A 144,179-nucleotide genomic window follows, 5' to 3' on the forward strand; every position below is an offset into this window, starting at 1 on the left:
GGACATGTCCCAAAGAATTTAACAGGAGGTACTGTAAATGCAGTGACTGTTTTGTGGGCGAATGAGGCAGCCAGTTTTATTTTCCTTGTGTTCTATCACTTTTCTGCCTCCCTTTGTCTCTCTCTGGGATTTCCAGGGCTGTTGTTGACTGGAAGGTTTGCGTCGCAAGGCCGGTTCATGATGTAAATTTCCATCCCATCGCCGCTCCTTCCCCACAAAAGAAGACCCACCCCTCATTTGCTCTCAGTATCTGCTGCTCTTCCCCCCCCCACCCTTCTCTCTCTCTCACACCACATCCCCCTCCCTTCTTGGAGAAGAATTTTTTCTCTCTAAAGTAACATTTGGCAGAGGTAACAGGAATCAGCCTGGCACCTTCCTCCAGCCTGCCAAGAAGTGAAGGATAAAATGAATTCGACCTTTGTAGCTCTCTACTTCAGATATCAAAGGCAAAGAAAACATAGGGCCAAGGTGTGTCGACAAGTACAAAGGTGACTGTGAGCATTAATGAAAGTACCGTGCGCAGAATGAGACCAACACAGGACATATTTGAGTCGATGAATAATAAACACAATAATCCTTGCATTTGCGTAGTGTCTTATCCCATTGTCAAGATTTCTCGAAGTGCTTGACAGGACATAATGTCAAGTGCCGTGACTTTATTTCTCAGCAAACGAGGCAGACAATTTTCACACAGCAATGTTCCACATACAGACAGTCGTGAAGTGAGTGAAGGAGGTAATAAGTAACCTCGAACACAGTGTCCCAACCAACAGAACAGACCAGTAGAAGGAATTGTGTTGGTATTTCTTGGATGAACATTTGAGAGGTGTGATGTGATAACTATCCAGGCATTGCAAATCGTATTTTATGCCAGGCTCCAATTATTGACTTATCAACCCCCCGGCTCCCACCCCAAAAATTTTTAAGAGTTGGCCTTTCAGTGTCAACCTAACTCAACAAAATGTAAGTTAAACTCTGTTATCATACAAATTGGGTCTGGGGGGGGAACATGCACCCACAGAACATTTGGTGATTATAGACTAGACACAATTGCAATTTTCGGCAATGTGATGCTTATCACAGCTTGCAATTTTCACAGATTTGTGTCTTTCACACTAAACCAGAGCTTTGGAAATCAGAGGGATTCTGTTGCATGAGTTTTCCTGAACCAAGCTTTGAAGTCCAGCAAAGATCAGCAGAGATGACGAGTAAGATATCCCTGCTTATTCTAAAAGCATTGTATTTGCCCCCCATCCCTCAATTAAACCCTATTTTCACGTTACATCTCTTTCCTTGGTACCGTTCCAAATAACCGGGGCGCTATTGGGAACTTGTATTAAAGGACAGAAAGAGGGAAGGAGGGACAGAGGAAAGAAAGGAACGAGAGAGAGAGAGAGAGAGAGGAAAGGAAGGAAGGAAGGAAGGGTGACATTTTATGGCATTTTATACGTCAAAACATCTCAGAGTAATTACAGAAATTGTTGTGAAGTGTAGTGACTGTTATTTTCTGAGTTGGAAATAATCACAGTAAGCTCCCACAAGTAGCCATATGGTGAATGACCAACTCATCTGGCATATTGTTGCTCAGGACATTGGGAGAAATCCCTTCTCCTTTTCAATCGTATCATGGGATCTTTAACACCTGCCCACCCAAGGTCAGGCGGAAAGTCTTATTAATTCTACTGGTGTCATTTCCAATTAAGGCTCGGAGCGATCGAAGGGGTTGCCGCTGTATTCTGAGTTCTATGATCGCCTGGACTATCAGCACTTTCCTTTCTTCATAGATGCTGCCTGACCTGCTGAGTTTTACCAGCTCTCTCTGTTTTGGTATCAGCAGGTGAGTTCACTCCCTAAAAACTGCTAACATTGCAAACTGTACTTCAAAAAACAGTGTGAGCTTTAAAATGGATGTATTTTTTGCTTTGTACTTCTAGTGCATCAGCCAGGCTTGGTTGGTAGACCTCTCGTCTCTTAGTCACAATATTATGGCTTCAAGCCCCACCATATAGTCTAAGCTGACACTCCAATGCAACAAAAACAGCAAGATTACATTTGTATATATTATTTGTGTCTTTCACATCGGGAGGACGTCCCAAGGCGCTGGACAGTGTACAGCATTTCAATGCAGTGCCGGGGATGTGTGGCGTTGTTGGAGGTGCCGTCTTTTGGATGGACGTTAAACCGAGGTCCTCCTCTCCGCCTGTTCAGATGGCTGTTAAAGATCCCATGGCAGCTGACTGCTGTAAAGTGTAGTGACTGTGTTTTCGGTAGGTGAACATAGTTGCCAATTTGTCCATACGCAGTGAACCCACAAAACAGCAATGAAGTGAGTGATTTTAGTGGATATTGGTTGATTTATCTGGGGGATTGTCGTTCAGGGAAAAGTGAATTTCGATCGGAGGTAAAGCAGCCCTTGGAACTCAAGTCATGACCCCAGTTCCTGCCTCAACTCTGTCCCACTGCATGGTCGACATCTGACTGAAATGGTTACTCGAGGCCATGCCTCACAAACAAACAAACTGTGGGTGCTGGCCAACGTTTCGAGGTTACATTAATTGATCGCAGAGTACATTAGCAAATTATTAAGTTTATTTACCTGCCAGGGGAAGGAAGCATCGCTGGAGTAAACAGAGCACACAGAGTTCTCCCTCTTCCTCCCACCCCCCCCCCCCCGTCCTCCCGCTCCCAAAGAAAACCTCAAGGTGAACTATTAAAAGCATTAGCTGAAACTCGGGCTCTCTGGCACACGCATTCTTTGTGTCTTGTTACTGTAGATTGGTCAGATATCAGCACCTTCCTAGGAATTTTCAAGTCGGAGCTGCGAGGAAAGATGTACCCCAGCCTCGCAGTTAGGTGTCTGGCATTCATCTCTGCTCTTTCCCCGACTGCCAAGGGTTTCAGTCAGACTGAGAGTCAGCGGTTCAGCTGCAGGGTGGCTCGCTCTCCCTCCCTTTTCTCTCTGAAAACAGGCTAAGCAGCTCGGGGCCAGATGGTTCCTGTCTGCTAGTTTCTTAAATGCACTTCCTCCCACAGACAAGAGCCAACCCCCCCTCCCCCGGGTTCTCTTTGGTCCTCGGCTGGAAATAATCTTTTATTGCCCAGTTGTTCGGAAGTGCCCTTGATTAGATACCACTAGGCCCTATCAGGGATTGCTCTTGTGCTAGCAGCTAGTTTTTTTCCACTTGGTAATCTAGCGAATGTTAAAGATCCTATGACACTGTTCGAAAAGAGAAGGGAGTTTCTCCCAGTTTCTCCTTGCCAGCAATCTCCTAATTTCCCTGTACGCAAATTGGCTGCCACCTTTGCCTACAAATACCCGATCACTCCACTTTATAGCGTATGCTGTGATGCTCTTTGAGATGCCCTCCTTATGTGAAAAACGCTATGCCAAATATAATAATTATTTATTATTACTAGAGAAGGGAATCTCTCTTGGTGTGCTGGCCAACGATCCTCCAGCTAATTGGTCATTCACCTGCCTTTAGCAGAATATGTGTGCAAATTGTCTGCCACGGTTACCTACAAATCTACAGTCACAACTAACAGTAACTACTGTGAAGCACTTTAAGATGTTTTGACTTGATAAGTCGCTCCATCCAATGCCAGGTTTATTATTCTAGTTTCCTTACTTTCCCTCTCTAATCTTTTTCACACCCCTTTGTTCGCCATTCTATATTCCTCAACCAGCAAAAGACGATGGAACAGAGATGGTGATATTGCACATGTTCCTTTGTTATAGCACACGAAGGTGTTATGAAACTCTGCAAACTTTACCCCAGTGTACCTCGCCTTGACCTACGACTACAGGAGATTTCTTGCTACAGCGATTTCCGGGCTTGTTTCTCTCCCACAGATATCGGGGTGGCAAAACTCACCCTGTAAGGCTTCTTTGTGTGCAGATGAGCGCTATGCAAATGCATAAATATAAATGCAAGATGAGGCCAGAATACTGCAACTACAGGAACGCACTTGATAATTGGTTCAAGTAATGTGTAGGGTTGAGGTGGATTCTATAATAAGAAGAATAAGAATTCTTACATTTAGTATTGTACCTTTCACGTTGGGAGGGCTTCCCAAAGCGCTTCACAGGATATCCTGAAAAGTGCAGTGACTTTGTTTGGGGGGTGAAAGTGGCGCCAATTCTGCATACAGGAATGTTCCAAACATTTATGAAGTGAATGAACAATTTTTAAAATGTAATATTAATGATAAAAATAAGACGTTTATAAGATAAAAATTAAAAATAATTTTTTGTTTTGAAGGGATTATTACCCCCACAAAAGCAATCTGGCAATCGACTAACAACCAGATTCCTACTTACTGCTAGGTAAACAGAGGTGTGTGGGGGAAGGAAACTTGCCCAACCTTTTAGCCTGCCCTGGAAGATTCTTGGTCAGGACACTGGGAGAAACTTCCTTCTCTTTTTCGATTGTGCTGCAGAATCTTTAACATCCACCTGAACGATCAGACCAGGCCTCAGTTTAACATCTCAACTGAAAGACGGCATCTCCAACAACACAGTTGAATCCCAGCATTGCATTGGAGTGTCAGCTTAGACTATATGAGTTCCAAGTCCCGAGGTAGGGATTTGAACCCACAATCTTACGACCCAGAGGAGGGAATGCTACCAACTAAGCCAGGCTGACGCACATTCTGGTACCTTATCAAAGACGCTTGCTAGGTTCTTTCTTGCCTTCCTTAAGCAGACACTTTTCTTTCTCTAGCACTTCGGTTTTCATCTGCCATCACGCACAGCACTCTTTAGAGCAACAAATACACCCTGGAGCAAGACGTTGTCTCCCTATTGTGTTTGGCAGCCTTTTTTTGTAGGACGGGATTTGGCCCTTCGCAGACCTGTCAGTAAATAAGGTTACAGTTTTATCAAACAGCCTTTGGGTTGGAAGGATACAATATGGTTTTATGCTCTGTTAAAAGAATGCCCCCCATGTAGGGGTGGGAGTGGGGTGGGGAGTGGTGAAGGGGGGGTGGGGGGGGGGGGTGGTGGGGGGATGAGAAGAGAATGTTTTGGTGCAGGAGCGTTCATTAAACAAATTTGGAAATGGCTGTTAACACGAGTTGAAAAGTTTAGAACACTGTAGGTGCTGTTGTGTACATTTTCTCATTTGCATCTGAATGAAAGCTGTTAGTTGACTTGGTGCCCGGTGCTGCTATGGCTGGATCAGAATACGCCTTTGTTGGTTTTAGCTTTGGTCGATTCCACTATTTTCAGCGGGGAGAGGGGGTGGGGAAGGTGAATTTAGTTTGTCTAGTCAGGCAGAACACTCAACAGGAAGGAAGGAATAAGTGGCTCTCTTTAGTGCCATTGTCTGGTAACACAGTTTAAGCAGTCAAATAACCGTTCAGTCTATAGGGTATGTTCCCAGAACGTGAAGAGGGATAGAGAGAGGGAATGAAGGTGGAGTCAGACTCCACACTGAGCCTTCCATGAAAAAAGGCAAATTCCACTCTTTCTTTACTTTCGGTACTTAACCCTTTCAATCCTCTTTTGATTTACAGGTCAGGTTTTGTTGGTCAGCCACTCAGTGATTTTTGGCTCAGAAAATAACCACCAGAACCAAGAAGGTTAAGAGGTTGTCTGTGTCCTCAGGAATTCCTGGCTTGCAAGCATGAGGTCCTCTTGCATCCAAATGCTGACACAACCCCGAGACCACCAGCCAGCAGCCAATTTGGGCAACTTGGAAAAATAATACGATGACTCAATCTACGGGACTTTGTGGGACGTCGCCGTGCGCAATTGGCTGCCGCGTTTCACCCACAAGAAACACAGTCATTCCACTTTACAATATATTCTGTGAAGCGCTTTGAGATGTCTCAACAACGTGATGAGGCGCTGTAACAAATGCCAGGATTATTATTTTTCTAACTTAAAAGTGGCAACATAAGGAAGCCTGCCACTGTTTTTACAGCAGGGAGTTAGCATAGTCAAGCCTGGAAGTGGTCAGTTTACATGCAGCCAAAGAGGTGAAAGAGACAGTCCTTGCTTTTTCCCTTCCCCCCCCCTCCTGTCAAGGTGGAGCACAGATACCATGAGCTAGCTCCAGTTACACCTCCCTTGCCAACCTGCGCCTAATACTTTCCGGAATTAGGTGAAGCAGCATGCGTCCCCCCAGGGAGAGAGAGAGAGAGTGCGCATACCATTGCAACAATCTACCTCTGGGATTTCCACGTGTAGTTGGGTTGCGTGGAAATCTCAGCTTGGTTTGAATATTCTTAAGCAACGGCGATGGGTTTACGCATGTGTCAGATCCCCGGCTGATCATCCCCAAAGATTACACTTCCCTGCAGTAATGTTGTGGTTGGGGGTGCCTTGTTACTCAGACCTGCGACCTTCTGACTGACTGTGAGATGAATATTGTAACTCGGCTAATAGTCCATCAGTCATCACTGAGTGTGCTGGAAATACAGGAAGCAGGCAATCTGCTGCAAGGAACCCATTTCAGAGTACGTCCCGACCACATAGCCAGCCAGCGATGAGGCTACAGGTGAGTCACGAGAGGACAGTCACAATTTGAGCATTTTTGGCATTGAGTGGCTCAGCATAATGGGAACTGTTGGGGTCTGATGATAGCATTTCTTGTTAGACCAGGGAACTGGATTGGATGACTGTAGGCTCAAGCCTGACACAGACCTGATCTCATTCTGATATCATGCGTGAGTAGGAGCTTAAGAAACGTACTGGTGAAAAAGTCTTGCTCCTTATGCCAAAGATATGTAATTATTTACAGTGGGGAACACAATCAAAAGCATGTGCTGTGCAGACTTACAATAAAAAGGGAATAACTTGCATTTTTATAGCATTTTATCACACCAAAACATCTCAAAGCACTTCACAGGAATTTGCTGTCAAGTGTGCTGACTGTGTATTTGTAGGCGAATGACATCTTGTACACAGTCAGTAAGTCTCACTTATACAGTCATGAGGTGAATGACCTGGAGGATGACTTACAGGGACAGCAATCGATGGACTTTTCACGATGTTTGAAGTTTTGCATTTTGTTGAATCTCACTTTTATTTTTACATAATAATAATAATAATCTTTGCCTTCCCTCCCCTCACCCTGACTATTTCCCCTCCTCCTCGCTCCCTCCCTTCCCTCCCCTCATCCTGACCATTTCCCCCTGCTCGGGTCCTGACCCAACTGTGCAGCGCCTTGGGACGTCCTCCTGACGTGAAAGGCGCTTTATAAATGGAATCTTGTTGTTGTTGTTGTTGTTTGACATAGGCCATCACATAAGTTGAACGTCTCAAAGTGCTTCACAGGATTTACTATGAAGTGGTTTGACTGTGAATTTTGTGGGCGCATTGGCAGCCAATTTGTGCATAGAAATGTCCCACAAGCAGCGATGGAGTGAGTGACCAATTATATTTGGAGGATTGTTGAACAGAATAATAACAATAATAATAATCCTTGCGTTTGATATAGCGCTTTTCACGTCTTCTCGAAGTCTCAAAGCGCTTCACAGAATATACTGTAAAGTGAATTGACTGTATATTTGTGGGCGAACGCGGCAGCCAATTGCGCAGAGCAGCGTCCCCACAAAAACTCGTAGATTGAAAATGACCAATTTATTATTGTTTTGTTTTGTTGGAGGGATTATTATTAGGCTCTGTGTGGAGTAAGGAAACCTGCCCAAAGTTTCGTCCGGCCTGGAATTGAACTCACGTCTCTCATTTGCAAAGCGAGTGCTCTAACCGCTGAGGTGCGGGACTCCACAATACCATAGAATACCAGGAGAAACTCGCTTCTCTTTTCAAATAGTACCATGGGATCTTTAACGTCCACCTGAACAGGCAGACGGGACCTCGGATGAACATCTCATCTGAAGAACGGCACCTCTGACTTCATATTGTAGCCTGAGATCCTAGTTTAACGTCTCTCCTGAAGGATGACGTAAATCTTAACCAATGCAGCACTCGCCTGGAATTACACTGGAGTCTGAATTTAGATTGTGAGCTGTAAGCTGCAAAGGGTGTATTGTTTCGATGAACCTGAACTCGGAACCCAGTAATTTGGATCCATGGTGGTGGTGATCTCTATGCATGACAGCAAACAAATGGAAATTTATCAGCGCACATTCATATCCTAATACCATCATGTATGTACACCTTGAAGTTGCCAGGGTGTCCCTTCACTCAGAAGGGGTAATGTTACTGAACTCTAGCCAAAAACTGATTACTGAAGAAGCCCATATTCTCTTGTTCTCCTCATATCACAAAGTCTAAAAATAATAATAATAATAATGATCCTTGCATTTGATATACAGCCTTATCACGTCTTCGAGACGTCTCAAAGAGCTTCACAGAATATATTGTGAAGTGAATTGACTGTATATTTTTTGTGGGAGAAACGTGGCAGCCAATTGCGCTCAGCAGTGTCCCACAAACAGTCGTGGTTTGAAGCGACTCATTTTATTTAAGCAATTATTACCGCTGGAAAAGCGATCCGCCAATTGACTAACAACCGGGTTCCTACTTACTGCTGGGTAAACAGAAGCGTGTGGAGTAAGGAAACTTGCCCAACATTTTGCCCCGCCAGGAAACGAACCCAGGTCTCTCGCTTGCAAGGCGAGTGCTCTAACCACTGAGTTCCAGGTCTCCACATCGATAGACAGGCTGGTGACCTGCCCAAGAGGCTTCTGCCAATGCTGTAACCAGTCACCAGGAGGCACACATAACCATTTTCTCTTTCTCTTTGACAGGGAGTCTTTGGACTATTATACCCTCGGAAGTGGGGGTGGGGGGTGTGTGTCTTCAAATGGTGCTGGCTACCTAAAAGTGGCACAGTCTATAGTGGGAACTGGGCGCAGCAGTGATTGTCAGTTCACAACCCAATTCCATCATCTCAACACCCTCTATCATAGCTAGGGTCATGTTTACAAGCAGTAGAGGTGCTTGCAGCGAAAGTTCAGAGAGTGTCTACATTGCACAGACGTCGTGGAAATTCTTTAGTGAGCCCAACAGAGATCTCAAGGGACCAAAGAAAAGACTTGAGTGTAAAATCATCCAAACAGCACGCACAGCAACATGGGTTCGTTTACGTGACTCTGGTCACAATACGTGAGGTCAGTGAGGATTGTGGTGAGTTTACTGGCCAACTTTCAAATTTGAGGAGAGTTGTCATAGGAACATAAGAGTTTACAAGGTGAAAGAAGCCCTAGGTCCATCTAGTTCGCCTTCCACCAGCCTGGCAGTCGCTTGACATGTCGGGTCCTAAACTATATACTGTATCCTGAGATATTATTTTCTAGCAGAAATCTATCTAATTTGTTTCTGAAACAAATCACATTTTCTGTTTCCCTCATCTCCCAAGGGAGCCTGCTCCATAAGGTTACTACTCATTGAAGTAGTGTTTCTGCAGATTTGTTCTGAATTTACCCCTTTCAATCACAGGCCGTGCCCTCTGGTTCTATTGTTCAGTACAAGATACAACAGCTTATCATGGTCTACATTATCTATTCCCTTCAGAATCTTAAAGGCTCTCCTTGATCATCTGATGAGAGCTATTTGTCTATGGTTGTCTCATGCTATCATGGGTAAATTTCATTCACGCATTGTCTGCATAACTGTGGCATCATCTGGTGAGACAGATGATGTGAAAACCCAAGAACAATTTTCTATAGTCAGTAAAATAAATGTAGATGCAGGAGGTTGAATGTGCAGTATAGCCATCCAGGTGAATAAGGGACTTGCCAGTTAACGTATGTTAAATTTTGCTGGGCCGAGTGGGTAATGGCAGATTTAGATCCCAGTGTGTGATGAATCTCCTCGTGGACTATAAATGGCTTGAACTCTCCCTCCCTCTCCCCCTCTCCCCCAGTAGGACAGGCAAAATCAGCCAGGATTCCTGCTCTTGATCCACAAGAAGTTGTATTTATTTATATAGCGCCCTTCACCTCCGATAGCATCTCAGCGTTCCTTACAAAGGCAAGATTGGACACTGAGCAATTGGGGCGAGCAGATGGGAAGTAAGTGGGAGGTGATCATAGACACAGTCAAATAAGTAGGTTTTAGGGCAAGATTTAAAGACCGATATAGAGGAGGTGAGACGGAGAGGCACAGAGAGGGAGTGGCAGAGGTTAGGATGGGGCTTGGTAGTGATGTCCCACAGTCGAATAGTCTCAGATACACACCTCCAAAGGGTCAGGAATGAATTATGCCCATTCGGAGGATGTCGAGTGCCTGTGAAAATGCGCGTTCTCCAGTTCATGGAGAAAAAGGAGAGCAGACAGTGAGGAAATGAACAGAGTCAAACACAAAACTCAAAGGCTGCTGTTACGTCACAGATTTCTCTTGAGACAGGGACTCCATCTGCCGACGGCTGATCTTGAGTAGGCATTCTGTGTACTTTAAGGCTTACACAGTGCCACGCGTGGATTTTCTGGTGTTTAGAATGCTCCTTGTTTGCCGCACGCTCTTCTCGAGCTGCTTGGCCACACTGCTGGGTGGAAGCCTTTCAAGTAATGCTGCCAGTCCTTTCTCTGGTGGGGGGGTGGGGGAGCGGTGAGCAGCAAAACGTGGACGTTAAAAGTGGTAGTTTTCTCCACTTCTTCTCCATAAACAATGTGGTCTGTAGGAAACGTTACTGATTGGAACTTGCCTCCTGGCTCCAGCCCTCATTCCGACCTGCTGCAGTTATAGCACAGGATCCTGCAGGGATACAGCTCCACACACACATACACACACACACACACACAAGGCCCCAGAGAGAGAAAGTGCCTCTAGGATTCTGTTTTAATGGGATTCTTGCCAGTGGGTAAGTTCAAAGTGCAGTTTCCAGTAATTTGCTGTAACTACTTGGTGCGTTTGATAGGTCGGGACAGGAGCATGGAACCTGAAGTAATATTTCCTGATTTCTATCATTGGTGAGACTGACGGAGGGTCACAGGAGGACGGAGTGAATCGGAAAACGCTCTTGGCTGTCACTTTTCTTTGTTCCCTTTCTTCTCCTTCATCAGATCGTATCGCGTTTTAACATTGACCCTGAACTTGGACAATATTTGTACTGATTGTTTCCTAGTACAAAACTCTACATGTGCCTCTTCCAGGAAATGGCTTGGGCTCCCCCCTCCCTCCCTCCCGCCACCCCCTCCCACTTTCAACCCTACCCTCCCCTGTTTCCTTCCAGTTTATTTTGTGGTGTACTCGCCGCACATTAAAGCAATGGACATCTTTGAAACCCATGTCACAGGTCATACAAGTGTATTATTAGCTAATGTAAAAATGTCCCTCTTTTTTATATTACCACTCACGCACACGCTGCTCACTCAAAATCACAATATTGTACTCAAGATTCTTAAGAGTCGCGGTGCGATCTATATGAACGCTTCGCAATGAAGGTATAAAAAATACACAAGCAAAGATTGCAAAGATTGCAATGACTGTACAGCAGGGAAACAAGCTGCTCGGCCCACCAGTCCGTGCCCGTGTTTATACTCCGCACGAGTCTGGAGTGGTGAGCGGTAAGTCTCAGCTGAGCCAGCAGTTGGGGTGGTATAAATTGGCTTCAGCAGCCCACTGGGAAAGGGATAGAGAAATCAGTCACGGGGGACTTTTTAACTATTGATCGCTGTACATAGACTCTCCCTCCCCCTCCACCCCCCATCCTGCCATACACAGATTCTCTCCCCACCCTCTCCCGCTCCACCCCAGCTCCACACCCACAGCCTCACTGGAAGAAGTGTGTTTGTGGACTTGTTGGGTGAGGACAACGAAAATTGCAAATCCATCCATTTCCTTTGATCCGCCAACAACCCATCACCGTGTTAAATAATAATAATAACAATCCTTGCATTTGATATAGCGCTTTTCATGTCTTCTCGACGTCCCAAAGCGCTTCACAGAACACACTGTAAATGAATTGACTGTATATTTGTGGGCGAACGCGGCAGCCAATTGCGCACAGCAATGTCCCACAAACAGTCGTAGATTGCAAATGACCAATTTATTATTGATTTTGGTTTTGGAGGGAATATTATTAGGCTCTGTGCGGAGTAAGGAAACTTGCCCAAGGTTTCGCCCTCTGCCTGGAATTGAACTCAGGTCTCTCACTTGCAAAGCGAGTGCTCTAACCACTGAGCTACAGGACTCCACAAGAGTATCAACAACAAGGACATCCTCAGACGTTCTGATATAATGGATTCAAACCAGACTGAGAGCTCCACATATGCAGACCATATGCACATGACCATTTCCCAGTGTCTGGAATGGAATGCGCACTCTCCCTGGAAAGACACATCCTCTTACCTAATCCTCTTACCTATGAGAACCAGAGCTGGAGATCTCAAGTTGTGCAATGACATACTGTTGCAGCTTAAACAGCTATAACCTGCGTAGCTTCCCATTGAGACCATTGTCAAAATGTGTCCCTTGGTGGCACTTTCAGTCATCTTCCCTGGTCCCATCCCACCCTCAGCTGCGATACCCATCCAGCACTGTGAAGGCACATTGGGACAACCTCCTGACGTGAAAGGCGCTTTATTTAACTCGATGAGTCAAATGGCCTTCGTCTGTGCTATAGATAGCTATGTAAATGTAAATTGTCTTGTCTTGTCTGGTAAGATTATTTCTGCTTGTCTAGGTACACCCTACCTGTTAGAGCTTTGACTCGCAGGCTTAACAGAAACCAAGGAAAAGGACCCACTAAGAAATACTAACTTATGGTTATAATTACAATATGGACGTAATATCGAACTAAGTTCATGTATTTATACGTGCACCACAGAAATTGACTAAAAGTAATGAGTGGAGGCCAAACCACGTCGATAGATTAGCTGTGTTTAAATGAACAAAGTGGAAAAATTCGAATATATTAGAGAAGCGTGGGGCAACCTTTTGGCTGCTGAGGGCTGGATGCCCCATTTGAGAAGTGTCGGTGGGCCGTATGAGCGATATTTTTGTGTTTTGCTTCCAGAAATATAACATAATATTTATGGAGGGAGCAGGTGAGCCGGAAGAAATGGAGGGAGGAAGTGGGGGATGAAATCGGCCGAGTTGGGCCACTATGAGTCTAAGAAAGGGACATTGACTTTTTCAGTGGGGGGTCGGAGATTAGGGTTCCTAGAACCTTTTTCTTCGATATGCAAAGCTGTTCAATAACTAATCCTTTAATATGAGTTGAGGTTAAAGGCAGGTTTAACAAGACATCATAATGGTTCATTAGTTTCATAATAAGCAGGGATGGAGTTGGATCTGCTAAGACATGCATTCAAGAGCATCACCTGTATGGTATTTTTGTACTAAAGCTCCAAGAATCTGAACAGATTACCTGACCAGAAAGACATTACAGGTTTTGAAATGTTACAAATGTCTCATGCAGTTCAATTATCCGGGATAATAGATCCCTTTAAATCCCTCAGTGTTTTTTTTCCCCCTGTTACATCCTGTCTTAGCCTGGAGGTAGGAGTGTAATAAGAATGTCGGATGATAGCAGTCTGCACTCTGGAACAGTTTACTAGGAGGAAGTCCGCAATTACATATTTCTGGGCAAACATTAACTGAGAGTCAAGCAGACTTCAGCACAAGTTTGAGAGCTGGCTGGGACTGGAAGTCTTGGCCGACTGGCTGGAAGCAAGAAACAGCGGTAATTTATGAGGCTGCATGTAGTTGGAGAGACTCAGTGCAAGCAACGCATTTGAAAGTTTCCAGCTTTCTCAACATGAAATCATTCCCTCTAAAAACACACTCAGAGAGAAAAAATTCTGATTCATCCAGGCAATTGCACATTTGTTTTATCTCCATTTGCTACAATGGTGGGAAAACTGATTGTGGGGTTGTCTGATCTTAATGATGCTTTCTTATCAGATTTCACTTGTATATTTGGTTGTTTGATCTCATACACTTGTCTTTGGGAAAAAGTGAAAAGGTGTAGGTGGAAAATAAATGGTTCATCTCTTGTTCTTCTTGATCGGGAACTGACTCGGACAGAGAGTATAAAACAGGAAGCAGATGTGACAAGTGAATAGCATGATAATCCTTGCATATGATTATAGCACCCTATCATGTCATTGAAAACTCTCAAAACACTTCACAGGATTTACTGTGAAGTACAGTGACTGTGAATTTGTAGGCAAACAAAATAGCCCAATGGCCTCCCATGTACTGAACTTGTGAATAAATTGGAAGCGAATCTGAAGCATATCAGGGCCTCTCTCATGTAAGATTCAATCTGCACAGTCTCATGGGGGCAGAAGGTCTTAAGGTGGGAGTTAAAGATAAATAAAGGGGAACCAGTGAGGCAGAGGCATTGAGGCAGGGAATCTATTATGTGGAGATTGGGAGTAAAAATGCGTTATGTGCTAATTATCACAAGGACAGAAAATAAGGTCATTTTGCATTGTTAACAACCTACCATTAAGATCAGGTTTGGGACTCATTCTACCCCCATGTGTGATTTACAGGGAATGGATTCTGCCTCCAGCCCTTGTTGAGCTGATTTGCTGCCATCATAGATATAAGTATGGAGGACGGAATCTTTTATTTGATTCCTAATCACTCCGACCACATTTTAACTTAAAAAAAATCTGTTTGAAAAATTACTTTTAGGTCACATCTGGTGAGGAAGTGTAAAATCTGTATTCTCCATGGCCCGATGAAGGATTTTCCCCAGCCCCATGTGCTGATAATTATCACATCACATATCGCATTCCCTACGCAGTATTTATTTATTAGCTGAAGGTCCGTCAGATTGCCTCTCTCTCCTCTGCTGTGTTCTTGGCTGGTCCAAAGGAAGGGGATACAATCTTAAATTTTGTGCTGTACCTGTGAGACGTGAATTCAGAAGACGGGATGAAAATGTTGGCATTTTATATTGCGTTCCTTGTGATATGTTATGAAATGCCGCAAACTTCAACCCAACATTTCTTCAAATGAAGCATTGTAAGAACATGCAATTCAACTGTCTAAAAGGCAGAATCAAGAGGCCTACCCTGACCCGGCTCCACTGGCTCCCCATCCCCCTGAGGATAGAGTTCAAAATCCCCATCCTCGCCTTCAAAGCCCTCCACCACCTTACTCCTTCCTACTGCTGTGACTCCGGCCTTCTCTATGTTCCCCGCCCGGCCCGCCCCACCTCATCAGCAGTCGGGCCTTCAGCCTCTTTGCCCCTACCCTTTGGAACTCCATCCCACAGTCCCTTCGCCTCACTCCCTCCCTTGCCTCCATCAAGGCATGTCTCAAAATCCTCCTCTTTGACCGCACCTTCGGTCACCCTCCTATTCATATCCTCCTTGCCCTCCACCCCTCCTATACCAACCCCCGCGACAACCAGGATCGTAGAAGGCGAACTAGATGGATCTTGGTCTTCTTTCGTCTAGCATTTCCTATGATCCTATGATGTGCAAAATAGAGATAGATGGATACTTGAGAAGTGATGCTGTTAAGAGGTATGGAGAAAAGGCAGGGAAATGGGATTACAATATACAGTATATCCTGTGAAGTGCTTTGAGATGTCTCGAGGACATGATAAGGCGTTATATTACATGCAAAGATTATTATTGTTATTAAAAGATCTGCCACAATCTCATAAGCTGGTAGAACAGGCTTGATAGGCTGAATGGCTTCCACCTGTTTCTATTGAGAAAAAGGAGTGGCAAAAAGTCACTCCTGCAGGGAACTGGGTTTCTGGATCTTGTGTCCTGCCAACCTGTGGGAATTGTGTTCTGTTGCTGAGATATTTCCAGGGGTGCGTTGGGGGATAATTCCCTTAGGTCGTTGTAACACACATGTGGCTACCTTTATCAGGACTCCCTGTTAATACTGCATTTTCAGCCTCTTTGCGCCATTCACAATGGTACAGACCTTCAGCAGAGCTGGAACAGAATACTCTTACACGATCACCATTAAGTGCACTTTAGCTACACTGAATCCAGCGTCCGTGGTTTGGCAGCACAGTGTTTTGGTAATTTGCCACACAATATGTGGGTCTGGCTTCTACACCATTGAGGTAGGCGATGGACATAGACTCTTGTGCAACTTAAACCTGACACATAGCCGGGTGCCTGACACACTCGGAAACCTATCACCAGGCTGAAGGTTCTCCGAACCAAACTAAGCGTTGGAAAATACGGCTTCTGTTTGTCTGATATGGTGTGGTATGGAGTGCGCTCTCACTTAGTGGAGGGATTCGCTCTGCTTGCCTGATTCTGGAGAGTTTAGGTCCAGGATAGCTTGGGGAATCCCAGAGTGTGCATTATAGAAAAAGTGGCGGTGAGCTACAGGAATTATCAGATTAAGTTAAATCTTGTAGGACTTGGAATAAATCTTGAATAATACTACTGACTGCAATGTGAGACCTTAGGATGTGTAACATTGTTTGAGTGGGTGTATAGTATTCTATTAAGTTATTATATAAAGAGGTAAGGTATACTTCCAACTTATAATTACTAACACATTAGTATAGCAGTTTTTTTTAAAAAAAACTTGCTTATCACAATTTTTTCATTGTAAACGCCGATTGAACATGTTCCTTGCAACACCATTGTGATATCCTCTAAGAAAGCAAGGGGAAGGAACAGGTCTGTATAGGCACTCCCTGGTTCCCAAAGGGAATCAAGAATATTCCTGAACATTCATCCAGATCCCTGTATCTCTGCTATTGAACTCTGATCTGCTTCCACAAACAGCCCCCTCCCCGCACAAGCCACTCTGTCCTTTGGAATATTTGTTTACAAGTCAGCAACTCATCCCGACATCCTCCAATACTGCTTTCAAGCAGATTCTTATCCGGTTGATTTTTGAAAGGTTTGATCAATTTCACAACGGCTATTATTGACAGTCCGTTATACAAATCCGCACTCTGTAACAATACTAGGAGCAGAGGAAAACAGGAAAGGAAGGAGGCTGTTCAACCCATTGAACCTGTTTCTCCAGTTTATTAGATCTTGGCAGATTTTTAATCTTAATCCCTACCATTTTACCATACTCCTTAATACCTCTACTACTCAATTATATGTGTGTCAGCCTGGCACAGTGGTAGCACTCTCGCCTCTGAGTCAGAACAACAACAACAAAATGACCTGTATAGAGCGCCTTTCTCGTTGGGAGGACGTCCCAAAGCGCTGAACAGTCAGGTATCGGGCCCTGAGCGCAGGGGAGGGGTGGGGTAGGGGTGAGGGAAGGCAAAAAGGTTGAAGTCCAAGTCAGGACTTGGAATCACATAGTCTAAGCTGACATTCCAATGCAGTGTTGGTGGGGGGGTTGGTGTGGTGTTGTATTGTCAGAGGTGTCATCCTTTGATCTTTGGTCTTATCTACCTGTTCTGGTGGATGTTACAGATCCCTTGGTACTATTCGAAAAGAGAAGCGAGTTTCTCACAGCAAACATTCCCCCAAATAAAATTGGTTCACTCCCTCATGGCTGTTTGAGGGAGATTGCTGTGCGCAATTGGCTGCCATGTTTCACCCACAAAATACACAGCTAATCCACTTTATAGTATATCCGTGAAGCATTTTGAGATGTCTCAACAACGTGATAGGGCACTATATCACATGCAAGGATTATTATTATTATTATATATCCATCTCTCTTTTAAACATCCCTCTTGTTTCCTTCTCTACAACTTTCGGGACAGAGTATTGCACATCTTCACAACTTTCTGTGCGAAGAAAAGATTCATATCCTCAGTTCTGAATGAGTTGGTTATAGTCTCCAGTAGCTTTTGAGGCTTGTTGATTTTGAGCTTAATTCTCTCTAGTTTTCAGTTCATGGCCTGTGAGAAACCTACTCATATCAAAATCAAATGCAAGGATAATCTATGCTACTCACCATTAATGCCTTTGATCATGACCCCATCAGTATTCCTTTCCAGGTGAATGTAAGTTCCTTTCTGAAAATCTCTCCTCATAGGGTAGTATCTAGAAAATTGGTGGAAAACTTGCCAGTGTTCACAATGACAAGCTGCATTATATTAGTTGGTTAAACTCTCACAGAACCCCTATACCCTGGAGTTCCCAAGCCTTGGCTCTTGACAACATATACTCTCCAGCATTAGCTAAGTGTTCCATGCCAGACAAATGGAACATTCCACACATATAAGGAACTCTCCGTAGTTAGGGCTGAGATACTTTTAACCATGCAATAGGTTTCTGTCTGTCTGTATCAAATACATGGCTGACTAAAAAAAATACAAAGGAGGTCTTTAGCCAGCTGTCTCTTCAAACACGGTGCCCTGTTGGCAAGATAAAAATATCCCCAAATAAACACAAAAAAGGAAAAAAAAGACATGCTGAAGTGCACGCGATGAGTGACTGTCCTTGGTTACATTTCAAAGCCCCTATGATTGCAATTTACATTTTTGCTGTAGGAAGAATTTGGATTGTTTGCTTAAAATCCTTCGCAATTTTTTAAAAAAAAGTTTATTTTGACAGGATCTTAGTGTCAGGACTGAAGAGGGTAAAGAAGAGAATGAAGGTTTGTTCAACGCTGATCTAATCAGGCTCGGGAAACCTTGCAATTTGCACTAGTGGGAGGGTCGGGTTTCACGTTGGGAGGACATCCCAAGGCACTGAAAAGTTAGGGATTAGGACCCGAGCAGGGGTAGGGAGGGGTTGGGATCAGGGAGGATGGAAGGTAGAGAGGGTTAGAGGTGGCCAAAGGCACGGTCGAAGAAGAGGGTCTTGAGACATGCCTTGAAGGAGGCAAGGGAGGGAATGAGGCGTAGGGAATGTGGGGTGGAGTTCCAGAGGGTGGGGTTACAGAGGCTGAAGGTCCAACTGCCAATGGGCCAGGCAGGGGACATGCAGCAGGCTGGAGCCTGCTGAGCGGAGGGAGCGGACAGATTGATAAGGGTTTAATAATGTGTGGTAACTGTGCATTTTGTAGGCAAATACAGAAGCCAATTTGCACACAGCAATGTCCCATAAACAGCCATGAAGTAGATGACTACATTTTTTATCTGGGGATTGTTGGCCAGGACACCAGGAGAAATTCCCTTTGTTTTGTTTCGAAAAGTGCCATAGGATCTTTAACGTCCGGCTGAAGAGGCAGAGAGGAACTCGGTTTAACATCTCACACTCCCAGGACAACCCCAGCACTGCAATGGAGAGTCAGTTCTGTCATGGGGCCAAAGAATAGGTTTTCAGAAGAGAATTGAAGATGGTGAGAGAGGAGGGTACAATTTGCAGGGATTTGGGGGACGGAGTTTAATGGAGGGAAGGTACAGTGGCCGAAAAATACAGCAATTGGAGGAATGGCAGGGGTGAAGGACCCACAGCAGGCCTAAGAGGCAGGCTGAATAGTTGGAGAGCATCCAGGATTAATTTCGTGGGGAAATATTTGGGTGAGTGAAATAGGTGTTGCAATGGAAATTTCCAGATGGACAGTAAATGCTTTAACCATTACAAAAGCGCAATAGATCTGAAACCTTTAAAGTAGTGCAGCCAGTTTCTGCCTTTGTGCCTCTTGACCATGCATGAAAGTATGTGTTCACAGTACATGATCACTGGGTTTTTGAAACTTGCTGGTTTCTGTGGTATAAAGGCTGGGGTTAGAAGCTCAAATTCCACCTGGGTCAAGATATTCTTTATTAAAACGTAGCGTTTCAGAGCGCGCAGAATTTGTCAAACACATAAATTCAGTCTTTAATTTTCAAGGCAATTTTTGCAAGTTTGTTCAAGAACTACAGAGAATGGGCTTCACAGTCAAAACTGAATGTAACAATTTGCCAAATTCCTCACGCTCTGAAACGCTATGCTAATAGAGTAAATCTAGACCGAGGTGGAATCTCTACCCACATGTTGGTTAATTCTGCAGAATAGTGACATTACTGCCCATGGACATTAAGCGTCGACGAATTAACCTTGTTTTCCACTTACAAAATAAAGTATAATTTAGCATTTTCATGTAGCTGCCCTGGTGGTAAGTTAAACCATGTGCTGGAATGTTACATGGACTCATCAAATTAAACAGTTCAACCACTACAAATGAAGCACTTGACCTCTGTTAATGGCCCTGACTTACATTGGGCTGGTGATGACTGAAGGGAAATCCTTAACACCACAAATGTGCAAGGTATATTCCAGAGACCTGGAGCTTTGTCTTGAAGGAAAAGAGATCATTTTAAACAATTTGCGAGCTTCCAAGGGCTGTGCTACGTGAAGCAAGTGGACACTGAAATATCTGGACTAAAACTGCCCATAGTTGAAACCTAAATATACAATAATCCTCGCATTTTTCTGTACACTTTATCACGTCATTAAGATATCTTGAAGCACTTCACAGGATATACTGTGAGCTGATGTGACTATTTGTATTTTGGTGGACGGATGTGCCAATTTGTGCACAGCAATGTCTCACAAACAGCCATGGAATGAATGAACAATTTTATTGGGGGGAAATTGTTCACCAGAATCGATTTCCTTTTCTTTTTGAATAGTGCCATGAATTAATGCCCACCTGAACGGGCAGATAGGACCTTGGTTTAATGTTTCATCTGACGGATGGCACCTCTTACCCATCCCTAGCACTGCGTTGAAGTGTTAGCTAACACTGAATGACTTCCAAGCCCTGACTTAGGGCTTTAATCCACAACCTACTGACTCAGAAACGAGAGAACTACCAACTGAGCCAGCGTGACACAGTTCAAACTATTTTAAGAGAGATGCACTGGTCTGCAGAGAGCAACTTTAAAGAGGCGTGTGTTGAGACTGAAGGTAGACACTCCAAACAGAATGAGAGATAGTGTTAGTTTCCACCTCACAAGCAATGAAAATCTGATGAATTTGGAATGTTTTGTTTTACATTCCACATTATATCATGTTATTCACTGTAAAGCTATACCAAGTGTATAATGTCAGTTAATATTTTTTTTGGTTAAGGCGGGTGTCTGACTCGTGTAAACCCATCACTATGCTTAAGAGTGTCCAAACCAAACTACTAAAACCGCAGAACTTGCCAATACAAAAACTGTCTGGCAATCTTTCACCCACTTGTTGAGCTAGGACCTTCCTACCCATTACCCATTACCCAATTTTTGGTTTGGAGGGTGGAGAAGAGTTAAGTGGAAAGAATCGCTGCCCCCAGTGACTGATATACCTAGCAATAATCCTTGAACTTGATATGCATTTTATTTGGGGAATTTGATGGCCAGGACAGAGCAGACACTCCCATCGCTTTCCAAACAGCTCGATGGTCAGCTTCAGACCTGACTTGGGCAACTATCGCTTTGGTCGAACCTTTGCTTATTGCTAGTCCTCTGATCTAATCCAAGCAGCAGTAAACAGGAACACAGTTGCTATGGAATCCAGCATCCTAAACAACAAGATTTTATCAGGGACCTCTTAAGTACAGTACTCAGATCTGCTTTTCAGCATAGTTTAGCTGTTAACTCATTGCTATCTCCATAGTCTTAAAGAGTGAATAAGGTCCAGTGAGTTCTAGTCATCACAGTACCCTGTCTAAGTAGATTTAGGTGGGAAAAGTATATTTGCCTTTATTATTAGGAACATTTTTATTTGTTTTCGAAATCATGATTTTTATATACAGTAAATGGAGAAGGACTATTTAAATTGATCAACAAATCATTAACAAAAATTAATATATTGAAGTTTAGCTCGAGAAGAAAAAGAACTAATTTGAGAATGCCTTACTGCATATGTTTGTTGAAGTTGAGTCCATAACTGTGTCTAAAAGGGCATTAGATTAATAAAATACATTTTTAATAATAATCCTTACATCAGGAGGACAACTCAGAGTGCTTGTGCTTCACGGTATTTGTAGTGTATTGATTGTGTATTTAATAGGCAGCCAATTTTGCACACAGCAATGACCCAAAACAGTGTGGAAGTGAATGATCAATTCTATCTGGGGATTGTTGGCCAGGACACTGGGGAAATCTCCCTTCTCATTGTGAATAGTGCCAATGGATCTTTAACATCCACCTCAACCAACAGGAGGTGGTTATAAATCAATGTCTCACCTGAAGGATGGCACCTCCAACAATATAGTCCTTCCTCAAGACATGGGGCTTGAATCCACAGCCTCAGAAGTTCGAGTGCTACTAACTGAGTCAGGCGGAGACCCAAGAAAACATAATAAAGGGTCCGGGGAAAGAACAAGGGAATAGGATTAAAATAGCCCCACAGGGAGAGCCAGCACCAACACAGACTTAGACCAAAATAGTCCCTTTCTGAGCAGTAAATACTCTATGATTCCTTGTATAATAATAATAATAATAATAAAAATTCTTGCATTTGATATAGCGCTTTTCACGTCTTCTGGATGTCTCAAAGCGCTTCACAGAATATACTGTAAAGTGAATTGACTGTATATTTGTGGGCGAACGCGGCAGCCAATTGCACACAGCAGTGTCCCCACAAACAGTCATGGATTTAAAATGTCCAATTTATTATTGTTTCTTGTTTTGGAGGGATTATTATTAGGCTCTGTGTGGAATATAAGGTCTAAAATGCAAGGTTTCTATCAGGATTCTTTAATGAGGTGTCCGAGCTGCACAGGTGTAGTTCCCAACACCAATTCCAGAAATTCCCAGGGATGGCAAGGATTTCTAATATGATTCTGCATTAAGGAAAGCCATAAGAAATCCTGCATTTTAGCCCATGGAAGCTAACACACACAACATGGATTACACAAATTCGCAAACCATGTTTTTCGTCATATTGTTTTAGATCAATGCTCTGAGCAACAATCTAGTTTAAGGTCCAGAAGAAGCAGCTGATGAAATATTCTCAGATACTGTAAAGTCTTAAGTTTTACATTTATAAATCAGTTTTTTGTGTCTGTTCAGGTGACTGATCGGCGTTCAAACCCAGGCCATGCTTCTTCTGAAGATATTGCCGTTGTTGTGTCCGAGGAAGAGAGGAAGTGGCAACAGCAGAGGAAGAGGTGGGGGAAGGCACCACTGATGTGAAATACCTTCCATTACTGAAGGAGCACAGACAGCCACAACCGGCAAAACGGAAAGCGTGGAAGGTCCACGACCCATCAATTGGACAACCAGCATGAGGAATTAGTTGCACTCAAAAGCATAATGACACAGATCTGTCACAACAGTCAGGAGTTGTTCTCTAGGTGTCCACTTGGTTCAATAGGTAGCACTCTGAGGTATGCTGGGGGTTATCCAGCTAAACCAGAGTGGGGTTCTTGGGGGGAATCTAGCAGCTGGCTATACTTTCGGTTACCGGAAGGAGTCACCCTTTTGTAATTCAATCATTATTAAAGAATTTTTTTGCTAAAAGGTCCCGTTTTAAACCCCCAATACGATTTCGGCATCAACGTTTGCAGATGTGAAAGCAATTTGAGGTCTCTTAATTCTGTTCAATTTGCTGCAAACCTGCTCTCTCAGTGCTATACTTCAGCGGGCTGGAGCAGGCCTTGGCACATGTCTGGTCTCCACACTGCCCATCTGAGTGTAATTTGAACAGAAGGAAACACTGATTGATTACCTCTTTCCGCTTTAATCACCCGAAGACCGATTGACTGTGCGGCACATTCTTTAATCAGCCGGCAATTTATGCTCTTGGTATTTTAGAAATGTCAGCTACTTCAAAGCCCATTTGTTGTGCTGCTTCATACAACAGTTGCTGAATGGAGATCATTGGGATTTTCATGGCTTTAGGAAAGATTACCTTCCGTATATTTCAGACGGTGCAAGACACTGAGGGGATGTTTGTTCTCTATGCGGTTTGCCTTGGTTTTGATTTGGTTTCAGCTCCATTACGGACATTCACACCGACCTCATCCTTGCTTCCGAACGGGTCATATCTGCCATTTCTGGTGCTGTGTCCTTAGTTGACTTGTCAACATGCTTGGTGAGGCCTTGTGAGGCACAGCCTCTGCAGTAAAACCATTAAAAGCATGGATGGTGCTTTGTTTGAGCAGAATTACCATGCTTGGATGAAGAACCCTGTGGTACCCATTTTGGCAGATGAAAATGTTTACCACATAATGGTCACAAAATAGCCCGAGGAACGTCAGCCAGCACTTATAGTACACTGAAACATAGGAACAGTTTTGGAAAGAATCAGATGCGGTGTAACGGTTTGAAGAACACCACTGCAATTCTTTAACTCTTAAGTTCAATAATTACATCTTCACCAAAAAATCTAACCAGCTGCCTTTTGAACTTGCCATTATTTATTACAATTATTATGACTGCTTATCATCGATGTGATAAAGCGTGACATCAAAAGCAAGGAATATTATTATTATTGTTATGATAAGTAGTAAAATGGTCAAAAACTACTCAGTTTCCCTCTCCTGAGCCTTGTTCCCCCTGTTACAGAGTTACGGTTATGTCAAACCTCTTATTATTTGAGTTTGGCTTATTTCTACCCTTCAGAATCCTGAAACTTCAACAAGATCCAACAATAGCTCTGCCCTCGCTCTGGTTATCTGTTGACAGTCGACCAAATTGTAAAATTCCTAGAAGTTTTGACTCCGGCACCACAGAAATGGAGGCATTGAAATGCTGCAGATTCCAGTGACATAGCGATGAGTTGGCGGGCGCCATCAAACCAGACTCCTCATTGCTGAAGTGGTGGAAGGCATGCGGAGCAAGATAAAGATACTTTCTTTCTTCTCTTGTAAGTCAAGTGCAGTCACCCAACGTGACTTACCTTTGCAGCACGACACACTTCTTCTAATATGCTCCATCACATCACACCTCTCCTGAGTTCGAATCCACTCCATTATATTTTAACTATATATACAGAGGAGTCCTGCAGCTTAGCGGTTAGCGTAACTGCCTCGCAATCAAGCGGACCTGGGTTCGATTCCTGGGAACGTTGAGCAAGTTTTGTTGCTCCACACCACGCCTGTGTTTACCTAGCAGCAAGTAGGAACCCGGTGGTTAGTCGATTGGCGGATCGCTTTTCCGGGAAAAATAGTCCCTGAATAAAATAATAATGATAATTTGATCACTCAATCCATGACTGTTTGGGACATGAATGTGCACAATTGGCTGCCGCGTTTCGCGCACAAAATATCCTGTCAATTCACTTTGCAGTGAATCCTGTGAGGAGCTTTGAGATGTCTCGAAGATGTGATAAGGCGTTATATTTGCGTTATATTTTCTGGCCTCAAATAAAAAATAGCCGGGCACTATAATGGGACGATGCAAAGTAGGAAAAGACCAAATGTGTCTTTCTCATCCAAACCACACTTGGGATTCAAACTCTGCAGCACGGTGCAGCTATTTTTTATGATGGTTTCACCTGCACAAAACATTACGATACAAATTTACACCCATATATAGCACCTTTCACATCAGGAGGACGTCCCAAGGTGCTGGACAGTCCAGGGTTTGGACCCGAGCTGGGGTGAGGGCCGAGGGGGTGAGGGAGGGATAGATGTTTGAAAGCCCGGTCAAAGAGGAAGGTCTTGAGGCGGACCTTGAAGGAGGCGAGGGAAGCGGCGAGTGAAAGAGAGCATAGGATCCACAAGTCAGTGGAGGATGTTCATTAACTCAACGCCGCATTTCCATATTCATGGATGCAATCCATGCAATCGTCACTTGATCATCTTGAGATCAGATACAGAGGAGCCACGTGCAAGGCTTTTCCGAAACCGAATGTAAATTCCACGTCCAGCATATTTCCGCACGAGCATATCTCAGTCACAGAGTAACTAGGGAGAAGTGTGCAGCCTGCATTACCTGCTCACATAAAAAGGATGGAGGTTGCATGCACAGGCAAGATTGCTGACACTGTTCTGCCAATAACGGGTTGACGTTTTTGAATGAAGAATTTTAATGTGATTTGTAACAGGCTGCGAAATTTCCGTAGTTTATTGTGAAATATAGAAATTGTACACAGATCCGATTGTTTAGTGCTGGGAGAAGCAGGATCATTCACCAAAGTTGTGCAGCTCAGGATTTTGGCATCGGTCGAAGAAAATAAAACCGATGAAGTATTGCAGTGTATGGGTGTCACGTAAGGAGGGCAATTGAGACTTCAGGCATTTACTGCACCATAAAATAGGTTCACTTAAAGGGCCACTGCATCCACAAAAACAATCTAGTAAACCTGGCAAAGAGCACAAGCAAAAAAAGTATACCTCAGTGATTTAAGCTACTTACATACAGATCGCTTAGCATCGCAAAATAGGCCACATCATGTTGTTTGTTTGTATAAACGCACATTTAATGGAGTAATGAACTAAATATAGGGTTAATTGATTGGGGAGGGGAGACCCGAATGAGACACAACAAAAATAATTTCTGGTGATCTGTTAGTTTAACTACACAAAAATGCACAGACACTCCATTTTACAGCAAAGCCTCTAAAGCTCTTTGACACATCCTCTCGATGTGAAAGGCGCTATATCAAATGCAAGTATAAATATTATTATAGTCTGAATCTCCAATGTTTGGGGATTTTAATGGGTCTTGCCTCTTCATGTTCTCTTTGGCTCATTGATGCTGTAAGGATTCTCTGCATTCCTGATTTCCTCAAGAAACACTCCACTTACACTCAACTGTGGCTCCAAATGTGGCTTGAAATCCAGTTCTGAAAGTGCAGTACAGTCACAAGACTAACTCATAAACTCTCTGAAGCCTCAACAATTTGTCCAGCCCGTCTCTGGTTTCATGAGGACTCAGCTGCAGTTCAGCTCAGTCTCCCGTATCTTGTGATTGTTGTGATGCTGCACAGTGCCATCTGAGGCAACACGTGCAATTGTACTTTATAACAATTGTACTTCAACACAATCAGCATATCACGCTGCAACTTCTCAAATTCACATGTGTTCGATCCGACTGGGTCAGAACGGGTATTACCTGGGAATCAAACAGACCAAAGGCCCCAAATTCCACCCAGCCTTATTCTGGAAGACCATTTTAAGATTTGGGATGATGCAATATGGCTGACACCCTATTGCAGGGCTGGGGGTTGCTCTGCATTGCCAGAGGTGCCGTCCTTCGCATGAGATGTTAAGCCAAGATCCCGTCTGCATGTGCGGGTGGATGTTAAAGAGGCCGCAACACTATTTGGAAAGAGTAGGGCATTTCTCCCGGTGTCCTGGCTAACAATGCCCCCAAATACACAACAACAACAACAGCAAATTACATTCGTATAGTGTCTTTCATGTCAGGAGGACGTCGCAAGGCACCGAATAAATAAACCAAAACAAAATTGCTCATTCATTTCATGGCTCTCTGTGGGACATTCCTTTGCGGAAATGAGCTGCCAAAGTCACTCCATTTCCTAGTAAATTCTGTAAAGCGTTTTGAGACGTCCTCCCGACTCGATCAAATGAAGGGATTATTTATTATAACTCAGTCAGGTGGCTCAGTTGCCTGAGCGCTGGAGCATGGGACCATTCAACCCTTCGCACTTCACACTATTGACAACAATAAAATCAGTACCATGACTACAATATACGCTCGTGAGGAGGGCGGAAGGTAAGAGGGCTCAGAGGAATCACGGCTGGCAAATATTAAAACTGAGAACACAGTGTTTGCAATGTAAAGTGGTGCCGGTGGTGGCGAGCTTGATTCTTCACTGCTGGCAGAGAGCCAACACCAGCCACCCACACTGAAAACTCCAGCCCGGCGCATCGCTGCTTATTCAGAGAATAGCACTCGAGCAGGAAAGCGTTCGGAACTTTCCAAAATATTTACTTAAGAGTGTAATATTCCATCTCGGGAAAAACCTGGCCGGCTAGCTCGTGCCTCGCATGAGAGGAAACACGTTCGGGGCTGAAAGTTGCAAAGCTGTTTCAGCCAGGGACGGGTTAAAATCCTCAATGAATCAGGCTTTGATACCGCAGCAGCGCTCTCTGTATGCAACATGGTCTAAGCCGTGAGCCAGAATTTGCCTGAAAAAAAAAAGCTGGTCCATTGTTGCTTGTTTCTCAGTGTCATCTCTCAGGGTTACCATGGTAAGTTCTGTGTATCCTTTCAGGCTGTGTTATTGGACCTCCGGAAGGAAGTGGCCTATTGCGGGCAGCTATTTTTGTGGAATCTTACATAACACGATCTGTACAAACTTCCTCTTGCTCCGTTTATCACACAAAGGGGAAATTGAGTTTAATGACTTCTTAGATCTTTGATTGAGGGGCGTCAGGTGACTTCCAGTTCGGGGTTTTTTTTTCCCTGCGCTGGCAACGCAACGACAATATTCCGATCTCGGATTCAAGCAGCTGTTCCCTGGCTGCTTGAATGAGAATTCAATGCCATGGTAATATTTATCAGTCTGCAAAGGACAATTGGTGCAATCCTAAATGCTGCTGGTGCAGTAAAAGCATTTGAATGGGATCGTATACACTGATTCAGAAACGCTGCACAGAATATCAGGCAATAAAGTGCTAGGGTTGGGGCGGGGTGGGTAGGGGGGGGAATGAATTGGTGCCATTTACTTCTTTCTTTTGAAAGGCAGGCGGGAAAGAACGATGTTAAAAAGGAAACAAAAGTTTTAAAGCTGCTTCAAGCTGGACATGCTGTCTATTCTAAGACCACATTCTACCGCAACAATGCTGAGTGCAATATGTTAGGTGAGTAGGTCTGCGATTTAAATGGTAATTATAGTTATCTCTGCACTGTATAAACAATAAATAGTCCTTGCATTCTATACTGCAACTTTCATGTCAGCAGACAGTCTTGAGGTACTTAACAGGATTTTACTGTGAAGTGTAGTGACTGTTTGTTTTGTAGGAGAGGTAGCCAATTTGCCCACTGCAATGTCCCACAGTCACAAAGTGAATAACCAATCTTGTTTGGGGGTCTGTTGGCTGGGAGCCTGGGAGAAACACAGCTCATGTTTTGAATAGTGCCACAGGATCTTTAACGTCCACCTGAACAGGCATAGTTGGGACCTCAGTTTAATGTCTCATCTCAAGGACGGCAACCCTGACAAAACAACACCCCCCAGCACTGCTTTGGAATGTCAGAGTAGAGTTCCAAATCCTGATCTGGGGCTTGATTCCACAACCGTCTAACTCAGAGGAAAGAGTGCTACCAACGGAGCCAGGCTGACACATGTAAATGAAGGGACTGTCCCTCTGGCTGAGATCAGCTGGCAGCATAAAACAGTGATAGAGCCGCTGTGTGTGGTTGTATATTGGCCTTGTTTTTTCCTGCAGTCTCTGGCACCACAATAAACACATGGTCATTCCACATGTGTGAGCCTGGACAGGAGTGACAGAAGTATTCATCTGTGAAGGGCATAACAGCCAAGCTCCATTTTTTATTCATTATCATCACATACGTACACGCACACACTTGCCAGCAAGCGGAAAGGAGGGGAGGAGGGTAAAGGCTTGGTAACTGCATGACGATTACTGTGGGAAACTTGGCAATTGTTCCTCTTCACGATCCTAGAATGCTGAGTTTAGGTCAATTATAGCTGATCAGATAAGATTGGGACTTAAACTTTCAACCTTCTGGTCTGTAAAGCCTAATGTTACACTTTCCTTCCCCTATAGACCGTTGGAGGAGCTGAAAGCCAATTTCCCCACCGTACTTGCCAAGTGGTTAACTCCATGCTAAAATCTGTTACCCACCATGCTACAGAAATACTGTAAGACTTTTATATATAACAGCATTTATATAGCGCCTCTCATGCGAGGCAGAAATCTCGGAGCGCTTAACAGTGGCGGAGCCTGATGTCGCAGCCATGGGGAGGGAGGAGGTGACCGTAAGTATGGTTGAAGAGGAAGGTCTTCAGTTGCAATCTAGAAGAGGGGACGGAAGGGCCGGAGGGTTTGGGGAGAGAGCTCCGAAGCTTCGGAGCGAAGTGGCTGAAAGCATGGCCGCCGATGGTGGGAGCTGAGGGGACGAGGGAGGGACAAGCAGGAAGCCAGAGTCAACCGAGCGGAGGCAGCGGGTAGTGGGGTAGTGTGCGGGCAACTGATCCTTCTATTTGATATAGCGCCCTTACCACATCATCGAGATGTCTCACCGTAAAGTGGTGTGACTGCGTGTGTTTCGCCCACAAATATACAGTCAATTCACGTTACAGCATATTCTGTGAAGCGCTTTGAGACGTCAAGAAGACCTGAAAAGCGCTATATCAAACGCAAGGATTATTATTATTATTATTTGTGGGCGAATATCCCGCTGTTTGCGTGTAGTGGTATCAACGCTCAAACGGTGGCCATTACCTCCTTTGCTGTTCGATGACACAATTCAGCATTAAGCTGAAAATAAAATACTACATTGCCTGGAAAGCTAGCGGATTCCCCCCTCCCCCCCCCCACCCACGCCCTCAAAAAACACAATAAAGACTAAATTCCCTGCAGGACTCCAGGAAAAGGGAATGGAAGCGCAAAGCTGAATGTTGAAACTGTGGGCGACTGTGGTTCCTGTTAGATGTTAAGCCGGGCAGGAAGCTCTCGGCTAATTTCAAATGAAAAAAAAAACTTCCTGGCTCCCTCTGGATAGGCAGAAGCAATAAATAGCAGGGTATCTAGTGGAACTGTTCCAGCAACCGGTTATTGTTAGGAAGTGACTCACTGATTTCACATAACAGGATTTGTTGTTTTGTTATCATCAATCAAGCGGATCATGCTGGCAGGAGCGTGAGGAACAGGCTTTGCCACGCAATCACTCCGAAGGCAGACTCAGTCTGGTGATCACTTTCAAAATACAACTTGTGCTTTCGGTGCCTCACTTTGTATTCCCTTCTCCAAATACCCCTCCCACTGGGCAACCTGCCGCACTCCTTGCACCCATGCCCCCCGCCCACCACCACCACCCCCCACCCAGGCGGGCAGTCACCTCTCTCCACATCTTCTTGTTGTGGCTATTTCTTTTTATCACAAGAGGTTGGTAATCAAGCAGGACATCACATTGGATGGCAAATCACATTCCAAACCTTCCAGGGGCTGGCCCCGCTCTACCTCTGCGACCTCCTTCAACCGCACTGACCTGGCTGCTCCCTTCGCTCAGCAGGCAACGGCCTGTGTCATGTCCGTTTACGCTGTTTAAGTGTAAATTGTATAGCACCGAATATTGTAATAGTTAATTTTTCTTGTTCCCCGGACAGTCTAAACCTCGCTTTTTACAATGGAGCCCACAAATGACCAATGACCGGATGAAATAACTGAGTGGGAGTGATGAAGGATACTCTGGGACTTGACACAGTGACCTTCTTGGGAGTCAAGCTCTCAACCACTTGAGCTCATCAGTGTCCCTGAGGAGCATGTAACATTTTCCAGCAACAAACTATATATTAGTTAAATCCCTCTTAAAGCCATCCTCCTTAAAAAAACAACACTGGTGATCGTGCCCCAGTAGTTGAGTGATAAACTTCCACTCAGACCCTCAACTCTCAGTTGAACCCACCACTGGTACCTTACCTGAGGGCTTGTTATTTACATGGCATATTTGACATGAGTGCATGCAGACCACAAGGAGGTGAAGCCGTGCTTCATCCTGTCTTCACCTGATGTCCACGTGGTTGCACATCTAATGTTGGGCTAGCAATAAAGAGAGGGAACTCTCGATGACCTTCCCTATTCATCACCCAGGGAAGCCGAGACCAATTATAGCTCCTCTCATATCACCCCAACTGAAATCAGCTAACAGACACCAGACTTGGGATACAGCATAGAGTCTTCCTGGTCTGTTTGGCTCAGTTACTTACTGGAAGGCTTAATGAACCAATTGAAGAACCTGTTGGGCAAGTGCTACGTAGTTGTTGGCGGCTCTCTGGAGGAACCAGTCTACAGTAACAAATGATTCTCCCCTCTTCCTCTCTGTTTTCTCAAATTGAGACAATGATGTGTGGTATAATTGACCACACTGTGGGCACATGCCTCAAAGTGGATGGATGTTTTCTAACTGGTCTGACCAATGCAGCACTCGTTCACATGCCTCGTTGTATGTGTGTGTGTCTGTGTGTGCTCGCTGCATGCGGTGGGGGTGGGGGAAGGATGTTCTGCAGCTTTCCACTTGCACTGCCCTCTGGAGGCATAATCCCAGATATGAAAGAAAGTATGAAAGTACAGAAAAGGAAGCAGAAAAGAAAGATCAAACCAGATCGAAGAAAACGTTACCCAAATCAGGATGAGAGTGAGGATGCCTCTGAAGAGATGTCCTGCGCCAATTAACCTTGGCTTTGAAATAGTGGCATTGTCCATTATTTGCAGTGTCTCTTGCCGTTCTTTTCACATGCGTTGTCTTTTGGTGAGTGCTAAGGCTGTCAGCGTCGCATGGATGATCTGCAGGTGGCGGCTGTTTAATGATGAGCAATTCTTGGTAAGCAGGAAGTCTAAAAATACCTGGAGCTAAGAGGAAGCACGGTTAACAAATGATGCGCAAGTTGACGACAAGGAAGGAAACATATTTCTGTGGATACCATATATCTATTACATTCAAGTTATTATACCAAGCAGAGCCTTAAAAGTATAGCGAAACCTAATTGTAATACAATCTGTTGTTTTTTGCACCTTCTGTTGTAATTGGATTTCCCCCCGGTTCATAGTGAGCCTCCGTTAAGGGTTTTGCTGTCGCACTGGGGAATTTCAGGTAACCCAAGTTCCCGGAAAAGGCAGGAATAATCTACTACAAAGACTCTGTGCTGGGAGACTTGCCACATTGGCTGCCACAGTCCAATAGTACTCCAACATACGCTGTACCCCATGAACTGCAAATTTCCAACCGCACGTTTAATGGTCTCGAATCAACATCTACAGGTTTGGCTGTGAAGTACATAGTGCCACGGCTCCAGTCACAAGCCGCTAGTCACAACCCTGGGAAGACGAATAGAGAGATTTTCAATTCAAGAAGGGAGCTCAAAGCTCGATGAGCTCAAACCCTGATAAGAACATGAATCGCCCACAAATATACAGTCAATTCACTTTACAGTCTAATCTGTGAAGCGCTTTGAGACGTCGAGAAGACGTGAAAAGCGCTATATCAAATGCAAGGATTATTATTATTATTATCGGTATTTCTGGGGTTTGACTATAGTAGGAAATACATTGAACAATTCAGTATAGATGATTGGTGCACATATTGATTTCTGTTATACCCAATTGATTATCCTATTTTGTCACAGCGACAGAGTCACACAATAGCTACTTTGTGCTCCCCAACAGACAGCGATATACAGTTTTCTTTTTACACGGCTTTCAAAACTGCTGCACAAACTCGATGGGAGTTTTTAATTCTAGTTTTGAAAAGATTAATAAAGCCTTTAGGGTTATGCAGAAGCAACCGGGTAATCAATAGACAGGCTCACGAGATGGCAGAGACAAACACAATAAAACATTACAGTGTTTTGCAATGTTTGACTGCACATTTGAACCTTGGTATCAAGCCCACACTGGTTACAGCCAGCCTCCTAATACCTTCCCAGACATGTCACACGCATTACGATTCAGTAAAGTGCTAAGTGTGGAACGTATAATCCCTCAAAGCTGAATTAGCAGAGATCATTTCCTCCACCCTGAGCATTTATCAATTATAAATAAACAATCCCTGCGTTCGATAGTGTCTTTCACTTTGCGAGGATGTCTCAAAGCGCTTCACGGGATATACCGCTTATTTAGTAAGCGAACATTGCAGCCAATTAGCATACAGCAAAGTCTCACAAACAGCCTTGAGGTGTACCACCAATTTTATCCAGGACACTGAGAGAAACTCCCTTCTCTTTTCAAATAATTTCAATGGATCGTTAACGTCCACCTGAACAGGCAGATGGAATTTTGGTTAAACATCTCATCCTGAGGGTCGACACTTCCAATAATGTAGCACAGCTCTGTATTTGAGCGTCAGCCTAGAACTGTGAGCTCAAAGTCCCTATGTGGGGCTTAAACCCACAACTTAGCCAGGCTCATACACACATTTAAGATATAAATGTGTATGTGAGCTTGATGTACGATTTGATTGTGAAGGACATTTGATGATGGCATAATTCAGTGTTTAAAATAAAAATACATTTGTTTAAAGAAATGTCCTGCCAGAATATGAATTTGTGTACATTTTATGAATGAATTGCTTCGTAAAATGTAGATTAATGGATGCCACATTTATGCAAATAACACTATATACTGTATTGACAAAGAAGGGGTTAGCCTACAAAACACACAGTCACTCCAATTTACGGAATATCCTGTGAAGCGCTTTGAGACGTCCCCCCGACGTGAAAGGAAATTTTCAAAGGTAAGGATTATTATTAATAATAATTTGGTTTGCTTCAAGGTTACTTGGTGACTTGTAGTGATTCAGTGTCAGGTTCGTTACGAAACCAAATAGTCCTCAGTGCAGCTGAGTCTTTTTGTACAACAACAACTTGCATTTACATAGCGCCCTTCATGCAGGGAAGCATCCCAGAGTGCTCGATAGTGGTGGAGTCTGACACCGAGCCAGGAGAAGAGGGAGGGGGAGCTGACCGTGAGCACCATCAAAAAGGAAGGTCTTTGGAGTTTTAGTTCAGTTGATTCAAAATTCACTCAACTATTTCCACCAGAATATTGAAATCATGGGGGAAATGAAACAACCAATTTCTCGGATGCAGGCTGGAATGAAAGAATCCAGAAATATCCGAATAGATCGGAACGTTTGCATATATTCTTTTGGGTTGAGCTCAGATTTGGATTCGCGTTGAACGCTCCATTTCGCTTGACGATCAGATTCCCCAACGTGACTTTTATCACCCTTCCCCTGTTTCCAGCCCCCGCTGTATCTCTTGTCCTACATCTGCAGATCTGTCAGCGACACTGCCTCCGTTGAGCTTTCAATGAACAGGAGAAGAAAACTTCTCTCCCTCTCCACCCCCCACCCAGTCTCTGCTGCTCCCCTGAAATAAGAGCACTGGAACATGGGTTTCACAGACTAAACAGTAAAGTGAACTGACTGTATATTTTGCGGGCGAAACTAAGCTACCTTGTTCTCACAGCAAAGGGGCCCTCTGCGTACACGCAATGTCTTTTTCCTCCGGTCACACTTTCCTGCTCTCACCCAGCCCCACTCGCTCACAGGTTTCACCATTCCCAGGCCAGGTCTTGTTCTCTCACCGGGCCCACTTTCCCACACTCTCGGTAGGTCTCGCAATGCTTGCTGCGAGGCCTAGGGAAGCCAGAGCCTCACTTGCCTCACCCGACACTGGCGCATACTTAAAGGAAAGTGTTGAACGTTAGAAAAATATAGGTATACCTTTCATGAGCTCACAGTTTAGATTGATACACTACCGGGAAAGCCCTACATTGTCAGAGGTGCCGTCCTTTGGATAAGATGTTAATCCGAGGTCCCGTCTGCCTATTCAGGTGAACATTATCTCAAGAGCCTCCTCTTCGACCGTGTTTTCGATCTCCCTGCTTCACCACCCTGCCCTCCACCCTCCCCGGCCCCAACCCCCAGCTTGGGTCCGAAACTCTGACTGTCCAGCGCCTTGGGACGTCCTCCCGACGTGACAGGCGCTATATACAAATGTAATTTTGTTATTGTTGTTGTTGTTATTACAGATCCCACGGCACTATTTGAAAAAGAGAAGGTTTCCTGGTCAACAATCCCCCAGATAAGGTTGGTCATTCAGTTTATGGCTGGTTTGTGGGACATTACTGTGCGTGAATTGGCTGCTGCGTTCGCCTACAAAATACGCACTCTCTCTCTCGCTACACCCTACAGTAACGGCTGTGTAGCTCTTTTAAGGCATTTTGACATGTTAAGACACTACGTCAAATAGAAAGATTATTATTGTTATTATTATTATACACCGCCAGTCACTGGATTATGTGCCATAAACAATAGTTTGCCCTGGGGTAAACTGCCAACAGCAAGCATTTGTGGCCGAACCTCGCACCCAGTCACACAAAAAAATTGCGAGAACCAGCAGCAGCCGGTTGCTGAAACGTGTTACTTTTCCTGGTCACTAACAGGGAAGGAATGAATAGCAGGATTAGAGGGTGTAAAGAGAGAGAGAGGGAGGGGTGGGGGGAGAGAGAGAGAGAGAGAGAGAGAGGGAGGGAGGGACGCAGACGAGATGGAGAAACCGGGCGCCACTCATGCGGTGAAGCCAATTTTGACAGGCCTCCCTTCTCTTCCAGTCCTGGCTAATATTAAAGCCAATTCGGATGTGGTAATTATTTGCTTTCCTTTCTGATATTGACAGTGTGTGATTTTCCACAGGCTGAACAAAGGTCTCTGCCACTGTATGCCTACCTTCCCAGCATACCACAGCCTTCAACCCAGCAGAGCTGTGAGCCGTACAAGGGACTCATTTGATCCCATTTTCTAGTTTCGTGCAGCAGATAAGTGTTAATGTTGATTTAACTGACTTACACTGGCTGAATCCCTGGTTTTATTTTTGCACATTAAGCCGTACTCCTAACGCAGTACAGAGGTGTTATAAAGCACTCTCACAGCTAAGAAGCAGTTTGTTTTAATTTTGCTTTTTTTTTTGAAAAAATAACTTACCAATTCAATTTGAGAGCTCAACAACCAACAGGGTATATTCCCACTAAACATTACACTAAACTATGTCTCCTACTTGGGGAGGACAAGTTTGCAGGGCTATGGGGAGAGCGCGGGGGGAATGGGGTTGATCAGGGCTATGGGGAGAGAGTGGGGGTTGATCAGGGCTATGGGGAGAGCGCGGGGGAGTGGGGTTGATCAGGGCTATGGGGAGAGAGTGGGGGTTGATCAGGGCTATGGGGAGAGAGCAAGGGAGTGGGGTTGATCAGGGCTATGGGGAGAGCGCAGGGGGAGTGGGGTTGATCAGGGCTATGGGGAGAACACGGGGGAGTGGTGTTGATCAGGCTATGGGGAGAGAGCGGGGAGTGGGGTTGACTTGGAAGCTCTTTTCAAAGAGCAGCACACACACGATGGGCCGAATGGCCTCCTTCTGTGCTGTACAATTCTATGATTCTATGAGTGATGAGGCCTAATGTTTAGATATTTACAAATATTTAGACAATCCTCTTGGGGAAACATTTTTCTTAACCAATCTTTCGCTCTTAAGGCTAACGGTATCGTGCAGCAGAACGCCATTCTCTCACTCGGGTTGAAATAAATACGTAGTTTGGAGCGAGGTTAGAAAATAAGAACTTCACAGCACGGGTCAGCAATTGCAAGCTCTCTCTTATTCGCTGTTGCCATTGGGATGTCACTTGGCACAGCTGTAATAATGGTCCCTGCTCCCTGAGGGGGGAAAACACGAGAGCCCTTTACAAAGGCGGTTTTCATTAGCTAATCAGTCAATACCATAAAATCCATTATCACTTTGTAATCCTGTACTGTACTGAGCACAGAGTTTCCTGCTCCTAAGCCCCGGGAATCACCCTGCCGGCACCGTTATCCTTGTGTGAACGTTATCCTGTATCAAAGAGATGAAGCATCATAACACTGGCAGCACGTACATTGGGTGACAGCAGGTACACTCTCATATATACCTCTGCCACGTGCAATTGTCAGCATACAACTGTTGGATATCCTCAACATGTACACGGTTGGCAAATACAAGCGGAGCATGTACACCAGTAGGATATACCATATGCACTGGTAGTACATCCTGCTAACAGCACAAACCCACAATTCAAACAGAATAAACCAGTTCCCATTGAAACACCAAATGGTGTAAATAATAACAGACACAGTTGGCATCTAATTGGCAAGTTTCTTACTGTGTCCTTAGGTCACCTGAACTTTGCACGCGCTATGTGTGTGTGATACTATCAAAATGCATCAATCACAGAGCAGCCTTACAGACACTCTCAGGGCTCTGTTCCCATCACTATTGATCCCTTCACACCCTAGTGCCCCCTTATCTCTGTGAGGTTCTCCTAGCTCGCTCTGCTGCTAACTCAGACCTGCTGCACCCCCTCTGTGCCACCATCAGTGGTCGAGGGTCGAGCCTTCACTGACTACATCCCTAACCGCTGTAATTCCACAGTGTGGGTTGGGGTACTGCTGGAATCTAACCAGCAAAAAAAACATATAGCTTGCCCTTAAAGCAAGTCTGGCAAGCTTTCCTGCTGCTTGTCATAAGGGTCTTGGCTTGCAAGGGTAACAGAAGCTGAGAGTCCCAGCCTCCAGCGACTGATCTGCCCTTCCAATTCCAACCAATGTGCCAGCCTAACTGGGTTGGAGTAATGCCCTGGATTACTGTGGACCCGCCTGGCTCAGGAACTGGATTCCCAAGACTACTACAGAGGACTGGCTCGATTCCGACATTCCATTGCCAAGAATTTCACCTTAGACCAGCTGGAAGGAGACCCCGCTTACCAAATACCCAGGAGCATAGTCACTAATTGGCTATTTAATATCCGACAAGTGCAGGTTTGTGCCCTCACTAGGTGGATGGCAGGTACCAGGCATATTTCCTGGTGAGCCATGCAGCTCAGCCTGAAATGTATGAGAGCATTGCCACCATCTTCCTGCCCAGAGTTTGGACACATGTCCCCTATCCCCCCCCCGCAAAAATATTTGGTCACTCAATCCATGACTGTTTGTGGGGACGCTGCTGTGCATGATTGGCTGCCGTGTTTCTCCGACAAAATGCACAATCTTCACTTTACAATGTGAAGCGCCTTGAGACGTGTCAACGTCAGGATCAGGCGCTATAACAAATGCAAGGATTATTATGATTATCGTTATTGTTGCTCACTGTGTGACGGTTCTACCAATTGACAGTGCGGAGCTTGAGAGCAGCTGCCTATCTCTCTGCAAACCAATCAAGGTGAAATTCAAGCCCTGGGTATCTGAACATATGTTACACAAACTTGGACTGCAGGTAAAGTCTCCCAGCAGCTGTTGTCCCAATCCTCGGAATTTGTTCCCATGGCTAGTCACCTACCACCTCCTTCTCCTCCCTCCTTCCCCCCCACATCTCGCTTAGTGTCCCTAACCCAGCTTTTTGAAGTGCTCTGAGATATTACCCCACGAGAAGGGCGCTATTTAAATGCAAATTGCTATTATTACCCCCTCATGTGTATTACACCCCTGGTTTAAGTTTCCCGAGGACTGTGAGCTGCCGCCCACATCTGAAAAGAGTCAAAAATGTTGAAATGGGTTTTTAGTGCTGCTGCAAAATTGGATAATCTAACATACATATTGTACTGTGTATTGCGTATTTATTTGAATGAAAACTGGATTTCAGTTAAAAAAATAAATTGAAACCAGAGCTGTTCCAGTCAGACCCCGAGCCACAGTCTCACTGCATCATCAGTGGTGAGGAAGTGTTGACTCACAGCCAATCATCAGCTTCCTCTGCCACAGTCACTTGCCCAGCTCCAGCTCAAAGTCAACCCAATCATTTTAAGCAGAGGATATCTGAGCAATGGCAGGAGCAGACCCACATAACTCACACATACCACAAACCAAAGTCAGGTCTGACAGTGCCTGCGTGAGTAAAACCCCCAAGTTGAACTCACTGCCTCCAGTGAGATCTTTCTGTTTATTCTAAGGGAGGGAACAATCCTTTGAATCTTAGTGTTGCTCTTAAACTGCCGTCCAGCAGTGTCCTGCGATTTGCGGGTGTTAACTTATCCAATGATTTTTTCCCCCAAATAAAATTCACTCCATAAATTAAAACAGCCATGAAGTCACTCACTTCAGTAACTACACTTTACAATATATCCTGTGAAGCGCTTTGTGACATCTCAATGACATTACAAGTCAATATGTCAAATGCAAAGAGTATTATTATTACATCATATAACTTGTGTATGTCAATTTGTGGTAATCGCAAGGGTTGGTATAGTATTAGGAATATTTGTTTGCCCTCTCAGCCTATGTTTGTGAGAGGAAAAAGATATTGCCAGGAATTTTCGAATAAAATCAACAAAAACTATAAAATGTCAAAACTTTCTGCAAGTCATGTTACCAGGATAGCAAACATGAATATTGCAATAACATCTTCCCATTGCTCAGACCATATTTGTACATACTTACATGTACACTTAAATATTATTTACATGTATACTTACAGTACAGTGTAGACATAAGGGGAGCTAATTTACATTAACCTGACCCCTGCACAACACTGACTAGGATTGAAAGTCGCTCTTGATAAAGTGCGGACACAGACGATATCAACAGCATTTATATACAGTAGTTTCCTTCATGCAGGGTGATGTCTTGGAGCGCTTTACAGGTTTGTTGCCTTAGTATTTGGATGTAAAATGGTGGTACGATGGGTCAGTACATGGTTCTCTGGAGGCTGGCCTTAAATCTAGCCCAAATTAGCATCTTTAAAGTCTTCTCTGTCGACAGTGAAAGTATTTTAGGATTTATTTTAGTATTTAGTATTTTAAACTGTTGTGCGCAATTGGCTGCCACGTTTCGCCCACAAAATGTTCAATCAATTCACTTTACAGTTTATTCTGCAAAGCGCTTTGAGACGTCTCGTCCTGATTGGCTCGCGCCAGCGCCTCCGCACCTCAGGCGCTGGCAGCATCAGCCTCCACGGCTGCACACTCAACCTCACTAAGCCAGTCAGGAACCTGGGGGTCTTGGTTGACCCTGAACTGTCCTTTCTCCCCACCATCCGCACCATGACCAGCACTGCCTACCACCAACTCCGCAACATTGCCAGACTCCGCCACTGCCTCACCCCTCAGGCCCCCAAACCCTCACTCACGCATTCATCACCTCAAGGCTCGATTACAGGAACTCCCTCCTCATCGGCCTTCCCAACTCTTCCCTTCACAAGCTGCAGATCATCCAAAACTCTGCAGCTCGTGTACTCTCACGCATCAATCTCCGTGACCCCATCACTCCCACCCTCGCCCGACTCCACTGGCTCCCCATCCCCCAGAGGATCGAGTTCAAGATCCTCATAATCACCTTTAAGACCATCCATGGCCTTACCCCCTCCTACCTCTCTGACCTGCTGACCCCCTACCAACCTGCCCGCTCCCTCCGCTCATCAGGCTCCAGCCTACTCCATGTCTCCCGCCTGACCCGCCCTACCATCGGTGGCCGGGCTTTCAGCCTCTCTACCCCCACACTCTGGAACTCCATCCCACGGTCCCTGTTGGCAATCCCACAGTTCAGACCACGTTCTAGTTCTAATCTGTGCTTGACCTAAAATGGATTCTGAGACTGAGGGCAAAAAAATATATAACATTTTCTATTTCCCAGCACCAACATCCCTCGCCTCATTGCAATCAAAACATGTGTTGAGAAGAAAGTAAGGCTGGCGCATGATGTATAAACTGGACTGGTAGGAAAACCTGTTAAACAAGGAATTTGCTTTTTTGAACCCTTATCACAAAGTCATCTAACCAAAGATATCCGCACACTCAGCAGGAATGCAATTATTTATTTTAAAAAAAAACTTTCAAAAGAAAGTGTAATACAGTCATTAACCTGATCATGATCAGATTGATTAATATCACAAATCACTTTCAAATGTACACACTGTGAGATGTGGATTTGGATGAAAAAAAGTCTGCTTTTAACCCATTCCCCTTCGACCATTGGTGCGAAAGGGAGCAGCGAAAACAACTGCTGCAATTCAAAAAGGGTTCTCAGCTCTTGAAGAATTAAGGAGTTAAGGAGCCAAGGAGCAGTGTTGACCATAGGACAAAAGGTAAAAAGTTAGGGGGAAGTTTTTGGGCGCAGCGTCTTGTCTCGCTGTGAGTTCATCCCTGTGAATTTCGCGCTTTCAGCCACTATGCCCCAAAGCTTTGGAACTCTCTCCCCCCCAATCCCTCACCTTGTCCCCTCCTTCCCCTCTTTTGGATCATGCCTGAAGACCTTCCTCTTCAAACGTGCTTACGGTCACTTCCTTCATCCCCACCAGGTCAGGGTTAGGCTCCAGCATTCTTAAGCGCTCTGAGGCACTGCCCTGCCTGAAGGTGCTGCATACATGCAAGTTGTTGTTGTTGAATCCACTCTAGTTGAGGTCTTGATGCTAGATATTAGTGCCTCGGGGGAGGTACCATGAGAAAACCTGGCTCTGCCCCACAGAAAGGGAGGGGAACAGGTTCACACATTGCTCTGGGTCTCTCTTTACCCACTTCCTAATATCTGTTCCAAAAGCAGCATTTTCAAGGGCTGAGGTGAAGTGGAGTCAAGACATGATAATTAAAGCAGCAGAAACTAACTAACTAACTAACTAACTAACTAACTAACTAACTAACTAACTAACTAACTAACTAACTAACTAACTAACTAACTAACTAACTAACTAACTAACTAACCAAATACTTAAATTTATTTTATTTAAAAAAAATAGGCTCAATTTAATTTCAATAAGTAATCGCAAGATTGGTTTGGAGAAAGAAGGCCTTTCATGCAGGGTCATGTCATCCCCCGCAGCCCGGCCAGCTTACCATCTTCCCAACACGGCATCACGCTGCTTTGTAAATGAATCCAATATCTTGGTCTCTGCCATCCTTTCTGGTAACCTATTCTAGTCGTTAATTGCTCGCTGGGTAAACAAAGACTCCCTGGTATCTGTCCTGAACAACTCTAGACCTATGTCCTCTTTTTCTACTGTCTTGGGGAATCCTGAAATATTGTTTGTGGTTTACTTTTTCCGTCCCATTTCAAATGTTATACACGTCTATAAGGTCCCATCAGAGCTGTTTTCTCTAAATACAGAAGAGTGCTCCTTTGCCTAATCGTTGCTCTAACACTGCTCATCCTCCTTGTTCTCTCCTGTCCTGTCACTAGGCTCTGGACAGTCCCCCTTGAGTTGCAATGACCAGAACTGTAAATGCTAAAGGCAGAACATTTGCAGGCTAAGTTAATTTGCCTAGCAAAACACTTAGATAAACAAACAGATATACGTAATGGAAATTACAGGGAACTATTTCACATAACGAAATGCAAATCTTACTCTGATGGTTTGATGCAAATTTGTGTTTTAAATATGAAATTTGTGGGGAAACAAGAGCCAGGAGGGTTGGTGAGATCTGAACCTTTTTGTTTCTGGGCCCAACTCTTCCCTCCACAAGCTGCAGACCATTCATATCTCTGCATCTTGTTTCCTCTCCCGCACTAAGCTGCGTGAACCTACTCTTGCCCGGCTCCACTGGCTACTCATTCGTCAAAGGATGGAGTTTAAAATCCTCGCCCTCACTTTTAAAGCCCTCCCACGGCCTTGCTCCTCCCTATCTCTGTGACCTATTAACACCACATCAACCTGTCCGCTCCCTCCGCTCAGTGTCCCCCGTACTACCTGCCAGACCATTGGCAGTCGGACCTTCAGCTTTTCTGCCCCCACCCTCTGGAACCCCATGCCAGAGCCCCTCCGCCTTGCCCCCTCCCTTGCCTCCTTCAAAGCCTATCTCAGACTTTCCTCTTTTGGCCACTCTCCCAACCCTCCAACCCATTTGATTCCAACTCCCAGCTCGAGTGCAAACCCTTAAGCGCCTTGGGACATCCTTCCAAAGTGAAAGGCGATAGATAAGTGGAACATTGTTGTTGTTGTTGATACTATCTCTGAGCCACGCAATTAACACTGCATAGTGTCATTCTAATTAACACTGGCAGAAGTTAAGGACAACAACAACAGCAACAACAAATTACATTTGCATAACGCTCATTGCAAACTTTACCTGATTGTACTTCATCAGCACTTTTAAAAATAATAATCCTTGGCTTTGATACACCTTATCACAGCAGCGTTTCGCCCACAAATATACGGTCAATTCACTTTACAGTCTATTCCGTGAAGCGCTTTGAGACGTCGAGAAGACGTGAAAAGCGCTATATCAAATGCAAGGATTATTATTATTATTATTAATATTATTATTATTATTATTATTATTATTATTGCCAGGCTCTTGAAAAGACATCTCAAAGCGCTTCACAGGATACACTGTGAAGTGGTGTGACTGTGTATATTTTGTGTGGGCGAAATAAATAAATAAATAAATAAATAAATAAATAAATGTGCTACTTTCAAGAATGAATTTACATTTTTGCCAGTTTCTAACTTCGCTTCCTGGTGTCGGTTTTAAAGGTGAAGGATCAGTTTGAACAATAAGCAAGGGAGAGCGAGCGAGTGAGAGAGAGAGAGAGAGAGAGATTATCTTTCTGAATGGTAGTGTTAACTGATTAAAGCTCCCTTCCCTCCCCTCCCCTCCCCTCCCTCCTGCACAGCACCCTGTGTTCCAGCGAAGGTCTCCACTAAGGCTGTGGTATTGTGTTTGAAGTTTTAAATAGTTCAGAAAAACGCATTATTGGTCTGCACCTGGTTGGTGTGTGGTTCAGTGTAACTGGCAGCTGGCTGATTCCTGGAGCTTACAATAAATTGCAAATGTTGCACAAACCTAAACATGCTGAGACCATTCGGAACTATATTTAGCTTCATCGCTCGGTAGGAATGAAAAAGCCAGTCTCACTTTGGATCTGGGGATGAGTTTGACCTAAGATAACCTCCCAGCATCAGCATATCCCTTCCAAACAGGGTTCAACGTTCAAGAATAACAACTTGCATTTATATAGTGTCCCCTCACACAGGGCAGCGTCCCAGAGGGCTTGACAGGTGCCAGGGGGAACGACTCCGAGCTGGGGGGAGAGGGGAAGGTGACCAAAGCGACGGACAAATAGGAAGGTCTTCAGGCGTGACCTGAAGATGGGGAAGAAAGGGGCGAGGCGGAGGGATAGAGGAAGAGTGTTCCAAAGGTTCGGGGTGTAGCGGCTGAAACCGCGGCCAGCAATGGTGGAACGGAGGGCGCGAGGGACATGCAGGAGGCCGGAGCCAGTCGAGCAGAGGCAGCGGGTTGTGGGTTGGGGGTAAGCAGGTCGGAGAGGGAGGGAGGGAGGGAGGTGCCAGGGCATCAGAGGAATTGAAAACGAAAACGTTCAGAAATCCAATGCAGATGGACAGAGGAAACAATGACTTTTGAATAACGGAGCCACTTCTTGGAGAGGATTACAGAAATCCGGCTTCCAAAGTAAGACTAAATTTAGGAATTTTCCACAAAAATGGTCTCCCAGGCTTAAATTAGGCTGAATTTTAGGCCGTAGCTGGTATGAACACTGCTCAGTAAGCACTGACCCTCACTTGGCAGTCTGCTTACCTGTGTTGAGTTAGCTGATCTCAGCTTGGGTCTACAGTTGCCCTCAGTGCCTCTGATTGAAGTAGCGAGAAAGGGAAATACAACCAATGCCTCCACTCCCCAAGGCACAGTTAAGCTGAGATAAACGCATCGCCTTTAGCACTGTCAGCCACTAGTGGGGTTTCCCATTATGGTCACATCATGGCCAAAGGTGTTATAAGTAACACTGAGCATAATTCTTACCCCAGTGATCTCTGTTGAAAAGTATATGTGTCTGTCTCAGATCGAACTTCGTTCTGTTTACTCCTCATAAACCAGAGACTTATGCTAAAACTACTCAGGCAAAACTGCTGTATTCCCAAATACACATTCTTGGATTAAAACTCCACTTAGATCTACGTTTAGTCTATTTATGTAGAATCCAGATTTTGGTAAACTGTTGAATGTTGAACCTTAAAAGAAATTTACCGAAAACGGGTTTCCAAATGAAGGAAGTCCTTCATTTGTCAAACTCTGGACGCTCTGAAATGCTACATTAATAGAGTAAATATAGATCCACATAGAATTTTACCCCTTCCGGTCCCTAACTGTCCCCAGTGATAAATAAGGAACTAACGCATTTAGCAATACCGCAGTTTAAAGCTTAAGTGTGTGGATTGAGCTGGACTGTGGTTTTGCCTCATGGTCACTTAACTCGCTGAAACAGTACTCACGCACTGTTACAAACCCACAGGGATGAATGCCCAATTGAGCTAAGTACCAGGGGGCTGACTATAATCCATCATAAGTCATCTTTCACCAGGAAAGAAGGAATAAAAAGGGGGAAAAAATGCCGGATAAACTAATCACAGGAACAACATTTTAATGACTGTGGCAATTTCCTGGCGTGCGCCGAGGGCTGTTTCTCTGCAGGAAATCCTGTCATGTGAACTCAGAAGCATTGATTTTCATTTCCAGTGCAGTATTTCTCAGCTTTCAGTGATTTATAAAAATTCTTACAGCAGTTGCTGGATGCAGACTGCGATCTGCCTTGTAGGATTGTCCTGACTCATAAACTTGCTTAGCTGATGTCCATCCCACTGCTCCCTCTGCTCTGTAACCAGGTGCGATAATGCCCAGTCAGTATTATACTGCGCGAGGACAAGCAGAAGGAAAATGTAGACATTTTTAGTAAATTTTCAGCCACATAGACAAATACGGACACTCACTCCTGGATTGAGAACCTGCCATTCAGCCTTCTGAGTGAAGAGGACCTGCTGTGGCTGCTGAAAAAAAATTACCCGACAAAATTGTACTGCATTACTGTTGCTTCCCTTTAACCCTATAATTGCCATTACATTCAGTACAGTAAACTGAACATACATCCAGCCTGAATAAAGTCGGGTAATACTACCTGTCCAACAATTGTTTGGTCGACAAGTTACACGTTTAGACAATGTGATCAAGAACACAAGCGTTGATAAAGAGCCCGAGAGGAGATTGTTTAAAGGGCAATATCTTACTAAAACGTTTTGGCAAGCAATTGTTTCGGTTTGGTTTCTGTCTCTCCACAAGCTGGACAGCTCATGAAGAGACAGAATATAAGAGGTTATTGTACAACACCATACAGCCTATACGGGTGTAAATTGTTCAGTTTGGTAGTTTGCTGATGTAATGTCAGGTCACAGAGGGAGATTAGGAGCGCGGTCACCAGTAGCTTTGCAACAAAACTATTCAACAAAGCAAAAGGGTGTATGTTTCTGTAAGCAGAGGATTTCAGAGGCAGATACACACATTCTGCGGTAAGCAATAAAATATCAGCGACAAACATTGTAAGATAAGGAGAATCAAGGTCAAGAGGTCAGAGATCACAGGTTCAATGCCGAAAAGGGTCATTTTAGGATGGAAGCATTTCCATCCACATAAGCTAATGAATAGCTGGAATGAGTTACCAGGAGGGCGGCTGAGTCCAGGATATCAACTCGTCTAAGAAATAGCATATAACGAGTAGAGTGGATATTCGAAAAGAATCAAATTGGATGGGATGAAGGCCTTTCTTCATCTGAAATTTGTTGTGCTCTTCCAACAGAAACTCCACACCCAATCCTGTTTATGTAGGGCTGCTCCCTCCTTTGCTGCTCTACCTCCCACCTTCTCTTGCTGGACCTTTTACCTAAGGAGCTGGGTGTTAGGCTGGTTCATTTGGTAGCACTGAGACGAAAGTGGGTTCAACCCTCCCGTTGGGACTTTGAACTCACAGAGTAGGCATTTGATATAGTGCTGGGGTGTGCTACAGTGTTGGACAGGCCTAGGTGGCAACCGAAGGTCATGATGACCAGAAATATTTTGCCCATAAAATATATATACAGTCAATTCACTTTACAGTATATTCTGTGAAGCCCTTTGAGAAGTCTCGAAGACGTGATAAAGCACTATATCAAGTGCAAGGATTATTAAATGTGAAGGCCAAAGGCAGAATATTTGTAGGCTAAGTTCATTTGCTTAACAAAATACTTCAACAAACAGATATTCGTAATGGGAATTACAAGGAACTATTTCATACAGTGAAATGTAAATCTTACTCTGGCGGTTTGATGCAAATTTGTGTTTTAAATATGGGATTTGTGTAAAACAAGAGCCAGGAGGGTTGGTGAGATCTGAACATTTCAAACAATCTTTCAGTGCCTAATTTAAAATTGAATTTGGAAAAATAAACTGAAATTGCCCGTTGTGACTCTAAACCTACGTCGTCTTGTTCCACTGTCGTGGGGCATCTTGAAACATTGTTCCTGGCTTACTTTTTCAATCCCATTTAAAATGTTATACACCTCTATATGGTCCCATCTGAGTTGGCTTCTCTCAAGACTGAAGAGCTCTCGCTTGCCTAATCGTTGCTGACAGGTCATTTTTCTAAGCTCTGGACGGTCGACAACAACGAAAACAACAACAACAGCAACTTGCATTTATATCGGGCGCTTCATGCGGGGTAGTGTCTCGGAGTGCTTGACAGTCCCCCTTAAGTTGCAATGACCAGAACTGTTAAATGCTAAAGGCAGAACATTTGCAGGCTAAGCTAATTTGCCTAGCAAAACACTTAGATAAACAAACAGATATACGTAATGGGAATTACAGAGAACTATTTCACATAACGAAATGCAAATCTTACTCTGATGGTTTGATGCAAATTTGTGTTTTAAATATGAAATTTGTGGGAAGGCAAGAGCCAGGAGGGTTGGTGAGAACCCAACATTTTAAACAATCTTTCAGTGCATCCCAAATCTCTGATGCCTCCTCCTGAAGGAGTCACACAAATCACGAGTTGTTTCATGACTACTGAGCTATAGCAAAATAAGCCTGTCTCAGGTGATAGCCTGGCTCAGTGGGTAGCATTCTCACCTCAGGGTCAAATGTTTGTGGTTTCAAGCCCCACTTTGGGACTTGGAGCTCTTAGTCTGTGAGTTTCCAGTGCCGATGTGGGGATGTGCTATATTATTGGGGATGTCGTCCATAGGACAATGTTTGCCTATTAAGTTTAGACAGTAAAGATCCCAAGGCAGCATAAAAAAGAAAGGACTTTCTCCTGGTGTCTTAGCTAACAATCTTCCAGATAAAATGAGACATTCACTTCATGGTTGTTTGTGGGACATTTCTGAGCGCTATTTGGTTTCTGAGTTTGTCAACAAATCCACAGTCACTACACTTTACGGCCACCAATTAAAATATCTAGACCATAAGAAATATATAATAAAGTTTTAATATTGCTATGGTTTTATTTAAACGCTTATGAATATAATTGTGACATTTGCAACACGGGAGACATTATTTTTGAAGACTGTATTCTGTCATTTACATTCCTGGCTCCTCATCACCTGTCTCTCCACAACGGTCAGAAGCAGCGACCCAGGCTGAATTTCTGCTAACTAACCCATGGGGACTGAGGTCAATTGTTGCACCCCAACCTGCACTCCGGTTAGAGTAGGATTTGATCCAGAAACTCCCCGGGTTATAAAACACAGAGTCTTCAGCCACTAGACCATCAAGGGAGCTTGTCGGTTTTAATATAATAACAGCTAAAGCGTGTGGGCTAATATGTTATTCATGCTCATTACATCAACCTGGATTAATATCTGTGAACCGCACTATTGTGGACAAGTACCAGCCTGTCATCGTGTAGCTAAGTGAGGCGCAGTCATTATAGCACAGGTACAAAGGCAACCGAACAGCCGAAGAGTTAATGAAACGAGATTTTCACGGAGAGAAGGACCCGATTTGCCAATCACGCTCTTGAGAGGTGATGGCTCCACATCTTGTGCCTCAGCACTTACACTAACCAGCCATGTCATGCACACTCATTAATAACTTATCCGCTTCCATTTTCCCCTGGGCTTGTTTTCAACATTCCTGTGCTCAGCCTGGCAAAGCACAAGTGATGTTTACACCTGTTGCAGCTCATGCAGCCAGAGGACTGGAACACATCAGAGACGGCGGAGGAGGAGAGGAGGAGGCAGAGGGAGGGGGGGGGGCTGAGAATGGGTGGGGGAGGAGAGGGGGGAGGGGGAGGGCGAGGAGGGTTGCGGGGGGAGGAGTGGGGGCAGTGGGGGGGTGGAGGAGCACTGGTGCAAAGGTCGAAGACTTTGTTCTGCAGATTTATTCAGCACAGTTGCTTCCTGTGCTTACACCTAATTGGGCCATTTGTGAAGTCGCACAATCCTGAATGCACTTCCCACTGATTTTAAAGGCGAGCCATTTGTTAGCAGGTTAAGGCGGATGAAAAGCCCAGAGGATTAGTGTACACGGCTAAATTATGAGTCTGTGGCACATCACGTCAATGTGAGAATCAGATTGTGGGACAACAGATACACAGGACCGGGGCATTCCCCTTTATCCGGTTACTAACTGGGTTGTGACAAATTGATTCAGGTCGAGTCACCGTGTTTTTCAGCCCAGCCCCCGCTTGCTGGAAACACTGAGGTGAAAAGTGTGACGTGCGATTGGTTAATTGTTAGTGCCGTTGATTTGTGTCGCACAACAATAAAATAATAAGAATCATTGCGTATCATGCAGCAGCACAGAGGTCATCAAAACGTCTCAAAGCGCTCCGTGGGGTCTACTGTAAAGAGTTGTGACTGAGTACTCGCAGCGCATGTAAATAATCCTTGCATCCATGCATCACAATAACAATAATCACCTTGCATATTTTGATATAGCACCTTATCACGTCTTCAAGACGTTTCAAAGGGTAAAATACATGCTTATTATATGCAGTGGTGGCAAAATCTAAAGCCTGCTCTATGAGTGTGATCCCCCTACAACCCCCGCATCCCCCAACCCTGTGACAACGGCTGGAGGTCAGGCCTCTTGTGGTGCCCACTGCACTTTTAGCTCATGGCGAGTTGGAATTTAGTTTGAGTTTAAGACCCCAGATAAACATTCTCAGGCTGCGCAGTGGTCTGGTCAGACCACACCTTAGAATACTGCATATCATTCTGATCAGCACGCCATCAGGGAGCTCACAGGAGGAGATCACCGAGGATGATCCCCGGTGTTGGAGAAATGAGCTGTAAGCCACGATGAGACTTTGCCGGGGCTCTTAAGTCTGGAGAGAAGACAGAGAAGGCCTCGTGGAGGTGTACAAAATGCTTAAACGGCATTGAAAAAGTAAATCCAGATCATTGCTTAAAGATGTATCACGACAGAAGAACAAGAGGGCATAGATTTAGAGTTGCAAAGGGCGATTTCAGGACAGACACCGGGAAGTTTTTCTATATGCAGAGGCTAATCAATGGTAGGAACAGGTTGTCAGGAAAGGTGGTAGAGGTCAGGGCTCTTGAACAATTTAAAAAGCAGCTTGGTAAAGTGATGGGGAAATGGTAAGGGATGAGATCAATTGGGTCAAAGGGCCTTCTTCACCCAGACTAATCTTGTGATCGTGCGAAGCGAAGTGCTGGTTTGCAGATTATCAATTTAACCCGACAAAATTCAATCAGGGTTAATTCAGGATCCTGCCAACTTTGATCAAGAGCAATGCAATACGATTGCAGGAGGTGACAGGATTTACATGGAAATGGGATTAAGGGCAATGCTTTTCAATACTTAAAAACTTGCCAAAAAATCAGAATGAAATTGCAGTCGTACTTCTCTACTCTCTGAAGGGCACTTACATTTGAAAATCAGAAGGTCCACTTGGTCTAAGTCGCTGCCAAACCAAAACCCTTTTCGGGAATATTTCTATGGCAGGTGGCTCATATTTCTACTGGGTGAATCTGTAACTAACTTAAATGTTTTCTGTCGGGTACTTATCCAGAGGTCTGCAGCCCATGTCCTCTCTTGCACGAGGCTGTGAGAGTCCAGCACCCCTACCCTCGCTCAACTCCACTGGCTCCTCAATGCTCGAATTCAAGATCCTCGTCCTCACTTTCAAATCATTCCACGACCTTGTCCTGTCCAACCTCTGCGACCTCCTGCAGCCCTATCATCTCAGCCCGATTCTTCTGCTGAGCAAACACTAGACTGCTTCATGTCACCTGTCTGACAATCGGAGGGCGAGCTTTCAGCCATTCTATCGCCGATTTCAGGAACTCTATCCTCGGGATGTTAACGTTTCAGGTCGATGACCTGACAAAATGTTATCGACCTGAAACGTTAACTCACTTTCCTCTCTCCATAGATGCTGCCTGACCTGACCTGCTGAGTGTTCCCAGCGACTTCTGTTTTTACCATAGAAATATAATATTGTCATCCAATCCAGATTTAACATACCTTGGTGCAGAATGCAAATGAATTTTAAATGAAACCTGTTGCAATGCTCCCATGATTAACCGTGTCATTCAATGTTTCTGTGTGGCTCACCTCTACTCTCTTGCCTCTGGGTCACAGGTTACGGGTTCAAACGTATTGGGGACTTTAAGCTCCAGGACTTAGCTGATACTCCACCTTGTGTTGAGGACTGCTGCGTTATCGGAAGTGAATTTGCATCATTCAAAAGAGGCATAAACTGACATGCCATCTGCCTGTTCAGAAAGACATCAAAGTACCCATACACTATACGAAAAGAGAAAGGAGTTTCTCCCGGTATCCTGGCCAACAACCCGTTGGAGAGATCGATCGGTCACTTCAGGGTGGTTTGTGGGATATTGCTGTGCACAAATTGGCTGCTACATTCACCCACAAAATACACAGCCACTATATTTAACTCTACTGACTCTGACGTGCTTCATTTTGAAATTATGGACGATATGTCAAATGCAAGGATTGTTATTAGAATCATCTTATTCCCCTTATAGAGTATTTCAATTACCATCTGTCTTGCCCTCAGTGGCGCTGTTGTAAAATCTCAGCCTTTGCTATTGAGGGGGCTGCCTTCAAATCAATGGATTCTGGCTGATCTCAAAGCAACAACAACTTGCACTTAATATAGCGCCTTTCACGTGGGTCAGCGAGCCCAACTCCGAGCCGGGAGGGAGGGAGGAGGTGACAGTAAGCACCTGATGATAACAAGGAAAGCGTTCCCAATCAAATTCTTGTCTTAAACTATGTTGCCTCTGTACTAAAAAAAATAATAATTTGGTCACTAAATCCACAACTGCTTGTGGGACGCTGCTGCGTTTTGCCCACAAAATATACCGTCAATTCACTTTACAGTATATTCTGTGCAGCGCTTTGAGACGTCTTGAAGACGTGATAAGGCGCTGTATCAAATGCAGGGATTATTATTATTATTATTATTACTATCTCCACGCACGGTGGCCTTACAGCTCTGGTGAATGTGGACTATTCTCAAAGGTTGCATTTTGAAATCCACAATGTGCAATGTGCTGATCAAGGAGGAGGAATGCAAGAAAAAGGGCATAAATTCCTGTTTACAACTCCTGCGATCCCACACACTACGCCATTTGGCTTGTGGTAGAACGCTCTTCCTTGGAGAGGCAGCAAGTATTCTTATTTTTTTAATTCACTGGAACTATCTGGTGTTGGGCCATGAAAATAAAATGAAAACAATGTTTTCCCCATTACTGGCTATTTGTAGAAATATTCTATGATGCATTGACAAGCTCCACCACAGCACCACAACACTGCAATACAAAGTTTGTACAGCCACAATAAAAATAAGAAATAATAACAATTCTCGCATTTGACGTAGTGCCTGATCACGTCGTCAAAATGTTGTCAAAATGTCTCACAGGATTTACTGTACAGTGGAATGAATGAATGTGTAAGTTGTAAGCAAACGTGGCAGCCAATGTACGTACAGCAATGTCCCAGAAACTTGATCAACCTCCCTGATGACCATGTCAATAAAACCAGCGCCCGATATGCATCTGAGCCGTATAGATCTTGGCGTCATCCCATTCTATGTTGTTTGCTGATTTTAAAGAGAACTTAGACCACTTGTTGCACTCTCGTTGCCTCATTTTTAAGCAGTGCCCAGTTCAGTGTCACCAGGAAGGCGTTAATGGCGGAGGAGGCATTCCATGTGAGAAGGGCTTATGTGGGAAAACAAATACGTCGTCAGATTTTTGAACTCTCCCTGAAGAATCAGTGGCAGCTGTTAATTTCTGAATCCGACAATGTTTCTGTGAGATTAAAGGCAGGTTGTGGTGGTCATGGCAAATGTACCGTGAAATGTAGATGGAGTAGGGCTGGAGCTACAGGCGGCCTTGGCAAAAGGATATTAATCTCAGGGTAGGTACATGTTACAACAGTCAATATATAGCAATGTCACAACAGTCGAACTATAGGGAGCAACAACAGTTAATCTACAGGAACGTACGACAATCAATCTATAGTAATGTTACAACAGTCAATCTATGATAATAATAATAATGATCCTTGCATTTGATGTAGCGCTTTTCACGTCTTCGCGACGTCTCAAAGCGCTTCACAGAATAGTCTGTAAAGTGAATTGACTGTATATTTGTGGGCGAAACGCGGCAGCCAATTGCGCACAGCAATGTCCCACAAACAGTCGTGGATTGAAAATGACCAATTTATTATTGTTTTGTTTTTTGGAGGGATTATTATTAGGCGTGTAATCTATAGGAAGATTACAACAGTCTGACTGAGTTACTACCCTTGTTTTACTACCAGGTGTGACTGAGTTATGTTATAATCCTTGTTATTCTGCCGTGTACTGCGTGACAGAAGGTGAGGATTACGGCTTTCCGCTTCATTTTAAAAGTTTTTTCACCATTCAACATGGCAGGGCATTTCGACATCACGACAGATTGGATTCGATAATTATCACATTGACTCTGTTCTGGAATGTTTCAGATTTCACCGCATAAAAGCACACGGCCACAGGACCGGGAGCTAGAGGAAGGCTGCGGTAGGAAGCATTATCTCTAGACATTGGGTTTCACTCATTCTTTGCTGTCGAGGTCTTGCCTGTTTTCTTTGTGTTTGTTTTCTGACAGCATAATGACAGCTCATTGGCGCCAGTTTCCTTCAAATGCAGCTTCACTCAGCTCAAGAGTTCTGTGACTCTTGCCAGAGGACATCAATCATGCAGACAGAGCAAACACCACTGAAAAGAGGAGAAAATTGGAGGCAGTGCGGACATAGAACTGTCCCTGCCAGCTCTTGTTTTGGGTGACCTCTTTGAGTAACTGGATATTTAAACGTGGAGATAACAGTGTCCACTGATAGAGGTGGAACAGGTAATATTATTGATAACGTCATGGGCAAAGTGCAGTAAAACAGGGCTGAGATGCAATAGATCTGATGCTTGACCATTGTTATAACCTAACCTTGTCAAGCAAGATATCCTCCCCTTGTTTAAACCGCAGCGGCACATTTTGCGTTTGTTGTAAATCTGCAGCTGGAGGATTTACCACAACAAAACAAATTCCAGTATAACCAGTGAATTGCCTGTTTGTGGGACATCGCTGATTCCAAATTGGTTGCCGCGCCAGCCCGCTGAAACACACAGTCGCATTACTGTACAGCATATCCTGCGAAACACTTTGAGATGTCTTGACGGTTGTGATAAGCTGCTATATCAAATGCAATGAAGTGTTATTTCACTGTAGGCCTGTTCACCCAGCCGTATGAACTGAAAGTGATTCCACAACTGCAAATTCCCTCTTCCCGCGTTGGGAGTTTCCTTGTGTCACCATAGGTCGCAGTTGGCCAGTTCTTGGACTAATAAAGTTGCTTGCATGGACTGAATATATAAGACTTGGAGAAGTTACCTTTTCACAGAAGGCAAGCACGTCCTGGGATATCTTTCTGACGCGGAGGACGCTATACAGGTGTAAATTGTTGTTTCGGCAGTTGAAGGAAGCCACAAACCATAAACCAGCCATGGTCAGCACCGGTGTCGGGGAGGGGAGTTTGCCTCTGGCAAGTTCGGGTATTTCATTTTGATACTTTTAGGAATTCCTAAATTTAAACTGCAAGTTAGACCCCAAACATAATGACGGTAATAAATAATAAAAATAATCCTTGCGTTTGATATGGCACCTAATCACGTCGTTGATCACATCTCAAAGCGCTTCACAGAATATACTGTAAAGTGGAGCGACTGTGTATTTTGTGGAAGAAACACGGCAGCCAACTGTGCACAGCAGCGTCCCGCAAACAGTGATAAGTGAATTTTTTGGGGGTGGCGAGGGATTGTTACCCCCAGAATGCAATCCTCCAATCGACTAACAACTGGGTTCCTACTTGCTGCCTCGGTAAACAGAGGTGTGTGGAGTAAGGAAACTTGCCAAAGGTTTCGGCGTCCTGGGGAATTGAAACTGCGTCCTCTTGTTTGCGAGGGGAGCGCTCGCAATACGCCAAGGGACTTCACGGTGAACACAATAAAATGAACATAAATACACCACCATGTTAGCGTTGTCTGCTAGGATAGGAAATCAGGCATTAGGTTGGAGTGCCATTTGCACTACAAAGTTTTTCCAACTGAGCTAAAGCCCAGGAGAAAGCAATCACTTTCTGCAGCATCAAGAAGCCAGCATATCAGTGCCATCGTTACCTTGCTTCTATTCCTGTCTTCACGGGGCTTTGAGATTGAAGTTAAGAATCTCACCTGTAAATACTCCATGGAAATCTCCTTCTGCAGCAAAGATGAAATCTGCATCTCGTATCCAACTGAAAATTTACAAAAGCAGCACCTGTACATTACCCAAACTCAGGTACAGCCGAGTGCAAATCCTACAGATACCTGTAACCTGTAACATGTAACTTTAGTATTACTCCTGTCCACTAAGGATACTCCACAGCAGTGTGGGATACAAGACAGGGGCAGGAAACGCATATACCAGGGAAAGGAATAGCTTCCTTATTCCCTATCCATGTCAGTGGCACTTAAGGCATGAATCAAGTCGGTGGGTACGGCTTTTAACTTTACTCCTTGTTGGGCGGCTCTAGCTCTGGCCATAGCTTTTCCGTTTCTTTTCCTCAAAGGGCTCAGAAAAATACTCAGGGCTCAGTTAATGGCAGCACCAACCAGGGTGACATTGAAGCCTACAGACCAGGAAGATCCTAGTGGCCTGTGGGGAGGTTGCAGCTGATCCAGTGTTCCCAGAGTAGGTGCTACAGTTTTTACACTTCTTTGCCTATCTTCAGATCGCACTCGATGACTTTCCTCTTCGACGGTGGCCTATGGCCATCTCCCCTTTCTCCCCGGCTCGGTGTCGAACGCCTCCATTGTTCAGCATTTCATGGCGCTATCCCGCATGAAGGTCGTTACATAAACGCAAGGTGATGTGTTGTAACAATTGGCTCCAGGGCGAGGGAGATATCGCTTCAACTCAATCTACTCGCGTGGAATCATAAACTCGCAACTCCAAGTGAGATCAGCTACTGATCACGGCCAGCATTGAACCCGAGACCTTCCTAGGTCTACATGGTTTAGTTTCAAACTGGTCTATCGGGGAAGCTCAGGATATCTTGTGAATTCAAACTGGATGAATGCTTAAATCTGCATTCTTCAGTCTTCCATTAAAAACCTGTGGGCACGACTAAAAGTGTTGGCCCAGTCCACACATCAGGTACAATGCCCACATTGCAGAATGTGAGTGTTATTCTGCAAGACAAACCAATGTAGAATTAAAGAATTTTACGGCTATTGTGGTTTTGGCAAAAGACAATAACAGCGAACCAAACAGGCTATTTGAGTTCAACCTGCCTTAATGCTTAGCAGATGCTGCTACGTGAATTGTGATCCACAGAGCATCAATAGAAGTGGTATCATATGGACTTGTTCCACATCAAGAGGAGGCTTTCAGCACTTTTTATCCACTGCACACTACCAACATACTGCCAATACGGCAGACAAAGACCCTCATGTCCTTGGGCAGGAGTTTCAAATGGGTTGAACAGAAACGGTCGACAGCTTTCTCCTGTTCTTGCCCTTTCCCTTCCCATTGTGCTCTTTTACTGCATTTTGGAAACCCTTCATCTCGTAAAGTTTGCTTTACGCGAAGACACAAAGAAGACAGTCAATAAATGTTTGTCCACCCTGAATGCATCATATTCAATATTGGATTTGAATGATTCCCTCAGATTGAACCCAGTTAAGTTCCCAGAAAATAAACAGCCCCGAAACAGAGCTTGTTTTTTTTAAAAAAAAGAGAGTTAAGACTACAATAATCTCATTTTCTCAGGCTGCGGCATTTAAAGTGAACAAAGGGTGATCCACTGGCTGTTCCTTTACACTGCTGCTGTCTCCGGTCTCAACAAAATATATATACATACACACGTTGCGTCTAACCACATCAAATAGAGATGTGCACAGGAGGGCTTTCTGTTTGTTGTTTCGATTTGGGGCAAAAGAAATGATCAGCGACGGTTGGGCTTCTATTTCAGAGCAGTGTGACTCCTCCGCAAGTTGCAGCCAAAACTCTCTGAGTCACCGCAGTGTGCCTTGGCAAGAGTACAGCACTGATAAATAGTAACATCCTCTTGATCATCCAAAGAAAAACAGACCATTCTGCTGGCCTGGCTACCCCTTCAAGCCATTTTGAATGCGGCTCTATATAGAGAGATTGTGAATGGGGAGGAATTGATTCACGAACAGTGAGGTCTTTTTCTTCAAGGGGATTGCAGCTGTGCAGATGGCTGGTCTGCATAATCCATCCTGTTTGTGTCCCTTCGCCTCTTCACACTAGTTTTATTTGTTCCCCGTGAACCCTAGAGATCATGACAGTTGCGGAGCAACATGTGCCCCACTGGGCATATCCGAGGGCACAGGGACAGCATGTTAATGAGAGAGGCTTGCCTATCTGCCAGCTTACAGCCGGAGAATGCACGAAGCAAGTCTCTCTACCTACTTAACATGAGAGGCAGGCCCACTCTTCCCTCACATTGTCAGGCAGTCAAGTTAAACCATTGTCATCTGCCATGTAAGAAAATTACAGGAGCATTTTAAACTCCAGTAAGAGATATATATTTTAAAAGCTAAGCCACATTCGAGAGTGTCGTCAGAATGGCATTTATCCAGACTTCCAGCTCCACACAGCCTTATTAAAATCTGCGTCAGTAGAATGACTCAATTGTCCTGTTCTTATGCCGCTTGCTGGCTTCCAACCCAGATAGCTCTGGGTACAATCCTCTGATCTGCCTGACACGTTTGGGATTCAGTAGCTGCCCTCAGCCCGAGTCATAAGAATAAGATCTCACGAAAGGAAAACGTTCTGCTGTGTAAAGGGGGTCAGACAACCAACACCTTTGCCTCACTAGAAGAGTGCCATCTGTCAAATGACCTGAGATCCCTGAAATATTGTTCTCCCTTTCCTCAAGACACTGACACTTGGAGCTCTTCAGCAAAGCAATAGGAAAATTGGCAGTAAACAAGCAATAGCCGTGCTTATCTTTCCATATACCCCAGGGAGTCAAAGAGAGCGAGACAGAAGCTTGCAAGACTGGGTGCAAAGGCTTTCCTGGGGCTTGAAGCACTACCCAACTCAAAACTATTTTCACTTTTATTGATCAAAGTAAAACACTGCAGAATCACTGATGTGTATGTTTGAACCAGCAATGTTTGCCATTGACTTTGCCTGCTACTGACATGTTCGGGTTTCAGCAAACATCAGATTCTGCTTTTAAAAGACAAAACGAAGACTTTAATAATCCTTGGATTTGATAGAGCACCTTATCGTGTTGTTGAACATTTCAAAGTGCTTCACAGGGTTTACTGTAGAGTGTAGTGACTGTATTTTCTAGGTCAATGCGACAGCCAATTTGCAGACCATGATGTCCGGGAAACAAGCAGTTTTTTTGATCTGAGTGATTGTTACGCGGGAAACACCTTTTTCTTGTTGAATAGTGCGATGGGATCTTTATCGTCCACCTGGACAGGCAGACGGGACCTCGGTTTAACGTCTCATCCGAAAGATGTTCAATCCAATAATGTAACGCTTCCCCATCACTGCACTATTTTTCTCTGTTGAAACAGCTAACACCTACTATCGAAATCAGCTTGGTATCACAATATCATTATTACCTTATTACAGAAATGGTTCTTCACTTCATAGCTGTTTGTGGGACTTTGCTGAGTTTGCCGAGAGTATACAATCACTGCACTTTACGCTTAAATCCTGTGAAGCATTTTGAGACATCTCAATAGCGTGATATATCAAATCAAGGATTACCATTTATTATTATTATTATTATTTTGATTATTATTATTATCATCTTATTAACACTCCCTCTCCCAGTCCAAATAGGGAATACCTTCGACGAAAATAAGAAGTTATCTATCTTTGTTTCTGAGCCCATCTCCCCGCCAGCAGCAAGGCACGAGGACAATTTGTGATGCTCCTATTTTATCTTGTCTCTCTACATAAACCTTTCCTCTTGGCAGTATCTGACTCCTCCCTTTGAACAGTCCAGTTCCCCAAACACCTTTCATCCCTAGTATCTCACCCAGCGGCCATTATTCATGAAACGTGACAGTGAGTGTCGGGAAGCTATTTGTCCTTAAGGGGCATTAAAACAGAGTCCAATCCTGCCTCCCTCTGAATCCACACACGTACACACACACACGCATGCACCTTCCAGGAGTTGTCTTTAGAGATAAATCAAGAGAGGAACTCTGGCTGCTTTCCCCCTCCCAAGCCTAAGGGGACTGAGGCCAATTGTAGTGCCTCAAATGCTTCTCCAGCTGAGATCCGCTAATGCAGCACAGACCTTGAACCTTCCTTTCTGCGTGCCTTAGTGCTCTGCCTGTACTCACTGGGCCAGTGGAGGAACCGCGCGACCATTTTTTTTCTTTAAAGGGACAGGCCTCCCTACACCTCAAACGACAGGAACGGGGTAAAATAACAAGAAGTGGGTAAGGTGACAAGGGCAAACAGGCAATCAAGCCCCATGTCAGGTGTTTGAGCTCACAGTCTAGGCTGGCCCTCCAATGCAACTCTGAGCGAGCACATTGTTGAAGGTGCCTTCCTTCGCATCAAATGGTAAAACTGAGGTCCCATTTGTCTGTTCATGTGGACATTAAAGATGCCATGGTGCTAGTCAAAATGAGGATGGTGTTTCTCCCAGTGTCGTGGCCAACAATCTCCAGACTAAAGTGTTCACTCACTTCATGGCTGTTTGTAGGACACAGCTGTGTGCAAGTCGGCTGCCGCTTTCGCCTCTAAAATATATAGTCGCTAACTTTATGGTAGATCCTGTGTAGCATTTTCAGACATTTTGTTGACGTGATAAGGTGTGGCATTAAATGCATGGATTATTATTTTAATATTCTTTGGTCAGGAATAGGTCACTTCAGATCACTATAGATTTTTATTTAAAAATTGCCTTCAGCTCTCAATCCCTGGATGGACACAGTGTGTAATTATTGACTAGCAATTGTAATTAAGGGTGCTGTGCCTACGTGTCTACACGTATGCTGGAGATATATCTGAGCCCAGCCTTTCTTAACTTGTTGAACTTTAGAATGATGATAAGGTTGAATATACAAAAGGCTTTGAAATCTTTATGAAGCTTATGGGATTTTGGGGGATAGACCTATTTCTTCAGCGCTTGGACTCTGACATCGTGCTGTTTTCCATTGTAGGCCTGGGTTTGTTTGGAGATAGAATCTGTTTGCATTGTTGATTTTTGTGCAATTGGGAAAGGTAAGAAATACCATAAGAAAGTGTAAGCAAACATACCATTCCGTGCATGCAACTCCCTGCAGGATCGGTTTTGCAGGGCATTTTCATCTAACACCTTGAATGGGTTGCCCCTCTGCTCTCACGTTCAATCTAAGGTCATATGAGCAGTTCGTGAGGGTCTGAGGGCACGTGCAGATAAATTGACGGTGTATCTTACTTCGCTTTCCTGGATTAGTTCTTAAAAACAAAGGGATTGGATTTTCCTGAACTGTTGTCCAGATGGGATAAGCAATTCAAGGGGAAAATATAAAAACGGTAGTGGGAAAGAACAGGGAAATGAGATCAAAACAGTTAGATCCTGTACCTAGCAGAGGTAGTGTAGTTAGTGGAGTCCTGTAGCTCAGTGGTTAGAGCACTCGCCTCGCAAGCGAGAGAGCTGGGCGAAACATTGGGCAAGTTTCCTTGCTCCACATGCCCAGCAGTAAATAGGAACCCGGATGTTATTTGATTTGATTGGCGGATTGCTTTTCTGGGGGTAATAATTCCTTCAAAAAAATAATAATAAGAAGAATTTGGACACTTAATCCACGACTGTTTGTGGGACGCTGCTGTACCCAATTGGCTGCTGAGTTTCGCCCACAAAATATACAGTCAATTCATTTTACAGTATATCCTGTGAAGCGCTTTGACATGTCTCACAGACATGATAAGGCGCTATATCAAATGCAAGGATTATTATTATTATTAACATTAGCTTCAATGGATGAGCCAGCAGCTATTTAGGGATTGATGGGTTAAATAGTCTCCTCCTAGGGCTTAGTTTTTTTTGGCTCTAGGGAGGTAAAGATTCAACAATGGAGATGGAAAAATATTCTGATTGTTGTTACTTCTTTTCCTTCCCGAGGAGATAGAGTGGATGAAGTGTAGCGCACAATAGGATAGGTTTACGTGGACGGTTGAACACACTGGGCTTTTCTCATTTCATATCTTCTATATTTCTAATAAAGATGCTAAGGCATAAATCTAACAGTTCTGTCTATGTTATTTAATTCTGAATGGTTGTATTCCATTCCCAACATGGCTATTTATGTTAATAAGGCTAAATTGGTGGATGGCAAGTTTCATTTGAGACTAATAAGTACAAGAATTGTGAATGTTCTAATACAATGCATCCTAACATAAGACTGGAGGTAAGTTAAGACATCTAATGAAATGCTTGTTGAATTTATTTGATTATGTAGGGTCAACAAGCAGGAGCTGTGTACTTGACCAATATGAATGACATGATGTCAATAGCAGCAAAGGGTAAGAAATGGCGAGTATTGAGTTGTTTTGCATTTAGTGTCAAGCGCTTAAAGATAATTTTGCTATGGGTTTGCCTAGGGTTAAGAAATATTTATTTTACTCAATATTATTATTATTATTATTCTCAACTCCAACAAATAAACCATTCCATTTGTCCAATTCTAATTTTTAGAGTTGAAGGAAAGACTTTACCTTATTTTCTTACCCAGTCCATCAGACTATTCTTTGCAAAACACAGTAAAATTATCTTGATTTGTTTGTCTATTAATTTAACCGGTCCTCATACGATGCAAAGTTTCTGTCAAAAAATTATCTCCGAAAGCCTGTCGTCCATTTGTGAGACTGTGTAGAATGATATTATTGAGCAAATTGAGCACTTTTAGTGTTTAAAATTAGCAGCAGTAAGTTTTTACTTTCACCAACCAACTGAAATGGCAATACTGTACTATATGTCTACATACTTAACGGTGCGCAGTATAGACTGAAACTCAAATTACACCACAGGGATAGTACTTCACACGACATGACTGACTGGGCTATGAGAACATAGACTGCCTGACAGAACCACAATACCAGTGTTTGACTGCCAACACACGGAAAGAGAGAACAAAGCCGTTATGACTGATAGATGTACCCAGACAATCAGGAACAAGCATATGGGCCAAGCAGAATACATGCTGCTGATGTGACGTATGTATGATATGTGACAATAAAAGGACACTAAAACAAGTACAGAAAACATATGTACCAGATCACACAAAGCAAGTGTTTCGCTGTCTATATTCTAAACTGTAGTGACTGTGTAGACGAACATGCCACGTTTAAAGATAACTTAAGAATGTATGCCAACACCTTCCAAAGCGTAACAAGCGTGGCTGTGCTCGTGGTTCCCATATTACTGAAGAAAAAATATTTTGATATTTATGTTAATGAAATGTCTCAGAGTTCTTCACATGTTTTACTGTGAAATCGTACTGACTCTGTGTGTAGACAAACGTGACTGCCAATTTGCACACACAATGTCCTGTGAGATCAGTGACAAATTACCTGGAGCATTATCGTTCCAGGTGAAATTCCCCCTGTTTTTGAACTGCGCCATGGGATCTTTAACGCATAAGGGCCTTCATTTAAACTTTCATCTGAAGGATAGCATCTCTCCTCAAGGCTGCAGTGGAGTGAGCCTACACAATGAACTCAAAGTTTCTGACAAGGGGCTTGAATCCACAACCTTCTGACTCAGAGGCGAGACTACTACCAACCTTAGCCGTTGCATTCTTGCAATCCTTTCTGGTTTCAAAATTTCCACAATAATGTGGCTTTGTGAGTCAGTCGATGAGTGAGACAGGCAAATTGCACTATGAAAATATTCTCAAACATCCTCATGTGTTGTTGGAGAGTAAATGGAACTCAATTTGCATTCTGAAGCTAGCTTCAAAATGGATTCGAAAAGCTCTCTCCAACGTATTATTGTATTTGTAAAATGGGGATAAATGTTCACAGATTACACCACACTAACTACTGTGAAAATATATTACATTAAAGCCTCTTTGTTTTCCATTTGTGTGGTGGTGGGTAAATGCTGGATTAACCTGAAGCGCTGACTTGTGGTGCAGCACCTGGAAGACATGAAAATATTGGCAGGTCTGATTTTGCCCCAAGTCAAAGCAGAGCTAATACTCCCAAAGGGAAGAAAGGAAAAAAAAATTGAAATAAGCTGCATTTTACAAATAGGCAATAAAATAAAAATTCCTCAGTGATGGAGGTTTGTGTGTAAATTTCTGCACCATCTTCCTTTCAACTCATTAATCAATGATTGTTCAAAGTCATTTAAAGTCTGAACAGCGGAACATTAGACTTTAGCTGAACATCACTCTCAAGACACAACTGATTAAGACTCAATACAGAGATGTAAAACAAGTCTGTACAGTGTGCTACCCACCTGTAGCATTTAATCAAAGAAGCAGAATTAACCCCAACACTAAGTGTATATTATCCTTTATGTGGATACAAGTGATTCCACAGGTTTTCACTGTGGTGCGCTTGTTTGCTTGAATGTGAGTGGTTGAGCCATCAATCACAATGACAGAGTGCAGATGAAAGAAGGGGAGTACAGGAAGTCAGTTGCGACTATACCTTTCCTTTCGTATCCCTTTGCTACTCAGCAGCAGACAATAACCCCGGTGGGCCCTACAGATCGAATGACTTGCTGCTGAAGGATTAGGAGCAACTCTATCCCCTTGGCACAGTCTTTGGAATTTTCATTACAATGACCTTGGGTGTGGCGATAAAGGAATTTCTTGTGCATTGATTAGAGGCACAGGAGCCCGACCAGAAAACCCCAATTCAGACAGGCATCCACCTCTTAAATACTTACCTTGGCTGCATACTTTGCTAAGACTGCAGCAGTTTGGTATTAATCTGTGTACATTTATCCCCATTTTTGCCTAGGTTGTAAATAGGACAGCGCATTGACGAGGGCTTTTTCTAATCTACCTCAGGAGTTTGAGAAGCCTCTAACTGGAGCTATCTTCGGAACGCAAATTGAGTTCCATTTACTCTCGAACAACAAAGAAGTCACTATTCAGGTTTCACTGTTGCCTGAAGAAACAGTCAGTTGCCATGCTGAAAGAACATTTCTTCCAACAATAACTGTACGTGACAGATTTAGAAGCAAGTTGTGACATTCCGCCCTCAATTTAGCATTCACCATTCTTTAGCGGTGTGCGTTTAGAGGGAAGGTTCACTTGCCAATATTCTCTTCTTAAAACATAGCACCGTGGCGATGAACAAAATCAGGTTCAGGACAGGAGTCAAATATCTTGTAAGCACCAATTATAAAATGATACCACATGTATTGCTATTTCAGAACACTGTCTGAACACCCCCCGCAAAATCAATCATTACGTTCGGATGCACCAAGACAGTAGAATGAGAGGACATAGGTTCCAAAGTTGCAAACTTCAGGACAGACACCAGAAAGTTTTACTTATCCAATGAGTAAGTAATGATTGGAACAGGTACAAGGAAAGGTGGTTGTGGCCAGGACACTGGAATCATTTAACAACAGCTCAATGCTGTGATGGGCAGACGGTAAGGTTGGTTATCGAGAAGCATGAGATCAGTTGGGACAAAAGGGTCATCTTTACTGAACCAATCTTGTGATTATGTGATATACAATACATTAAACAGAGGCTCAGTATTATGAACTCCTGCTGTCATTGCTTTCAATCTGCCAGCCAAAGAAGAAAGAAGTAGCAAATGTGAAATGATCAGAGCAGAGTTTCACATCATACGCATTTGATACAGTTTTCACCAGAGAAATAAGTAATAATATAATAATAATTCTTGCATTCGATATAGCATCTTATCACGCTGTCTTCTAGATGTCTCGTAGCTCAAAGAATATATTGTAAAGTGAATTGACTATATTTTGTGGGCGAATCGTGGCAGCCAATTGCACACAACAACAACAACAACAACAACAAGATTCCATTTATAGAGCGCCTTTCACGTCAGGAGGACGTCCCAAGGCGCTGCACAGTTGGGTCATGACCGAGCAGGGGGAAATGGTCAGGGTGAGGGAGGGAAGGGAGGGAGAGAGAGGGGGAAATGGTCAGGGTGAGGGAGGAAGGAGGGAGCGAGGAGGAGGAAGAGAGTCGAGAGGGAGCTGAAGGCTCGGTCAAAGAGAAAGGTTTTGAGACCGGCCTTGAAGGAGGAAAGGGAGGAAGCAAGGCGAAGGCACTGGGGATGGAGTTCCAGAGCCTCGGGGCTGAGAGGCTGAAGGCCCGACCACCGATAGTAGGGCGGTTGGGGCGGGGGACGTGGAGCAGACCGGAGCCAGAGGAACGGAGGGTACGGGCAGGTAGGTAGGGGGATAGTAGGTTGGAGAGGTAGGAGGGAGCGAGGCCGTGAATGGCCTTGTAGGTGAGGATGAGGATCTTGAAATCAATCCTCTGGGGGATGGGGAGCCAGTGGAGGCGAGCGAGGGTAGGAGTGATGTGGTCCCGAAGCCTAGCAGTGTTTCAAAAAACAGTAGTGGATTGAGTGAACAAATTATTATTATTATTATTATTATTAAATGTTCACGATAAATCAAATTGTATTATCAGATAAGTCAGGACCCTCCTTTCTAGTTTAAGTTGTATAGAGACATCTGTTTGCCCAATTATTTCTCCCTTTTCATCTTCCCAGCGCCTTGGGAACTTCATCCCGACGTGAAAGACGTTGTACAAATGTGATTTGTTGTTGTTCTGACTATGCTGACTCTTGGCGGGTTACAGTTGTATGGGTGCAGTGAATTGCAGTGGTTTTGGAAGAGAGCTGCAGAGAGTAGGGCTGTGAGGGCTTAGCTTCATGCAATAGCAATATTGCTCCACAGAATACACAGTCAATCCACTTTACAATATATCCGGTAAAGCGGTTTGAGAAATCTCAACAATGTGATAAGGCGTTATATCAAATGCAATTATTATTATTATTACTCGTATTACATCAAATGTAAGGATTATTATTAGGTAAAATATATTGGTCACAGCATAGCGCGAAGGTTCAATTCACAACAAATATCACTGCTCCGTAAGGTACGAGAACATAGAAAACAGGAACGGGAGGAGACCTTTCAGCTAATTAAGCATGTTTCACCAGGTATTAGAACTTAAATCTGACTTGCCAATTTTACCATACCACTTAAAATCTCTACTACTACGCAAGTATCTGGCTGCCTCTCTTTTAAACGTGCTATTGATTCCACTTGTACAATGTTCTAGGGTAGAGCATTGCACATCTTCACAACTCTCTGTGTGAAGATCTGTTTCCTGATCTCAGTTCTAACTGTCTTAGTTCAGATTTTTCGGCTTGTAATGGAAGCCTCTTCCAGAAGGAACCCAATGTTATTCCTTTGATCATTCTAAATACATCAATCAAATCACGTCCTAACCTCACCTGCTCTAAGAATGTAACCCTGTTTTTAGCCAACCTCTTATCATAGTTAGCCCCTTCAACCTGTGTATTAATCTAGTGAACCATCACTGGTCACTCTCTGGGTAACATATCCTTCCTATGGTTAGATACCCCAAACTGAACACAGTGCTCCAAATGAGATCTGAGCAGACTCTATAGAACTGGTGAAAAACCTCCTTACTTCTATACTCCAGACTTCTTATAAGAAATGCCAGTATCCCTTTTGCATTATTCACTGCATTTTGCAGCAGTGAACTAGATTTTGATGATCTATGGACTTGACCGCCTAGATCTCTCTGCTCATCTACCCCTCACATTGATTCCCCATTTAGAACATACACCCTAATGTTATTCTTCATCCCAGTGTACAACCTCACACTTTGCAATGTTAAACTCCAGCTGCTAGAGTTCTGCCCATTTGCTTGGTCTCGGAATTTTCATCTGTTGGCTTCACAATTTATGACACCTCCTAGCTTAGTATCACTTGCAGTTAGAAATAGTCCCCTCTACTCCTGTATCCAGGTCATGACGTACAGGTTGAAAAGGTTGGCCCCAGGTCTGGTCCCTTGAGGATATCATTTACCACTGCTCACCAATCAGAAAACAACACCTCCAGAAACCTGGAGTTATTAATTTCTCCGTTATTCTCCACTTTCAGGACATACGTTCATGATGAACAGCGTACTCAATCTGTAATGGCGGGCACTGATAGAAGAATGCACTGTTTTGGAGCTGATCGATATATCGTTTTAGGACAAACAGCAGGAGATATTTCTTTACACAAAGAGTAATTGATAGCTGGAATGTTGTGGTTGAGGCCAGTACTGAAATTAAAGAAACAAATTGATGCCGTAATGGAAGACTATTTGGTAGAGAGGGCATTCTGGAAGGCTGAGATCAACCAGGCTAAAGGGCACTTCTTCATTGTGTGATGTTGAGATCTCGTGAAGTGTTTTGCTTTGTCACGGAAACTGGATAACGTGCCATTCAGTGACCTTGCTTCTGCAACTCATCAAATGCAACATGGAATGAAATGAACCCATTCTGCACTTTACAGCACTCGTTGGGCTCGGTTTTGAATCTCAATTTTCATTAGCCAGCCTGAAATGCAATGTTTTGATCCTGTTGCCACTCATGCCAGGTTTTACCACAATTCTGCTTTGAACTCGATCCTAAAGTGCTTCCCCTTCCTAAGTTGCAGTTTGGCGTGCTGAATCGCACTTACACTGGTTGCACGGATTCTTACAAAAGCCCAATTACTTTCAACAATTCGTAAACCATTCAATTTTTGTTTCGACATTGGCAGGCTATCCAACCAAAGCAAAATCAACTGAGTCATGCACCCCTGCTCCTGTTAACATGACATGAGGTGTCTGATTGACATGTCACCTAATTCATGGATTTTCCTGCTCTAACCCATATTTGTGGATTATCTGTCACTTGCGTGACACGGAGTACAAGACCACATAATAGAAAGGATTATCAAAACAAAAATTCTTTGCTTTATTTTTAGTATCTTTGTGATGGGAATAAAAGCAGCAAATCAGATTCAGCTGGGTGTGTGCTCACAATAATCCACCCTAAACTTTGATAGTTCATTTGACTTTGCCTTGTCAAAGCCTTTGTGGTTCCTGTGGATTATTTCTCTGCAACGCTTGGAGAAGCATCAATTAGTCGAAATCAAAACTTTTCCATTGCTGCATTTAGCAACATGATGCAAGGCACAAATGACATTCAGATGAAAAAAAACTTGTTTTCAAAGTGACTTCAGCCCCAGCAGTAGTTGCAGATGGCCTACAGTAGTCCTGTCTATGTTTTGATAAGGACATGTGAAAGTTGTATTTGCATTACCAAACTCCCAAAACATATGGCCCTGCGTGAGTTTACGGGAAGGAAACATAATCACAGAGAAATATTGTACAAAGGGAGAGAATCTATGTATAGCCACCTAAGCACATTAGCACTTAGCATGTTTGCCTACAAATACATAGTCACTACGCTTCACAGTAAAATCCTGTAAAAAATGTTCGCGATGTTTTGACTATGTGATAAAAAGCAATATCAAATGCATGAATTATTATAACAACAATACTTGCATTTGATACAGAACCTTATCGAGTAGTTGGGACATTTCAAAACGCTTCACAGAATAAACTGTAAAGCGAATTGACTGTATATTTTGTGGGCGAATCGTATTATTACTATTATTATGACTACCAATAACAAAAAGGGATTAAGGGATATGGGGATAAGGCAGGGTTAGGTTATTAGCTGGAGTTAGATTAGAAGATCAGCCATGATTGAATGGCGAGGCAGGCTCGAAGGGCCGAATGGCCTACTCCTGCTCCTACATGTTATGTTATGTTATATTATGTTAAAATGCACACCTATTGAGAGAGAGTATGCAGAATTCCTCATTTGGTGGACTGAGGTTAGTGATCGAATGTTCTGGGTGGAATTTTCATTTGCACTAGTTGTATTCCTATTACAAAAATCAAAACAAATGGATAGAGAGAGAAAAAGACATCCAGTATTTCCCCTCCCAAATCCCAAAGCTCTCATAGATCACGTATGATAGAGGATTGTCTTCTGGAAACATTGACATTTTCTGCACAGATGGAGGCCATTCAGCCCATGGTGTTGCGTTGGTGGTCAATTGATTTGCTCCATTTGTTTCCATTGAAACTCGTGTCAACTGCCCTCGGCTGTGAAGTGTAGTGACTATGTATTTATCGGCAAACATGCTTAGTGTTAATGTGCTTCAGTGGTATGCATAGCTCCTCTCCCTTTGTGCAATATTTCCCTGTGACTGTGTTTCTTTTCTCAACTACGGTAGTGAAACTGACCTGTCTGGTGCCAACAAATGGAATGGACTGACCCAAAAGGTCATAGAGACAGACTCAAAAGGGAGGATTAAAAAATAGATCTTGAAGGATACAGAGACAAAGCATGGAAATATCATTACAAGATCTGCCACAATGGAGCAACGGGTTTGATGGTAGGAATGGCCCCTCCGTTCCCATGTTTTTTTTAACAAACCTGCTGCAATGGGGAAGTTAGCACCGGTTGTCATGGTGAGCTGAATAACCTCCTTCTGTGTTGTAAACTTTCCATGATTCTCCGAGAACAGATGGTTGTCATTTTAGCCAAACAGAAAGAAATCGCTTAACATTGCCTCATATACTCATCCAAACCTCCTGCAATATAATAACCAAGATAAGACTCCCTCCTATTATTACTCATACCAACCTGGTGACTGCGAGTGTTTCCCAGAATGAGATGATAAATCTTCCTGCAATGCACTTGGATCTTGCATGACATCTGTATTGATTCCATACATACATGATACGTGGGCCAAGAAACCAGGATGAGCTCAGCGGGAAGTCCCATGGATTTGCAGATACACTGAATAGGCTCCCAGTAAAACCAATCCAATGTTGTGTTGATTAACACCTTTGCAACATCTGCTCAGGAATGGATCTGAGCCGAACATGTACACGTATTCGTTGAATGTGTGTGGAACATGTTGGTACCTGAGCTGCTCAGAAATATCATCCCTGGGGGGAAGGGGGAGCCTCTGAGTCTGAAGATCGTGGGTTCAAGCCCTACATCGGGACGTAGTATCACATAGTCTAAGTTGACATTCCAATACAGTGCTGGTGGGGGAGGCTGCATTGTCAGAGGTGCTGTTCTTCGATTTAGACGTTAAACCAAGGTCCCGTCTGCCTGCTCAGTTGGATGTTAAAGATCTAATGGCACTATTCGAAAAAGGGTAGGGAGTTTCCCCCAATGTCCTGGCCAACAACCACCCCAAATACAATTGGTTACTCACTCCAAGGCTGTTTGTGGGACATTGCTGTGCGCAACTGGTTGCCACGTTTCGCCTGCAAAATACAATCAATCCAATCAATCCACTTGATACTATATCCTGCGAAGCCCTTTCAGACGTCGCCACGACCTGATAAGCTGCTGTATCAAACTCAGGGAACATTATTACCCCAAGAAAGTCAAGAGGTGAAGTTACAAGCAATGTAGGAAGTAAGATTGGACTTCAATCTTCTGGGCAATTGTGAGTAGACAAAAAAAAAGTTGCTGGCTGGGAGTGGGAAATATGTATACCAGAACTGGCTGTACCAGAGTGAGTAATAGGAAGAACAAATTAGGATAAGGGGCAAGCTTCTCCTGTCATCTGTAGCCAGAAGCAACTCACTGCCAGCCTTAACTTGATTTTCCACTTGTTGGTAACAGGAAATCTGTGGTTTGACCAGGATTAGGACTTTTCCCAGTGGTTAGGGTGTCACCGCCAGAGCATGGGGAAGGCTAGTGGCTAGTGGACAATTCAGTACGTCTGATCTTTCACTCCATTTTGCACTTTACCGTTTACTGCTGCTCCCGCTGGACATGATTCTGGTGAGGAGGTGGATTTATCTTGACTGCTAAAAGTGTATGGAAAACACAGCAAAGCCAAACTGGGGAGGGACTGCAGTGGGGGTGGGGGTGGGGGGGCCTGGGGAGGAGGGCGGCAGAATGCTGTGACGTAAATGCTCCGCATAAGTACAGCGTTTAAAAAAAAAGGAAAGGAAATGTTGCAAACCGGACCCATTTTGACAGCAGCTGAATAATAATTAATAATAATTAGTAAAGATTAGTAATGACTAACAATAATTGGTAATACTTATTGATAATGATGATTAATGATAACACTTAATAACATATTTTTCAATAATTTGCATCAATAATAATTTGTTCACAATAATAATGAATATTATTGACCATATGATTAATTAACAAAAGTAATAATAATCCTTGTGGTTAATATAGCACCCTATCCCATCATCGACTAGCAACCGGGTTTCTACTTACTGCTAAGTAATCAGAGGCGTGTGGAGTGAGGAAACTTGCCTAAGGTTTCTCAAGGTCATTGCATCACAAACTACTAATTCGCAATTCAAAATTCTTGATTCCCCATTCACAATTCCCCATTTAAAATTCCCGATTGCTGACAAGCTACTAGTCACAAACTACTAATTCAAAATTCTGCAGTGCCTGGTTCCCGAGTCACAGTTCTACAGCTCTTTCAAATACGATTTCTACTGTAACTCAAATATGTTCTCTTTGGGTCATATATTCAGGCAATAACAGCTCTTCCACTGAGAATGTCAAAATACTAGCAATTATACTGAAAAAACATCAAAGCCTTGATGTGCACATGGAGGTGTGTGTTCTATGGATGTGTGTGTAATATGCATTCATGTGTACGCGCACAGTCCCTCATACACACAAACACACTCACCCAGGATCTGCATACAGCAGATAGCTATATGTCTCAAAGTGCTTCACAGGATTTCTTTTAGTAAAATGCAATGACTGTCTACTTTATAGGTGATCACGGCAGCCAATGTGTGCACAGCCATGGCCCACAAACAAAATAATAATAATAATAATAATCCTTATATTTGATGTAGCGAATTTCACGACAGGAGAAATCTCCTGACTTCACAGGACATATTGTAAAAAGTGGAGCAACTGCGTATTTTGTGGGCAGATGAACGTGCATTGAATTCCCAATTTACCTGGATTCTAGGACACTAAAAGCTGATTTCTTTTGAGTGAAAGTGGGAGCAAATGTGTTACGCATGAAGTGACTGGGCAGAAAACAATGATGTGACATTGTATTTGAATGTGCTCCGCGACGACGAGGAACTCTGCACAGTTTAAATGGCTCTGCACTGCAGAACTACAACCAGTAGTTAATTCAGAATCACTCCAAAAGTAACCTTGCCCGAGCCAACAGCACTTTGGTTACACTATAGCCTCGGAGTCGTGAACTATAAAAGCAAACATGTTTCACTAATGTTCGAGAGGAAAATGCTCCACAGCTTATAGTCATTCCCTCATAACAACTTGCAAACTCCCATCCATTCACAGAGGAAGCACAGCCAAACCCCACAGCTGTCAAGCATTTTCAACAGATTCCACAGTGCCTGGATGAGGTTTTCAAAAATTCCTTTGTCCTTACACATTAGCTAAAAGGAATTACCGAAACATCTGATATTGTGGAAGTGGGAAACTTGCCATCTTGACCTTGCCCAAAGCATTCCGGAACTGTGGGTCACAGATTTATTGTCTCATGTGTCCTCGAAAGGTCACGGAGGCCTTTTGTAACTTCCCAAATATCCCAAGCAACCGATCTGCTATTGATTTTTCTACTATGAAGCTTTGTATGGCAGATGGACACATGTTAGTGCAGCTTCGTAGAATCTTTGTCATTGGAAAGGCATGTTCCACTGGAGCGGCTCCCAGCTGCTAGCGCTGCACTGATCCACCACAACCAATCACCAGACTTCCTATAAATGGGACCATTCTGTTTGGAGATCCTCGTGTTTACATGTAATGTCTGCACAGCTCAGCAGCTGGGATCGAATGAATAATTAAAATTAATTTCCAGACATTTTTTTTTCCGTCTGTGTCCGTGGGCTCTCGCCAACCGATGTGACTGCCGAACGGGCAGAGGGTCGAGCATCTTTCCACTTTATGATAATAAAAATAATCCTTACGTTTGATATAGTAATATATACATAATATATATATATAAACCCACACAGCATACATTCAATTCACTTTACAGTATATTCTGTGAAGTGCTTTGAGGACGTCTCAACCACTTGGTAAGACGCTATACCAAATGCAAGGATTATCATTATTATTATTATAGTGGTAAGATGCAGTGACTGTATTTTGCAGGTGAACATGTCAGCCAATTTGTGCGCAACAATGTGCTGTTCTATCACAATCAGCACATTGGTGAAGAAACCAAGATAGATTTTCGTGTGGAGGGGGGAGTTTGATGCAACATGGTTTTCTCTTGCCAAACTGAGGTGACAGAATCATAGCTCACATCTGGTCCTTGAGCAGCACCCGCTTTCTTCCACCTCTGTCACATTGCCCACCTCCGACCATACCTCACACTCAATGCAGCCGGAACCCTTGTCTACGCTATAGTCACCTCCTGCCATGACTATTTCAATGCCCTCTTCTCTGCTCCTCTATCCACAAAATCCACTTAATTCAAAACTGCACCATCCATATACGTACCCGCTCTAAACTCTGCAACCCCATCGCACCAGTCCTTGCCAGGCTCCACTGGCTCACTATCACAGAATGGATCGACTTCAAGATCCTCTCACTTGTCGAGAATTTCCTTCACGCCATGGTATCTCCCTACCTTTCCGACCTGCTTACTCCCCACTCCACCACCCGCTGGCTCCACTCTGCTGGCTCTGGCCTCCTGCTTGGCCCCTTGTCCATTGGTGGCTGTTTGGCCCCTTGCCCATCCAGCCATCACACCCCGAAACTCTGGAACACTCTCCCTCAAACCCGCTGCCTTTCCCCCTCCTTCTCCATCTTCAGGTCACGCCTGAAGATCTTCCTATCTGACCTACCCCTTCCCCCAGCTCAAAGTCAAGCTCTGTTACTATTAAGCACTCTGAGACGCTATCTTGCATGACAGAAATGCAAGTTGTTGTTCTTGTATATGACAAGTACAAGGTCGTGACAAGATTTTAAAAGCAAAATATTCCGAACTTGTACTAAATAAAGACTGAGGTACATTTATTTATTTTTGCAGTGGAGGATACTCCGGTTGTAAAGCTACAGGAGCTTCCCAACACCAGTTCTGTTTTAAGTGCTTGGTGATTCACTTTATCTGCTCTCTTGGTATACAAAGGCATCAATGTAATTTACACCAGGCCATTATCTGAAGGTTTGCTCTAAAACACAAATAATTGTATTGACATCTGACGCAATCTTTTGGGAAGTTGGAATGGTTGAGTGAGATGGACTAATGGTCTACTACTGTAATTCTATTACTGCAGGGGTCCAAATCACAAGGTTTCTCACGGGATTCCCTCAAAAGGAATTCAATGTTGTGTAAATGAAGGCTCCTTCCAGTAACTGGATCTTCAGGAGCTCTGCTTCAATCCAACTTGCTTCCAGAGTGGGGTTCCCGCAGATTGGTGGGATTTCCAATGGATTACTTATCAAATCTAGTGTTTTAGATCCCTATGTTGTTATCTGTCATTAACAAATACATGGGTGACCAAATACTCATTATCTCCCTATTGATAAAATAATAAAAAGTTCAGAGTTTCAGCAATATGAACATGTTGTGTTCTGGTGGAAGTTAAAGATCCCATGGTACTATTCAAAAAGAGAAGGGAGTTTCTCCCGGTGTTCTGTTCAACATTCCTCCAAGATAAAATTGGTCCATGGCTGTTTGTGGTACATAGAAATCTTGTGTTGCGTTCACCTGTAACACAGTCACTACAGTTGACAGTGAATCCCATAAAGCGCTTTGGGACTTCTCCTGATGTGAAATTCAGAGCCCATTGTCAGTGGAGGAGTTGGCTTTGCAGGTCAAGTAACTTGTTAATGCCTTCTTATGTCTTTGGGTAATATAGCAACTTCAGTTTTTTTTCCAGTCACACGCACACCATTGCTTAACACTTACAATGTTCAGACATTGACTTTACACAGGCCTGATTGTTGTAGTGATGGGAATTGGATGGAGATTGTGGTGTGTCCATCTTTTTCGAGTGACCGCAGTTAGCTGCCTTGCTTTAATGTTTCCGGCTCCCCCTCAGATTCACCTTCCTTTTTTTGGTCTGCAGGTCAGGACACACCTCACCTATTTTCACCCGTAAATTGTCTATTTTTGTCTGTGGAGGATCAGTGCATGCCTCAACCTCTTTAATACGCCTATGGCTATGACGTTGACCTATTTTGGCGCTTGTTCCATTTTACTTCCACTGCCACTAACTCTCCAGTTTCCATTGGCTCATCTGTACTTTCCGCAGAGTTCTGGCCTGAGCTTGTTGAATTTGTTGCATCTGATGCTCGCTCCCAGCCAGGACTGCAGGGTCTGCACCGAATCTCAGCTTGGGCTTGTTGTTCTCGCTGTTGAATCGGAGCCTGGCCTGGCCGCACTCGCTGTTGAGTCTCAGCCTGAGATTTACTATTCTTAGAATTGCTGTTCAGTCTTGACCTAGGCGTGTTGTATATCTGCTGTGTCTGCCACATTTCCTATTGCTGCTACCGGGATTTAACCTGTCTGTGCGCATCTTCTCTCTGATTTAGTGTATAAGCAATGGCACCGGCCGCAGTGTACAGGTAACAACAACAACAAATTGCATCTGAACAGTGCCTTTCATGTCAGGAGGACGTCCCAAGGCGCTGAACAATCAAGGATGTGCACCCGAGTTGGGAGTTGGGATCAGGGAGGGTGGGGGTAGGAGCGTAGCTGAAGGTGCAGTCGAAGAGGAGTGTCTTATGACGGGCCTTGGAGGAGGCAAGGGGATCGGTGGGAGGGGGGGCGAGGCGAAGGGACTGTGGGACGGATTTCCAGCAGGTCAGTGAAGTCAGAAAGACTGTTAATTTCGGATACCGCCGGTAGGATTTATTCACCCTTTGTGCCCCCAACAGCTGCAGACCTGCTGCCTGAAATCCTTTCACTGAACAAACATTCACTATCGGTATCCTGCGCCAAGAGTGGCTCATGTCAGACTCCAAAATGGCAATGTTATTTTTGAGGGCAGCGACTTAGCAACTATGAGAAAGGGGAAGCTTCTGTAAATGCTGCAGTAAGTTTGAGGCAATTTAAACCCGAAGCCCTCTGATCTCTAACCTTCACCTACAAAATACACAGTCATCGCACGTTACAGTATATCTTGTGAAGCGTTTTGAGAAGCCCTTTCAACACGAAAGTTGTGATATAAAATGTAAGGATGATGATGATAATTATTATTATTACTTTGCTTTTCTGCAGTCCAGAGTACCTACATTGGACTTAATGTAACAACAATAATAACAATAATAAGCCTTGCATTGATATAGCGCCTTATCACGTCTTCAAAAGTCTCGAAACGCCCACAAAATGTAGACTAAGAAGGGAAACTCTCCGACAGTACCATTGTGACATGTAAAAAACTGTGGTGTAGGCACTTTCCAGATTTCAGGCACGTATTTAAATATCACAGTATGAATTACACCCTGGAATCCCTTACTTATTTACCTGGACTATCAGAGCTCAAGGCTGCAACTGGAATTACTGTGGAAATAAGGGAACTTCTTAACTTCTCAACGGAGCAGATGTCAGCATATTTCCTCAACTGCAGTAACACGTAGCTCACGATAACAAGTTAAAGACGTGATCCGGAGCGCTTTTCAAAGATGAAAATCTTTGCATTTTGATGCAGTGAATATTTTATCTGCATTTCTATCCAGTTATTGATTAGTTTCCTCTATCTCGGATTAGTGGCTGTTTAGTGTTATCTGGTTTTCCCGAGTTAGAGCATCTGAGCAATCACAATTCACCTGAGTTTAACATGGAGCAATGTGGGACCTCTTCACTTTCAGCTGAGGTGGCAATTTAGCTCCATTATCCCCACACATTCATTTATGTGAACTGCCGTGAACATCCAGTTAATCTTTTAATCCGTTTAATCGCTGTGCACCTGTTTTGCATTATCTCTGCGAACCTTTTCTCCCTCACTTTGTTTTACTTTCTTTAAATTATACCTGTGCCTCCAGTTTCTTTCGAGACCTGCTTCTCCTCTCTTGTTAGGGCCTGAAATTCTATCCAATCCTATCCAGTAAGACCATTTGGGCTTAAAATTAAAGATGGTGCTGAACTGTGGAAAGTGCTTAAATTCTTGAGCGCTTTGAGACGTCCTTCCAATGTGAAAGGCACAGCACAAACGTACGTTGTACCGTATAGTGTCTTTATTTTGAAATGGGTTCTTTTCATGAACTTCTGAAAACGAGCTTCCAAATTCAGTCAGAATTTAAGAATTTTGAGCAATTTAAGTTTTGCTCAAAAATTTCAAGTGTCGCCCACAAAATACAAAGTCGGTTCACTTTACAATCTATTCTGTGAAGCACTTTGAGACGCCTCATCGACGTGATAAGGTGCTGTGTCAAATGCAAGGATTATTATTATAATTTTAAGTTCAAATGGTCTTGCAAGATGAGACTGAGTGGAACTTGGGGCCCATTTTCTCTTGTTTCACAGCTCGTCTGATGTGCAAGATTATTATAAATGTGCATTTATTGTTCTTGTCTTGGTGACACACATTTGACTTGCAAATATGATGCAATCAGTTCTAACGAAATAAATGAACCAAGTGGCTATTAAAGATAACGCTCTGAGACGCTACCCTGGTGAAGGCCGATATATAAATTCAAGTTGTTGATGATGTTAAAAGGGCTGAGCAATGTGATAATAGCAATAATAATAATCCTTGCATTTGATCTAGTGCCTTATGATGTTGTTGAGACGTCTCAAAGCGCTTCACAGAATGTACTGTAAAGTGAATCAACTGTATATTTTGTGGGCGAAACACGGCAGCCAATTGCGCACAGTAGAGTCCCACAAACAGTCGCGGACTATTATCCCGGAAAGCGATCCGCCAATCGACTCACAACCAATCTCCTGTTTACTGCTTGGCAAACAGAGGCGTGTGGAGTAAGGAAACTTGCCTAAGGTTTCGCGCTGTCTGGGAATCATACCCGGGTCCTCTTGCTTACGAGGCGAGCAGCTAGCCACTAAACTAGGGGAGAGAGTTTCCCTTTAACGGGATTTTTAAATTGCACATTACTGATAAAAAGAGAGAATGATGTCTGGAGACTATGGGAAAACTGAGTCCTGTTTTTTTTTCGTATGCATCGTGAGAGAGGCCCTGCAAGGTAATCCAGACTGCTGCAGGAACCGCTGGCCAGGTGAGGTCTATTCTTACCAGCTGCAGAGGAAATCAAACCCACTTGACAGCACAGATGTGGAGAAGACAGTAACTGCAGTACAGACTAAAAGGGCAAGCTACAATAAACCCAGTCTGTTCAAAAAAACTGTACACCTGGATTTTAGTGCTTTTTTTAAAAAAAAGAAAGAGCACCAATTATAACTGCTTTCCATTCCCTTTTATTACCTTGATGTCTCTTGTCTCTCTTTACCTGGGAAGGTGACCCTGTCTAAACCATGGTTTCTTCCAGAAAGAATACTCGATCGAAACCTGTTGCAACCATAGTGGATCCCACAACCGAGTGGGTGTGAGCAACAATGGGTTGTGTGGCTCTCACTCAACAGTGTAATAACTTGCAGTCAATAGTTTCTCGAGTGTCGTAACACGTAACTCAACAAAAATCTGAAGGTTGTGTTTCTATACAAATTGCTTTTGGCCAGGATTAACAACGCCGGCGACAAAAAAAAAATTGCATTTATACAGCGCCCTCATGTTGGGCAGCGACCCAGAGGGCTTGACCGTGGCAGAGAATGACTCAAGAGCCGGAGGGGGGGGGTGGGGGGGGGAGGTGACCGTAGGCACGGTCATGGATGATGGATTGATGATCACCAATGTTGAGGGCTCTGCCTTCACGTGAAGTGTTTTTCACTGCTCTCCAGAATATCTTTTAAAATATTGTGGTAAGCGGTTAGTAAAAACATCGTAATTATATGAGCAGGTTGAGGCCTATCCACCAACTCAGTAATTCATCAGGAAACTAGTTTGAACTTCCAACTCCGTGACTTCTGCAGCATTTTAAATACGATAAGGAACAAAGTAAACATTATTGGTGCCGAACATCAGTTTATCGTTAACTACTAGTGACTGGGAGACTCTTTCCATTTCAGTTCCTTCCCCAATCGCTGATTTTTAAAAAGACATTTGTATTTCCAGTGCCAAAGTGTCCCCGAGATAGAAATTTAGACTAGGGTTGAGGGACACAATTACGGTATGTGGAAACAGGATAAGACTAGATCCAGGAGGAAATTGTTCTTGACAAAAGGACATTGAACAGCTTTGTATTTAGAAAAGCCAGGGAGAAGCTCTGCTGTTTAGCGGAAGAAAGTATTTTGTGCTAAATCAAGTTAATGCCTTCAGACTGCTTCAGTGGTGGAAAGGGGATGGTATTCTGAAGGCAAAATAGCTTAACAGGGCTTAAATCATTGGTTACAGTCACTTATATAGAACGTTACAGCACGGGAACAGGACATTCGATCAAACTAATCCATGTCAGTGTTTATAATTCACATAGGCCCCATCCCTCCTATATCCCTGTATCCTGTTCTCCCTCACATATACATCAAATTACCGCTTAAAAAAGAGCCTCTTAAAGAGGTTGATTCTTGCTGCAAGCACAGCTTCTGCCAGTGAGTTTCCCATTCTCACCGCCCTCTGTGTAAAGACGATTTACGTCCACTTTCACAGGCAGCCGGACCTTGGTTTAGTGTCTTATCTGAAGGACGGCATTTCTGATAGCGCAGTACAACCCCCAGCACTGCACTGGACTGGACTGGAACTCCACTAAGACTGTCAAGTTCAAAGACACCACTGTGAGATTTGAACCACAACTGGCTGACTAAGAGGTGAGAGTGCGACCAACTGAGGTAGGTTGGTCACTTCAGATCATCTGTGCTAGTAACAGTTCTGATAGTGAAGGGAGATTTTAACCCCTATTAGGGTGTTTTTTTTTCTGGAAGGATGAGATCAAATGGGCCTCTCTTGTGATCTGAAGCCGAGGCCATTATTCCGGGAAGAAAACATTTGTCAGTTTACCGTCAGCAATTTATTATAGTGAAAGGTTCACGTATGAACGATAAATTGAGAATAAACGTGGCAAAACAGAGGGAAAAGCGTTCATTTTTCAGCCTGAAAATCCATCTGAATGGAGCGACTCAAATATAACTCAAAACCAAGGTCGCACACTGGTGACATTCTTGCATTCGTGGTATCTCTTGTTACTAAGGCAACCTTGTCTCACAAACATATGTAAAAAGCTTGTGGCAGTCACTGTCAGTCTATTCTATACACTAACATTTTGACATATTGTTTTAATACAAACACGATAATGCGTGGGAGCAGTGTGGTTTGAAGACAAAACCGGTGTTTCACAGGCTTCTATTCAAAAGTGGTAGCAAGACATTCCTGAACCACTTGTAATAGGTGTTAAAACAGGTGGTGTCATTGTGCGTAAAACCCATGCAAGTCATTTAACTCCCTTTATGGTACGCACGGTGCCTGCCATAAACAGCATTAGCACAAAACAATATCATTGTGTCACTCACACATGTGGTGGTGATAAAACTACTCAAAATCATGTCGGGAAAAGTACAGATCTCTTGTCAGACCGTCTCTGCCTCCATATGAACACAGGTAAATGTGGTAGAGTCTCTGGAGCCTGGGCTCATCTGACTCGATCCCAGGAAGAAAGCCAGGCCAGCAAGCTCCCCTACAGCTGTCAACCTGGCTCGGTTAACTTGCGTGTCCCCCTGCCCTCCACCCTCCCCGATCCCGACCCCCAGCTCGGGTCCGTAACTCTGTCTGTCCAGCGCCTTGGGACGTCCCCCTGACATGAAAGGTGCTAAATTAAATTCAAGGATTATAAGTGAGGACAGATTTTAATGCTATTTGAAAGCCAGAGATGCTGCCGAGGTGATCAAACCTTCCGCTCTCTGAAACACTCTTCCAAAATCTCGTTGCCTTGATTCCTCACGTCACTCTTCAAAACCTTTTACAAACCTATCTTTTCATCAACATCCTTAATGATTCTTTATTTCTCCACGCTTGGTACTCTCCATCATACCTGTGAAATCCTACACGGTGTCTATCCTACATTCAAGGCGCTACCTACATGCAAGTTGTTATGAATTTGACTGGAAAGTTTTCATTTATATATCCAATCAAAAGTCTCATCTTTGTAACGAGTGTCTTGCATTTATAAATAAATAATAATGTTTGCATTTGATATAATACCTTATCATGTCGTTGAGACCTTTCAAAGCTCTTCACAGAATATGACATAATGATAATAATCCTTACATTTGGTATATAGTGCCTTTAATGTTGGAGGACCATTCAAAGCGCATCACCAGAAGTCACTGTAAAGTGTCATGACCATATCTGTAGTCAAATGGAACAGCCAGTTTTCTCACAGCAGTTAACCACAAACAGCCATGACCAATTACATAGAGAATTGTTGACTTGGACATTGGGAGAAACTCCCTTCTCTTTTTGAATAACCACTATAGGTTCTTTAAGGTCCACCTGAAAAGCCAAACAAAATGCTGGTTTAACATCTCGTCCAAAGGATGGCATCTCTGACGATGTGGCGCTCCTACAAACACTGTTCTGGAGTGTCAGTCTAAACCATGAGCTCCAAGTCCCCAACATGGGGATTGACCCAAAGATGAGCGTGCTACCAACTGAACCAGGCTGAATCTTAAAGGAATGCCCTCAGCTGCACTGAATTGCTCCATGATACACTGTTGATTAGGCACAATACCAGAACATGACTAGTCCCTTAAACCAGGTCTTTGAGTCTACATTTAACACAGGAAATAGCTGGAATAAAGGATAGCTGGCCACCCAGTACAGTAGCCAGCAGTTAACAGCCCTTCTGTTAATGGGAACAGTCTTTGAAAGGGAACATTTGCTAGAGCAATGATTCATTCCCCATGTTCCATTAATAGAAACAATTGAATAAAAGGAATGTTTTGTCTGCCAACGGGGTTCCCATTTAGAGACTTCTACTCTATATAAAATAATGGTATGTTAAAGCACTGACAGATGTGTCCTAATGTAGCGGTCTGGAATGGTATGTGGTGACCACTTAACCTAGTGTTTACCCAAGGAAATGAGAAGCTGTCCTCTGGCAATCCAACTCTTTATCCAATTCTTTACTATAGCCATATAATTTACTCAGTACCAGAGCTGTGACACAGTACCCTGTGTTGCCTATTATTTGGGTGATAGACCAATGTATGATGCTGAATCCTTGATATAATTGATGCGAGCTTTATGTTCTGTGGCCTGTTGTCCGGCTGGGGATGGGTGGGGGCTGGGAGATCAATATTGAGCACATGCACTGATTTTTATACTTTACATTCCATCCCAAACCAAAGTTTTTGTTTCCACTGTACAATGTTTAGTGACCTCCTAACTCCCTACCAGCCTGCTCGCTCCCTCCGCTCAGCGGTCTCCGGCCTGCTTCACATCCCCCTTCTTGCCCACCCCACCCTCCAGAACACCATCCCACAGTCTCTCAGCCTCACCCCCTCCCTTGCCTCCTTCAAGACCTTCCTCTTCAACTGTGCCTCCTACCCCTCCCACACCCTCTCCCCCACACCCCCCACCGGATCTCCACCCCTCCTGATCCCAACCATCAACTCGGGTGTGGATTCCTGACTGTACAGCACCTTGGGATGTCCTCCTGATGTGAAAGGCGCTACACAAATGTAATTTGTTGTTGTTGTTGTTTAGGGTATCACCCCCCCACTCCTTCAGCATTTCCACTTCCAGTTTCTGCATTATAAGCATGTGACCTTCACACATACCACAGCAGGGTTACTCAAAGATTACTGCGAAAAATTGTTTGGAATGATGCTTCAACAGTTCAAGGGCAATGTAAGACATTTTACAGCTGCTTTATTGCTATTCTTCTCCTGCTTAAACTGTCTTTCATGTCAAAAGTCTTTTCCTGCTCACAAATCACCAGGAACAGTTCTGACGACCATACTGTTCCCCTAAGCTGGTTCCAGGGGTTCCGGCCTTTGATCACTTGTATCGCTTGCAATTGAGTTAAAAATAGGGAGCTGCTGGGATAAGCCAACTCTCTCTCTTTGTGGCCTGGGCTTCCTCCCTGCGTTTAAAGCCACTGCAATCTTTTTTTCTTGCTGTAGCTTTGTCGTCTTCCTTTGGCGGCTGAGAATACAAAGCAGGAACCTTGGGTGGGGAAGAATTTGGGAATGCATCTCCTTGTAAATTTGGCGCCCAGGCTATGGTGAACGGGATCACTCAGTAAACAAAGTGGATAGTTAATCCTATCAGGAAGTGGTATTTAGTACATGAAGTTGGTGCACCCACCCACAAACACCAAATGTTTAACTTCTTGTTTTGAAAATATATATGTCTATACTGTGGTGCTTTACTATCGCACACAGTTGATGTACTGAGTTATCAGCCTGTCACACAGAGGCCAGACAGATCTCAATCCGCCTTTGGGGTTGGCCATCCATCTTGTCCATAGCTCTCTGGGGAGAGGCTGACAGGAAACCAGATGCTCTCTGTTGGAGAGGGAGGGTCATTTTATAATAATAATCATAATCCTTGCATTTTGGCACATCGGAGAGGAAGTCTGAAAGCGTTTCACAGGTCATATTGTAAAGTGGTGTGACCAAACAATTTTACGGGTGAATGCAGCAGCCAATTTGTGAACCCGATGTCTCACAAGCAGCCATGAAGTGAATGACCAGTTTTATTTGGGGGGTTGTTAGCCACGACACTTCCTCTTTTCAAATCACGCTGCGGGGTCTTTAACGTGCATCTGGACGGCAAGACGGGATCTCGATTAACATCTCATCCCATATCGTCAGATTGGCTGGGTTGGCCTCCAGTTGGGTGTGTTTTTGTTGTATTGGGTGGGTGCCTCATTTTTAGAATTTTATCATTTAAACCTGCAAAACATTTCCTCCCCCTCCCTCCCCGAAGACCTTTACTTCTCAGTTTCAAAAGCACTGACCACTCTGCTACCTTATCGGAGGTGACGTGCAATATTTTTAGCTTGTATTTGTGGATTTCGGGCTACGAACGTATTTTAATTTCCGACAACACTGATCCTGTCCGAAGGATTCATAGATTCCCTCTAAAAATCCAGTGACAGTTTTGAAAGGAGATTATCCTAATCGCTGTTTGGTTAAAATTTATGTGTTGGAACTGAAATTAAAATTCCAGATTTTGTCATCCTAAATTGACTAAATTTAGTCCCGTAGCTCAGTCATTGGAGCACTTGCCTCGCAAGCGAGAGGACCCGGGTTTGATTCCCGGGCTGGGCGAAACGTTGGGCAAGTTTTCTTATAACACACACCTCTGTTTACCAGCAGCAAGTAGGAACCCAGTTGTTAGTCAATTGGTGGATTGCTTTCCGGGGGACAATAATCCATTCAAAACAAAAAAAATCATAATAATTTTGGTCATTCAATCGAAGACTGTGGGACACTGCTGTGCACAATTGGCTGCCGCGTTTCGCCCACAAAGTACACATGTGAAGCACTTTGAGATGTCTCAAAGACGTGCTAAGGCACTATATCAAATGCAAGGATCATTATTATATTCACAGAATGAGGCTCTTTGCTCCATTGTGCCTCTGCTGCTGTAACTCCCCATCGGAGCCTTCACACAAGTACACCTGAAATACATAACTGTAGGATCCTGGGTCAGACAGGGTGTGTAGACTTCACTCCTTTTCCCAGGTATTGCCCTAGTCGATCTCTCTGCCTTCCTCTGCCCTCACCCCTCACTTCCTCCTCTCTCCCTCAGTTCTCCCCTTGCTCCCCCAATTTCACTGTTGCGTGCTCAAATTTTCAATGTGTGTAAAAAAAAAGCCAGTTAATTAAATAAATATATATATTTAAACCCATTTAACCCTGTCCACACAGATTTACAGCCTGGGGGGACTTAGTTAAACTACTCTGCACCAGGCAGCCAAGATGCTGTAATGGATAGAGCTGTTGCCTATGGATCAGGATCTCACTAAGTCTCCTGGTCTCAGCCTGGGCTACACGGGGAGGTTAAACTGACACCAGCCTTAAGTTATCTCTCTCTGCCAGTCCTCCACAGTCAAGTGGCTTTGCTTATACCAAGGCTTACACGTGAACAAAGACCACTTGAGTGGGATACGAGAGGGCAACCAGGAAGCTGAGACGAGTGGGGGCAGAGAGACATCCACTAGTGGGGCGAACATTAGAAAAAAAATAAAAACTATTCAAAAGCTAACACTGTCTGGGAGATGTCTAAACTCCTCCACACAGGTTAATACAGTTCAGGTGACTTATGTCAACTCCTCTGCACAGGTTAACACAGTCCAACAGACTTATGTGAAGTCCACAAAGTTCGACTGAGTTTAACGTTGGCCAGTGAACCTTTCACTCTTAAAACATTTGAACCAAAACAGCGATGATGTAACAGTGCTGGACCCAGACCCTTGTCAGCTGATCAACAAATAGTATCAGTGGAGGCTGTGGACCACTATGGGCCCTCAAGTGTCACCACCATTTCCTCCCAGTAACCAGATCTACACAAAAATAAAAAATAAAATAATAATCCTTAATAATGCAATGGGGGTTGGGAGGAGCGGGGTAGAGAGGGTGCCTGAAAATGTTATAACCGGGCATTGAGTTTTGCAAACATCATTGGGATTCATGGGTTCAAGCCTCATGTTGGGATTTGGAACTCAGATGGTCTAAGGTGACACTCCAAAGCGGTGTGACAGGTGAGCTGCGGTGTTGGCGGTGGCTTCCTTCAGATGACACTTTAAACCAAGGCTCTGTCTGACTAATCAGGATGTTAAAGGTCTCAACTGATGGCTCGAGGTTGGATACAACTTTTACCTTGCATCTCCAGGCGGTTCCAGAGTGTGGCACGACTCTTTTATACAGCCTAAGCCTCCAGAGACTGGTGTAGCACATGGTGTTCACGTTATGTGTAGACATCTTGACATCTTTGCGCGAGAATTGTGATGATGTCAAAGCACAACTGCATGTGGGAACCAGCATTGGAAAATTCAGGGGTTATCTCCGCTACTTAAATAACATCAGTAGAGGCCAGGAGATAATCTGAAAACAACTTTGTTCCTGGCTGTTTTCATGATTTCAGTACAGTTATTGGGCAGTGGAGATCTCAGAGACCCTGTAATGGTCGTTTTATGAAAGGGAAAGTCGCTGTGTCATCACAATATCCACGGGATGACACAGACGCAGGCACAAATCATCCCAGGCCCGCTCCCTCTGACTTGACCATTTCAACAACAATAACTTGCATTTATATAGCATCCCTCACGCAGGGTAGTGGCCCAGAGCACTTTCATTATAAACTTGGATATCCTGCCTGTGGAGGCAATGGGAGCTCTGACTCCCAAGTTGAGACTTGACAGATCCCGGGCTGGGAATGCAGTAACTTTGCTGTTCGCACACTCTTTCAACGCACACTCTAGGGTCCCCAAGTCTTGGCTCTTGTCAAAGTGTGCCTAATATTTTCCAGGATGAGGTGAGTGGGGTACGTCCCTCAGGGGGGAGAGAGAGTGCGCATTCCATTCCAGACAAACAGAAACTTCCATACATAGTTGGAACTCTCAGTCATTTAGTTTGGATAATTACTCTTAAGTAAGGTCTCTTGGATGATCAAGAAAAAAACCCACCCCACTTGGGGGGTGCGGGGAGAGAGGGGGTTTGGGGGCGTGGAATTGGGTGGGGGAACAATGCTGAATCCAGTCCAACCTGATGTGAACGCTCTCTCCATCGCGAGTAATGGTGGTCAAGGTTATCATAATGACTGTTAATAAATGGAACATCATGACTCACAAGTCACATTTATCCTCTTTTACACCGCAGCTCTTTAGTGCAATTAGTCGCAGCAGCGGGCTCACACAGAGAAATAAGAACAATGTTGGAACCTTCGCTCACAGGAAAATAAAGTATCCGATTCTCTTGTCTGCAGACTTTGGTCGCATTACACGAGGACCCAGTCCAGTCGACTTTAGCTGTTCACTCCTGCTGAGACTTGGCTATCTCAGCTGATGGCTTGGTGTCTACACTAATCCAACGCAGGCGAGACGTTTGGTTCACTTCTCTGCGGTCTGCAGAGACAGAGGAAATAAAACATTGCCCAGTGGTCGTAAATGCGGTCGGGCAGATTGAGACCTGAGGGGTACTGCAGTGCTGTTTTTTTGTGAGGTTTATTATAAGGTAAGGAACTTATTGGACACCTCCAGCTGCCATTAATCAGACATGGAGCCTGACTGGAGCCAGGGAAGGGGCCTGTGGGTGTATTCAGCTAAGTGCTGGGGAAATGCAACAAGACAGAGACAAATGCTTTTTAGACTAACAGCGCTATACCATGTATTTCACAGACTAAATGTGCATGTTAAAATTGATTTGATCAATTTACCCCCTCTGTCTACTCATCTACTTGGTTTGCAGACTGACATTTTTATGTTTTTTATGTGTTATTTAAGACACATCATATCCAAGTAAACAAATTTCCAGCAATGGCTAATCATTTTAAATTGTTTCATTTTCACTGTGTGCATGACATTTACGAGCAGAGCAAACACTGTTGTTATTGTAGGACGTTGGCTTACGTACAATAATTAGTTCGCCATTATTACTTTTAATAATCCCATCTCTGCTCAAAAAGTTGAAGCTTGTGCATAAGACAAAAAGACTCGCAATGTAAGAGAAGCAACGTGTAAAAAAGGGTTTACAAAGGAGAAATATTAGAAGGTAAAAGAGATAACAGCGTTCGCTATAGGATTAGGACTGTAGTGCCCAGATTCCATTCAAAGCCTTGTAACACTACCAGAGTCATTTTGCAACTAGCCCTCAGGACTCTCCTCTCCTGAACAGTCTTGCACCGACATGTTGCCATGTAGCTTCAAGCAATATTTCCTGCGTGCTTTCAGAAACTACGGATGGCCTGAAAATCGGAAGGAAACATTGCCATTGTGGTGATACTTTGCTAGATATTTGTTCCACATCTCCCCAAACTCCCCCTATCTTCCCCTGTGCTGCTCCAGACAATCACGTCAACATTGTAAATAGCTTCGAGACGCGATCCTTTGTGAAAGACAGGATATAAGTACTCGTCTGCATTGTTGAAAAATCCGAATGGCTTATATGGCTGCGGTGAAAAGGAAACTGAAAATGCTGCAAATCCACGAGCTCTCGATGAGCATCTCAAAGAGAAACACAGTTTAACGTTTCGGGTGTGACACTTTGTCAGAAATGTTTCGTGAGTTTTGGTGAAAGGCTCACACCCAAACTGTTAGCCCGCCTTTGTCTTTGACACTCAGGTCTAGCTGCTGTGGGTTTCCCACATGTTTTGTTTTGATTTCTCTGATGTGTGTTTTTTGTGACCAATGATATCCGCACAGAGCAACTTATACTGCAAACATTACCCTCCCCGGAGTGCCATGGTAACCCATTGCTCCTGAGTGGGAGAGCTCACAAGTGCTTGAGTGCAGTTGTTTCTGTAGCAGAGGAGTTTTCCTCTGCACATAAGAATTCCTTGCAGTATCCGGTCCTGATCCTAAGTCCCGATAGATAGACAATGCAAATGTGTTTACATCCTTAGTGAAAAATGAGTTAAAAGTGGAAGTGGTTCCAATTGATGCTGCAGCGGTAAAGGGATGGTAAATTGTGGTGTATATGGGGCACTTCTGTGGTATTTATTGTACAAAGGTTTTGCTGTTTGCAACAAAAATGTCTCAGCTGATAGGAGGAAAGTGTTTCCAAATGCTCATCAGGAGACAAGATTCATAGGCCACTGTTTTCCGATACAGATGTTTTCATTAGCACATTTTATGTGGGTCTATTAGGAGCTGTTACATTATGTTTGTTTGAATAATGACCAATCACAGAAGACAACAGTCTCCATAAGGCTTGTTTGAATTACACCCTTGCCCACCATTAAATAACCAGCAAAGCTGTCTACATATTACTTTTCCCTGTTTGAGGTCAGCATACCCAATTATGGTGCTGTTGTGATCTTAAGTACTGGCCACTAGACTCATCTAACCTGAGATCATTCCAGCAACTCCATTGGAACAAACTAATCCCTATTCATTGCTCTTTCCCCATATATTTTCATCTCATTCCTCTTCAAATGTTTATCCAATTCCCTGTCAAATATTATGAAACGATTGTGGGGCACTATATATCAAGCAGAAAGATTTTGAATAAGAAAGAGCTCCGTTTTTATTGTACCAAAGAAGTGCGGAAATGAATGTTTCCATCAGCACAAGATAGTGTTGTGGGCTCTTTAAAGTCTACCTGAACTGATAGGTGGATGCTTGTTTTAACATCTGATAAAAAAGGACAGCCCTTCAAACAATGCACAGCGACAACTTGCATTTTTTATACTGTTCCTGCAGCACTCTAGCGCAGCGTCAGTCAAGACCGTGAGTTCAAAGAAGCCGTTGTGGGGCGTGAACCCAAGATTTCTGACTCAGGCCAGAGGGCTATCAACTGAGCAGGGCTGGCAAAGCCTACTCTTTCATCATGGAAAGGCACACGGCTGCCATCTGCTAAGCTCAAGCAATAAGTACAACTGCTATGTGGAGAGTCCCAATCGTTGTCCGCATCGAGCTTTAATGAAGGCAACATAGGCACTTCACAGCACTGCGCCTCAGCTGCAGGCAAGCCAAATACTGCACGCAGGGTTTGAACTCTTTGGCAGCTTGACTGGGGTATCTGGCCAGTCGTGCAAAAAAACATCACTTCCCACACAGCGCACGGGGGGCAGAGTCACCATACACGTCCCATCAGTTTAAGATGGGACACAACACGGGCTCAGCTGGTCAATTGCAAAAGCATCAGCATCTGTCTTGAGTGCGTGTTGGAGAGAGATCGCTGCAAGTCCCTTCATGGTTGTCGTGGTGTTGCCAGGAAACACAAAGCGACCCTCCGCAACGATCGTGGCAGGTTTGGCAGATATGTATGGACGCAACACAGGAAAATCCCATTATAAGTGCATAACAACAAGTTCACTTCATTAGTAAGCAGCGAAGGTGTTAGATCCCAAATGTATAATACTTCATGCTGGCATCCAATCAGTGTAAGGCAAAATATACTCCTGACACCTCCTGGGAGGATGTGATGTGCAACCTCTTATAAACAGAGCCAGGTCAGCAAAACCTGGCAAATCTGCCAAAAGTGATTAGACAAACTCTGTGGATGCAATGTTGTTCGAATCTTAACTGCAAAGTGTTTTGTGAGGTCTGTTACTACAGTTATTACTGAAGCAATCCTAAAGCTGGAGCACTGTTTCCTGCACCTCTCCCTTAACACCTACTGCATAGTTCACAGAAGCATCAAGTTATTGCATGGAGTTATTATTTGTGAAGAGTTCCATATATTACATGTACATGTGTCACATACACACGTGAGCATTTCCCTGGAAGGCAATGCACTCTCTCCCTTGGAGGGACACACCATATTTACCTCAGATGCAGGTTGGTGAAAGTGAGGCTTATAGCCCTCAGAGAGTGCATTAGGTATTGCTGGAGTTTAACCATCTGAAACCACGTAACTTGCCCATTGAAAACACTGTCCCATCGCTTGTCCAACTGGGACCACCCTACCCATTAAGGCATTGACTAGCAGGATAAACCTGAGCCGAGTGGGAAGAATCCCTGCCTCCAGCGATCGTCGATAGTGAACTGGAGTATTGCGGATCAACTGGCTCAGGAGCCAGACTATCAAGACGGGCACAGAGGATTGCCTGGATTTTGAGTTAACATTGTGGAGGCAGTTCAACCCCAAGGAGATTCCGCTTGTCTATTTCCTCTCAGGAGGAAAATCACTGTGAAGTTATTGCAAATAAGAATGTGACCTAGTCTGGGAAATAATACCATTGGACCTTACTACTTTCAGTGGTACTCAAAATATGACCTTAGGGCCGTTTCCGGTCCTTATCCTTCTGACATTTGACCCTCAGTAGCTGTGTGTTTCTTGTATCCCTGTTCTCTGTTCCCAGCCCAGTGGTGTGGAGAGAACGAGAGAGACAGGGAAAATACCAAAATCGTAGTGAGTCATCTTGCCACGTTTATCTCTGTAGCTGCATATGGATCCATTTTATAACATATGTTCCCTGTTTTTTTTTGTTGATGATCCTGGATGAATTGAACAACCAGGTTGCGAGGTATAATATCGACCGGTCTGTACAATGCGAGAGGGAAAGGGTTTGGAAGAACCCATTAAATGCATTGAACCAGCCACAGCGCCTACCTTTGCATTATTCTTGTGTGTCAGCTGGGCTCAGTTGGTAGCACTCTCACCTCGGAGTCACAAAGTTGCCGGTTCAAGCCCCATGTTGGGATTTGAAACCCTTATAGTCTATGCTGACACTCCAGTGCAGTGCTTGGTGTGTGCTTCACTGTCCAAGATGCTGTCCTTCACTGAACCAAGGTCCTGTCTACTTGTTCCGGTGGATTTTAAAGATACTTGAAAAGAGAAGGGCCTGTGTCCCAATGTTTTGGCCATCAGTCTCCCAAATAAATTTGATCATTCACTTCATGGCTGTTTTTTGGACAATGCTGTGCACAAATTGGCTGTCCATTTGCTGACGAAATACACAGTCACTATACTTTACAGTACATCCTGTGTAGTGCTTTGAGACATCTTGATGACATGATAAGGTGCTATATTAAACGTTAGAATTATTGTTATTGATTTGGGGGCACAGTTATGACTGTATGAATGTAGGTTAACAGAAACTATTCAATATGAGGGAAATCTCAACAGAGGGAATCGGCCGTTAAAGGGTTAATAACCTCCCATAGTTGGGGTCTCTGGATAATTATCTGCAGTGGAAGCTCTGGCTGAATGTCCTCTCCCAACAGAGGCTCTCAGGTGAAATAGGTCTCCCAACTGTGGATCCTGCCTACAGAGTGTTCACAAAGTCCTGTTATCACCCTCCACCACACCCACTGTTTTTTTTCTTACAATGATTCTTTTATCTTCTGTTGCAGATAAAGCGAGTGTACTAATGTCTGACACCGGTAACTTCCCCGTCACTCCATCCAAGTTAAGGAAGATGTCACACCGAACACGTGCCAAGAAAATGATAGCAATCACACACACGGCACACACATACACGCACACCACACACTGACCCTCTGGACCTCAACTACAATTAAACACTTGTACTGAATACAATTAAGTCCTTCTAAATACAATTCCCATCATTCATCATTGAAATGTTGACGGAATCTGCTTTTAGACCACGAACTGTCCCCCCTCCCTAAACAAAAACGCTGCCGCACTTACATGTTACGACAAACAGAACCACTCGTGACCTTGAGATGCATCATGGCGGTAGTGGTCTGTGTCCATGTCTTTCAGCTCACCAGAACAGTGCGGTGTGTCTAATCACATCACCTAGCACTGTCAGGTACTGCTCTGCTTCCACAGACACTAGCTGCCACATAAAAATGTTCTGAAGATTTCAGATAAATCAACCGGGAGTCTTTTTTTTTTGCAAATGTTTAGAGAAGTGTTCCAAAGTGCTGGCATTTGCCAACATTTTTATGGCATGAGCATGCTGGGTTGTGAACTCATTCACTGAATACCTCTGTGACATTGTCACGATATGCTTTCGCCCCATGTTTTTTGGTTGCCCTGGACTTTATCTGCAGAACATTAAAAAGCAATTATCTGTTCACCGGTTGTTTTTGAACTGGCTGACGGTACAGTTGAGCTATATTCTTACGCAGTGGCTGGGATCCAATAAGGTGAGGCGACGATAAGTGGGTCACACCCTTTTCATGCCGCCGTTTTCAGGCAAAAGTAAAAAACGCCGCCTTCCGGGTTATAAGGGCTTCACTGAACATCACTTCCTACTTTCTGCGCTTGCACAAACTAGGAAAGACAAGTTCAGAAAACTGGTGACCTCGAAGTCAACCATTTTGGCATTAAACTGGACGGCACAAAGGAAGAGAGAAGGCTAACACCGACCACAAATTTCATTCATATGACTCCTTTCATGTCGGAAGGATGTCCCAAGCTCAGCAGTGCACGCGTGCATTAAATGGGGTCCACACTCGCTTTATAATCATCAATAGCTGCTGCGGTCCTTTTTGTAATGTCATTTTCCCACCAAGCTTGCCGATGTACAACAACAAGATTCAATTTGTATAGCGCCTTTCATGTGGGGAGGACGTCCCAAGGTGCTGTAAAATGTAGAATGCGGCACACCCCCAACACTAGGGCACTGCCAGGCTCCAGAGCAGTGGGCACCTCCCTTTATGATCAGCCAACAAAGACATTTTTCTTTGTTGAATTTTTCTTCCTTCCTGGACATGGGTATTGGGACTCGGTCGCTACTGGAACCTTGGCGTTGACTTGCCTGGACTGGTGCAGGTATTTGCCAGGCCACTTCCTGACGCTCCAAGAGGTCGATCGTGATCAACAATGCAGAGGATAGCACGAAGGATGAAGCAAGGGCTCTTCAGTCTTGAAAGGAGAAGTCTCAGATATTATACAACAACAATAAGCAATGAAGGAGCTGGACTGTCGAGGGTCCACATCCGTGCCTTGACCCGTTCAGCTTTCCCCCCCAGCTCCGCAACTTTACCACCACCACACCCTCCTGGCCCGCCCCGCCGCGTCAAGGATGCTTATCCATGCTTTCAGACGTGACTACGCTAACTCTCTGCTCACCAAGGACTTGTGGAGGAATGCTCTCAGTGTGCTCCAGTACTCTTTAGAACAGTGATGGGTTTCCATGTGTTGATGGATCATCGTGCTGACCAATAAAATAAAATTTAATTCATAAACTCGGTCACTGCACTTTACAGTAAATCCTGCGAAATGCTTTGAGACGTCCTCCGTAAGGCGCTGTATATCAAACACAAAAAACTATTATTATTTATTGTGAATGTGGTGCTTCTAGATGTGGTGAAAATGACTGGCTAATTGTATAGGAGAGCATGCAAGTTCAACAAGTGTCAAATGCTGCTCCAAAGACCTAAGATAAGTCAGTGCATAAAATATTGAAGATAAGTAGGTGTATTTTAGCTGTCCTCTGTGTGATCAGGGTCACTGCACTTTACCCAGTGGCTCAGCCCTGCATGTTTCACGTTACTTGAGCTGCTTCTTGTTAAAGGAAAAACAACAAACTCTGAAAGAGGTGATGGAGAGGACTGATGATTTGTTTTCATCCTCACTGCTTTGATAGCTCAACATGTTGTTCGAAACTCCATCTAGTCTTAGCCTACGAGGCCGTTTTGCCTTAAAATTTACGATCTCAAATCATCATGGAAAGTTCGTAAACTCGGTCTTAACGTGAAGTCGGTTTCATGGAAAATATGCTTCCAAATAAGGCCTGAATTTCATAATCCTCCCCTCCCCCCCCAAAAGAAGTGGTCACTCAATCCACGACTGTTTGTGGGACACTACTGTGTGCAATTGGCTACCGTGTTTCACCCCAAATGTACACAGTCAATCCACTTTATAATATATTCTGTGAAGCGCTTTGAAACGTCTCAAGAATGTGATAAGGCACTATGTCAAGTGCAAGAATTATTATTATTATTATTATTGTTGTTGCCGGCCCGTGCCTGGTTGGATCATTTTGCAATTAGAAATCTTAGAAAGTTTTTCATTGCTGCTTACACCATTTCAGCTAGAAAAACATAAGGGTTAATCTGCTTCCACAGTAGAATTATTCTCTAGCTCCATTTGAATACAATTTGGAATTGGAGATCAAATACTGTAGTTTAAATGATTGTATTTGAAGAGAACATTTTTTTTAAAAAGCTTTCAAACTAAACACTGAAAAACAGCTAATTTTTATATCTTGATTATATATATATATATATAAATGTAAATGTACGATTAGGTAAACAACGTGGTTGGTAAACCCTCCTAAAGCTACCAGTATCATCTGCACTATAATCACCCCATAATAGGTTAATTCAGGCACTGGTGGTGTTTTATTTGAGCAGTGTTGCATTTGGAGGGAGATATGTTTTAAACCCATTACTCACTTTGCAAGGTTACAATTTCTACCACAGTGGGGTCAAAAGCCAACCAGAGGAAGTCAGTCAGCATGTAATTATATGCCTTCAATCGGCTTGCATATCATTGTCCAGTGAAGCATCCTAAAAACGTGCTGTTTAATATCATTTTTTTAAAAAAAAGTCGAAGCACATTGCCTAACCCAATAGCACACACGCAAATCTAGACAGCGTACCTGTCACCTGCGGGATGCCATGTTGTCCTTCACGCCCGTTGGGTTTGTCAGGACAACATTCCAACATACCAACTTTCCATGATGATTTGCGATCGTAAATTTTAAGGCAAAACGGCCTCGTAGGCTAAGACTAGATGGAGTTTCGAACAACATGTTGAGCCATCAAAGCAGTGAGGATGACTCTTGTTGCAAGGTTGCCCGGACTGCCAGCTCTCGCGGTGTTCACCCCAGTGCTTCACGAACACAGTTTTGCCACTGCTATCTCACTCGTGATATTGACATCTAAGTTTGCCACGCAAAGGACATGAAGGGAGCACTGTTACATTTTTACGGCCTCCGCAGCATTGTCACTGCAGCATTTATTCACAGAACAAATTGTGGAATCCTGTCGCGTATTGGTTAGAGTGCTCGCCTCGCAAGCGAGACGACCTGAGTTTGATTCCCGGGCAGGGCAAAGCTTTAGGCAAGTTTCTTTGCTCCCACTTGCCTCTGCTTACCTAGTAGTAAGCAGGAACCTTGCTGTTAGTCGATTGGCGGATCACTTTCCGGGGGCAATAATCAACTTCGAAAAAAAAAATTGGGTCTTTCAATCCATGAATGTTTGTGGGACACTGCTGTATGCAATTGGCTGCCGGGTTTCCCCCACGAAATACACAGGCAATTCAATCTCGTGTACTCTGTGAAGCGCTTCGAGACATCTCGAAGATGCGATAAGACGCTATATCAAATGCAAGGATTATTATTATTATTATTATAATAAAGGAATTAAGTGAAGCAAAGAAAAGGAAGTTTAGAACCCCGTCATTAAAATTCAGAATTGGTGTTGACTGGTGACGGGTCACGAAGCCCTAAGCTCTAACTTCTTACCTTCTGAAGTTAACAACTGTAATCCTGCTACGTGCCCAAAGTTTCCACAAATATTCCACCTCTCGCTGGAAGCAGAAAAGGCATTCTTGCTGATAACGTGGCAATTGATAAATAGCTAAATATGACTGTCTGAGGCATTCAACATCACTGTCTGATATTTCAGTGCAAACTGCATACCAGAGCTCAGCCGTATTATGCCTGGAGTTCGCAGAATAAACATTTTAGACATACATGGCACAAACAGATGTTCTAATTGCATGTCTGAGAACATGATATTTACTGGTTTCACCACAGTGTGACCTTGAGACCCACGTACCTTCCAGTCCCTCCTGGGTCTATTCCGAGATTTACTGATTCGGGAACAATGAATAATTCAGAGATTGACACATTTTTGACACTAAATACATGTTATGGTTGTGTCTAGCAGGAGAATGAAGGAGCAGCGCACCCCACTCCGCTCCTTGTTGGCACTTGTGCTGCTTCTGTGGCCTAACGTGTTGCATTTTGCCTCATAGTGTAACGCTTCCACTCGCGCGCTGAATAAAGCAGACGTACGGTAAGCCCTGTAACCGGAGGACGCTGCTCCTTCCTCTGCAGATTTTAGCGCCGACTTGCTGGTGTATATTGAATGTGAGGCATCGGATCCTACTAACTGGAAGGATACATCTGACGACCAGCGGCTCACCAGTGACCACTTGACGACGGGGAAGTTGGCCATTTGGTTTTGCTTATTGTTGGCTCGATGTTGGACCAGGCCAGGCCAGGCCCAGCTACGGCCGTGCCACCTCGAGCTTTCCCTCCACTTCACAAATGTTATTTCTCGTAGATTGCTGCGGCGCAACTGGCTGGAGTCTGGCACGCAGATTTTTCGCTCGCACCATGATGAAATCAAGATACTGCAGCATTGCTCGTATCTTCATTTCAGTGATCGGCCCCTCGGCTGCCTCATCACCGAAAGGTATGGTTTCGGTCTTGGGGAACAGGGATTCCATCTGTTCTCAGCAGATCCATCCGGTAATGCCAAACTGGATCGAAAATAACCCAGAGCCCAGTGCAGGACCTGAAATTTACAAAGTATAATCGCTCGCCCCGCGGTCACAATAAGATGGCGCTCGATCCCCGAGAGGAACAAACTACTCACCTGGTGAGGGACGCCATCTGCTGGCGTTCCTTGAAGCGTTCCTTAAATAAGTTAAGGAATACTTTAAGGAACCCTCCAGAAAAAATTGGTTATTGACTTAATAATAATAATAATAATCCCTGCTTGATAATAGCACCTTATCACGTTATCTCGAAATACTTAGTAAAGTGAATTGACTGTGTATTTTGGAGGTGAATGAGGCAGACAATTTGCACGTAGCAATGTTCCACAAACATCCATGGAGTAAGCGATCAATTCAATTTGGAGATTTGTTAGCAGGACACTGGGAGAACCTCCCTCTTTTCGAACAGTGCCATGAGATCTTTAACATTCACCAGAACAGGCAGACGGGACCTTGGTTTAAGGTCTCATCTGAAGGACGGCACCTCTGACAACGTAACACCCCTCCAGCTCTGCATTGGAGTGTCAGCTTAGCCTTTGTGATTCCAAGTCCCGACATGGGGATTGAGGCGAGACTGTGCTCGGTCGACAAATTCATTGCTGTTTGTGGGACATTGCTGTGTGCAAATTGGCTGCTCTGTTGGCCTACTCTACTTCATGTGTTTTGAGACTTTATAGGTTCTATAGCAAATCCAAGGATTATTATTATTATTATTATTGGAGCTGCATATGCATGCTATCGTGACCTTTTAATTATATCCAATGAAATGCATAGATCATTGCCATAAAAGCAAACTACATACGAAAATGCATACAATATAAAAATCCCGCACTAGAGATTCTGCATCCAATATATAATAAAATACATATGTATATATCAGGGCTTTCTTACATCATGTTGTTAGGAGTCAGGAAATTGAATATTAAAGTGGATTTCTCTGAGGGAGTATCCCCATTCATTATAGCCATTTCTCAGTCCACGACTTCTGGCAACAGCGAGGATTCACATTATAAATATCAGTGAATATTTTCTCACCCTCCCACCCACCCCATCGGATCATTACTGTTTGGAACGAGTTGTGAAGGAAACAACCGGCTCATTTTTTGTCGGGTAGAATGAATGCCTGGAAGTGTCCTCAGTGAAAAATGGAAAATGGGAGGGGGTGGGATTTCATTGTATTCATTGGCAGAATCAGCCAACTGGCTGCTCCCCCATGAGTTCTGACGAAAGGTCATCGACCTGAAACGTTAACTCACTTTCCTCTCTCCAGAGATGCGGCCTGTCCTGCTGAGTGTTCCCAAATGACTTTTGTTTTTCCTCCTGCTACGTTCCTTGCTGGAGAGTAGTGTGAAGTGCAATAGAGAGCAGAAGGGATCAACTTTACCACTGATTCCACATGTCTGTATCTGATTAATTGAAAAATTGGGGTAAAGATTTGCTGTGTTTCTTCTCCTGTTCCTTGTCTTAATTAGCTAAGGAACAGGTTAAAAAATTCCACAAATTTTGACGTCAAGGCAAATTTAAGAAATACCGCAAATTCGACATCGATCAAGCAAGACGCCAAGGTTCTGGACTGGCTCAGTGAGGTGGAGTGTGCATCTTTGGATGGTGATGCTGCCAGTCAACTGATGAGAAGGCGCTGATGGGAGCCAAACAGGAGAGCCTCGGTCTTGTTGACGTTCAGCTGTAGAAAGTTGGCTCTCATCCAGGACTTAATGTCTGACAGACATTCTGTCAGGACAGCAGTGGGTCCTGGAGTCGAAAGTGGAGGCAGAGAGGTACAGTTGGGTGTCAACTACATACATGTGGAAGTTGACACCATGTCTGCGGATGATGTCACCAAGAGGGAACATAGATATGTTAAAGAAAATAACACAGTGAAGTTTACAGGGAGCGAAGAGAGAGGAAGAGAAGGAGATAATAATAATGAAAATAAGACTGTACTAAACCTGATTCGAGTAATTCAAAAACTGTAAAGTGAATTGACAGCATATTTTGTGGACGAAACACGGCAGCCAATAGCGCATAGCAGCGTTCCGCAAACAGTCATAGATTGAGTGACCAAATTGATAGTATTTGGGGGGATAGTATTTAACAACTGGGTTGATACTTACTGCCGGATAAACAGTGGTGCATGGAGTAAGGAAACTTGCCTAAGCTTTCATCCCAAGTCCTCTCGCTTTCAAACCAAGAAAGTTGTTATGGATCTAAGGATTTGTTTCAATGTTCTAACCCCTGGGAGGTCATTACTCAGTTACTACTGTCATTACTCAAACACTGGTAAGGTTTCCAGGTGTTTTATATGGTTCCAATGAAATGCCCCCTCACCTGAAGACACTGACACTTGCTATATGTGGTGGTTGTCCTCCACTGCCTTGCCTGAGTGGCCATTCCTCCATTCGTGAGTCCGGTCTGAACAGTGAGAGCTGGCTGCCTACTCAACCCTCACTCTGTCTCTGTGCTGAGGGAGGGCTGTACGGGTGGAAGGGTGAATGAGGTGAGTCTAACTTTCTGCGCCAGCTTCCATGAAAATTCCACTCGGCAGTCTTGCTTCTTGCGGAGCTTTCGACGTGACTGCTGGAAAATGTGAAGTGACGAACGCAACTGCCAGCTCCCTGTGCTGAGGACGCCACCGGCTGCATCGCGGCGCACTTGCCTACCCCCATTTATAAATCCAGTAACGTGTCTCCCGAGACCCTTTCCCAGACAACAGTAACCCTTTTTACCAGTGGCAGTAGCCGTGTTAGCAGCTGGTTCCTTAATCCAGTGAGATCTTGTTCAATTCAATAGACTGGATTGGAGAGAAACTGGCTGCTGAGGGCAGGTGTCTTCAGTCCAGCTGCCCACAAGGATAGGTTTCATTGCCTTTCAATTCACTTCCTATTCCAAGGGTTAGTTTGAAAATTGATACAATCTAAGTATGTACATACAGATCTTACCCATCTAATGTTAGGTCTTGATTTTAGAGATTATCCCATTTCCTCGAAGGTTTGCAGTGGCCTCAGTTTTAATCAAGTCAGGCCTGCCTTTGCTGTGACTAACTGATTTGACTTGAACTTTCTTAAACTCTGCCTCTGCAGCATGTTCGTAAACTTTGTTTTAAATTTATTCCGCCTTCAATGCACTATTCAATTTCACACTTCTGCAAAGACTGTACCCACAAGCCCTCCCCTCTCTTCTCTCTTCTCTCTCTCTCTCTGCATGTTGGAGTAGCCTGGAAATCCAGTTGTACAAATATTATTTTCTTTCCCTACAGGTATCAGTAGCACTTTGAGCTTAAAAGATTACATTACTAGATATGGCACAATGAGAAAATGACATCTGCTTCACAGGCCCGGTCTAAATTGTCCAATCTATTAGTCCGGTCATAACTGCCAAGACTGATGGAAAGCTCCTTTAGTTGACTACTTACTAATGTTGTTTCTTTTGGGTTTTGTTTGTACTTTAAAAGCCTCTTACGGAGAGTAACGGGCTGAAACTAAGGGCCATATCCTCAGGAAGTGTAGCGTTTTAGGAGGCAGGTCCAGAGACGTTGATAAAACACTCACACTGAGTGAATAGCTGACTGAGGGGCATGTCATGGAGAGATGGATCAAGTTCCCAAGAGGATGTGAGCGAGTAAGAAGAAAATCATCCTGTGAGTGTCCAACGAACTACAGAGGCACAGCAGAGGTTCCCCTGTCCCTTTTGGCAAAGGCTTATGGTGCAATCCACATTGTGCAGTGTGAGGTTTATTGTGTATCGGTGCCGAAGCCCTCTAAAGTAAAGGATATATTTGCCACCTCAACTATTTCAATACCCTCCTCGCCGGTCTCCCCAGCTCCACTGCCCACAAGCTACAACTGATTCAGAACTTTGCCGCCTGTATGCTCATGCATATTAAAGTTTATGTCCCCATCACCAGGCTCCACCGGTCCCTATCACAGAGCAGATGGATTTCAAGATCTCACTTGTCTACAAATCCCTTCCTGCCCTGGCATTTCGCTATTTTTCTGTACCTCCTCACTCGACTACCCGCTGCCTCTGCTCGGCTGGCTCTGGCTTCCTGCTTGTCCCTCGCCCCCTCCGCTCCAGCATTGGTGGTCGTACTTTCAGCCACTAAGTGCTGAAGCTCTCCCCCAATCTCTCCACCTTGCTTCCCCTCCTTCCCCTCTTTTAGATCACAATTGAAGACCTTCCTCTTTGACTGTGTATCCCCTCACCCCCCCACCCCAGCTCGGAGTCAGGCTCTGCTACTGTTAAGCGCTCCGAGACACCGCCCTCCGTAAAAGGGCACTATAATTGCAAGTTGTATAGTATCTGGTGCTACGTGCACATGGTCTATGCTGCAAGGTGGGTAGCATTTGGGGCATTGTAAACAGTGTGGAGTCCTGTAGCTCAGTGGTTAGATCAAGCGAGAGACTTGGGTTTGAGTCCTGGCAGGGCAAAACCTTGGGCAAGTTTCCTTACTCCACTGATAATACTCGCCTGATAATAATCCCTCAAGAAAAAAAAATAATAATAAATTGATCACTTCAATCCACGACTGTTTGTGGGACGCTGCTGTGCGCAATTGGCTGCCACGTTTCGCCCACAAATATACAGTCAATTCACTTTACAGTCTATTCTGTGAAGCGCTTTGAGACGTCGAGAAGACGTGAAAAGCGCTGTATGAAGTGCAAGGATTATTGTTATAGTGTGTTGCAGGCTTTGTGAGGTGCGAAAGATAGGGTGGTCAGTATATAAGGAAGAAGGTGGAAAAAGTAATACATTTTGATTGCAGAACAAATTGCTGACTTCACTCCATGCCCTAACCACAACTCTGTGGAAAGCACATTCTAAATGTACGACTGCCATAGCAACTAATCTAAGATTGGAAACCAGGATTAGGAGCGGATGTAAACAAGCACCGAAGTGTGGGAGCAAAGTTAGTATCATTAGGACCTCAGGAAATGCCAGAACAAGCCGCACAAATAAAAAACCACAGACAGATAGATCATAATCCTGCAAGCTTCTGCCTCTTTACTTAATGGGGTCTAATTTGTGGATTGTTACAAAACACACGAGCATGGCTAACCGTGTGCTAACACAGACACGCAAAGAAATACCACTGCCTACTTTTTAACGTAACAACCTATATAAAGAATTCCTGTTGACCCTATCATTCTTTACGTTGATTATTATAAAGTTGCAGGCAGCTGTATGTATTTGCACTTGGTTAGCCCAATTCGCTAATTTTACACACGGGTTGTAAACCCAATCCTGCACAGTTGGTCCATATCGACGCCATAGTTGTAAAGTAAGATCACATTTCTTCTACCAAATAGCCATTGAGTGATTGACCGGCAAATGGTTTCTCCTCCCGGCCCTGCCCGGTCACCTGCGAGGTACCCTAGGGTTCCATCCTTGGCCCTCTTTCTTTCCTTATCTATATGCTCCCTGTGGGTGGTGTCATCCGCAGACACGAGGTAAACTTCTACATGTGTGCGGATGATCTACTTTATCTACTTTGCCTCTTCCAGGTCCACCGATGGGCCTGGAAACTTCCTGCAGCTGAATATGGACAAGATGGAAGCTATATTCCTTGGCTCCCGTCAACGCCTTCACTCCTGTGGATCTAAACTCCTCAACCTCCCTAGGCTCACCCTCAGACTCACCGAACCATTGCGCAACCTAGGCATCCGGTTCAATCCCCAACTGTCCTTCCTCCCCCACATCTGGTTCCTGAGCAGGACCGCCTTCTTCCACTTCCACCAAATTGCCCACCTCCGACCGTACCTTACCCCAAATGCAGCTGAAACCCTTGTGCATGTGTTTGTCACCTCCCGCCTGGATTACTCAACGCACTCCTCGACGATCTCCCCAACTCCACCATTCACGAGAATCAGCTCATTCAGAACTCTGCCGCCCGTGTACTGATCTGGAACAAACTCCCTACCCACATCTCACCAATTCTGGCCCTGGCTCCACTGGCTCCCCATCACCGAACGGATGGACTTCAAGATCCTCTCACTCTCATGTTCAAATCCCTCACTCCCTGGTACCTCCCTCCCTCCCCGACCTCCTCACTCCTCAAGCCACCACCCGCCACCTGCTAAAGTGACAAGTGAAACTTGCGTAAAGTGTATTTTAGAGGTGAATGCTAGTCAATGTGTGCACAGCGTTGTTCCCACAAACACCCATGAAGTGAATTATCTATTTCATCTGGGGGCCGGGATTGTTGGCTAGGACACAGGGAGACACCCGCTCCTCTTTTCAAGTAGTGCTATGCGATCTTTAACGTCCACCGGAACATGTCAGAAATGTGACACATGATCTGGTGTATCACATATACGCCCTCTATTAAATGGGAACTGATATTTAAGCAGTACCAGTGTTAGAGACGTTTGGGTCCAAACCTACAGGAGAGAAGTACAGTAAAGCCTCATTACAACATTGCTCGGAACCCATAAAATCTAAAGCACAACAGGTGTTGTCACTGTACATGTGCAATGCTGGCTGGTTCCCATGCTCTATAAAAAAAGGCCATTCCATGGGTCATTAGGGTCACTAATGATGTCGCATCTTGTGTACTGTGCACGTGCGCACAGCGCCTTGGGACGTCCTCCTGACGTGAAAGGCGCTTTATAAATGGAATCTTGTTGTTGTTGTTGTTGTTGTTGTTGGAAGACCTGGACATTGGACATTACAGTACAAGATATGGATGGCGTGCAGGGAAGAACAGACTGGCCTCGGCGTGAGTGGGGTTCACATTTGCATCTGCGCTAAAACTGAATTTGCGCTGTTAAAAAAAAAGACATTATAATTGTACATAATAATATTTATTGTTAGCGCCTCATCATCATATCTTCGACATTTCTCAAAGTGCTTTGCGGTATTTTAATGTAAGGCGTAGTGATTGGGTTGTGCATTTACCTGTGACCGCAGCAGCCAAGTTACACACAGCAATGCCTCACAAATGGTTGTGGAGCAAACGACCAATTTTATCTGGAAGATCGCTGTCCATTGATTTAAGTGCTCCCAATGGAGGGATCTACATAAATGCAAGTTGTTGTTGATTCCTACAAATGCACAAAAAAGACCCTTAAGCTTTCCTTCCTGTGACATTGGTCGTGGTCTCAGCCGTTCAGCAACTGTTAAGTTCCACCCAACATTTGATGACCTCTTTGCATAACTTACCTTCATACCAAATGTTATGCTCTGGGTTAAACAAACTGGTTGATCTTGCCTTCACTGCTTCAGCTGTGATTCTGTTTGACAAACTTTTCTGTCATATTTCTTTACACATCATGACTGTTTTCTCTCTGAAGAACGTACGACCCATAAATAATATTGTTCAAAACTAAGATACCTTGAAGCTGACACAGGTGAGACGGAAAGAAAATACTCTAACCCACATTACTTCTCGGCAGGACGAAAAACTGAGGGCACTTTAAGATTCAGTTGAAAAACTATTTTTCACCCTGAAATGTGCTGAAAAATGTCAACAAGGACTTGTTTTGTCTGCAACGAAGAAAAAAAAAGGACACTGACTTGTTTGGGAACACACACTTGACAATTTCCCCCTTGAGGGAGAGCGCAGCACAAAGAGATTGGGTGTCCAGATCAAGGACACACTGGCAATTGTAATTGCATTTTGTAATACATCTCAACAATCAGTTATGGCTGGATTTAAAGAGCCCAGACTGCTCTTTGATTGATTATGAGTGACTAATGGTGAAGGTAACAATAAATCTCAACAAGAAAACAAACGGGAGGAGGAATGATTAGTTCACTGAGTGAAACTGTACACAATTTCTCCAGTTTCTTGCCTAGGAAAATAAGGTCAAGAAGACTGAGCGAGACGTAGTGAAGTGTGTTGTGGTTAAGCTTTGCCCCGCTGCTTGCGCACATTCCGGGACTCGAGATTTCTTACGGTTTTAGCCTTAGGACCACTGTCTTGAAATTTAACATTTGTGGAAAATTCTTAAATTCCGTCTGTATCTGAGAAGCTGTTTTTTTTTTTGCGGCTCTTTGATTGGCTTCCAAATTAAGATTGAATTCAAGAGCTCTTAATTTGACATCTTAAATTTCCGCCAATCGATTAACAACCGGGTTCCCGCTTACTGCGAGGTAAACAGAGACGTGTGGAGTAAGCGAACTTGCCCAATGTTTCTCCCCGACCTGGCAATCGAACCCAGGTCCTCTCGCTTGCGAGGCGAGTGCCCTAACCACCAAGCTACAGGACTCCGGAAATGGAGCACTCCGAGAATGGCTGAAAGCTCACTTACCGATGGTGGGGAGGATCAGGGGGGAGGACATGAAGCAGGCCAAGTGGATGCTGCCTATTGAGTGTGCGGGTGAATCAAATGCGAATTAACTGGAATATTTAAGAAACTCTGACCTTCACATAAGTTTGATCATTTGAGCTTGTTCCTGACTAATTCTATTAATTTCCATTCAGCCAATTCCATTCCAGGTCTGATCAAAGGATCAGGTTTCTTGGCAACCCAAGCATGTAGTATAAGGACTCAGTTGCCCTTTGATAAAGTTTGCTACATGAGGATATCCTACTACCAGGATATCCTACTAGTGGAGTCCTGTGGCTCAGTGGTTAGAGCACTCTCCTCGCAAGCGAGAGACCTGGGTTTGATTCCCGGCGGGGGGCCAAACCTTGGGTAAGTTTCCTTACTCCACACACCTGATAATAATCCCTCAAGAAAAAAAATAAAATAAATTGTTCATTTTCAATCCACGGCTGTGTGTGGGGACGCTGCTGTGCGCAAATTGGCTGTCGTGTTTCGCCCACAAATATACAGTCAATTCACTTTACAGTATGTTCTGTGAAGCGCTTTGAGAGGTCTAGAAGATGTGAAAAGCGTTATATCAAATGCAAGGATTATTATTATTATCATTATTATTACCAGCTGATTGACTCTCAGTCATTTACCTGAGTAAGACAGGCTATGAAACGATGGTGGTGGAAGGTAGCTTATTCTCGAATCTTGCCAGTGTGGCAGCAAGGTTGGACTGATAACGGTGTTGCTAAACACATGGTGATAATCTTTAATATTTAACCCGGGATGAATTATGACTGAGCTGGAAACTGTTTTGCTGAGAAGGGGAAAAACAGGCCACCTGTATTAAATCACTGAAGCTGAGGCTGGCTGAAGCAATCATTTGCTTAAGATTTATTGCAAAGAGGGATTGAGCAACTGTTGCACTGCACCCTATAACCTAGATTACTGAACACCTTTAGGCAATCTAGCACAGTTTACTGACTTCCAGCTATAAACTTTCTCACAGGATATAGCTAGACCAGGTGTCCAAAGCCATCTATTAACTTGCCGCAACTCAAAGGGGTTCTTACAAACCTGTTGCACTGCCCCAGCCGGGAGAGAGGAACTTATCGGAGCCTTTCAGGTGTGGTTTAGGCCTTTCATTCAAGTGGTAAATGCAATAGCACGGGTTGCTTCACCCGTTCCTCGCTTTGAAGTGATGGTCGCTCTGGGCAGCGCAGCCCACTCACTCACTCACTCACTCACTCGCTCGCTTGCTCGCTCACTCGCTCACTGTTATCTGAGCTTCAACTCAAATGACTTTTAAATCCTTTCTTTTCACAGAAGTAGCATTTGGCACGCTTGGGTGGCTGAAAAATTAATCCCGTCAATCGGGAGACGCTAAAGAAAACTGACTCCCCTCCCACAGAATCATAACGTGCTCTGGGATACGTCTCAATGATAATCCTGTGGGTAAACAACTGCGGATTTAACCCTTTATTAACTGAACCCTGCAAAGCGATAAGCCGATGATCTCTGCCAATGTTGCTCTGTAACTGGCTTCCAGGATGATTCACCTGCTGCTCTGCCTAACTTTGCAAGGCCAAAGCCCTTACCTGACCATTTCCCCCCTGCTCGGGTCATGACCCAACTGTGCAGCGCCTTGGGACGTCCTCCTGACGTGAAAGGCGCTCTATAAATGGAATCTTGTTGTTGTTGTTGTTGTTGTTACCGGTGGAGTGATTCTACCTGGACAAGCAGTGGGAAGCTTGTTAGGCAGTACTTTCGATGATGAGGTAAACAGTTTTAGCTGGTTAGACTCCAGCACTACCCCAACGCACACTCTCCAAGGCTCTTGCTAACCTGTACTTTATTCTCTCCAGAATTCAATAAGCAGTGTACATCCTTCCAGGGAGAGAGTATGCCTTCTATTCCCGATACAGGGGAATTTCCATGTGTAGGTGGCAATGCATATATGGAACTCTCAGTCTGGTTTGGATACTCATGAGCACATGTCAAACACCCGGCTGACTGAAAAAAAATCCGTCTCTGTCTTCCTTCTGGGAAACGAGCTTGCTTTTACTTAGTTCTTTCCTTCAGATAACCTAAAAGAAATCGAGACGTGACGAAGGTGGGAATGGAAACCTGGGACCTTCCTTTCTGTGAAACACCTTGTCGACAATATTGTTACGGAGCGCATACAAATTAAAGGAATACGAACGTATGAGAGTGGGGGATGCACTGCACAATAGATATCTGTCATTCAGCATTCACATGAAATGTAAACTGGATGTCAAACTTCCGGGCAATGGACTGCAGCTTATGTCTTGACAAATACGCAGCGCTGATCCCAATTGTCGAACGTCCTGTGCGAATGTGGTCGGACACCGATGACAGGGAGTTGCAGACAGCTTGTGTCCACAGCGACAGCTGCTCTATTGCAAGAACCAACCCGAACGAAGTCAAGCCTCCGCATCAACTGCAGCAGGACTCGCTGTGTATGATGCACCACTGGGTCTGGTGTCACATGCCCAGGAAATCATTTTCGTATTTCGTGAAGTTGCCACCACACAAAGCTGGAAACAGACGGCAACTGTGAGCAAACAATGGCTCACAGGGTTTCCCGGGCACATTCACCACTCAAACGCGCTGCTCATTCTCATGGTTTCAATAATAAAGGTGCCTTTGGCCCTCTTTGACAGGATGTTCAGACCAGGCTCAATTCTTGGAGCAGTCCGTAACATTTTGCCTCGAGAACCTTGTTTTGCCGATTGCCTCGTTACCATCAGATGCTGTGCGACGTCCCAAGGCACTTGACAGTCGTGGCTCGGCACTGGAGCTGGGGATGGGAACCGAGGGATGGGGGGGGGTGCAGTGGAGAACAACAATAACAACAACAAAATTACATTTATAGAGCACCTTTCGCGTCGGGAGGACGTCCTAAGGCGCTGGACTGTCAGGAAAAAAAAGAAAAAAAGAAGGAAAAGATGACCAAAAGTGCGGTCAATGAGGCAGGTCTTAAGACGGTCTTTGAAAGAGGTGAGGGAGGGGGTGAGTTGGAAGGATTCCGGGATGGAGTTCCAAAGAATTGGAGCAGATAGGCCTGGTGGGCTGAGCACGGTGGGGAACGTGAAGCAGACCGGTGGCTGCTGAGGGAAGGAAGGTTTGAGGAAATGGTAGAGCAAGGTGAGGAATACTGTGGAGGGATTTGAAGGTGAGGACGAGGATCTTGAACTTGATCTGCGAGGGACGAAGAGCCAATGGGTATATTTCTAGGTTTACGACATAAAGGAGGCTGCAAACACCTTATGGAGCAATGAATAGGAGAGCAATGAAGATTATTCTCAGGGTTAGAGGAATGAGCTGTGAATAATGATTAGATAAGTAAAACTGTCCAGCTTTGTAAAGGGATGCCTTGGCGAGGGGACATTATACTATTTTAAACCACTGATAAAGTAAACTTAGCACAATTCCTTCAGATACGCCAAGGTAACAAAACAAGAGGGTACAGATTCAGGGTTGCAAAGGGCAATTTCAGGACGGACATCCAAAAAATGTCTTCACTTTAACAACAGGTTAAATTGGTTACCAGGAAGGATTGGTTAAGGCCAGAACCAGAACAGTGGACTCATTTAAGAAGCAGCTCGACGCTGTGATAGGCGGAGAGCAAGGTGAGTATTCGGGAAGGAACAGATCAAATGGGTCGAAGGCCCGTCCCCATCCAAACCGCTCTTGTGATTTTGTGATGAGCAGCCATCCCGCGCTCGCTATCCCTCAACACGGCAAGCAGCGTTATGTAAAGTGCATAGAACGAGAGCCTCCATTATAAACTGGTAATCTAAAAAAAAATCTGTGTTTTGAATGGTTGACATTTGATCAATCCTACTCTCAAGACTCAAAAATGAATAACGACAACAACTTGCATTTATACAACGCCCTTCGCGCAGGATCGTGTCTTGGAGCGCTTGCAAATAACAGCTGCTAAGGGGTGCAGGTCCGAGAGATGGATGAAACTTTCATTAGTTGAAGTCTGGTTTGATCAAGATGTTCAGTGATGTGATCGTTATCGTGAGTTTTCACCGCTTCAAGTGAACGATTGCTCGAGAAAGGAGAAATGCAAGGTTGGCAAATCAGGAAAGCCTTAAATTAGTAACTGTCTGACAATGAATGATTCTACCACTTTTCTTTTGACGCGCAGGCTTACGCTTTTATTTTAGTGGTTCACATGATCTGAAGAGATCCCAGTGTACCTAAAAGTACACGAAACACGGGCAGCTAAATGATCACATGTATCGGGGCATGATTTATTAGATAATTAATAATAAGCACTGAGTACATTAAAGGTGGCTGGAGCATGTCTGTACTGCTCCTTCTTTGAATGTTATACCTCACAGCAAATTGTAAAGTTAAAGTGAGAGGATTAAAGTTACAAATCCCACATAATTCACTTTTAATGCAGCGGTATTGCTGCTTTCTTCTCCGCTGTGCTCAGATTGTATTTCACGCTTCAAGGACAGAATGCAGGAGGATTGCAGAGACTTGTTTCCTTTCACGATAGGAAGACAACGGAGGGAAGGTGCAGACTTGGGGGGGAACGAATGTTCTCCGGGACACAAAGGGTTTGGGGGCTGCTGACACCCGATCTAATCAGAAGGAATGGCGAGAGGGTTTAAAGGAGACTGGTCGAGACACCACACTTCTCACGTTCTAAGATTATGCACAGGTTTTTTTTGTGTGATCGCATGATTCTATAATTCAGCTTTAATTTGGAAACTGTTCGCCCACGGTTCCAAAACCCGGCTTCCGAAGTATTACCTGAAGCTAAGCATTTGCCAAACAAATTCTGGGTGGTGTTGGAATTTTAAGACAAGAGTCTTAATTTCGCTCACAAAACACAGTCATTCCACTTTACAGTATGTTCTGGGAAGCGCTTTGAGACGTCTCAATGACGTGATAAGGCGCTACGTCAAATACACGGCTTATTATTATTATTATTATTGTTATTATTATTAACTAAACCCATGAGAAATGTCATTCATCATGTTTGAAGACTGGAGATGTGAAAATGGATGAATATGCTGCAATTTTTACTTGATTGCCTTTGGGGATAAGGGAATCTCTGTGAAATCTGGGTGTGCTATATTTGGGGGTGGGGGTTGGGGGCGGGTGGGGGGTTCACAAGGGGATAGGATTTCCATGGAAGGAGCATGACTATATATACTCCGATATACAGTCCTATCCACTTATGTTGACATGTCAGGGACCATTCGAGTTTCGTCTACATAGACGTTCACAAGTGGACAATATGTATTCTGTGATTAAAATTTGTGTACTGTGTATTTACATGTGTTTTCCTTCATTTATTTTAAAATAATCACACATTTAATTAAAATTCTTGAACCATTTATATACATGTATTTTCATTAACTTATTTACAGACACTTTGTTTATTTACAGAAACAGTCACTTAAGTAAAAAAATAGTCATTTAAGAGAACCCTGTCAACATAAGTGGTACTAAATCAATGGCTTTAATGGTGTGCCTTGATGTAAGGCCTTATCACATCATTGAGACATCTCAAAGTGCTTCACCGAATATACTGCGAATTGACAGTATATTTTGTGGGCGAAACCTTTGCACGTTTTTGGCAATATCAATGGGAAGTCGACATATCTGGGCTTGAGATAAGTGGTAGGACTGTTACGTACATGCACAAAAATACCAAATATGCTGCCACTGTAATCAACATACAGGACACCCTACGCCACAGTGGATATTGCAGCAAACCCAAAGTCCCTGTACTAAATTACAACTTCCAGTGTGTACCTGGAATTGAGAAATTCACTCATGAATTTACTGGATAAAGAACTAGTTTAGTAACGAAAGAGATGGGATAACCCAAGCTGCCTTACTGAGCAACGGCAAATTATATAACCTATGAACCTCTCCATTTGCCCCACTCCATCCAACCTCGAGTGGCATCACACAGTCCAAATTGATGAAGCTACTAATTTTGTCCTCGCAAAGTTGCTGAGCAGGAGACATTTGGAAGATTCCACAGAGGATTCCACAGATCCTAAAATGCTCCTTGTATGTGTATCATGTGTATCCCCTCAAATTCCACTTGAACCCCTATCTTCCTTGATAGGTCTCTCTGCCACTTTTGATCCTGTCGACCACCCTATGCTTCTCCGCCACCTCTCCTCCAGCTCCACGGTTCTGTCTTAACCTGGTTTCACTCTCACCTATGCCAACATGTCCACTTAGCCGCTTCTGACAGCTTCTCTTCCAGCCCCTGCACTGTAACATGTTGTATTCCTCGCTCCTCTCTTCTTCACTAATCTATGTGCTCTCATTCAGCGATCTCATCCACAGACATGGAATTAATGTGCATGTGTATGTGGATCACACCCAATTCAATCTTCCCGTTGAAGATACAAAATATATTTTCCAGAGGGTATGACGTAAGCCTTCAGATGAAGGCATTTCTGTTGACAAACTGAGATAGTACTCCTTTGTGAGTGAAAGTTTTTGGCAAACTCTTTTTCTGTCTTTGTCGAACTGCAGTGGTGCGTAATAAATTATGCCAATACGCACTGTTGCATTACAAAAATATCAGTAGGTTGCGTGAGTGCGGTGTTCTGATCACTTGTTCTGCTGCTCCTCGCTCTTCCGACCTGGTGAACAGCCAGTGCCCTCGAAGCACTGGGTAGAATTCCAGTGGGTGCTGTGGACAACCAACATTAATTTGGGTTTGCTTCAGTTTACCCGGGCAGTTTGTGGTACATCTGTGAAATCGCAGATACATTCACTGAGGCCCATTTGTACCGCAGTGAGAATTATAACACCGAGTGTTACTTTGTCCACTCATTACCCCATGTGAATGACTACACTGCCCAGTTTCTATTCTAATACATAGATATCATGGGTAGTTACTGTGCGCAAACAGTTTGCAGGCTACGATTTGCACTCAATCACTGTTACCTTACACTGAGTGTTCTCTATGTGCATGTTTCTAGCAGGAAACCTTTCGAATTTGTATATGTGACATGCGGTTATGAGTGTGCAGCTACATATATAGCAGTTCCAGCTTATAGCTACAGGCAAACATTACATGTACTCTCCTTTGAAACCTTTGACGCATCTTGTTCTTTTGAATAAGCAGCTGGAAGATCACCAGTGTCATACTCTAGGGCCGAGAGTCAAGGCTGACACTCCAGGGCATTACTGGGTGGGAGGGGGGCGCGGTGGGGGGTGGGGGGGGCATGGCAATGTTGGAGGTGCCAGCCTTCAGGTGAGATGTTAAACTTGAAATCCCATCACTATTTGAAAATAACAGGGAGTTTCTGCAACAGTCCTCCAGATATAACTGGTCATTCACTTCACTGTGCTGTGCGGGATTGTTGTGTTCAAATTGGCTGCTACTTTTGCATACGAAATACACAGTCACCGACACTGGTTAGGTGCTCCGAGACGCTACAGACTCTATGTGAAATGCTAGTATTTTTATTTTCGGACAAAAGTCATTGCAGGGGGACTTGCACCCCACTGAATAATAGTTTGTTACTTCTCTGCAGGCAAATTCTGGGCTTTCAGGAAACAATCTCTTCATGGTATATGACCATGGTTTAAACAGAGAGTTCGGGGGGCTGTTATGGGTGGGTGGGGGGAGCGGGGAGGATGGGAAGGGGCATCAACAAGAAACGGGGTTTGTTCCGCTTGTAGATAAGACCTTCAGATCGACTTGTGACTTTACTATTTGTGGGTTACAATGTCTTCCACGCTGGCAGGATCAAGTGCATATCCTGCTGTCCTCCATTGTTAGCCCACTATGGACACTGCACGCTGTGAAAGACACTGCACTGAGCTCAGAGGGTTTACAAGGGGAATACTGTGACTCTTTGTACTCGACGCGTCCTCTGTCAAAACACCAAAGCCGCCGTTTCATTTTTTTTTTTCGGAGCCACAGTCGACGTGTTTCCACCGGTGACCCTAACGTGAAACCGAGGAGGCTTCTCGCCCCCGGCAGGATTGTACCCCGCAGCTCAAGCCAGGCAGACCTGTATCAGGGCAAACAGTCCTGCTTTACATCACTGCATATTGTGATTCAATTCAAATCAAATTACAACTTTTAATCACCATTAGTTCCACAGCAGTACTTAAAAGCCATTCTTGCTCAAAAGTTCAGCAGACTGTAGCTAACAAGTTGACATTCAGGCTACATTAGCCACCAATGGCTGGTTGCATAAGCCGCTTGTTAATGATTTATGAAATGTCTACACAGGCAACCTAGAATCGTCTCGTGCAAACAATTGGTTACTTATTACCAGATGCACTCAATAGCTATGCTACGGGGCTCTTTAGAAAAAAAGAAAGCCTACATAATCTGGAAGTTGGCACAGCAAGGATCCGTTTCTGGCACTGTATCGTGCGAGTTTGTATCTCGTTATACCTTTAATGGTTGTCTCAGACACCGGTTGCTATTCCTTGTTGGTTTTTTTTTTGGTGGGTGTGGGGGGGAAAGAGGAAAAAGAAACTGAAAAGAGAAACACTTGATCATCCTGTTGCTCAGCTGCATACGAACCATTACGTGCCTAATCTGGACCTTGGAGGACTTTCGTAATTGGCTTGTGCACAATAAGGTCATTGTGCGGTGCTGATATTCGGAAGTGAACCTCAAGCTTGCATGATAAGTAAACAGAGGGAAGGAACTAATCAATTTAGAGCTTTTACTGAACAACTTCTTATCTTGATCTTGCTCCAGTATTGCTCCAGTAGTTAAATATTATAAAGTAACGTGTTCCAAAAATGTTTAAAGAGACAGCACTCGTCCACTCCGGCCCCCGGGTTTAAAGAGGCAGTGTGTCTTTTGTTGCTCTGCTTAGGAAATCTCCCTCAGGGACAAAGCTGTTCTTTTGTTGCGCCACTTAGACGAGTGGATTTTACAGGGAGAGTGTTGATTTTGTTGCTTTACCCAAGGAAGCAGTCTTAAAGAGACACTGGAGCTAAAAATGTGCCTGAATGGCGTAACCACTGCGCTAAAAAGTGCCCTTGACATGAACTGTGTTGTCTACAGGGAATTCACTGTACACTGTGCAGATTCGAGATCTCATCAGTGCCGAGGTCTTGTGAGTCAAGGGGACATCGCCTGCAATCCTTCCGGATACTAGACTTTATGTTGTCATTGCCTTTCCGGAGATAACAAAACAGTTATTCTGTTTGAACACTTTCTTAGCCGTAGTATCTGTCCATTTTTGTCTGATTTACGGAACAGTTGTACAGTGATAACTGACACATTCTATTGCCTAAAGTTCACAAACAATGAACTGCATGTTTTTTCCCCGTATTATAGTAATAATAGTCCTTCCATTTGAGATAGCGCCTTATCACATCATTGAGACATCTCAAAGCGTGTCACAGAATATCCTGTAAAGCGAATGAACTGTATATTTTGTGGATGAAACGCGGAGCCAATTGTGCACAGCAGCGTCCCACAAATAGTCAGGGATTGAGTGAATAATTCATTATTATTAGATTTTTTTTTGAAGTGATTATTACGCCCGGAAAAGCGATCTGCCAATCGACTAACAATTAGGTTCCTGCTCACTGCTAGGTAAACAGAGGCTTGTGGAGTAAGGAAACTTGGACGGTCAATTATGGACAGCAATCCGAGATGGTAAACAGCGAGTTAGGAAAAAGATTCACACTGCCTCCAGTTGCCATAATTTACACAGCACTTCAGGAGAGGCTTATATGAGCTGTTAAATGGAGATTCCTACTTTAAAATTATGCTCACATGACGCAACCTAGAAATTGTCTTTGTGCTGTTATATTTCTGCTCTTTTCCTCTTTTCACTGGAAATAAAAGGGCTCTTTATTGCAACTGTGTCCTTGAAAGTCATTTCTTTCCGATTGCTTTGATGGACTTCCAACCAACTGGTGACAAAGTGCAGTTGAACATTATTAAATAACGTTCCATTTATTGCTGTGCTTGAAGAGGGAATCTCACTATCCATATCTTTGCTTTAAAAAATTGAATGCCGTTCAAAATAAACACTTTGAAACGAAAAGTAATTGCGACTAACTGCACTACACTTGTATTTCTTGTTATTTCTGGAGCAGTAGTAATCATTTTCAAGCACTGTCACTGGCCTAACCCTAATCATTTTGGTCAGTATTCCTGAATGAGATCGGAATGGGAGCTTTTGAAACTCACAAATGATCTCCGTTCAGCAGGAATTCGTGTATAATTGAGTCTTAATTAGGAAGCCACATTTCCGCTGTTCTTGNAAAAAAAACTTTAAAATTGAGTAATAATAATGATCCTTACATTTGATATATAGCATCGTTCACACTGGGAGGGTGTCTCAAAGCCTTTCAGGATTTTACGAGATAAATATCAAAAGTAGAAATGTGTAAGGGTAAGGGGGGAAAGGGCAGTAGAATAGGACCAGATGGATAACATAGCTGTTTCAGAGCTACACTACCGGATGCATGCAATTCTCAGTTTGGTTTGCAAAGTCTTAAGCGTGGTGATGGGTGTCCACGTGCGTCAGACACCCGGCTGACCCCAAACAATAATTCAGAGAGTTAGCACATGCACATTAGCTAATCGACCTCCATCTGTGCTGTAAATTTCTATGCTTCTTGGGTTCAATGTTGCTTTTGTTTCAGAAAAATCCTTCCGTTCCATTGATGGAAACCTGAAATTTTACTTAATCTTGGAATTGCAAAAATTCTTCAATCCTTCAAGTTTGCGTTCGATGTTTGCACCTTTCGAGTTGGAAAGACGTCTGAAGGCACTTTACTGACATGTGTAATAACTGTATGATTTGTAAGCAAACATGGCCACCAAACTGCACACACTTGTGGTAGTGTCCCACAAACAGCCATGAAGTGAATGACCAATTTTATCAAGGTGATTGTTGGCCAGGACACTGGAGAAACTACCTCCCCTTTCTGAATAGTTCCACGTAATCTTTATAATAATAATAATAATCCTTGCATTTGATATAACGCTTTTCACGTCGGGAGGACGTCCCAAAGCGCTTCACAGAATATACTGTAAAGTGAATTGACTGTATATTTGTGGGCGAACGCGGCAGCCAATTGCGCACAGCAATGTCCCACAGTCATGGATTGAAAATGACCAATTTATTATTGTTTTTGGTTTTGGAGGGATTATTATTAGGCTCTGTGTGGAGTAAGGAAACTTGCCCAAGGTTTCGCCCTCTGCCTGGAATTGAACTCAGGTCTCTCGCTTGCAAAGCGAGTGCTCTAACCACTGAGCTACAGGACTCCACGTCCTTTAACAACCAATTGAACAGGGAGCTCGGATGAATGTCTTGGCCAAAGAACGACAACTCTGACATTGCAATATTCTCCCAGCACTGCATTGGCGTGTCAGCCTAGACCACAATATGTATATATATATATATTATTATATTATTTTGTATTATTAAACCTATTACTGAATAGTACTTATCACGAATGGCAGGGATTCTTCCCATTCGACGCTACTGTTGACCCTGGAGTTCATACACCAATCTTTCTAAGGCTTGAAATTTGCAGCCTTGTGATAACGGCACACTTTTAATGAAACGTTGTAAATTTCACCCTCGTATTTCAAGCTTTCCCCTGCCCCTTTAAGCCACGCGCTGCCGAAAGCTAATTTTGTGAAGAAACTAATATCAATCAGAACGAGCACAGATTGACGCCGTAATCTTCAGACAAATAAACAAAGCCAGAACTTCTGTTTAGACATGCAAAGTTCACATCAGAACTACATCTTGCAGTATGTGTATCCCGTATCTGATTGGCTGGGCGGGTATTTTTAGAGAATGACTGATTGGGACCGGCAAGAAATCTCGAAGTTATTTTCCGCCTTGCAAATCTCATTGGCGGTGCATCGCTTTAAACCCAGTTCAGGGTGCTGTTTGGCAATAGCTTACTGCTTGCAGCTTGCCCCTCCAGCCAGCTGTTTCAGGTGGAACTTCTTTCATACTGCACTGCGGGTAATCATTAAGTGATTCATTTCTGTCTTCCTTCAGGTGAAACCTTTTCAAAGAAGCAGGAGCACAGTTCCAAAACACTTCCGCTGAATATCAAAGAATGAGAGAATTTCATCTTTCTTCTGAAAAAAAATTATCTTTATGTTCTATTTTTAGCCTCAGGTGAACGGTTACTGCTTAAATGCAGTCCTTGTTCAAACAGCAGCTATTCGATGGGTTTTATTTCAGATTTATAATTATTCTTATTATCAGTGAACATGTCTTGTTTCCATGGAGTCAGTTTCCCCCGTGCTGTTCTTAAAAAGGACCAGTTTCCAAATTGAGACTGAATTGAAGGATTTTCATCAATTCTAACCCTAAGTGGTGAAATTTGTGAGACTCTCAGTCTGATTTGGATACTCTTAAGCACAGTGATGGATTTCTCCGGATGTCATACCCTCGGTCTGACCAAAATCTCCCCCTACCCCCACCCAAAAAAAACCTTCAAATCAAAGACATGTATTTGGAGGAATTACTGCTTTGTTGGAGACACTGACTATCAGATGAGATGTTAAACCGAGGTCCTGTCTGCCTGTTTTTTGAATTAAAGATTTCAGGAGGCTGTTCAAAACAAGACAGTGTCTGCACCAACAAATGCTCTTGTCTAATCAGACATCATTCATCTCCCTCGTTACTGTTTGTAGGATCTCGCTGTACTCTCGCGGCGAGTCTATTTGCTTCCAAAAACAGTCAATGGAGCAATTACTACACCAGGACATTGAGACAGTTCAATGTGGTAAGATGCTACAAAAATGGAAGTTGTTTCTTTGCTTTCCACATGGTGTCTCCACTCCAATGCAGGTACACTGCACTCAAACTCCATACGCTGCACAAGCCCCTGGTTACAGTGCTGCCTAACTCTCGATCTGCTTCAGAAAGTAAAATCCTGCCTCCTAGCCAACATTCACAGCAAGCTGTGGAGTTTGGACAGCATGGGCAGAGCACTTCTGGGAAGGCCTACCTTAATAAAGATGAATGTACTTCCCACCTCCTCTTTCCGAACCAGATGTTCCTTGTCAGAGTTCCTGGCACAGCAATTCCTCCAGGCGGGCAAAGCACATTACGTATCTCCAAGTGCCTGCAGCTCTTCAAACAGAGGGTTGGAATCAGCCTCCTAAATTACAGCTACTATTATTGGGCTGCCCAACTTTGAAGGATTGCTCCCTGCAACGCTGCCTCCACGAGGCAAGGTGTAGAAGCTGAGACCTTCCTACAGATGGATCTGGACTCCCAGTCCTTTGAAATGCTCAGAACAAGTGGAAGCCTAATACCAATTGAATTTTTGGGGTGGGTTGTCAGCCAAGTGTCTGAAACCCATCACTATGCTAAAGAATATCTAACCCATACTGAGAGTTCTATGTGTGCCACCAACATACGGAAATTGCCAGATGTCTGGAATGGAATGTGCACTTCCTCCCTGAAGGGATACATCCTACTTCCCTAATTCCAGAGAGTATTAGGCGTAAGTTGGTAGGAGCCAAGGCTTGAAGACCACAGAGTGTGCGTTGAGTATGGCTGGAGTTTAGACCCTGGCATGATTAGGCTTAATGTCTCATCTGAAGGACGGCACCTCCAACAATGCAACACTTCCCCCATGCCCCCCAGCGCTGCAATGGACTGCCATCTGAGACGATGTGTTTCCAAGTCCCGACGTGGAGCTTGAACCCACAGTTTTCTGACTCAGAGGCCAGAGTGAGCCAGGCTGACACATGACACTTAAGCGGTAGTGACAGGGTAAACCAGGGGTGAGTTATCAGGAGTTTACTGTAGAAGACAAAAAGGTGTTGAGCTTCTGGCAGGGGTGACAGAGAATGCACGCACAAGGAGGGGAGGTCTTATTGTTAAAACGTAAAATTTACTGAAATGCGGATCATCCCACCCCATACCCCCCCCCCCCCACACACACAGAGGATATTAATAAATCTCTGAATACGGTGATTTGTAAATATATAAAAACAACACTGTTCGATAGTCGGCACTTCATCTCAAGTGGTATGAATAGAAATATGTAACGTTGAGCCACGCGACATAATACATTTCAACTCATGGTGTTAACCACTTTGTTGAGGAATGATTTGCCTCAGCCCAGCTGTCCATGTTACATCCTCTATGTATTAGTGGCTAATCTGTTCATACCACTGTTTTTTTTTCAGAGTTTCTTGTCATTCTTTTTGTTGCCGTTCAGTAGTTTCGTTCCAAGAGGTAACCTGGTAGAACTCAAGTCCAGTATCGAGTGAGTTTTCTCTGGTTTGGCTTGAGCTGAGCCTTTGAACTCCTTCTACTTCGCTCAGTCTTGATCAACAGCTAAATTAGAGTTGTGAATACAGTTGTACCTTTTTTTTATTCAAAAAAGGGCCCATTAAAGAATAAAAACGTTTTAAAAATACTTCTTCAAATAGCTCCCTTCACTTAATAATAATAATAATAATTCTTACATTTGGTATAGCACTTTGCACCTCTCAAAGCTTTTCACAAGATATACTGTAAAGTGGAATGACTGGGTGTTTTTTGGGTGAACATCCCCTATATGTGTGTCCTTAGTCCTTCCTTTCCCTGCTCTTGTAATATAATTGCAGCAAATTCCAACCAATTGCAGAGGGTTACGTCATGTTATTGAGCACAGGCTCAGTTATGCAAACAGAATATTTTGTACAGATAATAATAATAATCTTTGCATTTGATATAGCATGTTTTCACATCGTTGAGACGATTCAAAGAGCTTCACAGACTATATTGTAAATTGGATTGACTGTGCATTTTGTGGGTGAAACACGGCAGCCAATTGCGCACAGCAGCGTCCCACAAACAGTCGTGGATTGAAGTGACCAATTTATTATTGTTTTTGGTTTTGGAGGGATTATCATTAGGCTCTGTGTGGAGTAAGGAAACTTGCCCAAGGTTTCGCCCTTTGCCTGGAATTGAACCCAGGTCTCTCGCTTGCAAAGCGAGTGCTCCGACCACTGAGCTACAGAACTCCAGATCAGGAAGGGTGGACCTTTGTGGAGTATAATCACTGGCACTAAGCAATTCATATAAGAACAATTTTTCTAATAATGTTTAAAGTACTTTGAGACGTCCTTCCAACAAGAAAGATGCTATATTGTCAATTATATTGTAAGAATAACTTGTATTTATCTAGCACTGCTCATATAGAATAACATCTTGGAGTGCTTTACAGTGGTGGGAAGGGATATCAAATGGGGGGGGGGGGGGGGGGGGAGGTTGGGGGTAGGACGTGACCATAGTTGGGGTTGAAGAGGTGAAAGATGAAAGCTGCAGGTTCAGTATTGACAATGGATTCTATTTGGTGCCATGTGCAAACCATTTATAAACATATGTGTATTACGTGCCACAAATATGTTTAAATATATGAATAGAGGGAATTAAAAGTGCCCTAAAATGCAATGTGTAATTAACAACCCGTTCCTTTTCATTAGTTGTTGATTAAATAATTACAGGAGCAAATGTTTACACGTGGCTTGCACACGGTCATAACACACACACATTTTAGACATTGTTTTACTCATGGTATAACCAGACCCCGATGATACACAGGTTAGTTTGCCCTTGTTTGTGACCTTCCATTCCATTGCTGTTTTGCCAGCCTCTCAAATCGCAGCGCTGCAGCGAGTTGGATTCTTTTGCACTGGAAGAGCCATCGGTGCTTTACATTTGTTTTGCGAAAAAAAAACGTAACTGACTGTTATTTGTTACGTACGNAAAAAAATGGAACAGAAAAAATATCGAAGCAGCGTTACATTGACTAATAACAAAGCCTTGCTTGTTCAAAGCCCCATTTCGTAACTTCGAGTCTTGAAGGTAACATATTACGTGTTTGACTTATGGTGCAAGTCTGAATGTACATTGCCCAACTTCTTGAACAGGAAGCTTTCCTGAAGGATGTAGCTGCTTATTTGTACAATGATAAAGTTGTGAAACGTCTTGATAAGAACGAACACGAGTTGTGACAGCCAACAGCCCTTTTGGCATTCAAGCTTTGAATGTAGGAAGTGAACCAGCTGGCAACAGCCTTGAGATAAGAAGTAATCTGGCAGATAGTTATGGAGGAGGAGTTAAAGGACAAACAGCTCCCTTGTAGCGGCTAGGTCTTAAGCTTAAGTAAAACATTCTCAGGCAGTTTGTTTCTTTAAACTTTCCGTGTGATGTAATGTAGACAGATGGGCAGTGGCATTCCAACAAATAAGTCATGAACCAGTGAGATTAGTATTTAGTGGGGTTTACAGTTGAATCTTTTTATTTGTAAATCAACTTATAAGTCTTTTTTTTGTCTATTCCAGTTTATTATAATAAATAATAATCCTTGCGTTTGATATAGCGCTTTATCACATTGTTGAGGCGTCTCAAAGCGCTTCGCAGAATATACTGTAAAGTGAATTGACTGTGTATTTTTGCGGGCGGAATCCTTATTCGCTGTAAGGATGATGAATTGTATTATCAGTCTTAATAGGAGGTGTGTAAGCCATGTGTGACTACAGAACACTTGAGCTACTACTGAGGTGTTCTTGGGGTTGTCACCTAGATTTCTCAATAATAAATCTTAGCTAAACCTTTATCTGTTGGTGACTACTTGTCACTTGGTTTTCAGTTCGGGAGTATTATTACCCTGGCTGTGATTTTGATCGTGTGATGTGATTATGCGGTGAAAGACATTTGTCCTTGCTGAAAACCCATCTTCAGCCAAATTGAATAAAAAACTAACAGTGCCCTTTGCTTGATCACCAATAGCACAATATTTCCTTTGGCTGACTTTGTGATTCTCACTGTTGTTGTGCAGTTTTCCACATTCGCAAGAGACGCTTTACTAACAAGGCGCTTCACAGAACACACAGTAAGATTGCTGTCCCACAAACAGTCGTAGATGAGCCAATTTATTATGTTCGTGTGAAGTAAGGAAACTTGCCCAAGGTTTCGCCCTGCCTAACAAGTCCAGAAGCTTGCTGTGTATATGAGCTGTTAAGTTCACGTAATTCTTCAGACCAGACCTAGAGCTCTTAAGACCAGAGCTATACACATCTGACAGTTGAGAGAAGTCCTGCTCTGAAAATCATTACTGTCATTGCATGTGATGCGATGACTCTCCTGAGGGATATTTGAACCAGTTATCCGTATTGTCAAAATTAAATGGATATCCTCTTAAGATGATGGTGGGTTCATACACATGTTTGTTCATGTTAGCTCCAATCCCATCAAGGCTGCTGTCCACTGTGGTAGTGTGTCCTTCAGAAATAACAGTTTGTTATAAGTGTACAAATAGAGGTGTAATTATTATAATAATAATCCTTACATTTGATGTAGAACCTTATCACATTTTGAGACATTTCAAAGTGCTTCACAGGATGTACTGTAAAACGGATTGACTGTGTACTTTGTGGGCAAAAAGTACACTGTATATTCCTCTGGCAACTCTTTACGTGTGTAAACTGATCAAAGAGTTTGACAGGGTAAATAGGGTGAAGCTATCTCCATTGGTGGGGAAGTCAGTGATTACAGGGCATTGATATTAGATAGTCATAAGAAAAGCGAATGGAGAGGCTAGGAATTTTTTTTCTTAGAGAGTTGTTGGGTAGTGTCAAGTGAGGTGATGGAGGCAGAGTCCATTGTGGGTTTTAATAGGGAAGTAGACAGGAAGGGATATGGGGAATGGGAGAGGCAGTGGAATTGAATGGACAGCTTGCTCTGATAGTTTGAAAGGCTTCCCTCTGCCCCGTAAATTTGTATGATTCTAAGAAGAAATCCTGTTTAAATTGCTTTCCATATGAAGGATTCCAGTTTGGAAAAAAATATGGATATTCACCCAATGGTTAAGATTGGCCATGAACATTGGAGTCTGGAGTCTAAAATACGGTGATTCTGAGTTTTGAGTTCAAAAGTAGATTTTGTCAGAGAGAACTCCTGTAACCTGGTGTAAAAGTTGTACATTTTGTAGGTAATGTAGGTAGTTCCTTTTAAATAAAGGAATTGTGTGTTAGAAATTCCACACGAATGGGGCGATATAAATGCAAGTTGTTGTTGTTGTCGTCGTCGAATCCTGCAAAGCTCTTTGAGACATCCTCCCAACGCGAATGGCACTTTATCAGTAGCAAGGATTGTTTTTTATTATTCTCCATCCACTCTACCATCCTCTGGGGAAAGAAATACTTCCTGGTGTCTGCCCTTTTGCAAACCTAAACCTGGTCCCTCTTGTTTTGCTGTATATCTGAATACAAGATCAGCTGCCAACAACAACAACAGCATTAACAACCAGAACTTACATTTAAATAGCGCCCTTCATGTAGGGTAGCCTACTGGATCTACCACGCAATTGGACAAACTCGTCTCACCAAAAGTGGCTTTTATCATTTTTAGTACTTTGCTGAAAATAGTCCTCTGCTGCCGTGGCTTTAATAATAATAATCTTTGTATTTGATATAGTGCCTTATCGCGACTTTGAGACATCTCAAAGCGCTTCACAGAATATACAAACTCCTCTCTTTGAAGCAGTAAGAAACTGCTATGACTTTTCACCAGATGGCAAACGTGAACCAAAACGGGGTCTTTATTAGGCTTCAGGTCCTGCTGGTGGCATGGTTTCTGTTTGTGTTATTGCAGAATGAGTAGTCATTTTCAGAGCTTCTCATGCCATGTCCCATTGACTGGCTGCAGTGAGTATCTCTCCTAAAGTTACAGCTCCATTTTCATGCCATATAGTTTAGATGGATGGGTCCCAGCCAGCAACAAAATATCAGAAGCAGTCTATCTGGATTAGTGCCTCCCTATACCCTAGGAATGCATTATGCACCAAGTGAGTAATCTTGGCAGTAAACACTTCCAGGGCTTCCTTTGGGAGTCTAGGTCTTAACGGTACCAACATTTTGGAAAAAGATCAGGTACTGTGTCTGACCAAACACTTTGTAAGTTTCTCAAAGATCCTATTATGGCCACTTTGAGTTTCAGGCAGCAAAGACACCCAGTATGTTAAAGCGCTAGCCAGTGAGTTAAATCAGTAAACTGTGGCTCATTGGTTAGCCTGGGAATTTAATACATTCCTTCCTTGTTTTTCGGATGAAAAAACTGTATTTTATCATTCTCAAGAAAACAGAGAGGGATCTTCACCTTGCACAGACGCTTATGCTAAATATATCTTTTCTCACATTTTGTGCTGGATTTGACATTATTTTGATCAGAAGCCCAGTCACGTGTTTGTCGATTGCTGTTCTGACTTCCAAACACTGCACTATATTTTACGTCTTGTAAGTGTGACAGTAGAGGTGCAACTCACTACATTTTTTTCATTGCAATAACCCACGACTGTAAGGAACGCATAGCAATAATGATAAAACATATATGCGGCAATACAAGCAGTCCAAGCCAAAATGTGGCCTCAATTTGCGACCAACAGGAGACATCGGGTTGTAACAGCAGATTACTACAGAAAATTATCTTGAAAAGTAAAGGTTGTCCAAATCCCCTACCATCCTGCCCGCTCCCTCCCTTACCCGGCCTACCATTGGCGGGCGGGCCTTCTGCCTCTCTGTTCCCACTCTCTGGAACTCCATCCCGTAGTCCCTCTGCCGCGAACCCTTCCCTTGCCTCCTTCAAGACCCATCTCAAGACCCTCCTCTTCGACCGTGCCTTTGGTCACCCTCCTTCCCCCCTTGTCCTCCACCCTCCCCAAACCTGACTCGCCAGCTTGGGTCCGAAACTCTGACTGTCCAGTGCCTTGGGACGTCCTCCCGCCGTGAAAGGTGCTCTACATGTGTAATTTTGTTGTTGTTGTTGTTGTTATCACTCCGCTCCTTAAAAGCCTATTCTCGATTCCTTCAACCTCGTGCACTACTGTCCCATTTCAAGCCACTGCCCTTCCTGGCCAAACCCCTGGAACACGTTGTTGCAAACTGTGCTTTCAGCCATTACGCCCCGAAGCTGTGGAACTCTCTCCCTCAATTCCTTCGCCTTGCCCCCCCCCCACCCCCTCTCCGTTTTCAGGTCACGCTTGAAGACCTTCCTCTTTGACCGTGTTTACGGTCACCTTCTCCCTCCCCCTAGCTCGGCATCAGGCTCTGCCACTGTTAAGCGCTTCGAGACACGGTCCGGTGTGAAGGGTGCTGTATAAATGCAAATTATTTATAAGGATTTCTTTCTCAAATTCACATAAATATTCAGGGTATTCTAGCTACTCTTTAGTTAAGTCTACGACACGACACACTGCAAGATAATCATAAGCTGCAACTTTCATAGTTACATCATGGGCTCATTATGCAACACAGTCCTATATTATCTTATGTTATATCACAATAGAAGCTATTCATAAGTGTATTTGAATCCAATAGCTGGATTTATCATTATTTTATGTACTGTTACGAATGTCAGCACTAATTACTACACATTCAGTGTTTCCGAGGCCCTGCCAAAAGAGGGATTTGCCAAATTGCCCTAAAAGTATAAGCAGGTACAATTTAAGTAGGGTAAAAATTCCATTCAGAGTTCGTGTAGCATCTTTGGTTGTACACAGCTGTAATGGAAATCTCACTTGTAGCCAAGAGAGCCAAAACGCTGAAAGCAATCTTTATTGGAGGAGCAGGGCTGTGGAGCAAGCCCTGGTCTTGCTCCTCTTTACCTCTGTGACCTGCTAACTCCACATCAACTTGTCCGCTCCCTCCGCTCAGCAGGCTTGCTCAGCTTGCTCCATGTCCCCAACCTGGCTCGCCCCACCATCGGCGGGTGGGCCTCCAGACTCTCTGCCCCCACCCTTTGGCACTCCATCCCACACTCCCTTGCTTCCTCCGTGCCTCCTTCAAGACCCATCTCAAGACCTTTCTCTTCGAAAGTGCCTTCGGTCACCCTCCTAACCCTACCCTCCCCGCCCTCTCCACCTCTCCTGATCCCAGACTCATGCTCGGGTCCAAATCACTGACTGCTCAGCGCCTTGGGAGGTCATCCCGACGTGAAGAGCACTATACAAATGCAATTTATTGTCGTTGATGTTTACCCATTAATCCGTACATCCTAAGGCTTGTTTTGCAGTAAGAACTTTGTAATAATGAAAGTCTTGAGATGGACAACATAGTATTGTATAACACAATGTAAGCACAGCTTCCTCTGTGGTACTGCTGAGGGCAGGAAGAATAATATCTCCTACAAATCTTATTTGTATTAACTTCTTGAAAAACATCCAACTGGTTCAGTATTTTGTTCAGACTTTTCATAGCTCAGCTGGAATTATAGTTGGACAGCACTTTGTTGGGCTATATAACACATGTACTAAAAACTTTTTGGCATAGCCACACTTGGTATGGAACAATCAGGAGCCATTGTATTGATAGATTCAGAGATTTTATGAGGAAACAGCTACCGTAGTGGATAAAGAGCAATACAGCTGCAGCCAACAAGGTACGGTACTAGCTTTGGCATCTAAAGTAACTGCAAGCTAGTTTGAAGCCAATCCTAGTTTTGGTTTGACTCTGAGGACCTTTCTGTAAGAAGACTGCCATATCATTATAGAACTGAAAGCTAAGTACTCCTAGATGGGCAACCTATAGTGATTGGGTTCCTGTTCAATGTGGTCTTCGTTGCTACCAGTCAAATTGAGGATGAAACTGCTCTTCTTGGTATCGAGAATTGTGAGACAGCATTAAGTCCATAGGATTCTCTGCATAAAATGCATCTTGTAGTGGACTCCTATAGCTCAGTAGTTAGAGCGCTTGCCTTGCATGCCAGAGACCTGGGTTCGATTCCCACCAGAGTCAAAAGTTAGGCAAGTTTCCTTACTCGACACACCTCTGCTTACCTAGCAGTAAGTAGGAACCTGGTTGTTAGTCGATTGGTGGATCACTTTTCCGGGGGTAATAATTCCTTCAAAGGAAAATAATAATAATAAATTGGTCACTTAGTCCACGACTGTTTGTGGGACACTGCTGTCCGCAATTGGCTCCCGCGTTTTGCCCACAAAATATACAGTCAGTTTGCTTTGTAGTGTATTGTGCGAAGCACTTTGAGACTTCTTGAAGATGTGATAAGGTGCTATATCAAATGCAAGGATTAATATTATTATTATTGTTATTATCTTATATCACCAGTCTATGGGAATTTACATGTGTAGGTTGGATGCATGGAATTGAGTGTCACTAAGAAGCATTCATTGGTTCCTTGGGGTAACGAAAATTTCATGTGGAGCCTAAATTGAAACCAAAGCTCTAGGTTCCTCAGGATCAAATGGCTGTATTTACGCAGGGGATCTGAAAGAGGAAACTGTTAAGAACTTCCAGAACTACTTGTAAACTTTTTATAACCTATTTCTACTGCTTTATTAATCCAAGAAGAACATTTTGCTTTGAATAATTTATTATAAAGGGCCTAATAAATATGTACGTATGTCACTAAAAAGAAAATCAATGTTTCAAATATAATTTCCACTGGTTAATAGTACACATTTGCAACATATATACTACAGTATTTTGGAAGCTATAGACTAAGACAATATGGTGTACTTTATATAATAATAAATATATTACTTTGCTAATATATATGCTATTCAGAGAATGGATAGTTGCATGGGAGAGGAATTGGGGCGGGGGAGACAGAGGGGAAGAAAGTTACATACAATATATTTTAACCAAATAACTTTTTAACTTAAGTACAACACTTTTAAACTAAACTTAAATTGTGAAATAAAGATATGAAAGACATGGAGAATAATGAGCAGTCGCAGTCTGAGAATAAATTAGAGACTGGATGAAAGAGAGCAGCTTTAGCAGAAGTAATGATTTTGTAAACATTTAGTTTCATGTGTTTTTTTTTTAGAAATATACATCAAAGACACAGTAATACTCTTAGCATCTGACTGGTACTAATACTACAGGTTTAACATTGAGTGATTCCTGAGCCTCATGGTGTATGAGGTGAAAATGCTAACACAAATGGCTGGACATACCTAGGGGATAGAATTCTCTCGTCGATGCTCTAAAGTTCAAATCGATTATCATGAAAATATTGTTCCCCAACTTATAATATTATACTCCTATCAAATACATTCGGTAGATATTATCTACTAGCTTTACTAACTGTATGCACGGGCAAAAAAAAAGTGGAGGCTTCGCTAACAATGAGGAACTAATTCCTGCAGCTGATGTGTTCAGTCAATCCTTTCGAGATTCCAGAAAGCCTCTCGAGACTAATCTTAGCATTAGCGCTATCAATATAATGGGAAAAAGCTGGTTAAGAATCTTTTGCTATTTCCTCTCATCATTTTCCACTTGGCCTTAATCCTTGTGTTCCATATGTTAGTGCTGGGTGGGTGGGTGGGAAGTGGGGGACGGAGGGGGAGCGCGGAGAGAGGAAGAGTTAAGGTCAACGAGGTCTTCACTTTTTTTTTTGGTGTCAGCGGGTGTCTGACACATGCGGAAACCCATCACCGTGCTTGAGACTATCCAAACCAAATTGAAAGTTTCATGCGTCCCACCTACACATGGAAATTGCAGGGATATTTATTGTAATGGAATGCGCAATCTGTCCCTGCTTACCCAATTCTGGAAAGTATTAGGCGCAGGTTGGCAAGGGCCAACGTTTGAGGACCTCAGTGAGTGCATTGGGGTAACTGCTGGAGTCTAACCAGCTAAAACTGCATTGCTTGTCTTTGAGAGCACTGTCTGGCAAGCTGTCCCACTGCCTGTCCAACTAGGACCAACCTAACCGTTAGAGCTTTGGCTTGCAGTGTTAATAGGAGCTGAGTGGGAGGATTCCCTACTCCCAGCGACTGCTCTGCCCTTCCAAGTCTTGTCGATGAGCCAGTTCGGCTGTGCTGCCATCAGCAGTGCCCTGGAATACTGCGGACCTGCCTGGCTCAGGAATCGGGCTATTGAGACAGCCATAGGGGGCTGGTTCGATTCCAACATTCTGTTGACAAATATGTCATTTTGGAACTAGTGCACATCAGCAGGACATCCCAAGGTGCTGGACAGTCAGGGATTTTCAAACCTTCAGGGTCGAGGGTAGGGGTAGGGGGATGGCCGAAGGCGCGGTCGAAGAGGAGGGTCTTGAGACGTGCCTTGAAGGAAACAAGGGAGAGAATGAAGCAAAGGGACTGTGGGATGTAGTTCCAAAGGGGGCAGAGAGGCTGAAGGCCTGACTGCTGATGGTAGGGCAGGCCGGACGGGGGACATGGAGGAGGTCGGAGTCTGCTGAGCGGAGTTACAGAGTCACTCAGTCAGTCAGCAAGTCACAGAGGTAGGAAGGAGCAAGGCCGTGGAGGGACGACTTTTACTGGACAGCTTGTGATGTGCTAGCCATCTTGATGAGGTCCTTGTCCAATGCAATGTACAAAGCACCAGCTGCTTAATCCAGGGCCTCATGTGAGGGCTTTGAGAAATAGATATGCCCACTGTGAAACTGCCTCTCCTTCTAGGGTGCTTAGCGACAGGTCAGCAGGAGCTCTCCCTCCTCGCAGCCACTTCCCGCGTTTGCCACAAATCCATCTCACTGCTTGATCCAGGATTTTGCAAATGGGACAATGGAAGCCCCTCTTCACTTTCACCAACCACTGTCTGACACATATCTTCACACCTGTCACTTTGCATAGTTACTGTATTGCATTATATAGTACATTGAATCATCTACTGTTGGTAATCGATAGTTTTGATGCCTTGTCTAATTCACTTAATGAATAGCCTGTTAGTAGATATAATGGAAAGCATGGCTGACCCACATTTCATTACCTTGAGAGCAAGGTACCCAAATAAATGTCAAATGATGGCCAGTTTTGTGTTGAGATGCGACTCACCATGTACCAGACTGAATCATCACAAACTCATCTCACTTGTAAACCTTACTTTCATTACAGAGGAAAGCTTCATCCCATATCCAGGCTGTTATTCAGAGACCAGCCACAAAGTCTCACCTCTATTTTGTATCAGGCCAATCGGAATAACCAGTTTTGACGTCTCATATTTTGAATAAGAATTCAAAAGGGAAATCCGATCCGAGAAAAGTCAACATTATTATACAATAAGAGATATTATCATGAATGAACTACTCCTTGTAATTTTACTCAATTAGGGATCACAGCGTAGGCCTCTGCTGTCGAAACCCCTCGAAGCAACAGCCTGCAGGGTGTCAGATCCAAGGTGTACGCTGATCTGGGTCGGATTTTGGTCCTCGCCGAGATGAGCAACACTCCATTCACCAGTCCATACAAAGAGCTAGTAAAGCTCACCCACATAAAACCAGTGAGCTGCAGTGCCAGGCAGTCCGCCCAGGGAACCTCAGCCAAAGATAACTTTATGGCTGAACAACATTTTCTTATTTCAAGATTGTTTTTTTTTGTCAAAGAAACAGAAAAATCCAAGAATAATATCCTTGGAAACTTACATCGCCAGCAAAAAAAAAATACACAACTCAACATACCGGCCTCAGTTTCAAGGAAAACTTCCAACGAGTGAGGCAAGAAATCGGGTCCATTTCAATGATTTTGATTATAATATTTAATATTGTTTCTGGACTTTACTTACAGTAAAACATTTTTTTTTAAAATCCAATACTTTTGAAACAAAGATATTTCTTCCTGAATCAGAGAATGTTTTGGTAGTGAACTCTGGTGGGACCTACTCTTCATCGATGTTGAAAAGAGACGACTCAGAGAGGACCTTCTAGAAGTATTTAACATTTTTAATCAGATTGAGAAGTTTGATCCAAGACATCACAACAGCGGTGGCCAACCTTTATGGTCGGCCAAAAAAAATACATTTTCCTGATTGAATATTTCTTGATTTATGCCATAAATCAAGAAAAAAATGAAAACACATTTTGGATCGAACGCAGACTTGCCTAGACTCCTCCAAATGTTCAGGGTACTACTTCAGTAGAACAAGGGAACACCAGGAAGCTTTCCTTTACCCAGCGAGTAATTAATGACTGGACTAGGTTACCAGGAGAGGTGGTTGAGGCCAGGACACTCGATTCATTTAAATAACAGCTTAAATGCTGTGATGGAAAGGCAGTAGGATGAGTAATCTGGAAGAATGAGATTGCGTAATAATAATAATAATCCTTGCATTTGATATAGCGTCTTATCACGTCTTCGAGGCATCTCAAAACGCTTCACAGAGTACACTGTAAAGTGAATTGACTGTATATTTTATGGGCAAAATACGGCAGCCAATTGCGCACAGCAGTGTCCCTCAAACAGTCCTAGACTGAGTGACCACTTATATATTTTTTTGAAGGAACTAAGGTTCAAACCTATGTTGTGATCTTGTGAAAATTAAATGATTCTCTTACTGCTTGAGTTACCAGTGCATCAGATTTAATTCTTGGTATTTCAAGGTCTTATTGGAGTGCTCACTGTCTAGTTGGGTTTCTGTCTCAAAATGTACAGTGCTCTGGTTATAGCACTAAACTGTTAGGGGGCTCTCCAGTTTTAGGAGCAATATTTAGCAGAGCAAGAAAACTTACACTCAATATTATAGGAATTAGCTACAAACGAGACGTATCAGAGGCATCCTCAGAGAGGCATATAGAACATTAAATGGGGTAGAGAAAACAATAAGTAAAATACACCAAGGCAGTAGGACAAGAGCCACAGTTTCAGGTTGTAAAGAATAAGTTTAGGACAGGTACAAAGTATTGCAAAGTATAAATGGAATCTTGTTGTTGTTGTTGTTGTTGCTACATCCAAACCTTTCTTGCAATCATGGCCCCGATCATAATGTTATATAATTTTGCAAGCAGACGAACGTGCCATGCCCCTGAGATCGATTGTGCCAGTAGTTATATGTGCTTTTGCTCCCTGGATACTCTTTTCCCACTGCTTGTATGCACCTTGTGTTACATAGAGCATTATCCAACTAGCCCATGACTGTTTTTTTCTCCACACGAGCCCCTATCCCTACTAATCCCCTCTCCAAAACCCTCTATTCCCTTCTCCCTTATGTATGCATCAAGTATGCAATTCATTAATGAAGTGAATAGAACATGTCTGGGTAGCAGGAATTCAGCATATATAATCCTTGTTGTTCAAACACAATTTGCAGTTGAACACATCCCCTGATATTCTGCCTGCAAGAGGTATTGTATGGGTGGAAAGTTTGCCATTGGCCAAACCTAAATTCTTCATCCTTACGCTTCTAAAATTAATACAAAATATATTTATATCCCACCTTCCTCCGTGAAACCATATTTGCTCACCCGTTATTTCACTCGGCCACTATTGGCGTGCTGACTGCACTTTATCTGAAATTGGGAGGGGAGGGGGGGGGTGTCCATCTAGCTCTATAAACTTATTATTCCGTACTTCCGTCTGTTAGAACCCCATGTTCCCCAGGTTGCCGAACTGGCTCAGCGGATGAATGGGCGGCTCAATTTGCCACTGAACCGTACAGACCGGCGAGGTCCCAGCTTGACCTCGAGATCTAATCACGGTCAAGTAGGGAGCGGCTCCGGCTCCCTCAGCTTCACTGATTTGTTGAAGACAAAAATGCAGCCGTTACTACTCCCCTTCCTAAAAGCTAGCCAGGCACAGGGTGGGGAGGTTGGGCGTAGATGGGATCAGTCCTGGCTGTAAGTTAAAACAGCCTTTTGACACTCCCTTTCAAATAATAATACTCCCTGTTTTTGATATAGCGCCTTTCGAGTCTTGAGGACGTCTCAAAATGTTTCACAGGATATAGTGTAAAGTGTACTGACTGCGTATGTTGTGAGACTCACACATGAGCGGCCTCTTGGGATCAGGGCTGCCGAGAAACAGCAAGAGTTCACGCCTTCAATAGAGGAGAGAAAAATGGAAAAACATCCTCTGAAATAACAATAACATTTGTAGAAAATGTGTCACCAAATGCTTCCATTTCTCTTGGAAGTTTCTGCATGCCTTACACGAGTCTATAAAGCTCGATATGGAAACTGAGGTATCCAAATATTTGCCTAGAAGTGGCCTATTCTCATTACAAATGATGAAACGCTGCGACTGACTGTTTATTGCAGTCTCTCTGGTCTTAAGCTGATTGACCACGTGTTTCAGAACGATGTTTGAACCAAAGGCACAAAAACGTTAACTCTAAAAATACCACAGCATGAACCAGAAGGAGGCTGTCAGTCAGGGATTCTAGATGAATTGCAAATGACTGTTAGCACTAATCCTTAGCAAATGAGGGGGTCAAAAAGGGATAAAAGTTCTTTTAAGAGTCTGGGTTCCTTGCTGAGAGATTTGTCTTTTGCACAAGGCTGGAAAGAATGAAAAACATGCATGGGGAGGGATTTTGCAACAAAACATTTAGATAGACAGACGTGCATTAAAATTGAATGAAAGAACCTGTTGCTTCATGTAACTGAAGTGGAAAAAAAATAAATGAAAGATAGGAACAAATGCCAATAATAACAGCAAACATCTACTGCTTCCACAGTGAAGAACTGCTGTCCAACAGAAACAGCTCACCCCGACTGATTCATTGGAAAAAAAAACAGCACAAAATATCCTCAATGGTTACTTGGGTATTCACAATGGATCTTTGAGAAGATATGGCTTCTCTGTGATAGGAACAAACGGATACTCTTTGCCATTGGCAAGGCAAACATTGCCAATGCCAAAACCCTCACCGCACCCCTCCGTCACGGAGGAAATCATCCATCTCTTCTCTTTTAGTGCGCGTATAACTGTCTACACAGACACCCTCATAAAATGTTACATAAACAAATTGACACAAACGTCCCTTACTTCTTTCTCTGACATTTTCACTGCGAGGGCCTTCGTTAATAAAGTTATTAATCAGGCCTCCTACTCATTTTTTATTCCCCCCATCTGGAGTATGTTACTTTTGCAAGGACACAACTGGCAGCAGACTTATAGAGTCGGTTGCTATTTCAATCTGAAACTGGGTTGACAACCCAAGGAAGTTTGTGGAATAATGTATTTTGTCATTCCGGGATTAAAAAAAGAGAGTGCTGGTGGAAAAAAGGTTTGGGCCAAATCCCTCGATCTTTGGTAAACGGCGAAACAGAGTAACAGAAGAGACACACTGATATTTTAACCCTTGTTTCGAGTCCTGGGTTTGCAGTGACCTCTGAAACATTAATGACTGATTTAAAAACTCTTTTCTCTGAACCCTCCCGAGCCCCTTTCTGTGGTTTCTGAGCTTCCTGTTGCTGTTTCGGGGAGCGAAAAGCAAAAATGACAAAACGGCAGTGAATTAATCGTTTCTACACGACCGTGGCAGAACATTTTATTTTGTTCCGGGTGTTCTCTTCGCAACGGAAGAGATTTGATAACCAGCTTCTTATTAATTTCAAGAAATACGAATTATATTTCACATTGATGGATCAGTGCCAGCAGAACATTTAGCAGAGTGAATGGAAGTAACCGCACCAGCCACCTTTGGCTCGCACCCAGCTATTGTCGATTAGTATTTTCTGCTTATCCAGCGTCTGTTATATAGACTGCTATTTATAGCTGAATTATTCCTGTAAGAATATGTGTATAGCATACCAATACTGTCAAGGAGTTGGCGAAAATCTTGTAAATTAACCAACAAAAGCAAACTATATTCATGTATAATATAAAACTTTTACAACTAAGGTTGCAAACACTTATTAACTCCATCGTTGCTAGGCTTCCCTGGCTCCCAGGAGCTCGAGTGAATCAACTCAACTTCACGATCCTCTAAAAGCCAACGGAGGCAAATGTGGCAGCCAATTTGTGCGCAGCAATGTCCAACAAATAGCCATTGAAGTCAATGTCCACTTTCATCCAGGTTCACTGTTGGCCAGGATATCAGGAGAAACTCCCTTCACTTTTCAAACCGTGTCTTGGGATCTTTAATATCCACCTGAACAGGGAGATGGGACGTTGGTTAATTGTTTGAACCAAAAGTCGGCATCTCCAACAATGCAACATTCACACAGCGCTGCACTGGTGTGTTATCTTACGCTCGTAAGTTCAAAATCCTAACATGGGGCTTGAACCCACAACCTTCTGACTCAGAGGCGAAAGTGGTACCAACTGCGCCAGGCAGACACACCTTCTGCGGATTCTCCCTAAGGCATTTATTTCATGTTGGGCAGCTGCAAAACTGTAACTGCTAAAGGTTTCTCTTGCCGTGCTACGCATTTTCATTTATTTTTACAAGATTATTCTCAATTGAAAAAGGTACAAAACTGTGAACATTTAACCTAATCCGCTACTTTGTAAGGGGAGCGATGAATAAAAGGCACAGATATACTGACGTGACCTTGAATTGTCACCGTTCAGAAAAGTCGTACTGTTATTTACAGGGTTTGCTTGATTATTGAATGACTGGGAGCTTCCAGGAAAGATCATTTGTGTCTGTTTTTCTATAAGAATGCTACTTTCTTAGCATTTCTTGGAGCTCAGAAGAAGCAAGATGTGCGGTGTTTCTTTCTGCCAATTTAATACTGGACGACGTGTGAGCTCAAAGTCACAGATTGACGCATAAAACAACATTAACTCTTACAAACCAAGTGACAGGTGACTTATGTTATGACATCAATTTAATAACTTAAGCGGGAGAGGCTTGGGGTTTGATTCCCGGCCAGGGCGAAATCTTAGGCAATTTTCTTTACTCCTCACGCCTCTATTTACCATAGCAGTAAGTAGGAACCTGGTTGCTAGTCAATTTGGAGGATTGTTTTCCGGGGGTAATAATCCCTAAAAAAAAATCCGTAAGGTTGGATCACCCTGTCTGTTTAGGTGGAAATTAAAGATCCCATGACACTATTCATAAAGAGAAGGGAGTTGGTCACAGTGTCCTGGCCAACAATCCTGCAGATAAAACAAACTGGTCATTCACTTCGTAGCTACTTGTAGGCCATTGTTGTGTGAAAATTGGCTGCCGCGTTTGCCTTCAAATACAAAGTGAATGCATTTTAAAGAAAAAATGTGAAACGCTTAGAGATGTTTGTTTCGATTGAATGCAAGGATTATTATTATTATTACAGAGAGACTTGGGGGTTCATGTAAGTAAATCTTTGACGGTGGCAGGACAGGTAGATAAAAATGTTGAAAAAGCGTCCGGGATACTAGGCTTTATAAATAGGGCATAGAATACAAAAGTCAGGAAGTTATGATGAACCTTTATTTAATCACTGGTTAGGCCTCAGCGAGAGACTGTGTTCAATTCTGGGCACTAAACTTTAGGGAGGATGTCAAGGCATTGGAGAAGGTGCAAAGGAGGTTGACCAGGATGGTACCAGGAATGAGGGGCTTCAGTTATCAGGAGAGGCGAGAGAAGCGAGGATTATTCTCCTTGGTCAGAGAGGGTTATGAGGAGACTTAATCAAAGTTTTCAAAATTATGAGGGGATTCGATAGGGTGAACAAGGACAAACTATTCCCACTGGCGGGTGGGTCGGTAACCCGAGGACACCCATTTAAAATAGTTGCTAAAAGAAACAGAGAGGGGGTGAGGAGAAATGTTTTCACACAGCGAGTTGTTGGGATCTGGAAAGCGTTGCCTGAAAGGCCGGTGGGAGCTGATTCGATAACAACTTTTAAGAGAAAAGTAGATAATTATTTGGGGAGGACAAGTTTGCAGGGCTATGGGGAGAGAGCGAGGGAGTGGGGTTGATCAGGGCTATGGGGAGAGCGGGGGAGTGGGGTTGATCAGGGCTGTGGGAGAGGAGTGGGGGACTATGGGGAGGGGGAGTGGGGTTGATCAGGGCTATGGGGAGAGAGTGGGGGAGTGGGGTTGATTTGGAAGCTCTTGTCAAAGAGCCGGAATAGACACAATGGGCCGAATGGCCTCCTTCTGTGCTGTATAATTCCATGATTCTATGATTATTATCATTTGGGGGGAGAAAAGTTTGACTCCCCATCCCAATTGCTACGGCGAATAGCCTTCTGCTTTGTTTGTGGTAAACATTACAGTGTGATGACACTGAGGTAATGGACATCTGCGAAAAGTTTAGATCAGTGTAACAACGAAGAGCTTTTTATTTAAATACCTGAATTTCCTGTTTAAGCTATTGCAGGATATACAGTGATTTAATGGAGCTTATACAGTAAGTTAGTCCGTGACATACAGTGGCTTAGTGACGGATATACAGTAAATTAGAACAGGACACAGAGTAATTTAGTGTGTAAAGTTACAGCAAGTTAGTTCAGGCTATATAATAAATTAACATAAAGTACAGAATGCATAAAAGCATTCTCACATCATTGCCAACACATATTAAAGACATAGTTACAGAATCGCTCAGTTTGATAGCTGGTGAAAAGCACATTGCAGGTTACAGTTATAAAGACTGCCAAAGGGCATTTTTTTTTATTACCGCATTAGCAAACAAAAAAATGCATAGCAAGCACTGATTCATAAAAATGAAACCTCGTAAAATTGCACTGTAGACTCCCCTCAACCCTGCACTGCCCAGGAGTGTACCCAGACAAGTCCTGCTGATCCGAACCCCCCCCCAAACACACACACTCAGCCCTGCGACCGTGTACACAAACTCCGTAGGCCCTGCACTGCCCGACCCCATACGTTTTATTTCCAATGCTTGGAAGGTTAAAATTGGTCTGTGTTTGGTTGGAAAAATTCAGAGAAGCAAAGCCATGAGCCAGTTAGAATCTGTTTACAGCTGTGGGAAGAAAGCTGTTCTTCTCTCCGAGACAGTAAAACAGGGATCAGGCTCAATTCATCTCTCCCCTTCCCCACCCCACCCAACATCAGGGCAGTATTTTGAGCCTTGTTAGTGTACCTTTCTTCACTCTCTATGTTGTATGTCATGACAATATTATGCTAGTTATTCTATATCCAACAACTGTTTTATATCTTATAGAATCATAGAATCTTACAGCACAGAAGGAGGCCATTCCGTCTAACATACCTGTGCCAGCTCTTTGAAAGAGCTATCAAACTAGTCCCACTGCCCCACTCTTACCCCATAGCTCTGAAAATGTTTCCTTTTTTAAGTACTTATCCAATTCTTTTTTGAAAAGTGTTATTGGATCTGCTTCCACCCCCAATCGACTAACAACTGTGTTTCTACTTTACTGCTAAGGAAACTTGCCCAACGTCTCACCTTGCCTGGGAATTGAATCCAGAACTCTCGCTTGTGAGGCGAGGGCTCTTACCCACCAAGTTACAGGACTCCACCAAAGGGGACCCAGATACATTGCCAAAAAAAGAGCAATTTCTCACTGGATTCCTGAGAGTATTGTAATAATTGGGGTCTAATTTGCAAGATTTGGAAAAAGGATTTATAAAGAACATGTCCCACAAATACCCAGATGTGACTGGCATCAACTCTCTGGATCTCTGCGAAGCTTTGGAGTGCAGTGTAAGAGCATCCCAGAGGATCTCTTTGCCCAGCAAAAGATCGTCATCTAAACAAAATACCAGAGGCCAGTCTGTGATCTCTTCAGATACGTGTAGCATTTGCTATTCTAAAGTAAGAACTAAATAGCAGAAACAGTAGAATGTTTCTAAAGTATTGTTTTATATAAAAAAAGGAGAATAGAAAAACAAAGGGCGAAGGCAGGAAAAGATTTAGAATCGCCAATTGTTACTATTACATTTATTTTTATTTTGCCTTATCAGTGCATTTGGGTTTCCTGTTAAATTAATCAAGCTATCTGGATTATTTAGAAGCTTTATTCCTGTAATGTTATTAATTTTTCAGCATGACTATGCTCTTCAGTTGAAAATGTACAGACTGATCTACCCAGAGAGTGAAAGAACATTCAGAAACGTCTCGATGTGTTTCACGTACAATCGTTGTCAAATGCAGTGACTTTTTTTTGATAAATATGACTAATAATAATTCATGCATTTGATGTTGGTTCTGATCATGTCGTCAAGCCGTCTCACAGTGTCTCATTGGATTTCATTGTGAAGTGTAGTGATCGTGCATTTGTAGGGCAAACGAGCTACAAATAACAGCCATGAAGTGAAAGGACAATGTATCTGGGGATTATTGGTCAGAGCAGTGGGATAAATTGCTTTTTATCAAATAGTGCGGTGGGATCTTTAATCTCCATCTGAACAGGCAGACAAATTACAGCTCATCTGAACGAAAGCACCTCTGACAATGCACCCCCCCCCCCCCACCCCAAACCCGCCCAACACCGCACTGAATAAATTACTGGAGAAGTTGAAAGCTACTACACATTTCAAAGGGTAACACGGGAGAAAAATCCAATATCAGGACAAAAAATTGTTGAACCAATACAAACTTGGCTCAGAAAGCCTGAACCCAGGCAGTAGGGGAGGGGGTGGCCGGAGGAAATGGGGGTGGGGGAATAGGAGATAGGATAAGAAAAGGATAGACAATGACATTTGAAGCAGGCCATGAAATAATACGCGGGGAGCCAAAGGGAAATGTTCACTTCCACTATTGATTTTGACACAGTAAGTGGCTCTGATCTGCCTAGGAGTTCAATGGGGTCGATTTTGGGGATGACCTGAACCAGAACGAGTTCACTCTTCCCCCGCTTGAAGCCTTTAATATGATGCAGTGGTGTGAGAGTGTGGCGGGAGAGGTCATGAGGGGTCATGTTACAGGCCTGCATGACACTCCAAATCTGGAAGTCTCGGTTGTAATGATTTTCCACAGCACTTGGGGGTGGGTCGCGCACGTCACGGACTCTGGAAGAAGTTTTGTATCAATGGGAGATTTTCTGCTCGTCCGCAACTCGTGTCCAAGCACTGCCGTTTGTGAAAAAAAATGTTTTGAAACGAAGCCCTTCAAAAGTGATTAGTTTTCTATTCATCTGTCTTTAAGGGAGATTAAAAAATATCCTTTGTTAATCGAAGGAAGTAAAATGGCAATGCCTACAGTTTTCTGCTGCCAAAGATGGAAATAAACAATTTACATCGATGGACAATACCATTCCCGTTAGCAGGCCATCTCAAAGGTCAGACAGTCGAATGGGAAACCCAAGTCGGGGAGAAGATAGGCGAAGCCGAGGGGCTGGGGTAATGTGCCTGATGCTCAGTCAGAAAAGGCATCGGAGAAACGTTTGCAATATTTCATAAGCATGCTGCTTCCTCCTGCTTGTTCAGCGAGGACCACCCCGCCCGTCAGGACATTGAGTTTCAAGGTTAGCAGGAGTGGAGTGAGAAAAATCCCTGCTGCCAGTAACCTCTCACCTCTCCATCTCCAAGTCCTGCTGATGAGCCAAGGCAGACCCATCTGACAAAACACAGAGGATTGACTTGATTCTGAGGCAGTACATCACCATGTCCTTGTCCATATCCGCCCTACCATCGGCGGGTGGGCTTTCAGCCATTCTGGCCCCACTCTCTATCACTCCATCCTGCAGTCCCTTATTGACTCCCTCCCCTCGTTCAAGGACATTCCTTTTTAATCCCACTTTTTGGTTATCTTTCCCCTCGCTATCCCCGTTGGGCTTCCACCTGCACCTCAGGATCCCAGCCAGTGGTGTTGAGCGCTTTGAGAGTCTCCTGACTTGAAAGGCGCTTTATAAATGCAGGCTGTGTTGTGTTATTAACCCACTACCTTGCCCTCTTAAACCGCTGCTGGTTAGATTGGTAGCACCTCCAAACACTTCTCCAAAGGGTTTTCCAAACAAACAGAGCAAACGCAGTTGTCCTTTCACAAACTGCAGTGAAGGTGATCGGCCTCCTCAGCTCCAGCACATCGGGGCCCGTGGCTGCATTCAGCCCTGGTGGGCGAGACCTTTAACCTTCGGGAGGCTTTCCCAGTGGCGACTCTTTGATTGTTGAAGGTGAAATGTTATCACAATACAAACCAGCACTTCAGAGCCAGTATTAGATGAACACTGGAAAGTCGAGATGCTCCAGATAGCCTGTTTAACACCAGGGCAAGTGAAGCTCTGGTTGAATGGACTCAGTGTTACATACACATTACTCGTGTTAATTATAGGCTGCATGACGCCTGCTCCCCTTTACATCACAGGTCACCAATCTCTCACTGACAGCAACCTTTAAAATCCTTCTTATTGACACAATGCATGGTAATGCTACTTGCCTGGTGTTCCTCACACAATTGGACAGTTTAAAAGGGCCGTGATGTTTACCCTTAAGACCTGCTGTCTGACCTGAATTCGTTATCCTTTCCTTTCAGCATCAAGCAGACTCGTAATTCTACTTCTCGTTCATATGTCTCCTTTTTGTGTTTGGAGATGTATAACATAAGCAGGCTGGGGGTGATCAGAATAACACCAGTATTGACGGCAAGTGCATTTCTGCATTCCTAAAACCGGAGGGAAAAAAAAGTGGTGCTGAGTGAGAGGTTTTGAGGAGGAGGAAAGCTCTAAAGAAGAAATACCAACCTGGGTTTAGCTTTACTCTCGTTTTCATAACATTTCAGAATTTGGCAAATTCTTAAAGAATAATAATAATCATATTATAATTATCCTCGCATTTGACGTCTCAAAGAGCTTCACAGAATAGACTGTAAAGTGAATTGACTGTATATTTTGTGGGCGAAATGCGGCAGCCAATTGCGCACAGCAGCGTCCCACAAACAGTCGTGGATTGAAGTGACCAATTTTATTATTTTTTTTCCCCCTGAGGGATTATTATCAGGCGTGTGGAGTAAGGAAACTTGCTCAAGGTTTCGCCCTGTCGGGAATCGATCCGAGCATCAGTGTCACCAATTTAAAATTTTCTTTTGGAGGAATTATTATCCCCGGAAAAACGATCCACCAATCATCGTCGTTGAGACGTCTCAAAGCGCTTCGCAGAATATATTGTAAAGCGGAGTGACTGTGTATTTTGCGGGGCGAAAGGCCTATTTTTGAAAAAATATTTTAAAAACAGGGAAGAAATAATCTTAATTTTAAAAGCAACTTCAAAGACAAGACTGAATGAATGCAACAATTTGGCCAATTCTGCGTGTTCTGAGGAAATAGAGTAAAACTAGACAGGTCAAATCCTCCTCCACCGCCCCTCCCCTCATTGTCATATCCATAAGAAGTATGGAGATTGTGTGGAATGGCATTGCGGCATAATGGGTTCTATCCCGCGATGAATTCCAGTAGATTCTTTACTAGGAAAACAGGAAGGATGTCATGCTGACTCACTGGAACTCTGGTCCGACACAATCCACGTTCAAGGCGCTAAGGACACTTTGTGACCTTGGTTCTCACATCAGTGGGGGGACAATTTGTGCACCGTAACAGATTTGACCTGATAAAACCTGTTACGAAACTTCTACATTTTCATCCCCAAAGAGCAGTGATACCACAGGGGGTCTCATTCTGGCAAACTTTTTCATCTCTAATGGGAAATCCGACTGGAAGCACGGAATTAAAATCACGCTAGGGTAGGTTAACAACACGTTAGATCTTCTTCCCACCCATAATGAAGGCACGGTAAAAGAGATCAGTCATGCAGTCATGGTATTATTGTCGGGGACGTTTATGCCTTGCTCACACAAAGAGCCCAGTCTGACTCTACGAAGTCCCTGCTGAGATCAAATGATAATGAGAAGTGTTTATGCTAATTACAGGTACTGGACCTTGGAATCCAGTCACGCACAGGGCCAGTAAAGGCAGCATGGCATCACACCATTGCTACGGCAACTTCTTGTTAGAGTGACCGATTGGGATGTTTGGTAGTGGACAGTACATGGTTTGCACCCCGACCCTCAAGCTGTGAAATGTTAAACTGGTACCACAGAGAAGAAAAAGTCAGAGGTTTACACAAGACTAGAAAAGTTAGGGATTTCCTTTGACAAGTATCAGAAGGCCAGCTGGTAACATTTTCTGGAGCATTTTATGTGAGATTGAAATATGAGGTGAATGGGTGGAGAGGTATGCAGAGGAGGAGAAGCTGACTCAACATTTGGCTTCCAGTAGAAAGGAGGCAGAGACCGGCCGAGGTAAATTAGGACTAAATCTGTGCTGTTACATTGTGCGAGTGTTGAGATAGTCAGCAGGATTTTAAAGGCATTATAGTACTGCAGTAGTAATCTGACGGTAACAGCAAAAAAAAGTCTTTTGAAATGATTATGATATTGATGAACATTTTCATGCCTCTGGTCTTTACCTCTAGCAAACATCATCATCGAACCTTATCAACGGCATTGGTCCTTGCTGCTG

This window comes from Callorhinchus milii, unplaced genomic scaffold (assembly GCF_018977255.1).
Source record: "Callorhinchus milii isolate IMCB2004 unplaced genomic scaffold, IMCB_Cmil_1.0 Scaffold1, whole genome shotgun sequence".
Classification (NCBI taxonomy): Eukaryota; Metazoa; Chordata; class Chondrichthyes; order Chimaeriformes; family Callorhinchidae; genus Callorhinchus; species Callorhinchus milii.